Source organism: Rutidosis leptorrhynchoides, chromosome 8, assembly GCF_046630445.1.
Source record: "Rutidosis leptorrhynchoides isolate AG116_Rl617_1_P2 chromosome 8, CSIRO_AGI_Rlap_v1, whole genome shotgun sequence".
NCBI lineage: Eukaryota > Viridiplantae > Streptophyta > Magnoliopsida > Asterales > Asteraceae > Rutidosis > Rutidosis leptorrhynchoides.
In genome coordinates, this window is record NC_092340.1 from 76,807,781 (window position 1) to 76,951,959 (window position 144,179).

Sequence of the window (144,179 nt, forward strand, 5' to 3'; positions counted from 1 at the left end):
AATTAAAACCCTAATCATTACCTAATCATTACTTTACTAAACCCTAAACCTAATAATACTATTAAACATTTATTACTTAAACCCTAATCATTAATTTATTATTAAAACCTAACTACTCTAATTAATTAAAACCCTAATACTACTTATACTACTACATAACACTTATACACTTATACTACTACTAACACTTATAATATACTACTTATAGTATAACATACGATTACAATAGTCATTCACGATAACGTGAGGATTACTCGAACATCAATGCTACTTAAGGCCTAGAGTGATTCTTGGTACCACTATGGGACGCTTGTGGATTACGAATGCCAAACTTAGATTTTGGTCAAGAAATCCCGGGCCAACCGGTAACAATTGGTCATTCTGGTGACTCGACGGTGGAATAGATGTTTGGGTATGGTACACAATGTCAAACCCGACTATAGTAACCATACACTTAGTTACTAACACACTTAATAAGTGATAGACTTATTAAGAACAACTCACTAGTGTTCAACACTAACTTACTAAAAATAGAAACTTACAAAAAGTGAAAACTTACCAAAAATGAGAACTTAGTAAAACAAACTACATTTAAACTCTTGCATAGTTAAACTTAATTTAAACTTGGGAAAAACATTCAACTACTCTTAAATGTCATTAGGTTGACTTTCTGCTCACATTCATCCAACTCTTCTATTTCGAGGAATAACAAACTCTCTCTAACTTACTAAGGTGAACTTCATAGCCCCACTTTATATTGTGCACAACTTATTTTACTTTTTGGGGTGAGACACATGCTACTTTTACTATTTATAATTTAGACACAAGTACCAACTGTTAAACTATGCTATACCAGGCTATGTCCGACTAAGTCCCTACAGTGATACTAAGTCTCTACAGTCTTTGTATTACTTAATAATGAAATTAAACCGACAAGTATAGACACAACTTGTCATTGGGAAAAACTTTGAACGTTTAGTCTAAATATCACGAATTGGCATAACTTTTTGATCCCTGCGAGATCAACTTTATAAACTAAATCTTGTGGTCTAAAACAGCGGTCAAATATATTTGTTAAACCTATGAACTTCACTCAACCTTTTTGGTTGACACTTTAGCATGTTTGTCTCAGGTGCCGATTGATCAAGCTTATTTACTTACTGCTTATGTGATGCTACTTGGACTTAGGATCAAGAGATATCGCATTTATTATTCTTGCATTTGAAACAATTACTTTATTGTACTTTTTATTATTGTAACGACATTTCATTTTCCGCTGCGTACTCAATAAAGTTTGTTTTTATCATTTAGTATTGTTCTCGTATATTATAATATGTTGGTTTATTTGATATTAATGTCACATTCACCCAGACCCTAATTGGGGGTGTGATAGATTGGTATCAGAGCATAATCGGGCTGTTATAGAGAACTAGGATTGCATTTTTATGTGTGCCTTACTTGCTAGCTAGGGTGCCTTAGCAATCTAGGAAACTATAACCTTTCCTGCCTTAGACTTAAAACACTTAGGATTGCCTTATAATCTTAACAACCTTGCTTTGATAATCTTGGTTTAAAATGCTAATCAAAGTCTCTTTCCTAATGTTAGGATGTCTAATTTTCATCAAGCGAACAAAATGACTCTTTTCAAGCCAACCGAAGAAGATACTGAAAAGTCTTCCACTGAAAGACCAGTCCAAAGTCCACCTTATGGCTTTGGTGGTCCACCCTCACCAAACTATAGTCCAGATACTTTACCTAATTCTCCTGATCACTACCTGACCCTGAGAACTGAAGACAAGGGAAAACGTCCTGAGGAAACTGGTCCATCTAGGAAAAGAGCCCGATCTCCTTTTTGTGATAATGATGCTAAGAACTTGGAAGGGTTGCTTCGCCATGTGGCGAGAATTGAGGATCGAATGGACGAGAAAGACCGAGAAGTTAAGAAACTGAAGGAAGAGAATAATAAGTTGAGAAAGGAGTTGAAGACACTTAGGTATGAGGAAGAACGTAACACCCGCTGGGGAAAGCAATCACTTGCTTATCTCAAGGAGGATGTTGATTTCCGGATAAATATGGAAAGAAATCGAGTCGATAAGCAGCTTGCTCTAAAGGGGTACGCTAATAACGCAGTCAACAGCCGTGTTACTAACCTCTATGATAACCTCGAGTATCTCTATGAGAAACAAAAGGCGAAGAACGAGAAAGTTGAGGAGTTTATGAAGAAGGTTGAGGACGAAAAGAAGAAATATGAAGACTACTTAAATCTTAATATTTCCTAGTTTATTTTTTTTTTCCTATTTTCTATCCATGTAAAGGCTATGCCTTAAACTATTTCCTATTTCCAACTCGTGTAATAAAGGCTTATTTAATGCCTCGTTTATAATAATATCGAGTGCTTCATTTATATCATGTGATATCAATACTTTATTCATACTTGTAATTGCTCAAACCTATAACTTGTCAACTTATCAAACTTATGTTCACTTCTATGTAGTGACATCATGGGTCGTCCAGCTGCACCTACCGTTAACAACATAGTGTTGACCACTGAGCAATTTCAACAGTTACTTACTGCCGCCCAAGGCAACGCCCAAGCTAATCATGCTAATCATCAACCGAAACCTTGTTCTTACAAGGACTTTACGAACTGCCACCCTCCCGCTTTCAAGGGAAATGAAGAGGCTGTCGAACTAGTTCAATGGTTTGAGAAGCTAGAGTCTATCTTCTATATTTGCAACTGCGAGGATAACGATTTGGTCAAATATGCCACTAGCTCATTAGCTGGCAATGCTTTGACTTGGTGGACTGCTCATGCTAAGTCATTGGGAATTGACAATGCTAATGCAATTCAATGGGACGAACTCAAAAGCATGATGATTAATAAATTCTGTCCTAGAAGTCAAGTTCAAAAACTTGAAGCCGAGTTCTGGGAACTCAAGGTGAAGGGTACCGATATTGAAAGCTATACCAATCATTTTCTTGAGCATTCTACTTTGTGTCCCGAGATGTTTCCTACTGAAGCTAGAAGGATTGAAAGATATATTGAAGGTCTCCCCTAGAATGTTCAGGGGAATGTTATTGCTGCCGAGAAGGTTACTCTTGATGCTGTGATTCTCATGGCGCAAAATCTGATGTTGGCCAAGAGAAGAAGAGCGTCGGCTAATAAGCAGGTTGACACTAAGAGCAATGAAGGTAAAAGGAAGTTTGAGCCATCTCAAGGTTCGACTCAGAATGTTAGTAAGAAGCCTGCAGATAGTACAAGGATGAATTATAAGGGTACCTATCCTTTTTGTAGTCGTTGTGAAAGGAATCACCCGGGGCAGTGTACTGCTACTTGTTCATTGTGTAAGAAAGTGGGACACGCTGCTAAGACGTGTAAGACTCCTCCAAAGGATAAAGCTATTATTCCTGCCAAAGCTCCTCCTACTTTTTACACTTGTGGAGAAAAGGGACACATTAGTCTAAATTGTCCTAAGAAGAAAGATACTCCCGCTACTGGAGCCAACACGACTGCTGCAAAGGGTCGTGCATTTGTGATTACTGCTGCTGAAGCCCGAGATGAAGATGAGGCCATCACAGGTACGTATCTTGTCAATAATTATTATGTAACTATTTTATTCGATACTGGTGCCGACAGAAGTTACGTATCTAGTGAATTTTTGTACCCTATTTCCTGAAAATCCTCAACCCTTAGAAACTAAACGATTAGTAGAAGTAGCCAATGGAAAGATCATGAAAGTTGATAAAATCTATAAAAACTGCAACCTAATCTTAGCCAACAAAGAATTTAAGATAGACCTTTTGCCGGTCGAACTCGGAAGTTTTGATGTCGTAGTTGGAATGGATTGGTTACGTCCATTACATGTTGCAATCTTGTGTTTTGATAAAACAGTTAACATTCCGTTGAGAAATGGAGAGACTCTAGTCATTCAAGGCGACAAGAGTGGTTCTAATCTCAACATTATCTCCTGTATTAAAACCCGCAAATACCTTATGAAAGGTTATCCAGCTATTATAGCCCACGTTAAGATGATTGAATCGAAAGAGAAGTGCATTGAAGACGTACCAGTGGTTAAAGACTTTCCCGATGTGTTTCCCGAAGATCTTCCTAGTGTTCCACCTCCTCGACAAGTTGAATTCCAAATTGATTTAGTTCCCGGTGCTGCTCATGTTGCTAAAGCACCATACCGTTTAGCACCTTCCAAAATGAAGGAACTTTCTAACCAACACCAAGAACTATTGGATAAAGGTTTCATTCGTCCAAGCTCATCCCCATGGGGAGCTCCTATTCTATTCGTTAAGAAGAAGGACGTTACGTTGAGGATGTGCATTGATTATCGCGAACTCAACAAGCTTACTATTAAGAACCGTTATTAGTTGCCACGTATTGATGATCTATTTAACCAACTACAAGGGTCAAGTGTTTATTCAAAGATTGATTTGAGGTCCGGTTATCACCAAATCAAAGTCAAGGAATCCGACATTCCTAAGACTGCTTTTCGCACTCGTTATGGGCACTATGAATTTTGCGTCATGCCTTTTGGCTTAACCAACGCTCCTGCCGTATTCATGGATCTTATGAATCGTGTCTACAAGCCGTAGCTTGACAAATTTGTCATTGTGTTCATTGACGACATCTTGATCTACTCCAAGAGTGGGAAAGAACATGAGCAGCATTTGCGCATGATTCTTGAACTCTTACGGAAGGAACAACTTTATGCTAAATTTTCAAAGTGCGAGTTTTGGCTCAAAACCGTACAATTTCTTGGACATGTTGTTGATAGTAACGGAATACATGTCGATCCAGCTACGATTACCGCTATTCAAAACTGGGAAATACCAAAGACTGCGAAGCATATTCGTCAATTTTTGGGACTTGCCGGTTATTATCGAAGGTTCATAAAAGATTTTTCTCTCCTTGCTAAACTCCTTACAAAGTTAACTCACAAAGGGAAGAAGTTTGAGTGGTCCGAAGAACAGGAATCTGCTTTCAAGATTCTGAAGGAGAAATTGACCACATCCCTGATTCTCTCTTTACCTGAAGGTACTGACGACTTTGTTGTTTACTGTGATGCCTAGAAGCAAGGCTTTGGTTGTGTTTTAATGCAACGTGAAAAGGTTATTGCCTATGCATCTATACAGTTGAAGAAGCACGAGGAGAACTATACCACACACGACCTTGAGTTAGGTGCCGTGGTATTTGTATTAAAGATATGGAGACATTATCTATATGGTACCCACTTTACGGTGTACACTGACCATAAAAGTCTTCGACACATCTTTGATCAGAAACAGCTGAATATGAGGCAAAGCCGATGGCTCAAGTTATTGAACGATTATCATTGTGAGCTGAAATATCATCCTGGCAAGGCGAATGTGGTTGCCGATGCTCTTAGTCGAAAATACAATCTTAAACGAGTTAGTGCTTTAAACCTGAAAATCAAGTCGAATCTCATATCACGAATCTGTGAAGCTCAACTTGAAGCTATTAAACCAACACTTATCGAAGGTGAAGGACCTATCGGTTTCGAGAACCAACTTCAAGTGAAAGCTAATGGTACACGGTACTTTGGTAATAGAATTTGGGTTCCTCGCTTCGGTAATCTCCGTGAACTAGTGTTGGACGAAGCTCATAAGACTAGGTACTCTATTCATCCCGGATCTAGTAAGATGTATCACGATGTGAAGGAATTCTACTGGTGGCCTAACATGAAATCTAACATTGCTACTTATGTTAGTAAGTGTCTCACTTGTTTGAAAGTCAAGGCTGAACATCAAAAGCCTTCTGGTCTGTTGACACAACCCGATATCCCGCAGTGGAAGTGGGAATGTATCACTATGGATTTCGTTACCAAGTTGCCTAAGACTTCAAACGGTAACGATACTATTTGGGTCATAGTTGATCGTCTTACTAAATCTGCACATTTCATACCGATCAAGGAAACTGACAAGATGGAGAAATTATCACAACTTTACATTAAAGAAATTATCTCACGTCATGGGGATTAAAGAAATTGTCTCACGTCATGGGGTTCCTATCTTGATTATTTCTGATCGCGACGGTGGATTCGTTTCTAGATTCTGGAAAACTTTACAATCCGCTCTTGGAACTCAACTCGACATGAGTACAGCCTATCATCCGCAAACTGATGGTCAAAGTGAACGAACTATTCAAACCTTGGAAGATATGCTACGTGCTTGTGTAATCGATTTCGGCAAAGGTTAGGATAGACACTTGCCTTTGGTTGAATTTTCTTGCAACAACAGTTATCACTCTAGCATTAAAGCTGCACCTTTTGAAGCTTTATATGGCCGAAAATGTAGATCCCCTTTGTGTTGGGATGAACTCGAGGACAGACATTTAACTGGTCCTGAAATTATTCATGAAACTACCGAAAAGATCGTTCAGATTAAGCAACGATTAGAAACTGCCCGTAGCCGACAAAAGAGCTATGCCGATAAGAAGCGAAAGGATATAGAATACCAAGTTGGAGATAAAGTCATGTTGAAAGTATCCCCTTGGAAAGGTGTTGTCCGTTTCGGTAAACGAAGCAAACTCAGTCCATGATATGTTGGACCTTTCACAATCACTCAAAGAGTTGGTCTCGTGGCGTACCGATTAGAACTACCAACTTAACTCAGCTAAGTACATGATGTGTTTCATGTCTCGAATCTTAAAAGGTGTCTTGCTGATGACACACTTGTTATTCCTTTGGATTATATCCGCATTGATGAGCAAATGCACTTCATTGAAGAACCTATAGAAATCATGGAAGGAGAGGTCAAACAAACGCGTAAAAGTAACATACCTATCGTTAAAGTCCGTTGGAATTCGCGTAGAGGCCCCGAATATACCTGGGAACGCAAAGACCAAATGATACGGAAATATCCCCATCTCTTCTCAAATGCTGATGCATCCGAGAAGTCTACCTAAAACTTCGGGACGAAGTTTTTATTAACGGGGAGGTACTATAACACCCCTCACTTTTTGACTTCTGAAATTACTGAAATGACCCTAGGGTTTACTTCCTGACTATACGTATTAATTATTTAAGGGTTGTTATATACACAATCGATTTAACGTTGACCAAATAATAAACTTTTAGTCGATACTCACTGCTAATTAAAATTTATGCATTTCTGTAATATTGTAACTATTAATCTATAAGTAATAAATAAAAAGTGACATTTATATAAATAATAAAACAATTGGGAACTAAATAAAAAAAAATACAAGTCATGAATTAGTAAAAAAGAAAAAAGAAAATAATACATATCATGTAGTAAATGTAAATAATAATAATAATAATAATAATAATAATAATAATAATAATAATAATAATAATAATAATAATAATAATAATAATAATAATAATAATAATAATAATAATGAGACTAAAGAATCTTAAACAATTACATCCTTATGTTGACTAAAAAATAAAAATAAAAATAAAATATATAAAAAAAATATATAAACTAGTACCACCTATTATTGACTAAAAGAATTATAAAATAAAATAAAATCATTAATTAGAACATCCTTATGTTGACTAACACTCTAATACTTACACTATATAAACACCCCTAGACTCCTAATTTCTCATTCACAAATCACACCAAAATCCTCTCTCAAAAACAATATCTCCCTCTCCCTCTCTTGTGGTATTCGGCCAAGAACATCACCACCACACCACCACCATCTTCAAGTGATCTTCAAGCTTGTTCTTCGTGTTCATCAAGATCTTCAAGCGCTTTCTTCATTATTTGGGTTATTTGATCTTCATCACCAAGTTTTCTTCTTGTTTCTTGTTAATCTTCATCATCATTAATAAGGTATGATCCAAAATCTTAAAACTTTTAAATCTTTCTTTCAATTCATGTTTATATTCATAATCATATTCATGCATGATCTTAACATTCATATTGTTCATGTAAAAAAAATATAAATATACATATACATGTAAAAAAATATAAACATATACATATATATACATATACGGTTATAAATAAAAAAATATATATAAACTATATATATACATACACACAACGTATATATATATATATATATATATATATATATATATATATATATATATATATATATATATATATATATATAAACATTAAACAAAATAAAACTCTAATACAACTTAAACCTTAAACATTAATTAAAACCCTAATCATTACCTAATCATTACTTTACTAAACCCTAAACCTAATAATACTATTAAACATTTATTACTTAAACCCTAATCATTAATTTATTATTAAAACCTAACTACTCTAATTAATTAAAACCCTAATACTACTTATACTACTACATAACACTTATACACTTATACGACTACTAACACTTATAATATACTACTTATAGTATAACATACGATTACAATAGTCATTCACGATAACGTGAGGATTACTCGAACGTCAACGCTACTTAAGGCCTAGGGTGATCCTTGGTACCACTATGGGACGCTTGTGGATTACGAATGGCAAACTTAGATTTTGGTCAAGAAATCCTGGGCCAACCGGTAACAATTGGTCATTCTGGTGACTCGGCGGTGGAATAGATGTTTGGGTATGGTGCACAATGTCAAACCCGACTATAGTAATCATACACTTAGTTACTAAGATACTTAATAAGTGATAGACTTAGTAAGAACAACTCACTAGTGTTCAACACTAACTTACTAAAAATAGAAACTTACTAAAAGTGGAAACTTACCAAAAATGAGAACTTAGTAAAACAAACTACATTTAAACTCTTGCATAGTTAAACTTAACTTAAACTTGGGCAAAACATTTAACTACTCTTAAATGTCATTAGGTTGACTTTCTGCTCACATTCATCCAACTCTTCTATTTCGAGGAATAACAAACTTTCTCCTACTTACTAAGGTGAACTTCATAGCTCCACTCTATATTGTGCACAACTTATTTAAATTTTTGGGGTGAGACACATGCTACTTTTACTATTTACAATTTAGACACAAGTACCAACTGTTAAACTATGCTATACCAGGCTATGTCCAACTAAGTCCCTACACTGATATTTTTAATTGCTCGTTAAATGCATTCTTAATTATTTAGGGGTAGGCCTATCGGGAGTAACATCCCCGATACATTTGACTAGGTCTTTATATTACTTAATAATGAAATTAAACCGACAAGTATAGATACAACTTGTCATTGGGGCAAACTTTGAACATTTAGTCTAAATATCACGAATTGGCATAACTTTTTGATCCCTGCGAGATCAACTTTATAAACTAAATCTTGTTGTCTAAAACAACGGTCAAATATATTTGTTAAACCTATGAACTTCACTCAACCTTTTTGGTTGACACTTTAGCATGATTGTCTCAGGTGCCGATTGATCAAGCTTATTTACTTACTACTTATGTGAAGCTATTTGGACTTAGGATCAAGAGATATCGCATTTATTATTCTTGCATTTGAAACAATTACTTTATTGTACTTTCCATTATTGTAACGACATTTCATTTTCCGCTGCGTACTCAATAAAGTTTGTTTTTATCATTTAGTATTGTTCTCGTATATTATAATATGTTGGTTTATTTGATATTAATGTCACATTCACCCAGGCCCTAATTGGGGGTGTGATACAATAGTCAAAGGTTAATTGAATATATAACATTAGTTCAAAAATTTTGAGAATCAATGTTACAAACTTTGCTTATCTTGTCGAAATCATATAAAGATTAAGCTTTAAATTTGGTCAGAAATTTTCGGGTCGTCACAGTACCTACCCGTCAAAGAAATTTCGTCCCGAAATTTGATTGGGATCGTCATGGCTGACAATAAGTATGTTTTCATGACTCATATGAGTTGAAAATTAGAATTTTATCATCATTGAGTAATATGAATAAAACAATTCATTTATGTGATGAGTACGAGTGAAGCTATCACAAAAGAGTGAGATGAGAAAAGTAAAGTTTCGTCATATCTTTTGACGTGGATACGGTTGATTTCCGGAGTTCAAGGGATTTAGAGAAAAATTTCCCTAATAAGATTTGATTCTTCGGTAATTAAGGAAATTAGAATCCTCTTTGGTTAAATGCGATAATCTGTATCGATTGCTCTGTCTGATATTTCACGATAAATCCACCCCCTTTGTTTCCTTATTTCCACAACTCCCACCTTTTATACTTTCTTCCTTAATTCATACTTCTAAAACATTCGTCAACATGCTCCATCCAGTTCTGATCCTCGATATATTCCTGACTTTCGTATCAGTCATTCTTCTTTTTCATCTACCACTGGAGGAATCTGTTTACTTCTACTATACTCTTGGGTTTATAGTGTTTTTAGTTCTACCGTGTCTTTACGTTGCAATACGTATTGATATACACGGTTTGTAATTGTTGTCAGACTTTATATGTTCCTTTATATTTTAGAGTTCCATACTTTTATTTTCTCTTCCTGACTTTAAGTCAAGTGAATAATGGTCCAGAATTCGTAGGTATGAAGTTTTGAATGAACATGACTAATGTTCTAAGAGAGGGGTTGTAATAGCACGATCTTGATTGGTTAAATTACCAGAATTCAAGAGAAAAGATAGAACTATCAGGAAGATATGTTCTCGATATGTTTGGAGATTAGGTAGAATGTAAGAGTCATGTAACATGGCATATGATGACGATATGGTCTGTGAATCATCACGTTCCATTAGAAACTCAACATGACTTACTGTAATATAATCACGTTAATCAAGTGTCATTATATTATACTAACTCATGCTTCAATTCCCAACACTTCTTCAAAAATATTCATAATTTAAACTCGAAGGTTTACATAATATAGAAACTAAACAGTTTTCTTTATGATGTAATACAGATAACGCGAAGAGATAAATGATTTCAGATAAGAATAGTTATGAAAATATCTTCAGAAATATCGAGGATATTTATAATGAAAGATACGATGATATCTTAGAATTTCTAATATCGAAAGGTGATGAAGAATATTTGTCCGCAAATGTTTAGAGTCAGGAGCAAGGTCTTCGTTAATGACTTCAGCAGACAATGAATTATTTAGATTCTTTGAAGGCAAGTTTAGTCTTTGTGATTTGTCCACAGCCTCCTTCATGGTTTGCTCAATCCGTTTTCCAGTTCCAAACCTTCTCTTTTTCTGAGCTTTGCCAACACACTATTCTTTATCATCAAACTTTTGTCTGTTAAGGTCGTTTACAGTTTTTGCTGCTTCATCAGCATTTTACAATATTTTGAGAACTGATTCGTAGGTTGGGCTCTTTTCATAATTCATAATGGAAGATCATAATTCTAAGAGATAATTGTTATATGTATGCATATAACTGTTGATGTAGAAACACTGCGAGATTCAAAATACCGATTGCTAATTCTCTGTAGTTGGTATGGCAATTATTGTTACAAGATGTGGATGAGTACATGATAGAGTTTCAATGAGTATAATGATTTTTCAGAAGGTCAAAGATCAATGAAGTTGTTGGTAAGTTTACTGCTAATTTGGCGAGATATAAAAGGTTCCCCGGTAACAATGATGAAGGGGTAATCGTTATAATAAGGCTTATTTGAATGAAAAATTGAAGTTGATTTGCTGGAGCTGTGACAAAACTGTCTACTTTGTAAAGGGATTGAAAAGTTATTTTTGGTAATAAATGCCAAAGGATCTAACACGGATACGTGTTAAACTTCTACTTGGGTTCCGGGAGTTTTCCAGGTGCATGACTGTATGCATAAGTTCTTCTTTTCATAGATAATGTGTGGTTGGATCATCTTCTCGATTGTTTCTTAATTGAGGTGTTTTCAAGACTCATGAAGGGTTTAAATGCACATTTGTAATCGTCGATACGCATATGATGTTCTAGAATTTTGAACAACATGAATATTTTTCTGAGTTTTATGAATAGAAGTGATGTTCTATTACAGTTATGAAGTCAAAGTATAGCTTTGAAAGCTGTAGGGATCTAAGAGTGATGTCTTCTGTTAAATCTTGACATGAATTTTGATTTGTCAAAATCAGAATATGTAATCAAATTTGGATGCGAATGGTTGTTTTGATTTTTATGAAAGAATGTATATCGTTGGGAAAGTAGTGAGTATAGTTGATGATTTGTTGAATCAGAATCGAAGAATGTAACATATTAATTGTGAATTTATATATCTCTCGGGTATTATCTACCCGTTAAAAGTTTCACAAGTAATATTTTATACCCGAAAATTTTATTACAGTCTTTATGAAAATATGTATATTTTCTCTGGATGTAATACGGATTAAATGAGTTAATATACTATTACTCTCATTTGATTTTCGGATGGAACTAGAAATGAATAATCTCTAAAACATTAGAGATTACATAATCGCCGTGGAATATTTCTCCAATGAAGTTATGAATCAATACTTCATCATTTATTGTTGTTGGTACTCCTTGGTATCTACGGTACGTATGACGTTGATGCTCGAGGTACAGATTGTGATGTTGAAGTGTGGGATGCGGTTGTTGTTGGTGGTGGTAATGGTACTGTTGATGCCGGTGATGCTGCTGGTGCTTGTAACCTTTGCACCATATTTTCCAAAGCCACTACCCGAGCGCGAAGCTCGTTGACTTCTTCTATCACACCGGGGTGATTGTTGGTTCGGACGAGCGGACGAATAAGATCTAGAATTTGAGGTAGTATATAATCATGACGAGATACTCTGGAAATGAGAGAGAAAATGGTATTACGAATAGGTTCGCCGGTAAGTGCTTCAGGTTCCTCTCCAAGAGGGGAATGTGGTGGATGGAAGGGATCACCTTCTTCTTGTCTGTAGACTACGAACTCATCCCCAATTCATCCAGAATAGATGATGGCTAATTGGTTGATCCATTCCGGTCACACTGCTTTCGGAGCTCAGGTGGAAATCCATATCGGAATAGCTGTCGGAATCTAAGGAATTTGAACTAGATACGAGATCCATCTTGTGTAATCAGGGAAATGATTTTTGATGTGAAATAGATTATAGGACTTAGATGTGGTATTCTTCAATACATAATTTATATATGTATATATAATACCAAAATCCCATAAATTACGGAGGAATTTTCGGAAGATGTTAGGCAAAGTTTACAGTAACGAATATGCTAAGATATGAATTCGTCTGTACACTATCTATGCAATAAATGCATAAAAACGTGTCTAGACTTAAGAATGATAAACAAGTAATTTCTGACAAGAAATGATAAGCAAAACTCGGTAAAATAGATACGGCCATAGTCTAGACTCACTAATGCATCCTAACAATTATCAGTTAAACACACTAATGCAAATTCTGGTTCCCAATGACCTCAAGCTCTGATACCAACTGTGATGATCCGTCCAAATCCCTTTGGAGAATACATCATTCATCGATTTCACAGTGAGGTACTGACCTCTACATGATATGTTTTGTAAACATTGCATTCTTTTGAAAAGGCACACCATAATTGAATATCAAATTCCAAGGTTTTTGACGTTTGATGATTTCTACATATATACAATCACCGTAATTAATAGTTTACAATACTACATCCGTTGATAATGCAGTCAAAATAAGATACATGGTAATGATTTTGTGAATGCAACGTTTTCTCGAATAAAGCATGTTTGCCTCCATGCACATAGCTTGTATCACATATAAGCAAACAGCGGAAGACTTCTAAGAACCTGAGAATAAACATGCTTAAAAGTGTCAACACAAAGGTTGGTGAGTTCATAGTTTTAACGTTGCGCATAATCTGTATATAAAGGTGGATCATAAGATTTCAGTTGTTTCATCCAGAAACGTTTATCAAAATATTCTACACGATTGAGTACCCTGGTAACTAAACTTTAACGTTATAATAAGTACCCCTGTTTTAACATACATGCAACCAACATGTACAATACACGCAATCCAACGTGTACTATACTCAAATAGTATACGTCTGTTTTATAGTTCAGGCTAGGGTTTCTATACCTGGAACAGACGGGGATGTCAAGCCCTATGGATCCATATACAACTATTCGCGCCTACCAGTTCTTATAACCGGCAGCTACTAGTTACCAAAGCTAAGGGATTTTCGGTTCAAACTCATTGTAGAATTAAGTATGTACTTGTATCCATTGCGTTTAAAATAAAGTGTATGTATTCTCAGCCCAAAAATATAGATTGCAAAAGCAATTAAAAAGGAAGCAAATGAAACTCACCTTAGCAGCACATAAGGTCATTCACCGAAATGGGACCGAAACTCGGAATGCAAAATAACCGTAGATCTCAACCTAGAGAACATATGTTGGTCAATACATGTCTAACAAGCTAGGTTGGGTCATAGTGTATCACAATCCTAATGCTCGAGACCGATATACAAAAGTTATCTCAAAAGTTAACCTGACCCAATATGATCTTTAAATCTATACATGTTTATTATATTAATATAAGTCTTGATAATTGAATGAATTTATAGTTTATCAAACTCAAAATATTATTTATTTCAGGAGCTATATTATATTTGAATTATCATGGCAACCGAACATATTTTATTATTTTACATAGTTTTTCAATACTTGTAAAATCAGATTATAGTGTTTATAAAGCTTTAAAACATGATAAGATAGTCAACTTTGACAATTAATCAACAAAACAAAATGTGCCTTATATAGAAATTCATTTATTCGATTAGTAATATCTAAAAATTCAATTTATCAATCTCATATACAAGTTGTTTAAATATTAATTTACAGTTTCAAACACAATTTCAATTAACGTTAACCATAATTCAGTTGACCATATTTTTTAATCCGTTCATCGAAATCACGCGATTTCTAAATGAAAAGTTATTAATTTTTTGATAGCTTTCCAACGACATGCATATCATATACTATATGTCAGTAGCATATGTATCAAATTCGTGATTCATCATAAACTATCTAACGACAAAATTAAAGCATACAAGTATGCATAAACATATATAATCGAGCACTAGACATGGATACACTATTAATATATAAAAGATAAGATATGAATACTCACGTATCAATATTGTGATTCAATATTGCAGGAAAGTACGTAGATGCAATGGAGATGATAAACGCTAGGTTGGTCTCACGAATCATGATCATAACCCCCAAGTAATACCCATAACCTCCATACCTCCATAGCTATAACCCATAATTTCCTTAGCTTTAACCCGCTCGAAAATCCGTTTTTAAAATGACTTGATCATAACCTCGTCGTAGTATTTTATGTATAATACTAATAATAATAATAATAATAATAATAATAATAATAATAATAATAATAATAACAATAATAATAAGATTAATAATATTTACGGAGGAATGAAGGAATGAAAAATGAATCAGAATGAACCAGATTCGAACGAATTTATACACCTTTCCTGAAACCGACACTCATGCGATCGCATGAGTGTCCCTTGTATTTACCATGCGATCACATGGGTATAAAATCCAGCTCATGTTCGTTTTATCGTGTAGCTTGTCGACATATTAATATAATTATATTTATAATATATAAATTATATGTATATTATATTATATTCTCGTGTATAGGTGACTTGTAATTTTAATTCTGATAACTTGTACGTTGACGCTCGACTTTCGTCCCGGTTCCGGTTTTTCGAACATTACTTCGTATGTTTTAATAACTTGTACTTTACGTTTCGCGACGTGTACCTTTGTCAAAATATAGACTTATATTACCAATAACTATATTACCCGAAGTGTATCTTGTACGTTCGAGTGTTTTGGTCATTTGCGTCTATAAATTAACGTCTTAAAATATAATAATATTATTTTAAATCAAAATGTTTTATATCTAAGTTAATATTAATATTGTATTTTATAACATTTGTAAAATATACATACATTTTCATTTTGAGATAGTGTTTCACTGTAGCAAAATGATTTTTGCTGTAGCAAATAGTGGTTTTCGAAAACACTGTAGCTTTTTGGGTACTGTAGCAATTCGAAAATACTGTAGCAAATTAGTGTTTTACTTGTTCATCTTAAATATTTTAGTTAACTTATCTAAATATCAATCGAATCAATAATCGAATGTTACTATCGTTTACTAAATAACTTAAAATTATATATATATATATATATATATATATATATATATATATATATATATATATATATATATATATATATATATATATATATATATATATATCTTTATTTAATATACATAAATCAGTTTTAATTGCAAGTTATTTATAATTAATTTTAATAATTAATATTCTAACTTATTGTGTGTGTATATATATATATATATATATATATATATATATATATATATATATATATATATATATATATATATATATATATATATATATATATATTTACAAATAGATGTTCGTGAATCGTCGGTCAATAGTCAAAGGTTAACTGAATATATAACATTAGTTAAAAAATTTTGAGAATCAATATTACAGACTTTGCTTATCTTGTTGAAATCATATAAAGATTAAGTTTTAAATTTGGTCGGAAATTTTCGGGTCGTCACAAAATGGTACAAACCCAATTTAATAAAAACATACAAATGTTAAGATCCGATAATGGGGATGAGTTTGTAAACTCATCAATGAAATGTTTTTGCGAAAATAATGGGATTATTCATCAATCCTCGTGTGACCGAACGAAAAAATTGGCTACTTTTAGAAATGACAAGAGCATTATTAATTGAATCCAAATTCCGAAGAGTTTTTGGCCCGAAGCTCTTGCTTCCGCTACTTATCTTATCAATCGTTTACCTACCAAAGTTTTGGGCACAAAAACCCCTAAAGATACCCTTTCCAAATTTCATACCCTTCCGACTTCATTTAGCATCGAACCTCGAATATTTGGGTGCTCGTTCTTTGTTCACATTCCAAAACATGAGCGCACCAAACTAGATCCATGTGCGGAAAAATGTGTCATTGTTGGCTATGGAATAAACCAAAAAGGATATCGATGTTATAGTCCAAAAAGGCGTCATGTTTTTACTACAATGAACTGTGATTTTGTTGAAACTGAATATTTTTACAATAATACCCAACTCGCGAGTGAGGGGGAGAATGAAAGTAATGACACTCTCAGTTGGATGACATGGGTCCCACATCAAACCCCTGAACCACCTCAAACACGAGAGCCCGAGCCAACACAAAGCCCCGAACCTATACAAACTCAAACACTAAACCCCGAGCCAACACAACCAACACAAGACCATGAACCCACGAAAACTATCCCACCAAACCATGAGACTACTGAAATTTCCTCGAACAATGAACATCAAACCCATGAGGAACAAAATGACACAAATTCCGATGAAACCACTCAACGATATGTCCTACCTCAAAGAGCCAACAGAGATGTCCCACCTAAATGATACTCACATGAAAAAGAAGCGCAAAGATCCAGATATCATATGGCTAATATAGCACAGGGAAATCTGTCAAAAGAAGCTCATCAGTTTAATTCCGCAATTTACTTTGAAAATATTCTAACTTCCGTTGAACAAGCTCTAAAATCAAAAAACTGGAAAGAAGCAATGGAAGTTGAAATGAAAGCCTTGAATGACAATAACACGTGGGAAAAATGTACCGTGCCTCAAGGAAAGAAACCATTGGGATGTCGATGGGTATTTATGATAAAATATAAACCAGATGGAACTATTGAAAGATATAAAGCTCGACTGGTTGCGAAAGGATACACTCAGACATATGGGATCGATTACTCCGAAACCTTCTCACCAGTTGCGAAGATTGATACCATTAGAGTTCTCTTTTCTATCGCTGCAAATGAAGATTGGCCACTTCACCAATTTGATGTGAAGAATGCTTTTCTACATGGCGAATTAAAGGAAGAAGTCGATAAGGAAGCACCACCGAGATTCACGACAACTTCAAAAATAGGGAAGTTTGTCGACTTAAAAAGGCTTTATATGGGTTAAAACAATCCCCACGGGCTTGGTTTGGGAGATTTACTTTATTTATGAAAAAATACGATTTCAAACAAAGTAATTCGGATCATACTCTCTTCTTTAAACGAAAAGGAAATTTAATTACATGTTTAATCATTTATGTTAATGATATGATAATAACAGGAAATGATAAAGAGGAAATTTCTAACTTAAAAATGAACTTATTTAAAGAATTTGAAATGAAAGACTTGGGCAGACTTAAGTATTTTTTGGGGATTGAGGTATTACGATTCCAACAGGGAATATTTATCTGGTAAATGAAGTATGTTCTTGATTTTCTTGCAGAAATAGGTACGATTGATTGCAAACCAGCTGATACTCCAATTATTTCAAACCAGAAGCTATATATGGAAGATGAAGTTGAGCTTGTTGATAAAGGGCATTACCAAAGGATGGTGGGAAAACTCATCTATCTTTCTCACACTCGACCCGATATAGCGCATGCAGTTGGAGTTGTGAGCCAATTCATGCATCAACCACAGGTTCATCATATGGAAGCTGTAATGAGAATCATCAGATATTTGTAGAAAACAGCGGATCATGGAGTTGTTTTCAAAAGAAATGGACATCTAAGAACTCAAATATACACGGATGCAAGTTGGGTGAAATGTCCCGTTCTTATTGATTAAAAACGTTCCATATTAATTGATTTCGTTGCGAGGTTTTGACCTCTATATGAGACGTTTTTCAAAGACTGCATTCATTTTAAAACAAACCATAACCTTTATTTCATCAATAAAGGTTTAAAAAGCTTTACGTAGATTATCAAATAATGATAATCTAAAATATCCTGTTTACACACGACCATTACATAATGGTTTACAATACAAATATGTTACAACAAAATAAGTTTCTTGAATGCAGTTTTTACACAATATCATACAAGCATGGACTCCAAATCTCGTCCTTATTTAAGTATGCGACAGCGGAAGCTCTTAATAATCACCTGAGAATAAACATGCTTAAAACGTCAACAAAAATGTTGGTGAGTTATAGGTTTAACCTATATATATCAAATCATAATAATAGACCACAAGATTTCATATTTCAATACACATCCCATACATAGAGATAAAAAATCATTCATATGGTGAACACCTGGTAACCGACATTAACAAGATGCATATATAAGAATATCCCCATCATTCCGGGACACCCTTCGGATATGATATAAATTTCGAAGTACTAAAGCATCCGGTACTTTGGATGGGGTTTGTTAGGCCCAATAGATCTATCTTTAGGATTCGCGTCAATTAGGGTGTCTGTTCCCTAATTCTTAGATTACCAGACTTAATAAAAAGGGGCATATTCGATTTCGATAATTCAACCATAGAATGTAGTTTCACGTACTTGTGTCTATTTTGTAAATCATTTATAAAACCTGCATGTATTCTCATCCCAAAAATATTAGATTTTAAAAGTGGGACTATAACTCACTTTCACAGATTTTTACTTCGTCGGGAAGTAAGACTTGGCCACTGGTTGATTCACGAACCTATAACAATATATACATATATATCAAAGTATGTTCAAAATATATTTACAACACTTTTAGTATATTTTGATGTTTTAAGTTTATTAAGTCAGCTGTCCTCGTTAGTAACCTACAACTAGTTGTCCACAGTTAGATGTATAGAAATAAATCGATAAATATTATCTTGAATCAATCCACGACCCAGTGTATACGTATCTCAGTATTGATCACAACTCAAACTATATATATTTTGGAATCAACCTCAACCCTGTATAGCTAACTCCAACATTCACATATAGAGTGTCTATGGTTGTTCCGAAATATATATAGATGTGTCGACATGATAGGTCGAAACATTGTATACGTGTCTATGGTATCTCAAGATTACATATATACAATACAAGTTGATTAAGTTATGGTTGGAATAGATTTGTTACCAATTTTCACGTAGCTAAAATGAGAAAAATTATCCAATCTTGTTTTACCCATAACTTCTTCATTTTAAATCCGTTTTGAGTGAATCAAATTGCTATGGTTTCATATTGAACTCTATTTTATGAATCTAAACAGAAAAAGTATAGGTTTATAGTCGGAAAAATAAGTTACAAGTCGTTTTTGTAAAGGTAGTCATTTCAGTCGAAAGAACGACGTCTAGATGACCATTTTAGAAAACATACTTCCACTTTGAGTTTAACCATAATTTTTGGATATAGTTTCATGTTCATAATAAAAATCATTTGCTCAGAATAACAACTTTTAAATCAAAGTTTATCATAGTTTTTAATTAGCTAACCCAAAACAGCCCGCGGTGTTACTACGACGGCGTAAATCCGGTTTTACGGTGTTTTTCGTGTTTCCAGGTTATAAATCATTAAGTTAGCATATCATATAGATATAGAACATGTGTTTAGTTGATTTTAAAAGTCAAGTTAGAAGGATTAACTTTTGTTTGCAAACAAGTTTAGAATTAACTAAACTATGTTCTAGTGATTACAAGTTTAAACCTTTGAATAAGATAGCTTTATATGTATGAATAGAATGATGTTATGAACATCATTACTACCTTAAGTTCCTTGGATAAACCAACTGGAAAAGAGAAAAATTAGCTTCAACGGATCCTTGGATGGCTCGAAGTTCTTGAAGCAGAATCATGACACGAAAACAAGTTCAAGTAAGATAATCACTTGAAATAAGATTGTTATAGTTATAGAAATTGAACCAAAGTTTGAATATGATTATTACCTTGTATTAGAATGATAACCTACTATAAGAAACAAAGATTTCTTGAGGTTGGATGATCACCTTACAAGATTGGAAGTGAGCTAGCAAACTTGAAAGTATTCTTGATTTTATGTAACTAGAACTTGTAGAATATATGAAGAACACTTAGAACTTGAAGATAGAACTTGAGAGAGATCAATTAGATGAAGAAAATTGAAGAATGAAAGTGTTTGTAGGTGTTTTTGGTCGTTGGTGTATGGATTAGATATAAAGGATATGTAATTTTGTTTTCATGTAAATAAGTCATGAATGATTACTCATATTTTTGTAGTTTTATGAGATATTTCATGCTAGTTGCCAAATGATGGTTCCCACATGTGTTAGGTGACTCACATGGGCTGCTAAGAGCTGATCATTGGAGTGTATATACCAATAGTACATACATCTAAAAGCTGTGTATTATACGAGTACGAATACGGGTGCATACGAGTAGAATTGTTGATGAAACTGAACGAGGATGTTATTGTAAGCATTTTTGTTAATTAGAAGTATTTTGATAAGTGTATTGAAGTCTTTCAAAAGTGTATAAATACATATTAAAACACTACATGTATATACATTTTAACTGAGTCGTTAAGTCATCGTTAGTCGTTACATGTAAGTGTTGTTTTTAAACCTTTAGGTTAACGGTCTTGTTAAATGTTGTTAACCCAATGTTTATAATATCAAATGAGATGTTAAATTATTATATTATCATGATATTATCATGTATGAATATCTCTTAATATGATATATATACATTAAATGTCTTTACAACGATAATCGTTACATATATGTCTCGTTTAAAAATCATTAAGTTAGTAGTCTTGTTTTTACATATGTAGTTCATTGTTAATATACTTAATGATATGTTTACTTATCATAGTATCATGTTAACTATATATATATCCATATATATGTCATCATATAGTTTTTACAAGTTTTAATGTTCGTGAATCACCGGTCAACTTGGGTGGTCAATTGTCTATATGAAACCTATTTCAATTAATCAAGTCTTAACAAGTTTGATTGCTTAACATGTTGGAAACATTTAATCATATAAATATCAATCTCAGTTAATATATATAAACATGGAAAAGTTCGGGTCACTACAGTACCTACCCGTTAAATAAATTTCGTCCCGAAATTTTAAGCTGTTGAAGGTGTTGACGAATCTTCTGGAAATAGATGCGGGTATTTCTTCTTCATCTGATCTTCACGCTCCCAGGTGAACTCGGGTCCTCTACGAGCATTCCATCGAACCTTAACAATTGGTATCTTGTTTTGCTTAAGTCTTTTAACCTCACGATCCATTATTTCGACGGGTTCTTCGATGAATTGAAGTTTTTCGTTGATTTGGATTTCATCTAACGGAATAGTGAGATCTTCTTTAGCAAAACATTTCTTCAAATTCGAGACGTGGAAAGTGTTATGTACAGCCGCGAGTTGTTGAGGTAATTCTAGTCGGTAAGCTACTGTTCCGACACGATCAATAATCTTGAATGGTCCAATATACCTTGGATTTAATTTCCCTCGTTTACCAAATCGAACAACGCCTTTCCAAGGTGCAACTTTAAGCATGACCATCTCTCCAATTTCAAATTCTATATCTTTTCTTTTAATGTCAGCATAGCTCTTTTGTCGACTTTGGGCGGTTTTCAACCGTTGTTGAATTTGGATGATCTTCTCGGTAGTTTCTTGTATAATCTCCGGACCCGTAATCTGTCTATCCCCCACTTCACTCCAACAAATCGGAGACCTGCACTTTCTACCATAAAGTGCTTCAAACGGCGCCATCTCAATGCTTGAATGGTAGCTGTTGTTGTAGGAAAATTCTGCTAACGGTAGATGTCGATCCCAACTGTTTCCGAAATCAATAACACATGCTCGTAGCATGTCTTCAAGCGTTTGTATCGTCCTTTCGCTCTGCCCATCAGTTTGTGGATGATAGGCAGTACTCATGTCTAGACGAGTTCCTAATGCTTGCTGTAATGTCTGCCAGAATCTTGAAATAAATCTGCCATCCCTATCAGAGATAATAGAGATTGGTATTCCATGTCTGGAGACGACTTCCTTCAAATACAGTCGTGCTAACTTCTCCATCTTGTCATCTTATCTTATTGGCAGGAAGTGTGCTGATTTGGTGAGACGATCAACTATTACCCAAATAGTATCAAAACCACTTGCAGTCCTTGGCAATTTAGTGATGAAATCCATGGTAATGTTTTCCCATTTCCATTCCGGGATTTCGGGTTGTTGAAGTAGACCTGATGGTTTCTGATGCTCAGCTTTGACCTTAGAACACGTCAAACATTCTCCTACATATTTAGCAACATCGGCTTTCATACCCGGCCACCAAAAATATTTCTTGAGATCCTTGTACATCTTCCCCGTTCCAGGATGTATTGAGTATCTAGTTTTATGAGCTTCTCTAAGTACAATTTCTCTCATATCTCCAAATTTTGGTACCCAAATCCTTTCAGCCCTATACCGGGTTCCGTCTTCCCGAATATTAAGATGCTTCTCCGATCCTTTGGGTATTTCATCCTTTAAATTTCCCTCTTTTAAAACTCCTTGTTGCGCCTCCTTTATTTGAGTAGTAAGGTTATTATGAATCATTATATTCATAGATTTTACTCGAATGGGTTCTCTGTCCTTCCTGCTCAAGGCATCGGCTACCACATTTGCCTTCCCCGGGTGGTAACGAATCTCAAAGTCGTAATCATTCAATAATTCAATCCACCTACGCTGCCTCATATTCAGTTGTTTCTGATTAAATATGTGTTGAAGACTTTTGTGGTCGGTATATATAATACTTTTGACCCCATATAAGTAGTGCCTCCAAGTCTTTAATGCAAAAACAACCGCGCCTAATTCCAAATCATGCGTCGTATAATTTTGTTCGTGAATCTTCAATTGTGTAGACACATAAGCAATCACCTTCGTTCGTTGCATTAATACACAACCGAGACCTTGCTTTGATGCATCACAATAAATCACAAAATCATCATTCCCTTCAGGCAATGACAATATAGGTGCCGTAGTTAGCTTTTTCTTCAATAACTGAAACGCTTTCTCTTGTTCATCATTCCATTCAAATTTCTTCCCTTTATGCGTTAATGCAGTCAAGGGTTTTGCTATTCTGAAAAAGTCTTGGATGAACCTTCTGTAGTAACCAGCTAGTCCTAAAAACTGGCGTATGTGTTTCGGAGTTTTCGGGGTTTCCCACTTTTCAACAGTTTCTATCTTTGCCGGATCCACCTTAATACCTTCTTTGTTCACTATGTGACCGAGGAATTGAACTTCTTCCAACCAAAATGCACACTTTGAAAACTTAGCGTACAATTCTTCCTTCCTCAATACTTCTAACACCTTTCTCAAATGTTCACCGTGTTCTTGGTCATTCTTTGAGTAAATAAGTATGTCATCAATGAAAACAATGACAAACTTGTCAAGGTATGGTCCACACACTCGGTTCATAAGGTCCATGAACACAGCTGGTGCATTAGTTAAACCAAACGGCATGACCATAAACTCGTAATGACCGTAACGTGTTCTGAAAGCAGTCTTTGGAATATCATCTTCTTTCACCCGCATTTGATGATACCCGGAACGTAAGTCAATCTTTGAATAAACAGACGAGCCTTGTAGTTGATCAAATAAGTCATCGATTCTCGGTAGTGGGTAGCGGTTCTTGATGGTAAGTTTGTTCAACTCTCGGTAGTCGATACACAACCTGAATGTACCATCTTTCTTCTTGACAAACAAAACAGGAGCTCCCCACGGTGATGTGCTTGGTCGAATGAAACCACGCTCTAAAAGTTCTTGTAATTGGCTTTGTAGTTCTTTCATCTCGCTGGGTGCGAGTCTGTAAGGAGCACGAGCTATTGGTGCAGCTCCTGGTACAAGATCTATTTGAAATTCAACGGATCGATGTGGGGGTAATCCCGGTAATTCTTTCGGAAATACATCGGGAAATTCTTTTGCGATGAGAACATCATTGATGCTCTTTTCTTCAGTTTGTACTTTCTCGACGTGTGCTAGAACAGCATAGCAACCTTTTCTTATTAGTTTTTGTGCCTTCAAATTACTAATAAGATGTAGCTTCGTGTTGCCCTTTTCTCCGTACACCATTAAGGGTTTTCCTTTTTCTCGTATAATGCGAATTGCATTTTTGTAACAAACGATCTCTGCTTTCACTTCTTTCAACCAGTCCATACCGATTATCACATCAAAACTCCCTAACTCTACTGGTATCAAATCAATCTTAAATGTTTCGCTAACCAGTTTAATTTCTCGATTCCGACATATATTATCTGCTGAAATTAATTTACCATTTGCTAATTCGAGTAAAAATTTACTATCCAAAGGCGTCAATGGACAACTTAATTTAGCACAAAAATCTCTACTCATATAGCTTCTATCCGCACCCGAATCAAATAAAACGTAAGCAGATTTATTGTCAATAAGAAACGTACCCGTAACAAGCTCCGGGTCTTCCTGTGCCTCTGCCGCATTAATATTGAAAACTCTTCCGCGGCCTTGTCCATTCGTGTTCTCCTGGTTCGGGCAATTTCTAATAATGTGGCCCGGTTTTCCACATTTATAACAAACTACATTGGCATAACTTGCTCCGACACTACTTGCTCCGCCATTACTCGTTCCGACACCATTTGTTCCTTTCGTTCTGTTAACCCCTGGTCCGTAGACATCACACTTCGCCGCGCTATGACCATTTCTTTTATACTTGTTGCAAAATTTGGTGCAGAACCCCGAGTGATACTTTTCACACCTTTGGCATAGCTGCTTCTGATTGTTGTTGTTGTTGCGGTTATTATTGTTGTTAAGATGATTGTTGTGGTTGTTGTTGTTGTTGTTGTTGGGCCGTTTGTTGTAGTTGCGATTGATGTTGCGATTGTTAGGATAGTTGTTGCGATTATTGTTATAATTGCTGTTGTTGTTGTATTGGTGATTCTTATCACCGTTTTCCTCCCACTTTCTTTTGACTTGCTTCACATTGGCCTCTTCAGCAGTCTGTTCTTTAATTCTTTCTTCAATCTGGTTCACTAGTTTGTGAGCCATTCTACATGCCTGTTGTATGGAGGCGGGCTCGTGTGAACTTATATCTTCTTGGATTCTTTCTGGTAATCCTTTCACAAACGCGTCGATCTTCTCTTCCTCATCTTCGAATGCTCCCGGACATAATAGGCACAATTCTGTGAATCGTCTTTCGTACGTGGTAATATCAAATCCTTGGGTTCGTAACCCTCTAAGTTCTGTCTTGAGCTTATTGACCTCGGTTCTGGGACGGTACTTCTCGTTCATCAAGTGCTTGAATGCTGACCACGGTAGTGCGTACGCATCGTCTTGTCCCACTTGCTCTAGATAGGTATTCCACCATGTTAATGCAGAACCTGTGAAGGTATGCGTAGCGTACTTCACTTTGTCCTCTTCAGTACACTTATTTATGGCAAACACCGATTCGACCTTCTCGGTCCACCGTTTCAATCCGATCGGTCCTTCGGTTCCATCAAATTCCAAAGGTTTGCAGGCAGTGAATTCTTTGTAGGTGCATCCTACACGATTTCCTGTACTGCTAGATCCAAGGTTATTGTTGGTATGTAGCACAGCCTGTACTGCGGCTATGTTTGAAGCTAGAAAAGTACGGAATTCCTCTTCATTCATATTCACGGTGTGTCGAGTAGTCGGTGCCATTTCCTTCAAAATAGTCAAATGGAACAAGTTAATCATACAGAATATTAAGAGTAGTTAATAGTATTTCGTAGCATAATATGAACTCATTTATAAAAGCTTTTTCTTCATATTAGCGTTTTATAAGTTTAAATTCGGGTAGTACCTACCCGTTAAGTTCATACTTAGTAGCTAATATACAATTCAACTACTACAATTCTATATGAAAAACTGATTATAATAATATTTCGCGTTCAAACTTTTACACAATATTTTACAAACTTACAATACCGCTTATTTTACATATAGCATGAAATATAGCACACAATAAATTTGATACAAGATGGTTGTGAAGATAATTCTAGCTAGTACACAAGTCGTTCAGCAAAGGCAATAAAGACACGTAATTCATACGTCCAGAAACAAGTCATGCATTCTGGTTTTACTAGGATTACTTCCCATCCTTGGTCTTGTGGAACATAAACGTTATGGCGGTTGATAAGACATCGTGTTGTAACGTCGTCAAAGGGACGAGGGTTACGTAATGTCCAACAGTCTCGTAACAATCTAAAAAGCTCATTTCTTACCCCAATTACCGACTCCGTCACTTGTGGGAACGTTTTGTTTAATAGTTGTAGCCCGATGTTCTTGTTCTCACTTTGGTGAGAAGCGAACATTACTAATCCGTAAGCATAACATGCTTCTTTATGTTGCATGTTAGCCGCTTTTTCTAAATCACGAAGTCCAATATTCGGATATATTGAGTCAAAATAATTTCTTAACCCATTGCGTAAAATAGCATTTGGGTTCCCCGCAATATATGCGTCAAAGTAAACACATCGTAACTTATGGATTTCCCAATGTGATATCCCCCATCTTTCGAACGAAAGTCTTTTATAAACCAAGGCATTCTTGGAACGTTCTTCGAATGTCTTACAAACTGATCTCGCCTTAAATAGTTGTGCCGAAGAATTCTGACCGACTCTAGACAAGATTTCATCAATCATGTCTCCGGTTAGGTCTCTTAAAATATTGGGTTGTCTATCCATTTTGTGTTTTTATACTGTAAAATAGACAAGAGTTAGATTCATAAAAAAATACTTATTAATACAAGCAATTTTTACATATATCATAAAGCATAAGCACACTATATTACTTATATTACACCACACGAATACAACTATCTTATTCCGACTCGCTTATTTCTTCTTCTTCGGTTTTGGTTCGTTTTGCCAAGTTTCTAGGGATATATGATGTTCCCCTAATACGAGCCGTCGTTATCCACATTGGTTTAGAAAAACCTGGTGGTTTAGAGGTTCCCGGGTCATTGTTACAACTTAAGGACTTCGGGGGTTGACGATACATATAAAGTTCATCGGGGTTGGAATTAGATTTCTCTATTTTTATGCCCTTTCCCTTATTATTTTCTTTTGCCTTTTTAAATTCAGTTGAGGTAATTTCTATAACATCATCGGAATTCTCGTCGGAATCCGATTCATCGGAGAATTGGTAATTCTCCCAATATTTTGCTTCCTTGGCGGAAACACCATTGACCATAATTAACCTTGGTCGGTTGGTTGAGGATTTTCTTTTACTTAACCGTTTTATTATTTCCCCCACCGGTTCTATTTCTTCATCCGGTTCCGATTCTTCTTCCGGTTCCGATTCTTCTTCCGGTTCCGACTCTTCTTCCGGTTCCTCTTCGGGAACTTGTGAATCAGTCCACGAATCATTCCAATTTACATTTGACTCTTCATTATTATTAGGTGAGTCAATGGGACTTGTTCTAGAGGTAGACATCTATCACATAATATCAAACGCGTTAAGAGATTAATATATCACATAATATTCACATGTTAAAAATATATAGTTTCCAACAAAATTTGTTAAGCAATCATTTTTCAAGTAAACACGGTCGAAGTCCAGACTCACTAATGCATCCTAACAAACTCGATAAGACACACTAATGCAAAATTCTGGTTCTCTAAGACCAACGCTCTGATACCAACTGAAATGTCCCGTTCTTATTGATTAAAAACGTTCCATATTAATTGATTTCGTTGCGAGGTTTTGACCTCTATATGAGACGTTTTTCAAAGACTGCATTCATTTTAAAACAAACCATAACCTTTATTTCATCAATAAAGGTTTAAAAAGCTTTACGTAGATTATCAAATAATGATAATCTAAAATATCCTGTTTACACACGACCATTACATAATGGTTTACAATACAAATATGTTACAACAAAATAAGTTTCTTGAATGCAGTTTTTACACAATATCATACAAGCATGGACTCCAAATCTCGTCCTTATTTAAGTATGCGACAGCGGAAGCTCTTAATAATCACCTGAGAATAAACATGCTTAAAACGTCAACAAAAATGTTGGTGAGTTATAGGTTTAACCTATATATATCAAATCATAATAATAGACCACAAGATTTCATATTTCAATACACATCCCATACATAGAGATAAAAAATCATTCATATGGTGAACACCTGGTAACCGACATTAACAAGATGCATATATAAGAATATCCCCATCATTCCGGGACACCCTTCGGATATGATATAAATTTCGAAGTACTAAAGCATCCGGTACTTTGGATGGGGTTTGTTAGGCCCAATAGATCTATCTTTAGGATTCGCGTCAATTAGGGTGTCTGTTCCCTAATTCTTAGATTACCAGACTTAATAAAAAGGGGCATATTCGATTTCGATAATTCAACCATAGAATGTAGTTTCACGTACTTGTGTCTATTTTGTAAATCATTTATAAAACCTGCATGTATTCTCATCCCAAAAATATTAGATTTTAAAAGTGGGACTATAACTCACTTTCACAGATTTTTACTTCATCAGGAAGTAAGACTTGGCCACTGGTTGATTCACGAACCTATAACAATATATACATATATATCAAAGTATGTTCAAAATATATTTACAACACTTTTAGTATATTTTAATGTTTTAAGTTTATTAAGTCAGCTGTCCTTGTTAGTAACCTACAACTAGTTGTCCACAGTTAGATGTATAGAAATAAATTGATAAATATTATCTTGAATCAATCCACGACCCAGTGTATACGTATCTCAGTATTGATCACAACTCAAACTATATATATTTTGGAATCAACCTCAACCCTGTATAGCTAACTCCAACATTCACATATAGAGTGTCTATGGTTGTTCCGAAATATATATAGATGTGTCGACATGATAGGTCGAAACATTGTATACGTGTCTATGGTATCTCAAGATTACATATATACAATACAAGTTGATTAAGTTATGGTTGGAATAGATTTGTTACCAATTTTCACGTAGCTAAAATGAGAAAAATTATCCAATCTTGTTTTACCCATAACTTCTTCATTTTAAATCCGTTTTGAGTGAATCAAATTGCTATGGTTTCATATTGAACTCTATTTTATGAATCTAAACAGAAAAATTATAGGTTTATAGTCGGAAAAATAAGTTACAAGTCGTTTTTGTAAAGGTAGTCATTTCAGTCGAAAAAACGACGTCTAGATGACCATTTTAGAAAACATACTTCCACTTTGAGTTTAACCATAATTTTTGGATATAGTTTCATGTTCATAATAAAAATCATTTGCTCAGAATAACAACTTTTAAATCAAAATTTATCATAGTTTTTAATTAGCTAACCCAAAACAGCCCGCGGTGTTACTACGACGGCGTAAATCCGGTTTTACGGTGTTTTTCGTGTTTCCAGGTTTTAAATCATTAAGTTAGCATATCATATAGATATAGAACATGTGTTTAGTTGATTTTAAAAGTCAAGTTAGAAGGATTAACTTTTGTTTTCAAACAAGTTTAGAATTAACTAAACTATGTTCTAGTGATTACAAGTTTAAACCTTTGAATAAGATAGCTTTATATGTATGAATCGAATGATGTTATGAACATCATTACTACCTTAAGTTCCTTGGATAAACCTACTGGAAAAGAGAAAAATTAGCTTCAACGGATCCTTGGATGGCTCGAAGTTCTTGAAGCAGAATCATGACACGAAAACAAGTTCAAGTAAGATCATCACTTGAAATAAGATTGTTATAGTTATAGAAATTGAACCAAAGTTTGAATATGATTATTACCTTGTATTAGAATGATAACCTACTGTAAGAAACAAAGATTTCTTGAGGTTGGATGATCACCTTACAAGATTGGAAGTGAGCTAGCAAACTTGAAAGTATTCTTGATTTTATGTAACTAGAACTTGTAGAATATATGAAGAACACTTAGAACTTGAAGATAGAACTTGAGAGAGATCAATTAGATGAAGAAAATTGAAGAATGAAAGTGTTTGTAGGTGTTTTTGGTCGTTGGTGTATGGATTAGATATAAAGGATATGTAATTTTGTTTTCATGTAAATAAGTCATGAATGATTACTCATATTTTTGTAGTTTTATGAGATATTTCATGCTAGTTGCCAAATGATGGTTCCCACATGTGTTAGGTGACTCACATGGGCTGCTAAGAGCTGATCATTGGAGTGTATATACCAATAGTACATACATCTAAAAGCTGTGTATTATACGAGTACGAATACAGGTGCATACGAGTAGAATTGTTGATGAAACTGAACGAGGATGTAATTGTAAGCATTTTTGTTAATTAGAAGTATTTTGATAAGTGTATTGAAGTCTTTCAAAAGTGTATAAATACATATTAAAACACTACATGTATATACATTTTAACTGAGTCGTTAAGTCATCGTTAGTCGTTACATGTAATTGTTGTTTTTAAACCTTTAGGTTAACGGTCTTGTTAAATGTTGTTAACCCAATGTTTATAATATCAAATGAGATTTTAAATTATTATATTATCATGATATTATCATGTATGAATATCTCTTAATATGATATATATACATTAAATGTCTTTACAACGATAATCGTTACATATATGTCTCGTTTAAAAATCATTAAGTTAGTAGTCTTGTTTTTACATATGTAGTTCATTGTTAATATACTTAATGATATGTTTAATTATCATAGTATCATGTTAACTATATATATATCCATATATATGTCATCATATAGTTTTTACAAGTTTTAATGTTCGTGAATCACCGGTCAACTTGGGTGGTCAATTGTCTATATGAAACCTATTTCAATTAATTAAGTCTTAACAAGTTTGATTGCTTAACATGTTGGAAACATTTAATCATATAAATATCAATCTCAGTTAATATATATAAACATGGAAAAGTTCGGGTCACTACATTGGGCTGGTGAGAAAGGAGATAGAAAATCTACATCTGGATTCTTCTCATTAGTCGGGGGCAATCTTGTAGCATGGAAAAGTAAGAAACAAAAAGTCGTCTCACTTTTAAGTGTCGAATCAGAATTTAGAAGAATAGCCAAAGGAGTAGTTGAGGCCTTTTGAATCAAGAAGTTACTAACAAAAATTGGCTTTCCACCACAAGAAGCTATTCAAATCCTGTGTGACAATGAAGCAGCAATCGCCATCTCGGAGAATCCTGTGCACCATGACCGAACTAAACACGTTGAGATTGATCGACATTTTATTCGAGAGAAACTAGATGGTGAAATCATCTCTCTCCCATCTATCAGATCAGAAGATCAACTAGCCGTTATCCTCACCAAATCAGTCAATGGAAGATTATTCAGTGAAGTGCTTAGAAAGTTGAATATTGGAAACCCCACTATTCAACTTGAGGGGGAGTATTAGAATAAAACATTATAAAGTAAAATTACCTTATTTGGTAATTTGACTAGTTTGGGATCAGATTTTATTGTCATCACTTCCCATTTTCGAGATCAAGAAGCTGCCAACTGTAACGGGTCAAAGGAACCATATGCTGCAATTTTTCCTTTTATAGTTGAGGGTTCCAAAAGCTGTTATTAGAGCCTTCTCAAACTAGAATTAGCTGTTATATGTTCTTTGTATAAAACAACATTAAAACAACTCTTAGAATTCAGATTGTAACAATAATCAATTATCACTACAAACCGATTACTTTCTTATTATCAATCATATACTTTTATCAATCAAATAACTTTATCATCGTACTTGTCCACATTCCTATCAAAGTCACACCACAAAAATTCCATTGTTTTCAAGTGATCCTTGGACGGTACAATCTTAAAGGCATTATTTGGGCCTTAAATCTAAACTTTGGGCCTTGTAATCTTACAATGTATAAGTCCATAGTTCAGATACAGGCCTTTATCTTTGACTTCTTGAACACTTTAAGTGATATTGTGACAACTAGGCTTAACTTGATTTGATAATTACTAAATCCTGAAGTAATCTTGGAAGTTTACCCAGTATTAATATTACTATATTAACTATTAGAGAAAATCCATAAATAGTATCAAGGGCGTTTTCGTTTTTTCACATTTTTTTCTTTTTTTCCCTCCTTTCCAAAAAGCCCCCACACTTTGTTCGAAATTTAAAATATATCCCACAAACAGGAGCGTAAAGTATCAAATCAACCTTTTCATAAATAATCTTAACTAAACTCTACCCAAATATTCAACGGCTCATATCTTTTCGCCCGCAACAAGTTAAATTTTTCCGACACCATCGTTAAGCTCGAAATTATTTTACGAACACAATGCCACTAACTATATGCAAAAAGGACGCTTTTTAAGAAACGCTAAATATTTGAGTCCACCTTTCATACACGTTGATTTTTTCCTCACGGGCTCCGTACATATTTTCATCTATTAACAACATATACATATGAGTCTTATTAGTTTTTTAGAAAATTATTTAGTAATTTTTTTTGATATTACTCAGTATATATTCTATTAATAAATCATACGGAGTGTTAATATAAGCTAACGAGTTAATTGCGTTAAATTTTAAAAAGTCAACAACTCCATAACGAAACGCGGAAATACTATATTGTTAATTTAAGATAACATCTAAATCTTTGATGAGTTATACATTTTTGTTCGACTCGAGTTGCGCTTCAACGACATCATCGTTAGCCACGAAATAATATTGCAAATTGAACATAATAAAATAAATTGGAAACCGAACCCCCGCGCAAAACGAGTATTGAAAAACTACAGTAGAAACTCGATAAAAAAATACACTTGGGACCACCAAAATTTATTAATTAAAAGAGTTATTAATTAATTAATAAATTATTAATTAATTAATTTATATATTAATTAATATTTTATTAATTTATAGTAGAATACTTAGTTTACAAACACCTTTCAACCTTCCACTTAATTATTGTATACAATGCATGTATATCAAATGAACGGTCCAATTTGAAAGAAACTTTCATTCTCCCACCTTATTATGCTTCTTGTGTTCAATGTATCACTTTATGGACATTAAAAATATTTTTTTATATAAATACAAGATCAAAATAGGTTAACACAAATAAATCATACATGTGTGAAAAAAATAACAATGACAGACGAGATTTGAAGAGCATTAAGGCAAGCACAACAAGGATAACCAAGTCTCACTCAAAAGCAATTGCAAGAATGAGTTCATAGTAACTATGGTTTGTAGGTGAGTCAAGAGACAATATCGAATACAGTTAAGCGGTCTTTAGATTATCTCTCACTTGTTCCCGAAAGAGGCGATGTTAAGCGACACAAACCGGCAAAATTTCCTGACCTAGAAAATCTCTTTATGAATGGATTCTTCAATATCAAGAACATGTGAATATGACAGGTGAACTAATCATCGAGAAGGCGAAAAAGTTCATGAAAGATATGTATCCAGTGGATACTCCAGACTTTACTTTTTCTATTGGTTGGCTTGGAAAGTTCAAAGCAACATATGGAATTAAAAATTTCCGGCATTTTGGAGAGAGTGGATCTGTTGAAATGGAGGGCATGGAGGACAAATTAAAATCCATAAGAGAGAAAGTTGATCAGTTTGAAATGAAAGACATCTTTAATATGGATGAAACAGGTTTGTTTTTTATTATTTTATTTTATATTGTGTACTTTAGTGATGTAATTATTTACATGTTTTGATATTAAACAGGTTTGTTTTTTAGACTTCCGCCGGATCATTCCCTTGCAACAATGCAGCTTGAAGGGAAAAAACAAGACAGGGAAAGATGATATGGCCGAAACGGACGGTTTTTATTCGCGCGGTGTCATCGGGCCGCGGCTCGCCAGGATCAGCCACTCGAGGGGGAGGTACTGTTTTAAATTTATATTTAGCGGGGCCTAAATCTTACTACTCCTTATAAGGGAAGTATGACCTAGAGTCGTATTTTTGAGATATCAGTAGAATCGAACCTATATTTAAGCCTAAGATAGTTAGGGAGTAGTGGTTATTTCATTTTGGGAATTTTCTAATTTATAAGACAGATAAAGTAAATGCGATAAAATTCGTAATTCAGATAAGGTTAAAGTGAGTGCATACTATGACTTCATCAGTTATTTTGCCGAGATTATGGAATGCTGTCTCATGAATAGGCAGAGGCCTTGTATTCATTACACTGGTCCTAAACGCCCCTGTCATAAGACTTGTCACTGGGTACTGCGTTATGAAATGTCCCGTTCTTATTGATTAAAAACGTTCCATATTAATTGATTTCGTTGCGAGGTTTTGACCTCTATATGAGACGTTTTTCAAAGACTGCATTCATTTTAAAACAAACCATAACCTTTATTTCATCAATAAAGGTTTAAAAAGCTTTACGTAGATTATCAAATAATGATAATCTAAAATATCATGTTTACACACGACCATTACATAATGGTTTACAATACAAATATGTTACAACAAAATAAGTTTCTTGAATGCAGTTTTTACACAATATCATACAAGCATGGACTCCACATCTCGTCCTTATTTAAGTATGCAACAGTGGAAGCTCTTAATAATCACCTGAGAATAAACATGCTTAAAACGTCAACAAAAATGTTGGTGAGTTATAGGTTTAACCTATATATATCAAATCGTAACAATAGACCACAAGATTTCATATTTCAATACACATCCCATACATAGAGATAAAAATCATTCATATGGTGAACACCTAGTAACCGACATTAACAAGATGCATATATAAGAATATCCCCATCATTCCGGGACACCCTTCGGATATGATATAAATTTCGAAGTACTAAAGCATCCGGTACTTTGATGGGGTTTGTTAGGCCCAATAGATCTATCTTTAGGATTCGCGTCAATTAGGGTGTCTGTTCCCTAATTCTTAGATTACCAGACTTAATAAAAAGGGGTATATTCGATTTCGATAATTCAACCATAGAATGTAGTTTCACGTACTTGTGTCTATTTTGTAAATCATTTATAAAACCTGCATGTATTCTCATCCTAAAAATATTAGATTTTAAAAGTGGGACTATAACTCACTTTCACAGATTTTTACTTCGTCGAGAAGTAAGACTTGGCCAATGTTGATTCACGAACCTATAACAATATATACATATATATTAAAGTATGTTCAAAATATATTTACAACACTTTTAATATATTTTGATGTTTTAAGTTTATTAAGTCAGATGTCCTCGTTAGTAACCTACAACTAGTTGTCCACAGTTAGATGTACAGAAATAAATCGATAAATATTATCTTGAATCAATCCACGACCCAGTGTATACGTATCTCAGTATTGATCACAACTCAAACTATATATATTTTGGAATCAACCTCAACCCTGTATAGCTAACTCCAACATTCACATATAGAGTGCCTATGGTTGTTCCGAAATATATATAGATGTGTCGACATGATAGGTCGAAACATTGTATACGTGTCTATGGTATCTCAAGATTACATAATATACAATACAAGTTGATTAAGTTATGGTTGGAATAGATTTGTTACCAATTTTCACGTAGCTAAAATGAGAAAAATTATCCAATCTTGTTTTACCCATAACTTCTTCATTTTAAATCCGTTTTGAGTGAATCAAATTGCTATGGTTTCATATTGAACTCTATTTTATGAATCTAAACAGAAAAAGTATAGGTTTATAGTCGGAAAAATAAGTTACAAGTCGTTTTTGTAAAGGTAGTCATTTCAGTCGAAAGAACGACGTCTAGATGACCATTTTAGAAAACATACTTCCACTTTGAGTTTAACCATAATTTTTGGATATAATTTCATGTTCATAATAAAAATCATTTTCTCGGAATAACAACTTTTAAATCAAAGTTTATCATAGTTTTTAATTAACTAACCCAAAACAGCCCGCGGTGTTACTACGACGGCGTAAATCCGGTTTTACGGTATTTTTCGTGTTTCCTGGTTTTAAATCATTAAGTTAGCATATCATATAGATATAGAACATGTGTTTAGTTAATTTTAAAAGTCAAGTTAGAAGGATTAACTTTTGTTTGCGAACAAGTTTAGAATTAACTAAACTATGTTCTAGTGATTACGAGTTTAAACCTTCGAATAAGATAGTTTTATATATATGAATCGAATGATGTTATGAACATCATTACTACCTCAAGTTTAGTAGGTAAACCTACTGGAAGTGACAAGAAATGATCTAGCTTCAAAGGATCTTGGATGGCTTGAAAGTTCTTGAAGTAGGATCATGACACAAAAACAAGTTCAAGTAAGATTTTTACTCGAATTAAGATAGTTTATAGTTATAGAAATTGAATCAAAGTTTAAATATGAATATTACCCTGAATAAGAAAGATAACATACTATATATAACAAAGGTTTCTTGATCTTAAATGATTACTTGGAATGGATTAGAAAGCTTGAAAGTAAATTAGTAAACTTGAAGGGATTTTTGAAGTGTTCTTGATGTGTTCTTCCTATGATGATTATAACTTGATTCTTGAAGTGATTTTTGATGAAGATGATGATTAACTACTGGAAAAATACGTTCATAATAGTGTGTGTGTGTGTTGAGAGAAAATTAGAAAGAGAATTGGAAGTGAAATGGAGTGAATGATGAGTGGTAATTGGTGAGTGGTGAGTGGGGTTAAAAGGAGTTCTAGTTAGTTGACTAGCTCATGGTAGAAGTTAAAATTGATTAGTCATACATGACATAATAAAGAGTGGAATCCTATGCTAGTTCCTATTGGTATATACCCATAGTAAGTACGTTTTGAAGCCGTGTATAATACGGGTAAGAATACGACTAGAATTCTTGATGAAAGAAAAGAATGGGAAAGTAACTGTAACCATTTTCGTTAAGTATGAGTGTTTTGATATATGTCTTGAAGTCTTCCAAAAATATTTTAATACATCTAAATACACTACATGTATATACATTTTAACTGAGTCGTTAAGTCATCGTTAGTCGTTACATGTAAGAGTTGTTTTGAAACCTTTAAGTTAACGATCTCAATTAATGTTGTTAACCCATTGTTTATTATATCTAATGAGATGTTAAATTATTATATTATCATGATATTATGATATATTAATATATCTTAATATGATATATATACATTTAAATGTCGTTACAACAATAATCGTTACATATATGTCTCGTTTCGAAATCCTTAAGTTAGTAGTCTTGTTTATATGTATATAACTCATTGTTAATATACTTATGGAGATACTTACTTATCATAATCTCATGTTAACCATATGTATATCCATATATATATCGTCATGTCGTTTTTACAAGTTTTAACGTTCGGGAATCGCCGGTCAACTTGGGTGGTCAATTGTCTATATAAAACATATTTCAATTAATCAAGTCTTAACAAGTTTGATTGCTTAACATGTTGGAAACATTTAATCATGTAAATATCAATCTCAATTAATATATATAAACATGGAAAAGTTCGGGTCACTACAGTACCTACCCATTAAATAAATTTCGTCCCGAAATTTTAAGCTGTTGAAGGTGTTGACGAATCTTCTGGAAATAGATGCGGGTATTTCTTCTTCATATGATCTTCATGCTCCCAGGTGAACTCGGGTCCTCTACAAGCATTCCATCGAACCTTAACAATTGGTATCTTGTTTTGCTTAAGTCTTTTAACCTCACGATCCATTATTTCGACGGGTTCTTTGATGAATTGAAGTTTTTTGTTGATTTGGATTTCATCTAACGGAATAGTGAGATCTTCTTTAGCAAAACATTTCTTCAAATTCGAGACGTGGAAAGTGTTATGTACAGCCGCGAGTTGTTGAGGTAACTCAAGTCGGTAAGCTACTGGTCCGACACGATCAATAATCTTGAATGGTCCAATATACCTTGGATTTAATTTCCCTCGTTTACCAAATCGAACAACGCCTTTCCAAGGTGCAAATTTAAGCATGACCATCTCTCCAATTTCAAATTCTATATCTTTTCTTTTAATGTCAGCGTAGCTCTTTTGTCGACTTTGGGCGGTTTTCAACCGTTGTTGAATTTGGATGATCTTCTCGGTAGTTTCTTGTATAATCTTCGGACCCGTAATCTGTCTATCCCCCACTTCACTCCAACAAATCGGAGACCTGCACTTTCTACCATAAAGTGCTTCAAACGGCGCCATCTCAATGCTTGAATGGTAGCTGTTGTTGTAGGAAAATTCTGCTAACGGTAGATGTCGATCCCAACTGTTTCCGAAATCAATAACACATGCTCATAGCATGTCTTCAAGCGTTTGTATCGTCCTTTCGCTCTGCCCATCAGTTTGTGGATGATAGGCAGTACTCATGTCTAGACGAGTTCCTAATGCTTTCTGTAATGTCTGCCAGAATCTTGAAATAAATCTGCCATCCCTATCAGAGATAATTGAGATTGGTATTCCATGTCTGGAGACGACTTCCTTCAAATACAGTCGTGCTAACTTCTCCATCTTGTCATCTTCTCTTATTGGCAGGAAGTGTGCTGATTTGGTGAGACGATCAACTATTACCCAAATAGTATCAAAACCACTTGCAGTCCTTGGCAATTTAGTGATGAAATCCATGGTAATGTTTTCCCATTTCCATTCTGGGATCTCGGGTTGTTGAAGTAGACCTGATGGTTTCTGATGCTCAGCTTTGACCTTAGAACACGTCAAACATTCTCCTACATATTTAGCAACATCGACTTTCATACCCGGCCACCAAAAATGTTTCTTGAGATCCTTGTACATCTTCCCCGTTCCAGGATGTATTGAGTATCTGGTTTTATGAGCTTCTCTAAGTACCATTTCTCTCATATCTCCAAATTTTGGTACCCAAATCCTTTCAGCCCTATACCGGGTTCCGTCTTCCCGAATATTAAGATGCTTCTCCGATCCTTTGGGTATTTCATCCTTTAAATTTCCCTCTTTTAAAACTCCTTGTTGCGCCTCCTTTATTTGAGTAGTAAGGTTATTATGAATCATTATATTCATAGATTTTACTCGAATGGGTTCTCTGTCCTTCCTGCTCAAGGCATCGGCTACCACATTTGCCTTCCCCGGGTGGTAACGAATCTCAAAGTCGTAATCATTCAACAATTCAATCCACCTACGCTGCCTCATATTCAGTTGTTTCTGATTAAATATGTGTTGAAGACTTTTGTGGTCGGTATATATAATACTTTTGACCCCATATAAGTAGTGCCTCCAAGTCTTTAATGCAAAAACAACCGCGCCTAATTCCAAATCATGCGTCGTATAATTTTGCTCGTGAATCTTCAATTGTCTAGACGCATAAGTAATCACCTTCGTTCGTTGCATTAATACACAACCGAGACCTTGCTTTGATGCGTCACAATAAATCACAAAATCATCATTCCCTTCAGGCAATGACAATATAGGTGCCGTAGTTAGCTTTTTCTTCAATAACTGAAACGCTTTCTCTTCTTCATCCTTCCATTCAAATTTCTTCCCTTTATGCGTTAATGCAGTCAAGGGTTTTGCTATTCTGGAAAAGTCTTGGATGAACCTTCTGTAGTAACCAGCTAGTCCTAAAAACTGGCGTATGTGTTTCGGAGTTTTCGGAGTTTCCCACTTTTCAACAGTTTCTATCTTTGCCGGATCCACCTTAATACCTTTTTTGTTCACTATGTGACCGAGGAATTGAACTTCTTCCAACCAAAATGCACACTTTGAAAATTTAGCGTACAATTCTTCCTTCCTCAATACTTCTATCACCTTTCTCAAATGTTCACCGTGTTCTTGGTCATTCTTTGAGTAAATAAGTATGTCATCAATGAAAACAATGACAAACTTGTCAAGGTATGGTCCACAGACTCGGTTCATAAGGTCCATGAACACAGCTGGTGCATTAGTTAAACCAAATGGCATGACCATAAACTCGTAATGACCATAACGTGTTCTGAAAGCAGTCTTTGGAATATCATCTTCTTTCACCCGCATTTGATGATACCCGGAACGTAAGTCAATCTTTAAATAAACAGACGAGCCTTGTAGTTGATCAAATAAGTCGTCGATTCTCGGTAGTGGGTAGCGGTTCTTGATGGTAAGTTTGTTCAACTCTCGGTAGTCGATACACAACCTGAATGTACCATCTTTCTTCTTGACAAACAAAATAGGAGCTCCCCACGGTGATGTGCTTGGTCGAATGAAACCATGCTCTACAAGTTCTTGTAATTGGCTTTGCAGTTCTTTCATCTCGCTGGGTGCGAGTCTGTAAGGAGCAAGAGCTATTGGTGCAGCTCCTGGTACAAGATCTATTTGAAATTCAACGGATCGATGTGGGGGTAATCCCGGTAATTCTTTCGGAAATACATCGGGAAATTCTTTTGCTACGGGAACATCATTGATGCTCTTTTCTTCAGTTTGTACTTTCTCGACGTGTGCTAGAATAGCATAGCAACCTTTTCTTATTAGTTTTTGTTCCTTCAAATTACTAATAAGATGTAGCTTCGTGTTGCCCTTTTCTCCGTACACCATTAAGGGTTTTCCTTTTTCTCGTATAATGCGAATTGCATTTTTGTAACAAACGATCTCTGCTTTCACTTCTTTCAACCAGTCCATACCGATTATCACATCAAAACTCCCTAACTCTACTGGTATCAAGTCAATCTTAAATGTTTCGCTAACCAGTTTAATTTCTCGATTCCGACATATATTATCTGCTGAAATTAATTTACCATTTGCTAATTTGAGTAAAAATTTACTATCCAAAGGCGTCAATGGACAACTTAATTTAGTACAAAAATCTCTACTCATATAGCTTCTATCCGCACCCGAATCAAATAAAACGTAAGCAGATTTATTGTCAATAAGAAACGTACCCGTAACAAGCTTCGGGTCTTCCTGTGCCTCTGCCGCATTAATATTGAAAACTCTTCCGCGGCCTTGTCCATTCGTGTTCTCCTGGTTCGGGCAATTTCTAATAATGTGGCCCGGTTTTCCACATTTATAACAAACTACATTGGCATAACTTGCTCCGACACTACTTCCTCCGCCATTACTCGTTCCGACACCATTTGTTCCTTTCGTTCTATTAACCCCTGGTCCGTAGACATCACACTTCGCCGCGCTATGACCATTTCTTTTACACTTGTTGCAAAATTTGGTGCAGAACCCCGAGTGATACTTTTCACACCTTTGGCATAGCTGCTTCTGATTGTTGTTTTTGTTGCGGTTATTATTGTTGTTGGGATGATTGTTGTAGTTGCTGCTGTTGTTGTTGTTGTTGTTGTTGTTGTTGTTGTTGTTGGGCCATTTGTTGTAGTTGCGATTGATGTTGCGATTGTTGGGATAATTGTTGCGATTATTGTTGTAATTGCTGTTGTTGTTGTATTGGTGATTCTTATCACCGTTTTCCTCCCACTTTCTTTTGACTTGCTTCACATTGGCCTCTTCAGCAGTCTATTCTTTAATTCTTTCTTCAATCTGGTTCACTAGTTTGTGAGCCATTCTGCATGCCTGTTGTATGGAGGCGGGCTCGTGTGAACTTATATCTTCTTGGATTCTTTCTGGTAATCCTTTCACAAACGCGTCGATCTTCTCTTCCTCATCTTCGAATGCTCCCGGACACAATAGGCATAATTCTATGAATCGTCTTTCGTACGTGGTAATATCAAATCCTTGGGTTCGTAACCCTCTAAGTTCTGTCTTGAGCTTATTGACCTCGGTTCTGGGACGGTACTTCTCGTTCATCAAGTGCTTGAATGCTGACCACGGTAGTGCGTACGCATCGTCTTGTCCCACTTGCTCTAGATAGGTATTCCACCATGTTAACGCAGAACCTGTGAAGGTATGCGTAGCGTACTTTACTTTGTCCTCTTCAGTACACTTACTTATGGAAAACACCGATTCGACCTTCTCGGTCCACCGTTTCAATCCGATCGGTCCTTCGGTTCCATCAAATTCCAAAGGTTTGCAGGCAGTGAATTCTTTGTAGGTGCATCCTACACGATTTCCTGTACTGCTAGATCCAAGGTTATTGTTGGTATGTAGCGCAGCCTGTATTGCGGCTATGTTTGAAGCTAGAAAAGTACGGAATTCCTCTTCATTCATATTCACGGTGTGTCGAGTAGTCGGTGCCATTTCCTTCAAAATAGTCAAATGGAACAAGTTAATCATACAGAATATTAAGAGTAGTTAATAGTATTTCGTAGCATAATATGAACTCATTTATAAAAGCTTTTTCTTCATATTAGCGTTTTATAAGTTTAAATTCGGGTAGTACCTACCCGTTAAGTTCATACTTAGTAGCTAATATACAATTCAACTACTACAATTCTATATGAAAAACTGATTATAATAATATTTCACGTTCAAACTTTTACACAATATTTTAAAAACTTACAATACCGCTTATTTTACATATAGCATGAAATATAGCACACAATAAATTTGATACAAGATGGTTGTGAAGATAATTCTAGCTAGTACACAAGTCGTTCAGCAAAGGCAATAAAGACACGTAATTCATACGTCCAGAAACAAGTCATGCATTCTGGTTTTACTAGGATTACTTCCCATCCTTGGTCTTGTGGAACATAACCGTTATGGCCGTTGATAAGATAGCGTGTTGCAACGTCGTCAAAGGGACGAGGGTTACGTAATGTCCAACAGTCCCGTAACAATCTAAAAACCTCATTTCTTACCCCAATTACCGACTCCGTCACTTGTGGAAACGTTTTGTTTAATAGTTGTAGCCCGATGTTCTTGTTCTCACTTTGTTGAGAAGCGAACATTACTAATCCGTAAGCATAACATGCTTCTTTATGTTGCATGTTAGCCGCTTTTTCTGAATCATGAAGTCCAATATTCGGATATATTGAGTCAAAATAATTTCTTAACCCATTGCGTAAAATAGCATTTGGGTTCCCCGCAATATATGCGTCAAAGTAAACACATCGTAACTTATGGATTTCCCAATGTGATATCCCCCATCTTTCGAACGAAAGCCTTTTATAAACCAAAGCATTCTTGGAACGTTCTTCGAATGTCTTACAAACTGATCTCGCCTTAAATAGTTGTGCCGAAGAATTCTGACCGACTCTAGACAAGATTTCAGCAATCATGTCTCCGGGTAGGTCTCTTAAAATATTGTGTTGTCTATCCATTTTGTGTTTTTATACTGTAAATAGACAAGAGTTAGATTCATAAAAAAAATACTTATTAATACAAGCAATTTTTACATATATCATAAAGCATAAGCACACTATATTACTTATATTACACCACACGAATACAACTATCTTATTCCGACTCGCTTGTTTCTTCTTCTTCGGTTTAGGTTTGTTTTGCCAAGTTTCTAGGGATATATGATGTTCCCCTAATACGAGCCGTCGTTATCCACATTGGTTTAGAAAAACCTGGTGGTTTAGAGGTTCCCGGGTCATTGTTACAACTTAAGGACTTCGGGGGTTGACGATACATATAAAGTTCATCGGGGTTGGAATTAGATTTCTCTATTTTTATGCCCTTTCCCTTATTATTTTCTTTTGCCTTTTTAAATTCAGTTGGGGTAATTTCTATAACATCATCGGAATTCTCGTCGGAATCCGATTCATCGGAGAATTGGTAATCCTCCCAATATTTTGCTTCCTTGGCGGAAACACCATTGACCATAATTAACCTTGGTCGGTTGGTTGAGGATTTTCTTTTACTTAACCGTTTTATTATTTCCCCCACCAGTTCTATTTCTTCATCCGGTTCCGATTCTTCTTCCAGTTCCGATTCTTCTTCCGGTTCCGACTCTTCTTCCGGTTCCTCTTCGGGAACTTGTGAATCAGTCCACGAATCATTCCAATTTACATTTGACTCTTCATTATTATTAGGTGATTCAATGGGACTTGTTCTAGAGGTAGACATCTATCACATAATATCAAACGCGTTAAGAGATTAATATATCACATAATATTCACATGTTAAAAATATATAGTTTCCAACAAAATTTGTTAAGCAATCATTTTTCAAGTAAACACGGTCGAAGTCCAGACTCACTAATGCATCCTAACAAACTCGATAAGACACACTAATGCAAAATTCTGGTTCTCTAAGACCAATACTATGATACCAACTGAAATGACCCGTTCTTATTGATTAAAAACATTCCATATTAATTGATTTCGTTGCGAGGTTTTGACCTCTATATGAGACGTTTTTCAAAGACTGCATTCATTTTAAAACAAACCACAACCTTTATTTCATCAATAAAGGTTTAAAAAGCTTTACGTAGATTATCAAATAATGATAATCTAAAATATCCTGTTTACACACGACCATTACATAATGGTTTACAATACAAATATGTTACAACAAAATAAGTTTCTTGAATGCAGTTTTTACACAATATGATACAAGCATGGACTCCACATCTCGTCCTTATTTAAGTATGCGACAGCGGAAGCTCTTAATAATCACCTGAGAATAAACATGCTTAAAACATCAACAAAAATGTTGGTGAGTTATAGGTTTAACCTATATATATCAAATCGTAACAATAGACCACAAGATTTCATATTTCAATACACATCCCATACATAGAGATAAAAATCATTCATATGGTGAACACCTGGTAACCGACATTAACAAGATGCATATATAAGAATATCCCCATCATTTCGGGACACCCTTCGGATATGATATAAATTTCGAAGTACTAAAGCATCCGGTACTTTGGATGGGATTTGTTAGGCCCAATAGATCTATATTTAGGGTTCGCGTCAATTAGGGTGTCTGTTCCCTAATTCTTAGATTACCAGACTTAATAAAAAGGGGCATATTCGATTTCGATAATTCAACCATAGAATGTAGTTTCACGTACTTGTGTCTATTTTTTAAATCATTTATAAAACCTGCATGTATTCTCATCCCAAAAATATTAGATTTTAAAAGTGGGACTATAACTCACTTTCACAGATTTTTACTTCGTCGAGAAGTAAGACTTGGCCACTGTTGATTCACGAACCTATAACAATATATACATATATATTAAAGTATGTTCAAAATATATTTACAACACTTTTAATATATTTTGATGTTTTAAGTTTATTAAGTCAGATGTCCTCGTTAGTAACCTACAACTAGTTGTCCACAGTTAGATGTACAGAAATAAATCGATAAATATTATCTTGAATCAATCCACGACCCAGTGTATACGTATCTCAGTATTGATCACAACTCAAACTATATATATTTTGGAATCAACCTCAACCCTGTATAGCTAACTCCAACATTCACATATAGAGTGTCTATGGTTGTTCCGAAATATATATAGATGTGTCGACATGATAGGTCGAAACATTGTATACGTGTCTATGGTATCTCAAGATTACATAATATACAATACAAGTTGATTAAGTTATGGTTGGAATAGATTTGTTACCAATTTTCACCTAGCTAAAATGAGAAAAATTATCCAATCTTGTTTTACCCATAACTTCTTCATTTTAAATCCGTTTTGAGTGAATAAAATTGATATGGTTTCATATTGAACTCTATTTTATGAATCTAAACAGAAAAAGTATAGGTTTATAGTCGAAAAAATAAGTTACAAGTCATTTTTGTAAAGGTAGTCATTTCAGTCGAAAGAACGACGTCTAGATGACCATTTTAGAAAACATACTTCCACTTTGAGTTTAACCATAATTTTTGGATATAGTTTCATGTTCATAATAAAAATCATTTTCTCAGAATAACAACTTTTAAATCAAAGTTTATCATAGTTTTTAATTAACTAACCCAAAACAGCCCGCGGTGTTACTACGACTGCGTAAATCCGGTTTTACGGTGTTTTTCGTGTTTCCAGGTTTTAAATCATTAAGTTAGCATATCATATAGATATAGAATATGTGTTTAGTTAATTTTAAAAGTCAAGTTAGAAGGATTAACTTTTGTTTGCGAACAAGTTTAGAATTAACTAAACTATGTTCTAGTGATTACGAGTTTAAACCTTCGAATAAGATAGTTTTATATATATGAATCGAATGATGTTATGAACATCATTACTACCTCAAGTTTAGTAGGTAAACCTACTGGAAGTGACAAGAAATGATCTAGCTTCAAAGGATCTTGGATGGCTTGAAAGTTCTTGAAGTAGGATCATGACACAAAAACAAGTTCAAGTAAGATTTTTACTCGAATTAAGATAGTTTATAGTTATAGAAATTGAATCAAAGTTTGAATATGAATATTACCTTGAATAAGAAAGATAACCTACTGTATATAACAAAGGTTTCTTGATCTTAGATGATTACTTGGAATGGATTAGAAAGCTTGGAAGTAAATTAGTAAACTTGAAGGGATTTTTGAAGTGTTCTTGAAGTGTTCTTCCTATGATGATTATAACTTGATTCTTGAAGTGATTTTTGATGAAGATGATGATTAACTACTGGAAAAATATGGTCATAATAGTGTGTGTGTGTGTTGAGAGAGAATTAGAAAGAGAATTGGAAGTGAAATGGAGTGAATGATGAGTGGTAATTGGTGAGTGGTGAGTGGGGTTAAAAGGAGTTCTAGTTAGTTGACTAGCTCATGGTAGAAGTTAAAATTGATTAGTCATACATGACATAATCAAGAGTGAAATCCCATGCTAGTTCCTATTGGTATATACCCATAGTAAGTACGTTTTGAAGCTGTGTATAATACGGGTAAGAATACGACTAGAATTCTTGATGAAAGAAAAGAATGGGAAAGTAACTGTAACCATTTTCGTTAACTATGAGTGTTTTGATATATGTCTTGAAGTCTTCCAAAAGTATTTTAATACATCTAAATACACTACATGTATATACATTTTAACTGAGTCGTTAAGTCATCGTTAGTCGTTACATGTAAGTGTTGTTTTGAAACCTTTAAGTTAACGATCTCAATTAATGTTGTTAACCCATTGTTTATTATATCTAATGAGATGTTAAATTATTATATTATCATGATATTATGATATATTAATATATCTTAATATGATATATATACATTTAAATGTCGTTACAACGATAATCGTTACATATATGTCTCGTTTCGAAATCCTTAAGTTAGTAGTCTTGTTTATATGTATATAACTCATTGTTAATATACTTATGTAGATACTTACTTATCATAATCTCATGTTAACCATATATATATCCATATATACATCGTCATGTCATTTTTACAAGTTTTAACGTTCGTGAATCGCCGGTCAACTTGGGTGGTCAATTGTCTATATAAAACATATTTCAATTAATCAAATCTTAACAAGTTTGATTGCTTAACATGTTGGAAACATTTAATCATGTAAATATCAATCTCAATTAATATATATAAACATGGAAAAGTTCGGGTCACTACACGTTAGGCTTGAAGATTCTGAATAGACAGCAACGTCCCTTACCCCCGACGCCCGTGCAGTCTGACTACAGGCATACACGTTCAGACGGCTCATCCAATTGAGCGACTCGGTTGGGTGTCGTATTAACATTCCAAAATGGTCTAAACTTTCTTAAACATAATAGAATACATGGTTTACCATATCCGAGATAAGTGATGTGTTTCAATGCTTTCGTTAATGATTGGTCTTAAAAGATAGCTAGGCCCTTTTAAAAAGAGTTCAACCATAAAGAACACCTTGGCCAAGTCAAGCTGACTTCCATGAATACGTTCGGTTATCCTAACGGTCCAATCCTTTATGTGTCTAAACAAACAGTTCCTTAATTAACTAAGAATCCCTCAAGCTGGGTGCAATGCTTGAGACCGCATTATGGTGCAGTGTACTGGTCAACACTAACCGGGTTCCATGGCCTTACTTAGCAGAGGTACAGCTTACAACAAACGCTGTGCTTCAGCGTGCATGTACGAAGTTTATATGCTTGGTGACTACACTAGCATGGTCTATGACCGACAATGTACTAAGGGTCTAATCAGATGTTTCACTACGAAAGATTCCTCAGTCGGAATCTAAAGTTTGATAGACTTACTACAACTGGTGTGCCTCAGTCGATCTTACGTTGTATTCGATAGACTTCTCTTACCAAGGGGTGACACAGATAGTGTACTCTGAATCAGGGTTCGCGACTTCCCAATAACAGAGCCTATAACTACGTTCTATTAGTTGGAAAAGCGATTGAGTTTAAAACATAATCGAAAAGCATTTCAACAACATACACAAACCATAATATTATTTCGGCATTATAACTGCTTACATCATAGCATACACTAAACATAACTACTCGCTAATCATGGCAACAATATCATAAAACATTATATAATATAAGGGATAGAAGTACCAGTAGAATAAATGAGTTCTGAATACAAAAGTGATAACTTCAAGACTCTAGACCGCTCCTAATACAATCTTCAGTGTTCTTCTCCGGGTACTAGGTTTCCCGCACGGAGTCGAAGGCCTTGAGAGTATGACTAATATTGTACAAGAGAGAGAAAGAAGTGAATTGAAGTGTGTGTTGGAATGAATGACAAAGACCCTTTAAATAGATAAAATTTTTGCCTGCAAACGGCTGGCAAGCCGTTTGGCAGGCCGTATTTGGCAAGCCGTTTGCCAGGCAAGCCATTTCTTGGGGCCGTTTGCTGGACCATTTTGCAGGACGTTCGCCATACTGGAAAGCCGTATGCAAGCTGTTTTTGTGCCTGATCAGTCTTGATTCGCTGGATCGTAACTTGATTTCTTGCCTTTCACCGTTTTCGCTCTAGAATCTTCGTTTTAGCTCCGATTCTCTTGATTCTTTTTGCATCGTCTTCGTAATTAGTTGTTCTTCAATTTTAACCGACGAAGTGGGTATTTTGCTGACAAAGTTCGAATCTTTCTTGTTTTTGGGCCTTAATACCGGGGTGAAAACGTGACTTTTTAGCCGATATCAAATATCCCACACTTAGACTTTGCTTGTCCTCAAGCGAACTCTCATTTCCTTAAGAATCTTTTCGGCGTTTCTTTTCTAATAGCCTAAGCGGTTTGCTTTTATTATAAGAGCAAAAAGATAAGGTGAGTCATCTATGTTAGGATTGAAATTATCTCTGCAAGCATGCGAGGAGGTTACATGACATAAGCTAGCTTTCATGGGTCACTCAAATCACTCAAGTGTTTAGGGTTCCCTATAGATCTAAGAAATGAATACACTCGTAGCCAGTCATGCTGCACCCATCATCATAGGCTTGATAAAGACTCAAATTCTTGCTGCTAATGCGAGAACAGTAGTAATCTCAGCTTTATGGGTCATTTGTCATTGATGGAGAAGGGATTTTGGAGTGGCAGTGAAGTTGTTTTTGAGGGGTGAAATAAAAGGGTAATGTAGCCTTTATACAGACTTTTATTCGGATAGATAGGAGTGCTGAAGTATTTTGAGAAGCACTTTTGAACTTTTCTTCATTTGATAATCATTTTCGGTAGAGTTCTCTTCGGCATTTCTCTTTATTAAGTTCTGCTCCTTTTTTTGGAACTTTGAGATAATATATATATATATATATATATATATATATATATATACACTACATCTCGAGAAAATTTTTGTCGGTAAACTTTTTCAAGACCTTTGCCATGATACTTGAGAGGTTTATGTAGTGACCCGAACTTTTCCATGTTTATATATATTAATTGAGATTGATATTTACATGATTAAATGTTTCCAACATGTTAAGCAATCAAACTTGTTAAGACTTGATTAATTGAAATATGTTTCATATAGACAATTGACCACCCAAGTTGATCGGTGATTCACGAACGTTAAAACTTGTAAAAACTATATGATGACATATATATGGATATATATATATATATAGTTAACATGATACTATGATAAGAAAACATATCATAAAGTATATTAACAATGAACTACATATGTAAAAACAAGACTACTAACTTAATGATTTTTAAACGAGACATATATGTAACGATTATCGTTGTAAAGACATTTAATGTATATATATCATATTAAGAGATATTCATACATGATAATATCATGATAATATAATAATTTAAAATCTCATTTGATATTATAAACATTGGGTTAACAACATTTAACAAGATCGTTAACCTAAAGGTTTCAAAACAACACTTACATGTAACGACTAACGATGACTTAACGACTCAGTTAAAATGTATATACATGTAGTGTTTTAATATGTATTTATACACTTTTGAAAGACTTCAATACACTTATCAAAATACTTCTACTTAACAAAAATGCTTACAATTACATCCTCGTTCAGTTTCATCAACAATTCTACTCGTATGCACCCGTATTCGTACTCGTACAATACACAGCTTTTAGATGTATGTACTATTGGTATATACACTCCAATGATCAGCTCTTAGCAGCCCATGTGAGTCACCTAACACATGTGGGAACCATCATTTGGCAACTAGCATGAAATATCTCATAAAATTACAAAAATATGAGTAATCATTCATGACTTATTTACATGAAAACAAAACTACATATCCTTTATATCTAATCCATACACCAACGACCAAAAACACCTACAAACACTTTCATTCTTCAATTTTCTTCATCTAATTGATCTCTCTCAAGTTCTATCTTCAAGTTCTAAGTGTTCTTCATAAATTCCAAAAGTTCTAGTTTCATAAAATCAAGAATACTTTCAAGTTTGCTAGCTCACTTCCAATCTTGTAAGGTGATCATCCAACCTCAAGAAATCTTTGTTTCTTACAGTAGGTTATCATTCTAATACAAGGTAATAATCATATTCAAACTTTGGTTCAATTTCTATAACTATAACAATCTTATTTCAAGTGATGATCTTACTTGAACTTGTTTTCGTGTCATGATTCTGCTTCAAGAACTTCGAGCCATCCAAGGATCCATTGAAGCTAGATCCATTTTTCTCTTTTCCAGTAGGTTTATCCAAGGAACTTAAGGTAGTAATGATGTTCATAACATCATTCGATTCATACATATAAAGCTATCTTATTCGAAGGTTTAAACTTGTAATCACTAGAACATAGTTTAGTTAATTCTAAACTTGTTCGCAAACAAAAGTTAATCCTTCTAACTTGACTTTTAAAATCAACTAAACACATGTTCTATATCTATATGATATGCTAACTTAATGATTTAAAACCTGGAAACACGAAAAACACCGTAAAACCGGATTTACGCCGTCGTAGTAACACCGCGGGCTGTTTTGGGTTAGTTAATTAAAAACTATGATAAACTTTGATTTTAAAGTTGTTATTCTGAGAAAATGATTTTTATTATGAACATGAAACTATATCCAAAAATTATGATTAAACTCAAAGTGGAAGTATGTTTTCTAAAATGGTCATCTAGACGTCGTTCTTTCGACTGAAATGACTACCTTTACAAAAACGACTTGTAACTTATTTTTCCGACTATAAACCTATACTTTTCTGTTTAGATTCATAAAATAGAGTTCAATATGAAACCATAGCAATTTGATTCACTCAAAACGGATTTAAAATGAAGAAGTTATGGGTAAAACAAGATTGGATAATTTTTCTCATTTTAGCTACGTGAAAATTGGTAACAAATCTATTCCAACCATAACTTAATCAACTTGTATTGTATATTATGTAATCTTGAGATACCATAGACACGTATACAATGTTTCGACCTATCATGTCGACACATCTATATATATTTCGGAACAACCATAGACACTCTATATGTGAATGTTGGAGTTAGCTATACAGGGTTGAGGTTGATTCCAAAATATATATAGTTTGAGTTGTGATCAATACTGAGATACGTATACACTGGGTCGTGGATTGATTCAAGATAATATTTATCGATTTATTTCTGTACATCTAACTGTGGACAACTAGTTGTAGGTTACTAACGAGGACAGCTGACTTAATAAACTTAAAACATCAAAATATATTAAAAGTGTTGTAAATATATTTTGAACATACTTTGATATATATGTATATATTGTTATAGGCTCGTGAATCAACCAGTGGCCAAGTCTTACTTCCCGACGAAGTAAAAATCTGTGAAAGTGAGTTATAGTCCCACTTTTAAAATCTAATATTTTTGGGATGAGAATACATGTAGGTTTTATAAATGATTTACAAAATAGACACAAGTACGAGAAACTACATTCTATGGTTGAATTATCGAAATCGAATATGCCCCTTTTTATTAAGTCTGGTAATCTAAGAATTAGGGAACAGACACCCTAATTGACGCGAATCCTAAAGATAGATCTATTGGGCCTAACAAACCCCATCCAAAGTACCGGATGCTTTAGTACTTCGAAATTTATATCATATCCGAAGGGTGTCCCGGAATGATGGGGATATTCTTATATATGCATCTTGTTATTGTCGGTTACCATGTGTTCACCATATGAATGATTTTTATCTCTATGTATGGGATGTGTATTGAAATATGAAATCTTGTGGTCTATTGTTACGATTTGATATATATAGGTTAAACCTATAACTCACCAACATTTTTGTTGACGTTTAAAGCATGTTTATTCTCAGGTGAATATTAAGAGCTTCCGCTGTTGCATACTAAAATAAGGACAAGATTTGGAGTCCATGTTTGTATGATATTGTGTAAAAACTGCATTCAAGAAACTGATTTCGATGTAACATATTTGTATTGTAAACCATTATGTAATGGTCGTGTGTAAACAGGATATTTTAGATTATCATTATTTGATAATCTACGTAAAGCTTTTTAAACCTTTATTTATGAAATAAAGGTTATGGTTTGTTTTAAAAATGAATGCAGTCTTTGAAAAACGTCTCATATAGAGGTCAAAACCTCGCAACGAAATCAATTAATATGGAACGTTTTTAATCAATAAGAACGGGACATTTCAGTTGGTATCCGAGCGTTGGTCTTAGAGAACCAGAAAATTTGCATTAGTGTGTCTTATCGAGTTTGTTAGGATGCATTAGTGAGTCTGGACTTCGACCGTGTTTTCTTTAAAAATGATTGCTTAACATTTTTGTTGGAAACTATATATTTTTAACATATGAATATTATGTGATATATTAATCTCTTAACGTGTTTAATATTATGTGATAGATGTCTACCTCTAGAACAAGTCCCATTGACTCACCTAATAATAATGAAGAGTCAAATATAAATTGGAATGATTTGTGGACTGATTCACAAGTTCCCGAAGAGGAACCGGAAGAAGAGTCGGAACCGGAAGAAGAATCGGAACCGGAAGAAGAATCGGAACCGGATGAAGAAATAGAACCGGTGGGGGAAATAATAAAACGGTTAAGTAAAAGAAAATCCTCAACCAACCGACCAAAGTTAATTATGGTCAATGGTGTTTCCGCCAAGGAAGCAAAATATTGGGAGGATTACCAATTCTCCGATGAATCGGATTCCGACGAGAATTCCGATGATGTTATAGAAATTACCCCAACTGAATTTAAAAAGGCAAAAGAAAATAATAAGGGAAAGGGCATAAAAATAGAGAAATCTAATTCCAACCTCGATGAACTTTATATGTATCGTCAACCCCCGAAGTCCTTAAGTTGTAACAATGACCCGGGAACCTCTAAACCACCAGGTTTTTCTAAACCAATGTGGACAACGACGGCTCGTATTAGGGGAACATCATATATCCCTAGAAACTTGGCAAAACGAACCAAAACCGAAGAAGAAGAAACGAGCGAGTCGGAATAAGATAGTTGTATTCGTGTGGTGTAATATATGTAATATAGTGTTCTTATGCTTTATGATATATGTAAAAATTGCTTGTATTAATAAGTATTTTTTTATGAATCTAACTCTTGTCTATTTTACAGTTTAAAAACACAAAATGGATAGACAACCCAATATTTTAAGAGACCTACCCGGAGACATGATTGATGAAATCTTGTCTAGAGTCGGCCAGAATTCTTCGGCACAACTATTTAAGGCGAGATCAGTTTGTAAGACATTCGAAGAACGTTCCAAGAATGTCTTGGTTTATAAGAGACTTTCGTTTGAAAGATGGGGGATATCACATTGGGAAACCCATAAGTTACGATGTGTTTACTTTGACGCATATATTGCGGGGAACCCAAATGCTATTTTACGCAACGGGTTAAGAAATTATTTTGACTCAATATATCCGAATATTGGACTTCGTGATTTAGAAAAAGCGGCTAACATGCAACATAAAGAAGCATGTTATGCTTACGGATTAGTAATGTTCGCTTCTCACCAAAGTGAGAACAAGAACATCGGGCTACAACTATTAAACAAAATGTTTCCACAAGTGACGGAGTCGGTAATTGGGGTAAGAAATGAGGTTTTTAGATTATTACGGGACTGTTGGACATTACGTAACCCTCGTCCCTTTGATGACGTTACAACACGCTGTCTTATCAACGGCCATAACGGTTATGTTGCACAAGACCAAGGATGGGAAGTAGTCCTAGTAAAACCAGAATGCATGACTTGTTTCTGGACGTATGAATTACGTGTCTTTATTGCCTTTGCTGAACGACTTGTGTACTAGCTAGAATTGTCTTCACAACTATCTTGTATCAAAGTTATTGTGTGCTATATTTCATGCTTTATGTAAAATAAGCGGTATTGTAAGTTTGTAAAATATTGTATAAAAGTTTGAACGCGAAATATTATTATAATCAGTTTTTCATATAGAATTGTAGTAGTTGAATTGTATATTAGCTACTAAGTATGAACTTAACGGGTAGGTACTACCCGAATTTAAACTTATAAAACGCTAATATGAAGAAAAAGCTTTTATAAATGAGTTCATATTATGCTACGAAATACTATTAACTACTCTTAATATTCTGTATGATTAACTTGTTCCATTTAACTATTTTGAAGGAAATGGCACCGACTACTCGACACACCGTGAATATGAATGAAGAGGAATTCCGTACTTTTCTAGCTTCAAACATAGCCGCAGTACAGGCTGCGCTACATACCAACAATAACCTTGGATCTAGCAGTACAGGAAATCGTGTAGGATGCACCTACAAAGAATTCACTGCCTGCAAACCTTTGGAATTTGATGGAACCGAAGGACTGATCGGATTGAAACGGTGGACCGAGAAGGTTGAATCGGTGTTTGCCATAAGTAAGTGTACTGAAGAGGACAAAGTGAAGTACGCTACGCATACCTTCACAGGTTCTGCGTTAACATGGTGGAATACCTATCTAGAGCAAGTGGGACAAGATGATGCGTACGCACTACCGTGGTCAGCATTCAAGCACTTGATGAACGAGAAGTACCGTCCCAGAACCGAGGTCAATAAGCTCAAGACAGAACTTAGAGGGTTACGAACCCAAGGATTTGATATTACCACGTACGAAAGACGATTCACAGAATTGTGCCTATTGTGTCCGGGAGCATTCGAAGATGAGGAAGAGAAGATCGACGCGTTTGTGAAAGGATTACCGGAAAGAATCCAAGAAGATATAAGTTCACACGAGCCCGCCTCCATACAACAGGCATGTAGAATGGCTCACAAACTCGTGAACCAAATTGAAGAAAGAATTAAAGAACAGACTGCTGAAGAGGCCAATGTGAAGCAAGTCAAAAGAAAGTGGGAGGAAAACGGTGATAAGAATCACCAATACAACAACAACAGCAATTACAACAATAATCGCAACATTTATCCCAACAATCGCAACATCAATCGCAACTACAACAAACGGCCCAACAACAACAACAACAACAACAACAACAGCAACTACAACAATCATCCCAACAACAATAATAACCGCAACAACAACAACAATCAGAAGCAGCTATGCCAAAGGTGTGAAAAGAATCACTCGGGGTTCTGCACCAAATTTTGCAACAAGTGTAAAAGAAATGGTCATAGCGCGGTGAAGTGTGAGGTCTACGGACCAGGGGTTAATAGAACGAAAGGAACAAATGGTGTCGGAACGAGTAATGGCGGAGCAAGTAGTGTCGGAGCAAGTTATGCCAATGTAGTTTGTTATAAATGTGGAAAACCAGGCCACATTATTAGAAATTGCCCGAACCAGGAGAACACGAATGGACAAGGCCGTGGAAGAGTTTTCAATATTAATGCGGTAGAGGCACAGGAAGACCCGGAGCTTGTTACGGGTACGTTTCTTATTGACAATAAATCTGCTTACGTTTTATTTAATTCGGGTGCGGATAGAAGCTATATGAGTAGAGATTTTTGTGCTAAATTAAGTTGTCCATTGACGCCTTTGGATAGTAAATTTTTACTCGAATTAGCAAATGGTAAATTAATTTCAGCAGATAATATATGTCGGAATCGAGAAATTAAACTGGTTAGCGAAACATTTAAGATTGATTTGATACCAATAGAGTTAGGGAGTTTTGATGTGATAATCGGTATGGACTGGTTGAAAGAAGTGAAAGCGGAGATCGTTTGTTACAAAAATGCAATTCGCATTATACGAGAAAAAGGAAAACCCTTAATGGTGTACGGAGAAAAGGGCAACACGAAGCTACATCTTATTAGTAATTTGAAGGCACAAAAACTAATAAGAAAAGGTTGCTATGCTGTTCTAGCACACGTCGAGAAAGTACAAACTGAAGAAAAGAGCATCAATGATGTTCCCGTCGCAAAAGAATTTCCCGATGTATTTCCGAAAGAATTACCGGGATTACCCCCACATCGATCCGTTGAATTTCAAATAGATCTTGTACCAGGAGCTGCACCAATAGCTCGTGCTCCTTACAGACTCGCACCCAGCGAGATGAAAGAACTGCAAAGTCAATTACAAGAACTTTTAGAGCGTGGTTTCATTCGACCAAGCACATCACCGTGGGGAGCTCCTGTTTTGTTTGTCAAGAAGAAAGATGGTACATTCAGGTTGTGTATCGACTACCGAGAGTTGAACAAACTTACCATCAAGAACCGCTACCCACTACCGAGAATCGACGACTTATTTGATCAACTACAAGGCTCGTCTGTTTATTCAAAGATTGACTTACGTTCCGGGTATCATCAAATGCGGGTGAAAGAAGATGATATTCCAAAGACTGCTTTCAGAACACGTTACGGTCATTACGAGTTTATGGTCATGCCGTTTGGTTTAACTAATGCACCAGCTGTGTTCATGGACCTTATGAACCGAGTGTGTGGACCATACCTTGACAAGTTTGTCATTGTTTTCATTGATGACATACTTATTTACTCAAAGAATGACCAAGAACACGGTGAACATTTGAGAAAGGTGTTAGAAGTATTGAGGAAGGAAGAATTGTACGCTAAGTTTTCAAAGTGTGCATTTTGGTTGGAAGAAGTTCAATTCCTCGGTCACATAGTGAACAAAGAAGGTATTAAGGTGGATCCGGCAAAGATAGAAACTGTTGAAAAGTGGGAAACCCCGAAAACTCCGAAACACATACGCCAGTTTTTAGGACTAGCTGGTTACTACAGAAGGTTCATCCAAGACTTTTCCAGAATAGCAAAACCCTTGACTGCATTAACGCATAAAGGGAAGAAATTTGAATGGAATGATGAACAAGAGAAAGCATTTCAGTTATTGAAGAAAAAGCTAACTACGGCACCTATATTGTCATTGCCTGAAGGGAATGATGATTTTGTGATTTATTGTGATGCATCAAAGCAAGGTCTCGGTGGTGTATTAATGCAACGAACGAAGGTGATTGCTTATGCGTCTAGACAATTGAAGATTCACGAACAAAATTATACGACGCATGATTTGGAATTAGGCGCGGTTGTTTTTGCATTAAAGACTTGGAGGCACTACTTATATGGGGTCAAAAGTATTATATATACCGACCACAAAAGTCTTCAACACATATTTAATCAGAAACAACTGAATATGAGGCAGCGTAGGTGGATTGAATTATTGAATGATTACGACTTTGAGATTCGTTACCACCCGGGGAAGGCAAATGTGGTAGCCGATGCCTTGAGCAGGAAGGACAGAGAACCCATTCGAGTAAAATCTATGAATATAATGATTCATAATAACATTACTACTCAAATAAAGGAGGCGCAACAAGGAGTTTTAAAAGAGGGAAATTTAAAGGATGAAATACCCAAAGGATCGGAGAAGCATCTTAATATTCGGGAAGACGGAACCCGGTATAGGGCTGAAAGGATTTGGGTACCAAAATTTGGAGATATGAGAGAAATGGTACTTAGAGAAGCTCATAAAACCAGATACTCAATACATCCTGGAACGGGGAAGATGTACAAGGATCTCAAGAAACATTTTTGGTGGTCGGGTATGAAAGCCGATGTTGCTAAATACGTAGGAGAATGTTTGACGTGTTCTAAGGTCAAAGCTGAGCATCAGAAACCATCAGGTCTACTTCAACAACCCAAAATCCCAGAATGGAAATGGGAAAACATTACCATGGATTTCATCACTAAATTGCCAAGGACTGCAAGTGGTTTTGATACTATTTGGGTAATAGTTGATCGTCTCACCAAATCAGCACACTTCCTACCAATAAGAGAAGATGACAAGATGGAGAAGTTAGCACGACTGTATTTGAAGGAAGTCATCTCCAGACATGGAATACCAATCTCTATTATCTCTGATAGGGATGGAAGATTTATTTCAAGATTCTGGCAGACATTACAGCAAGCATTAGGAACTCATCTAGACATGAGTACTGCCTATCATCCACAAACTGATGGGCAGAGCGAAAGGACGATACAAACGCTTGAAGACATGCTACGAGCATGTGTTATTGATTTCGGAAACAGTTGGGATCGACATCTACCGTTAGCAGAATTTTCCTACAACAACAGCTACCATTCAAGCATTGAGATGGCGCCGTTTGAAGCACTTTATGGTAGAAAGTGCAGGTCTCCGATTTGTTGGAGTGAAGTGGGGGATAGACAGATTACGGGTCCGGAGATTATACAAGAAACTACCGAGAAGATCATCCAAATTCAACAACGGTTGAAAATCGCCCAAAGTCGACAAAAGAGCTACGCTGACATTAAAAGAAAAGATATAGAATTTGAAATTGGAGAGATGGTCATGCTTAAAGTTGCACCTTGGAAAGGCGTTGTTCGATTTGGTAAACGAGGGAAATTAAATCCAAGGTATATTGGACCATTCAAGATTATTGATCGTGTCGGACCAGTAGCTTACCGACTAGAGTTACCTCAACAACTCGCGGCTGTACATAACACTTTCCACGTCTCGAATTTAAAGAAATGTTTTGCTAAAGAAGATCTCACTATTCCGTTAGATGAAATCCAAATCAACGAAAAACTTCAATTCATCGAAGAACCCGTCGAAATAATGGATCGTGAGGTTAAAAGACTTAAGCAAAACAAGATACCAATTGTTAAGGTTCGATGGAAAGCTCGTAGAGGACCCGAGTTCACCTGGGAGCGTGAAGATCAGATGAAGAAGAAATACCCGCATCTATTTCCAGAAGATTCGTCAACACCTTCAACAGCTTAAAATTTCGGGACGAAATTTATTTAACGGGTAGGTACTGTAGTGACCCGAACTTTTCCATGTTTATATATATTAATTGAGATTGATATTTACATGATTAAATGTTTCCAACATGTTAAGCAATCAAACTTGTTAAGACTTGATTAATTGAAATATGTTTCATATAGACAATTGACCACCCAAGTTGATCGGTGATTCACGAACGTTAAAACTTGTAAAAACTATATGATGACATATATATGGATATATATATATATAGTTAACATGATACTATGATAAGAAAACATATCATAAAGTATATTAACAATGAACTTGTAGCGACCCGACCAAATCATGTTTGACGGCGCCGTCTACTTAGGTCCCGTTACGTGGTCATAAGTCTTTAAGACAAAGTTTGACCAAAATATGTCGCCTTCATTTCAAAATAAAGATTGTTCCCAAAGTTTACAAGAATTGTTCAACCAATAGTTAAGTTACAACGTTATAATACGAATGAAATCTAGGCGACACGGTTTAAAGTAAAGTCAAAAGACGCTCCATGAAATGCACATATACTCGACATCCAATGCAAGTATCAAATAATGAGCGGAAGCATGTATCATGTATCGTTCAAGGACCTGAGAAAAACATAGAAATCTGTCAACGAAAACGTTGGTGAAATCATAGGTTTAAGTAAGTAAGTACAAGTGAACCACAAGATTTGCATCAATGAAATAATAGTAATACATTCCAAAAGTTTGTTTCACGAGCACCCAATTATCAAAGCTTAACATTCCTTCCATTGTATACCCCATCACTTAGTGCTAGAACAAACACTGATTCTCGAAAATATATTTCATCCGTAGACGGTAGCGAACCGTCAAAGATGAGGGTTGTCAACCCATATGGCCATATAACATAAGTTCTCGCTTACACCCGGCAAGTGTAACTAATGATAATCGAATTGAGGATTTTTGTTCTAAACTCGTATGTAGAATGTTTGTTTTCCCGTTCTTGTGTTCACTTAGTTCAAAAGAATCGTTTATGTTTTCTCATCCCAATATAAGTTCAAAAAGAGTAAAAGTGGGACTATGATCTCACCTTGAGTGCACGAGTAGTAAAGTACTTCGACAAGTAAACGTGTGCAAAGAACAATGCTAGTCTTGACCTAAACAAATAGGTCGTATCAATAACGGTAAACACGATAGGTCAAAGATGTTCAATTAGTCATATGGCTCGTTACGACTCGATTATTTAGCATGTGAAATCAAATTGTCAATTTTCATGCAAGATACAAGTATATAAACAAATTAGGAAGGTTGCAAAATCATTTGGTTAAGTTTGACAAAAAGTCAAACTTTGGTCGGTCAAAGTCAACGAAAAAGTCAACACGTTCGGGTCGTGTCCCGAACTATTTTTCTGAGGTTTTTAATCATGTATGAACATGCTAGGACAGGTTACATGTGAATCGGAGGTGCGTAGCATAGCAAACATTATTCGAAAATTGACCAAGTTGGACAGACCCAAACGGCGCGCCGCGCGGGTATATGGCGCGCCGCGCGGGTACCTGTGCAGAGAATTCTGGCAGTTTTTAAGTTTTATGCACGAACCTAACTTCAAACAATCACCATTTATGATCCGCAAACAATCAAGACAAGTATCTTATACCGTTGGGAAGGTAATTTGACGAGGAAAACAACTAAACACATTTCATCAATCAATCTACCTATTACAACAACCAAAACCGCATCTAATGCTTAACATTAACCGCATACAAGTTCATAAATGCAATTCAATGATTCGGGCAACCAATTTACATGAATGATATGCCGTTTCGAAGGTAATCAAGCATACAATCCAACTAAACACTTACCAATAATAATCCATGGCATTCAATGCATCAAAAGTCCATTTCAAGTTCATCAAACCCTAACCCAAATTCACCAAAATCACTAATCAAGTTCATGAAGTTTTCTAAGGCAACCTACACATCAAATTAAAGCTAGTGATGCTAGTAACACAATTAAAACATCAACTTTTAACATCTAACAACATATGATCATCCAAAATTCAAGAACAATACACCAAAATTCAAGTTCATGCTAGTTACACTAAAACAACGAGATCGAGTATATAAATCATATATTCGTGTTAGACTTGAGCCATAGACACTAATTAACACTTTTATAAGTTAAAAACATCAAGAACACAAAATCTAGTGATTTTAGAAAGTTACCCAAATGAGATGAAGTTGGTACCAAAATGAAGAGGATGAAGAGAGGATCACAAATATGTAGTTTATTTTGTTGTAAGCCTCCTAGATCGAATTTAGATGATGGTTGAATGAATTTGGTTTTGGGTGTGTGTTCTTGCTAGAGAGAAAGAGAGAGAGATGGAGGTGGAAATGAATGGGTGAAAGGGGTTTGACCCTTTGACCTAGTCAAGGGTTTGATCCCTTGTCAAGTTTAGTCCCTCAACTTTCGTTCGGGTGCGGGAATTACCTAAACGAGATAATTTAAAACGCGTATCAACGGGAGATGTTATAAACATATAACGGACTTTATATTAGTATAACGGAAAAGTAAATGGAAAAAGGCGGGATGTTACATTACCTACTCCTTAAAAGAAATTTCGTCCCGAAATTTAAGTAGGCGTAGTAGTCGTTGTTTCTTCCTCGAGATCTTGCGTTTCCGAATTCACGAATAGATGAGGATACTTCCTTTGCATTTGATCTTGTCTTTCCCAAGTAAACTCGGGTCCTCTTTTGGCATTCCAACGAACCTTGACAATCGGGATTCGGCTTTGTTTCAATGTCTTGACGGAGGTGTCCACAATTTCAACCGGTTCCTCCACAAAATGAAGTTTGTCATCCATAGTAAGTTCTTCGAGAGGGATGACGATATCGGGTTCGGCAAGACACTTTTTCAAGTTAGATACATGGAAGGTAGGATGAACGGAGTTCAATTGAGGCGGAAGATCTAAACGATAAGCAACGGTTCCAATACGCTCCAAGATTTCGAAAGGACCAATATACCGCGGATTTAGCTTCCCGCGTTTCCCAAAACGGATTACACCCTTCCAAGGTGCGACTTTTAACATTACTCGGTCACCGACTTGAAATTCAAGATCGTTGCGTCGTTTGTCGGTATAGCTCTTTTGACGACTTCGGGCCGTCCTAAGCCTATCTCGGATTTGAACGATTTTCTCGGTGGTTTCGTGAATGAGTTCGGGTCCGGTGATTTGCACGTCGCCTACCTCGGCCCAACAAAGAGGTGAACGACATTTGTGGCCATATAGCGCTTCAAAAGGTGCGGCTTTAATACTCGCGTGATAACTATTGTTGTAAGAGAACTCGGCGAGAGGTAAGTGCTTGTCCCAAGCTTTTCCGAAATCAACCACGCAAGCTCGTAACATGTCCTCTAAGGTTTGAATTGTACGTTCGCTTTGTCCATCGGTTTGAGGATGATATGCGGTGCTCATGTCTAAACGCGTTCCCAACGCTTCTTGCAATGTACGCCAAAATCTAGAAACGAAACGACCATCTCGGTCGGAGATAATCGATAAAGGTACACCGTGTCGGGCTACGATCTCCTTAATGTAAAGTTGTGCAAGTTTCTCCATTTTGTCCGTTTCTTTCATGGCAAGGAAGTGTGCGGATTTGGTGAGACGGTCAACAATAACCCAAATGGTATCATAACCGCCCGTCGTTTTTGGTAGCTTGGTGATAAAATCCATCGTTATCCTTTCCCACTTCCATTGCGGGATCTCGGGTTGTCGAAGTAGTCCGGACGGTCTTTGGTGTTCGGCTTTGACTTTGGAACATGTCAAACACTTGGAAACATAAGTAGCTACGTCCCTTTTGATGTTCGGCCACCAATATAGTTGTTTAAGGTCGTGGTACATCTTATTGGCACCGGGGTGAATCGAGTATCGTGACTTATGGGCTTCATCTAAAATAAGGCTTCGTAGGTCCCCATAACTAGGCACCCAAATCCTTCCGGCGAAATATCGGAGTCCGGTTTCTTTAACTTCGAATCGAGAGGTGAGGACGTTCAAGTGTTCGAGAGAGATGTTTTCATCTTTGAGAGCCTCATCTTGGGCTACCCGAATTTGGCTATTAAGGTTTGTGTGGATGGTGATGTTTAAGGCTCGGACACGAAGAGGCACCACTCTTTCTTTTCGACTTAAGGCATCGGCTACTACATTTGCCTTCCCGGGATGGTAACGAAGCTCGCAATCGTAATCGTTTAAGGTTTCAATCCACCTTCGTTGTCTCATGTTTAGTTGCTTTTGATCGAAAATGTGTTGGAGACTTTTGTGGTCGGTAAAGATAGTACTCTTGGTTCCATAAAGATAGTGTCTCCACATTTTAAGTGCAAAGACAACGGCTCCGAGTTCGAGATCATGTGTCGTATAGTTTCGTTCATGAATTTTGAGTTGTCGAGAAGCATAAGCAATGACTTTCGTTCGTTGCATCAATACACACCCAAAACCATGTTTCGAGGCATCACAATATACAACAAAGTTATCATTGCCTTCGGGAAGTGACAAGATAGGAGCGGTGGTTAGCTTCGTTTTCAAGATTTGGAATGCGGATTCATGTTCGGTCGTCCAGATGAATTTCTTTCCCTTGTGAGTCAATGCGGTTAGAGGACGTGCAACCAAAGAGAAATTTTCGATAAATCTACGATAGTACCCGGCGAGACCCAAAAATTGACGAATGTGAGTAGGAGTAGTAGGAGTCTCCCATTTGCTAATGGCTTCGATTTTCGTTGGATCAACTTTAATACCTTGGTCACTTACAACATGACCAAGAAATTGAACTTCCTTTAACCAAAATTCACACTTGGAGAATTTGGCATAGAGTTGTTCTTGTCTTAAAAGTTCAAGCACAAGTCGGAGATGTTGTTCGTGCTCTTCTTCATTTTTAGAATAGATCAATATGTCATCGATGAACACAATAACGAATTTATCGAGATACGGTTTGCACACGCGGTTCATAAGATCCATGAACACCGCCGGTGCGTTAGTGAGACCAAATGGCATGACAAGGAATTCATAACTACCATAACGAGTTCGGAAAGTGGTTTTGGAGACATCTTCCCCCTTAACCCTCAATTGATGATAACCCGAGCGGAGATCGATTTTCGAATATACACAAGACCCTTGTAGTTGATCAAAGAGGTCATCGATGCGAGGAAGAGGATATCGGTTCTTAACCGTCAATTTATTTAGTTCACGATAATCGAATTGAGGATTTTGTTCTAAACTCGTATGTAGAATGTTTGTTTTCCCGTTCTTGTGTTCACTTAGTTCAAAAGAATCGTTTATGTTTTCTCATCCCAAATATAAGTTCAAAAAGAGTAAAAGTGGGACTATGATCTCACCTTGAGTGCACGAGTAGTAAAGTACTTCGACAAGTAAACGTGTGCAAAGAACAATGCTAGTCTTGACCTAAACAAATAGGTCGTATCAATAACGGTAAACACGATAGGTCAAAGATGTTCAATTAGTCCTATGGCTCGTTAAGACTCGATCATAATAGCATGTGAATCAAATTGTCATGTTTCATGCAAGGTACAAGTATAAAAACATGTTAGAACGATTGCACAAATATTTGGTTAAGTTTGATTAAAAGTCAAACTTTGGTCGGTCAAAGTCAATGAAAGTCAACACGTTCGGGTCGGGTTCCGAACTATTTTTCTGAGGTTTTTAATCATATATGAACATGTTAGAACAAGTTTCATGTGAATCGGAGGTCCGTAGTATGCCAAACATTTTCCATAAAATGGACACCGGAGACAGAAGCTGGGCACGGCTTATGCCGCGCCGCGGCCAGGCCTGTCGCGCCGCGACAATGGCCGTGGCCTGGTCCCAGGCCTGTTTCACTTGTTCAAGACTTGGTCAATTTTCAAACAAACGCAAAACTCAAACCGTAAACAACTAGAAGACGTATCTTATACCGTTGGAAAGCTCTTTTGACAAGGAACACAACTAAACATGTTTCACCAAACAAAAACATCATTTATAATAGCCGAAAACTCATCAAGTGATCATTAAACGTTCATTTTTAAGGTTTCAAGTTCTTCAAATGCAATTTGAGTTTCGGGAAACCAATTCACACATATAATATGCCGTTTTGAAGGTAATGAAACATACATTACAACTAAACACTAATAATTAACATTCCATGGCATTCAAGCATCCAAAAATTCATGTCAAGAACTATCAAACCCTAGTCAAACATCTCAAAATCAATAATCATGTTTTTGGAGTTTCCTTAATCAACCTATACATCAAATTGAAGCTAGTGATGCTAGTAACACAATTAAAACATCAACTTTCAACATCTAACAACATATGATCATCCAAAATTCAAGAACATCACACCAAAATTCAAGTTCATGTTAGTTACACTAAAACAACGAGATCGAGCATATAAATCATATATTCATGTTAGACTTGAGCCATAGACACTAATTAACACTTTTATAAGTTAAAAACATCAAGAACACAAAATCTAGTGATTTTAGAAAGTTACCCAAATGAGATGAAGTTGGTACCAAAATGAAGAGGATGAAGAGAGGATCACGAATATGTAATTTATTTGGTTGCTAGCTCCCTAATCCGGATTTAGATGATGAATGAATGAGAAAGGAAATTGGGTGTGTTCTTGCTAGAGAGAAAGAGAGAGAGATAGGGAGATGGTAATGAATGGGTGAAAGGGGTTTGACCCTTTGACCTAGTCAAGGGTTTGATCCCTTGTCAAGTTTAGTCCCTCAACTTTCGTTCGGGTGCGGGAATTACCTAAACGAGATAATTTAAAACGCGTATCAACGGGAGATGTTATAAACATATAACGGACTTTATATTAGTATAACGGAAAAATAAATGGAAAAAGGCGGGATGTTACATTACCTACTCCTTAAAAGAAATTTCGTCCCGAAATTTAAGTAGGCGTAGTAGTCGTTGTTTCTCCCTCGAGATCTTGCGTTTCTGAATTCACGAATAGATGAGGATACTTCCTTTGCATTTGATCTTGTCTTTCCCAAGTAAACTCGGGTCCCCTTTTGGCGTTCCAACGGACTTTAACAATCGGGATTCGGCTTTGTTTCAATGTCTTGACGGAGGTATCCACAATTTCAACCGGTTCTTCCACAAAATGAAGCTTGTCATCAATAGTAAGTTCCTCAAGAGGGATGACGATATCGGGTTCGGCAAGACACTTTTTCAAGTTAGATACATGGAAGGTAGGATGAACGGAGTTCAATTGAGGCGGAAGATCTAAACGATAAGCAACGGTTCCAATACGCTCCAAGATTTCGAAAGGACCAATATACCGCGGATTTAGCTTCCCGCGTTTCCCAAAACGGATTACACCCTTCCAAGGTGCGACTTTTAACATTACTCGGTCACCGACTTGAAATTCAAGATCGTTGCGTCGTTTATCGGTATAGCTCTTTTGACGACTTCGGGCCGTCCTAAGCCTATCTCGGATTTGAACGATTTTCTCGGTAGTTTCGTGAATGAGTTCGGGTCCGGTGATTTGCACGTCGCCTACCTCGGCCCAACAAAGAGGTGAACGACATTTGCGGCCATATAGCGCTTCAAAAGGTGCGGCTTTAATACTCGCGTGATAACTATTGTTGTAAGAGAACTCGGCGAGAGGTAAGTGCTTGTCCCAAGCTTTTCCGAAATCAACCACGCAAGCTCGTAACATGTCCTCTAAGGTTTGAATTGTACGTTCGCTTTGTCCATCGGTTTGAGGATGATATGCGGTGCTCATGTCTAAACGCGTTCCCAACCCTTCTTGCAGTGTACGCCAAAATCTAGAAACGAAACGGCCATCTCGGTCGGAGATAATCGATAAAGGTACACCGTGTCGGGCTACGATCTCCTTAATGTAAAGTTGTGCAAGTTTCTCCATTTTGTCCGTTTCTTTCATGGCAAGGAAGTGTGCGGATTTGGTGAGACGGTCAACAATAACCCAAATGGTATCATAACCGCCCGTCGTTTTTGGTAGTTTGGTGATAAAATCCATCGTTATCCTTTCCCACTTCCATTGCGGGATCTCGGGTTGTCGAAGTAGTCCGGACGGTCTTTGGTGTTCGGCTTTGACTTTGGAACATGTCAAACACTTGGAAACATAAGTAGCTACGTCCCTTTTGATGTTCGGCCACCAATATAGTTGTTTAAGGTCGTGGTACATCTTATTGGCACCGGGGTGAATCGAGTATCGTGACTTATGGGCTTCATCTAAAATAAGGCTTCGTAGATCCCCATAACTAGGCACCCAAATTCTTCCGGCGAAATATCGGAGTCCGGTTTCTTTAACTTCGAATCGAGAGGTGAGGACGTTCAAGTGTTCGAGAGAGATGTTTTCATCCTTGAGAGCCTCATCTTGGGCTACCCGAATTTGGCTATTAAGGTTGGTGTGAATGGTGATGTTTAAAGCTCGGACACGGAGAGGCACCGCTCTTTCTTTTCGACTTAAGGCATCGGCTACTACATTTGCCTTCCCGGGATGGTAACGAAGCTCGCAATCGTAATCGTTTAAGGTTTCAATCCACCTTCGTTGTCTCATGTTTAGTTGCTTTTGATCGAAAATGTGTTGGAGGCTTTTGTGGTCGGTAAAGATAGTACTCTTGGTCCCGTAAAGATAGTGTCTCCACATTTTAAGTGCAAAGACAACGGCTCCGAGTTCGAGATCATGTGTCGTATAGTTTCGTTCATGAATTTTGAGTTGTCGAGAAGCATAAGCAATGACTTTCGTTCGTTGCATCAATACACACCCAAAACCATGTTTTGAGGCATCGCAATATACAACAAAGTCATCATTGCCTTCGGGAAGTGACAAGATAGGAGCGGTGGTTAGCTTCGTTTTCAAGATTTGGAATGCGGATTCATGTTCGGTCGCCCAAATGAATTTCTTTCCCTTGTGAGTCAATGCGGTTAGAGGACGTGCAACCAAAGAGAAATTTTCGATGAATCTACGATAGTACCCGGCGAGACCCAAAAATTGACGAATGTGAGTAGGAGTAGTAGGAGTCTCCCATTTGCTAATGGCTTCGATTTTCGATGGATCGACTTTAATACCTTGGTCACTTACAACATGACCAAGAAATTGAACTTCCTTTAACCAAAATTCACACTTGGAGAATTTGGCATAGAGTTGTTCTTGTCTTAAAAGTTCAAGCACAAGTCGGAGATGTTGTTCGTGCTCTTCTTCATTTTTAGAATAGATCAATATGTCATCGATGAACACAATAACGAATTTATCGAGATACGGTTTGCACACGCGGTTCATAAGATCCATGAACACCGCCGGTGCGTTAGTGAGACCAAATGGCATGACAAGGAATTCATAACTACCATAACGAGTTCGGAAAGCGGTTTTGGAGACATCTTCCCCCTTAACCCTCAATTGATGATAACCCGAGCGGAGATCGATTTTCGAATATACACAAGACCCTTGTAGTTGATCAAAGAGGTCATCGATGCGAGGAAGAGGATATCGGTTCTTAACCGTCAATTTATTTAGTTCACGATAATCAATGCACATTCGTAGGGATCCGTCTTTCTTTTTAACAAACAAAATCGGAGCGCCCCAAGGTGAATGGCTAGGTTGGATAAAACCACGATCAAGTAGTTCTTGGATTTGACTTTGCAATTCTTGCATTTCGGATGGGGCGAGTCTATATGGTGCACGTGCTACGGGTGCGGCCCCCGGAATAAGATCGATTTGGAATTCAACCGGTCGATGAGGTGGAAGACCCGGCAATTCGTCGGGAAATACATCGGAAAAGTCACTAACAATTGGCACATCATCGATATGCTTCTCATCGGACTCGACTTTCTTAACGTGGGCAAGGATCGCAAAACAACCCTTACGGAGTAGTTTTCTAACTTTAAGGCACGAAACGAGATTGAGTCTGGTGCAACTCTTATCGCCATAAAAAATCAAAGGTTCACCATTCTCGATAGGAATTCGGATTGCGTTAAGATCACAAAGGATGTGAGATTTCGTTTTGACTAACCAATTCATACCGATTATTACATCAAAGCTTCCTAGTTCCATGGGTATCAAGTCAATTTCAAATTCCTTACCCAAAATGTTTAACGCACACCCCCGGTAATATGTGTCGGCACTTAATAGTTTCCCGTTAGCCACTTCAATGGTATAAGGGGTATCTAATGGAAGAGGTGGAGTGCTAAAAGAATGAGTCAAAGTCTTGGATACAAAGCATTTATCGGCACCTGAATCGAATAAGCAAGAGACATAAGAATTGTTGAGGAGAAACGTACCCGTGACTAGTTCAGTGTCATCCCGGGCTTCCTCGGTGTTGATGTTAAAAGCTCGGCCGCGCGTGTTGGGGTTATCTTTCTTCTTTGGGCATGCATTTCTATAATGACCCGTTTGGCCACATTCGTAACAAGTGCCCGTCTTTGGTGCATTGGGCCACTTTCGAGCGACGGGAGTGGCACTTTTACAATCGTTGGCCTTATGACCAATTCCTTGGCACCGATGGCAAATTAGCTTACTACATTTGCCAAAGTGATGTTTGTTGCATTTGTTGCAAAAAGGTAGATTCCCGGCATAACCCTTCTTGTCGTCGAAAGTGAAAGATTTCTTGGCAAAGTTGTTGTTGCTTGATTGGGAGGGTTCCCACTTTCTTTTGTTGCCGCCCGATTTATCCTCGGCCTTAGGTGCCGGAACTACGATTTCGTCAACCGTTTCAATTAGTTGGCGAGCCATGTTCATAGCGGCTTGATGAGTAGTGGGTTTGGATGACATCACCCCTTGTTTGATGCTTTTTGGAAGACCGAGCATGTAGAGCTCAATCCTTTGAGATTCGGGGTTAACAAGATTAGGACACATCAAGGATAGTTCGGCGAAGCGTTGATTATAAGCTTTAAGATCGTTTCCGACCGCTTTCAAAGCTCTTAGTTCTTCCTCAAGCTTTCGGGTTTCTTCGCGCGGAAAATACTCAACAATCATCTTTTCCTTTAGATCGGCCCAAGAGAGGGCATGAGCTTCATCGGTACCCACCGATTGAACATAGGTGTTCCACCATGTTAGAGCAATTCCGGAGAAAGTGTGAGTGGAGTATTTGACCTTGTCTTGGTCCCGACAACCGCTTATGCTAAAGACGGCCTCGGTTTGTTCAAACCAACGAGTAAGCACAACCGGTCCCCCGGTTCCATCATAAGTGTGGGGTTTGCACCCCATGAAAGCTTTGTAGGAGCACCCTTCGCTAGAGTTACCGGCTCCTTGGTTGTTGTTGTTGTTGTTGTTGTTATTATTATTGTTGTTGGATGAGTGACCGGCCATGGCCGCATCTACGGCGGTGGCTATCATCCGTTCGAGAGCTTGTTCGGGAGTTTCATTGCGGCGTACACGACGAGGAGCCATTGTTCCTTCAAGACACAAGAATATCATTGATTAGTATTCTCAATAATACTAACCGTGATATAGAATAAAGATAAAGAGAAGTTTTTCCTCGACTCGCCTTAAATTCTTTATGCCATAATGTCGGAACGTTCATATGAGTCACCGTAATATAATCCCGGAAATTATATTACCCTGATTCATATGTGCATTCGACATTATTCTATAAAGTCAAGGTGGCGTGTCAATCAAATTAAACAACGTGAGATTAAGATGAACTAAGAGTAGATATGAGTAGAAGCGTTCGAGTATAAATGCACAAGTAGTCAAGTAATTCCTACTTCAAGTCTATATGCCAGTTGTAGTCTAGACTCATCAATGTACCCTATGACTCGAGGTTGACACCAATGAACTCTAAATCCCTACAACCAACGCTCTGATACCATCTGTAGCGACCCGACCAAATCATGTTTGACGGCGCCGTCTACTTAGGTCCCGTTACGTGGTCATAAGTCTTTAAGACAAAGTTTGACCAAAATATGTCGCCTTCATTTCAAAATAAAGATTGTTCCCAAAGTTTACAAGAATTGTTCAACCAATAGTTAAGTTACAACGTTATAATACGAATGAAATCTAGGCGACACGGTTTAAAGTAAAGTCAAAAGACGCTCCATGAAATGCACATATACTCGACATCCAATGCAAGTATCAAATAATGAGCGGAAGCATGTATCATGTATCGTTCAAGGACCTGAGAAAAACATAGAAATCTGTCAACGAAAACGTTGGTGAAATCATAGGTTTAAGTAAGTAAGTACAAGTGAACCACAAGATTTGCATCAATGAAATAATAGTAATACATTCCAAAAGTTTGTTTCACGAGCACCCAATTATCAAAGCTTAACATTCCTTCCATTGTATACCCCATCACTTAGTGCTAGAACAAACACTGATTCTCGAAAATATATTTCATCCGTAGACGGTAGCGAACCGTCAAAGATGAGGGTTGTCAACCCATATGGCCATATAACATAAGTTCTCGCTTACACCCGGCAAGTGTAACTAATGATAATCGAATTGAGGATTTTTGTTCTAAACTCGTATGTAGAATGTTTGTTTTCCCGTTCTTGTGTTCACTTAGTTCAAAAGAATCGTTTATGTTTTCTCATCCCAATATAAGTTCAAAAAGAGTAAAAGTGGGACTATGATCTCACCTTGAGTGCACGAGTAGTAAAGTACTTCGACAAGTAAACGTGTGCAAAGAACAATGCTAGTCTTGACCTAAACAAATAGGTCGTATCAATAACGGTAAACACGATAGGTCAAAGATGTTCAATTAGTCCTATGGCTCGTTACGACTCGATTATTTAGCATGTGAAATCAAATTGTCAATTTTCATGCAAGATACAAGTATATAAACAAATTAGGAAGGTTGCAAAATCATTTGGTTAAGTTTGACAAAAAGTCAAACTTTGGTCGGTCAAAGTCAACGAAAAAGTCAACACGTTCGGGTCGTGTCCCGAACTATTTTTCTGAGGTTTTTAATCATGTATGAACATGCTAGGACAGGTTACATGTGAATCGGAGGTGCGTAGCATAGCAAACATTATTCGAAAATTGACCAAGTTGGACAGACCCAAACGGCGCGCCGCGCGGGTATATGGCGCGCCGCGCGGGTACCTGTGCAGAGAATTCTGGCAGTTTTTAAGTTTTATGCACGAACCTAACTTCAAACAATCACCATTTATGATCCGCAAACAATCAAGACAAGTATCTTATACCGTTGGGAAGGTAATTTGACGAGGAAAACAACTAAACACATTTCATCAATCAATCTACCTATTACAACAACCAAAACCGCATCTAATGCTTAACATTAACCGCATACAAGTTCATAAATGCAATTCAATGATTCGGGCAACCAATTTACATGAATGATATGCCGTTTCGAAGGTAATCAAGCATACAATCCAACTAAACACTTACCAATAATAATCCATGGCATTCAATGCATCAAAAGTCCATTTCAAGTTCATCAAACCCTAACCCAAATTCACCAAAATCACTAATCAAGTTCATGAAGTTTTCTAAGGCAACCTACACATCAAATTGAAGCTAGTGATGCTAGTAACACAATTAAAACATCAACTTTTAACATCTAACAACATATGATCATCCAAAATTCAAGAACAATACACCAAAATTCAAGTTCATGCTAGTTACACTAAAACAACGAGATCGAGCATATAAATCATATATTCGTGTTAGACTTGAGCCATAGACACTAATTAACACTTTTATAAGTTAAAAACATCAAGAACACAAAATCTAGTGATTTTAGAAAGTTACCCAAATGAGATGAAGTTGGTACCAAAATGAAGAGGATGAAGAGAGGATCACAAATATGTAGTTTATTTTGTTGTAAGCCTCCTAGATCGAATTTAGATGATGGTTGAATGAATTTGGTTTTGGGTGTGTGTTCTTGCTAGAGAGAAAGAGAGAGAGATGGAGGTGGAAATGAATGGGTGAAAGGGGTTTGACCCTTTGACCTAGTCAAGGGTTTGATCCCTTGTCAAGTTTAGTCCCTCAACTTTCGTTCGGGTGCGGGAATTACCTAAACGAGATAATTTAAAACGCGTATCAACGGGAGATGTTATAAACATATAACGGACTTTATATTAGTATAACGGAAAAGTAAATGGAAAAAGGCGGGATGTTACAGAACTACATATGTAAAAACAAGACTACTAACTTAATGATTTTTAAACGAGACATATATTTAACGATTATCGTTGTAAAGACATTTAATGTATATATATCATATTAAGAGATATTCATACATGATAATATCATGATAATATAATAATTTAAAATCTCATTTGATATTATAAACATTGGGTTAACAACATTTAACAAGATCGTTAACCTAAAGGTTTCAAAACAACACTTACATGTAACGACTAACGATGACTTAACGACTCAGTTAAAATGTATATACATGTAGTGTTTTAATATGTATTTATACACTTTTGAAAGACTTCAATACACTTATCAAAATACTTCTACTTAACAAAAATGCTTACAATTACATCCTCGTTCAGTTTCATCAACAATTCTACTCGTATGCACCCGTATTCGTACTCGTACAATACACATCTTTTAGATGTATGTACTATTGGTATATACACTCCAATGATCAGCTCTTAGCAGCCCATGTGAGTCACCTAACACATGTGGGAACCATCATTTGGCAACTAGCATGAAATATCTCATAAAATTACAAAAATATGAGTAATCATTCATGACTTATTTACATGAAAACAAAACTACATATCCTTTATATCTAATCCATACACCAACGACCAAAAACACCTACAAACACTTTCATTCTTCAATTTTATTCATCTAATTGATCTCTCTCAAGTTCTATCTTCAAGTTCTAAGTGTTCTTCATAAATTCCAAAAGTTCTAGTTTCATAAAATCAAGAATACTTTCAAGTTTGCTAGCTCACTTCCAATCTTGTAAGGTGATCATCCAACCTCAAGAAATCTTTGTTTCTTACAGTAGGTTATCATTCTAATACAAGGTAATAATCATATTCAAACTTTGGTTCAATTTCTATAACTATAACAATCTTATTTCAAGTGATGATCTTACTTGAACTTGTTTTCGTGTCATGATTCTGCTTCAAGAACTTCGAGCCATCCAAGGATCCATTGAAGCTAGATCCATTTTTCTCTTTTACAGTAGGTTTATCCAAGGAACTTAAGGTAGTAATGATGTTCATAACATCATTCGATTCATACATATAAAGCTATCTTATTCGAAGGTTTAAACTTGTAATCACTAGAACATAGTTTAGTTAATTCTAAACTTGTTCGCAAACAAAAGTTAATCCTTCTAACTTGACTTTTAAAATCAACTAAACACATGTTCTATATCTATATGATATGCTAACTTAATGATTTAAAACCTGGAAACACGAAAAACACCGTAAAACCGGATTTACGCCGTCGTAGTAACACCGCGGGCTGTTTTGCGTTAGTTAATTAAAAACTATGATAAACTTTGATTTTAAAGTTGTTATTCTGAGAAAATGATTTTTATTATGAACATGAAACTATATCCAAAAATTATGATTAAACTCAAAGTGGAAGTATGTTTTCTAAAATGGTCATCTAGACGTCGTTCTTTCGACTGAAATGACTACCTTTACAAAAACGACTTGTAACTTATTTTTCCGACTATAAACCTATACTTTTCTGTTTAGATTCATAAAATAGAGTTCAATATGAAACCATAGCAATTTGATTCACTCAAAACGGATTTAAAATGAAGAAGTTATGGGTAAAACAAGATTGGATAATTTTTCTCATTTTAGCTACGTGAAAATTGGTAACAAATCTATTCCAACCATAACTTAATCAACTTGTATTGTATATTATGTAATCTTGAGATACCATAGACACGTATACAATGTTTCGACCTATCATGTCGACACATCTATATATATTTCGGAACAACCATAGACACTCTATATGTGAATGTTGGAGTTAGCTATACAGGGTTGAGGTTGATTCCAAAATATATATAGTTTGAGTTGTGATCAATACTGAGATACGTATACACTGGGTCGTGGATTGATTCAAGATAATATTTATCGATTTATTTCTGTACATCTAACTGTGGACAACTAGTTGTAGGTTACTAACGAGGACAGCTGACTTAATAAACTTAAAACATCAAAATATATTAAAAGTGTTGTAAATATATTTTGAACATACTTTGATATATATGTATATATTGTTATAGGCTCGTGAATCAACCAGTGGCCAAGTCTTACTTCCCGACGAAGTAAAAATCTGTGAAAGTGAGTTATAGTCCCACTTTTAAAATCTAATATTTTTGGGATGAGAATACATGTAGGTTTTATAAATGATTTACAAAATAGACACAAGTACGAGAAACTACATTCTATGGTTGAATTATCAAAATCGAATATGCCCCTTTTTATTAAGTCTGGTAATCTAAGAATTAGGGAACAGACACCCTAATTGACGCGAATCCTAAAGATAGATCTATTGGGCCTAACAAACCCCATCCAAAGTACCGGATGCTTTAGTACTTCGAAATTTATATCATATCCGAAGGGTGTCCCGGAATGATGGGGATATTCTTATATATGCATCTTGTTATTGTCGGTTACCAGGTGTTCACCATATGAATGATTTTTATCTCTATGTATGGGATGTGTATTGAAATATGAAATCTTGTGGTCTATTGTTACGATTTGATATATATAGGTTAAACCTATAACTCACCAACATTTTTGTTGACGTTTAAAGCATGTTTATTCTCAGGTGAATATTAAGAGCTTCCGCTGTTGCATACTAAAATAAGGACAAGATTTGGAGTCCATGTTTGTATGATATTGTGTAAAAACTGCATTCAAGAAACTGATTTCGATGTAACATATTTGTATTGTAAACCATTATGTAATGGTCGTGTGTAAACAGGATATTTTAGATTATCATTATTTGATAATCTACGTAAAGCTTTTTAAACCTTTATTTATGAAATAAAGGTTATGGTTTGTTTTAAAAATGAATGCAGTCTTTGAAAAACGTCTCATATAGAGGTCAAAACCTCGCAACGAAATCAATTAATATGGAACGCTTTTAATTAATAAGAACGGGACATTTCAGTTTATAACATCGGGTTTTCGGAAGGAATCTCGTTTTCTGGATTTTTCGAGTAAATAGTAGAGATGATGTGGATGTGGTGGTGGAGTAGAAGTAGTGGAGGTGCGGAAGGCTTATGTTTTGACAAATGGCTAGCTCTTTTGATTACAACCGAATCACGTTTTGCTGCTTGGAGATGCAGATCTAAAGCAAGTTCTGATTCTGAGCACAGGCATCGGCACTCTTAACGGAAAATAGTGGAGCATTAAAGATGAATGCTGGTCTTATTTGGGGTGCCTCACCATAATCAATTTAGGTCGATAATGCCTTAGTCATGCAATGCTCTATTAGAGATTTCAATCTAACAAGATTTCCACCTTACTTAAGCCTTATTTTTATTGACAAACGTTTTAGGTTTTCAAAAATACTCTTTCGAAAAGGGTTTCTTTTGCAATAATTTTGAAATTTGGCTTAAGGATTTTGAATCTTCGTAATGGATTATTATAATATAGCATAAAAAGATTATACCAACATCCCATACATAGACGAACATTGTCCTCAATGTTCCTAGTGTATCCCACACTTAGGAGTTTTAGTTGAAGATTTGGTAGTATTTGTCTAGTGTTTTAATTTGGGTGCTATCCCACAATTAGTGATAAGCTAGGATGTGGCATAGTTTGAATCTTGAGCTAGTAGCAAAAAGAAAGAAATACCCCTAGCAGATACGGCTGGGTTCCAATCCTTGCGTCTTTATCGGCTCATTTGTCGTACTTATTCTTCTACTCTACTTTATTGCACGGGTTGCCTCCCGAGAAGCGCTTTTGTTTAAGGTCGCTGGCTCGACCGTAGTGATACTTTAAAAAGCAAACATTCCTCGTTGATGGTTGTGATCTTAGTCTTCTCGAGGGAATGTGAGTCTCGAAGGATAAATTTGGAGAAAGTGTCAGACCAATAGTGGTAGCAGATCCGGTACTTCTCTTGAAGATCTTCTGAAAGATAAGTAGTGCGCAGTTTCGACTCTTGATAAGTCTTGAAGTCCGATGAGAATACGATCCACGGCTCTGCTGGGTGGTCCATGAATGTCAATCATAGAAGCAGTGCTGGTTGTGATTGTTTCTCTGATGGGATGCTCATTTCGGAGGTCTTCAAACAATGTCAGAAACTGTATCTTTAGAATTTCGAAGTCTTCGGAACGGTGATCTCCACAGTAAGAGTCTGTCGCTTTGCACAAATTTGTTAAAAGACGAAGCTGAAAAGAAGTGAACAGCAATCCTGATCCGAGCATTAATGTCACCGTCTTTGAGTATATCTCCCGACATCTAGCTTTAAATGTGAAACTAGGATCTGTGGATTCGTGGAAGATACATGATAGCTGCTTTGTAACATAGGTGGCAATGTTGACTCGATCTGGTTCAAGATGAGAGAATAGATTATTTCGTCTTGATTCTTTCGTAACAGCGTCTCGTAACTCTTTGATAATCAGATCAACATGGTGATCAATTGTTACGTAAATCACTAGTCTGTCTGGTGTGCTTTGGAAATTATCTCTTTCCAAGAGAGCAAAAAAGTTGTGAATATCCTCGATCATTTGCAAATCAGAGTGATAAGTCGGGCGTCCGGTGGAAAGATCCATACGCTTCTGGATGAGAGTCAGTAGTGCTCGTTGGTTTTGTGAGAACGGAAGTGCAGATCCGGCTAAGGCGTTGTAAACCTTAGAGCAAATGATCTTCTGATCTTGACAGAATCTTGTCTCAAGAATAGTGCGAACCACTGAATTGTGCTCTCGTTGCCTTTCTTCTTGGTAGATATGATCGTGAAGAGAATTGATAAAGTCTTGAATGCTTCTTCTAGGATTTCAACATCATTGTCTTCTCTTCGGAGATAAGGTTGTGTTCTTCTCGGATAGCCATGATTCGTTCTGTTAAGCATAGCGAAAAATCAATGGTTGATTTTTGGATGGCTTCGAGAATGTCTTCAAATTCATCGGTATCATTGATGAAGGTTATCATGTCTGCATGTGTAGATATGACTGGAATTTGATCTAAAGAAGTGTTCGGCTCCCCTTGATCTAGTTCGGTTGGAGAGTGTGAGTTATTCAGAATGTCTTCATGTTGCTCTTCCTCGTCATCACTGGTGTTTCGCTCCTCTAAGGATGCGTCTGATGAACGGGTTACTTCAGTATTCTGATTCTCCACTTTGACACTTGCAGGATCAATTTCTATATCCCTAACCTCAGCCTTGTCGGTCTTCTTCTTGAAGCGAATGATTAAACTGTGATCTTCCGTCTCAAGCCTCATTATTTCTTCATGACGCTTAATGCTTGGAGCGGGTATTGTCGCAGTTTCTTTTACGTCTTCCATTTCCTCTTCCTCTTCAGATTCCTCCTCTTCCTCTATTTCTTCGCTGGGACCCTCTTCTTCCATTTCTGGGTCGTCAACAGACTGTGATTCGACACCCATCTCGATATCGTCGGCTGGTGGTGAAAACTCGTCATCGGAAGTGATCCGTCTGGTGGAAATAGCAAACATCTCTGCCTGTCCAGAAAGATCGGTTGGTCGGTTAATTTTGAAGGTAACGCTCTCCCCATGTGATCGTAAGATCAAGGTTTGATTGTACACATCAATGACAGTCCTAGCCGTATTCATGAAAGGTCTTCCTAACACTACTGGTGTGTGTAGGTCTTCCTTAATATCCATTACTATGAAATCCGTAGGATACAAGAATTTGTCGACTTTCACCAAGACGTTCTCAACTATGCCCTTAGGATATCGAATTGTGTGATCGGCAAGTTGGATTGTCATTTTAGTTGGTGACAAGTCTCCTAACTCTAATTTCTTGTAGAGAGAGTAGGGGATTAGGTTGATACTTCCTCTTAAATCTGCTAGCGCATGAATGGTTCTAGATTGGTAGATTGAACACGGGAAAACGAATCGGCCCGTATCTCCTAGCTTTGGTGGTAGAGAGTTCCTGAGTAATGCAGAGCATTCTTCCCTCAGTGGAATTTTGTTAGAGTCTATTATCCTCTCCTTTGTAGAAAGAAGCCTTCGAATGTATCTCTTCTGGTTGGGAACCTTGGATATAGTGTCCAGGAATCTTCCATCAAGTTTGAAAGAATCAAGCTTGGATGGTCCTTCTTGTAGCCTTCCAGGGTAAGGTACGTGAACTGGAGTTTCAGGGGTCAGCTTCTGAGTATATGTCAATTTGTTCTTGAGCCTGGCTGACCTTTTCCGTGGTTCTTCCTCTAGGATTACGGAATCCATTTGCTTTGCTTCTTCTATGTGGGGATTTTGGATAGTATTACTTGGCAATCTTCCCTGTGATCGGGTTTCCAGGCGTTGTGATAACTGTCCGAGCTGCATTTCCAAACTTTTAAGCAGAGCCAATTGATTTCTCATTAGTATCTCCGTCTGATCTTGCCTGGCTGCAGTTCTCTGATTTAACTGTTGTCCTTGAATGAACTGAGTCAACTAGTCATCAGCTCCGAGAGTGGGGTTAGTTTCTTTTGTAATCTGGGTGGTAGGGGAATTTTCCTTAACTGGGGGACCAGTGAGTGGAAGTGGTTGATTGTAGGTCAATTGAGATTGTTGGGTTGGATAAGGTGGATAGCGATAGCGGAAAGGTTGATTGCTTCGCTGAAATTGATTAACCCTAGGTGATTGATTGAATCCGAGATTTGATTGGCGAGCTGGGTATTGAACGTAACAGACTGAACCGTCAGGGTTTTCGTACTCAACTTGATATTCTTCAGTGGGTTGCGGGTTGGTACAGTTAACACAAGCCTGGACCTGGTTAACTTGCTGCGGCTACGTCTTCAATTCTCCGAGTTGTTTGGCAAGAGATTCCATCTTGTCTGTGAGAGATTTGATGGCCTCCGTTTGACTGTTAAGTGCAGAGAGTGGGGCAGATGATGAAGTTGTTTCGCCACTGTTCCAGTCATGATGATGCATTGTCATGTTCTCGAGCAATTCCCAAGCTTCGTCTGCGGTTTGGTTCATCAGATTTCCTTGAGCTGCTGCATCGATCGTCATCCTATGATTTACCGTAAGACCATTGTAGAAGGTACAGATTTGGGCTGACCGTTCTAGCTGGTGATTAGGGCATTTCTTCAGCAGGGTTTTGAATCACTCCCATGCAGTGTAAAGAGATTCATCATAACTTTGTTTGAAGTTAATGATGTCATTCTTCAGTTTGGTTTGTTTAGAATGAGGGAAATATTTGGTTAGGAATTTAGTAGCCATCTCCGTCCATGACGTGATGGAATCTTTTTCCAGTCCTTCAAACCAAGTTTGAGCATGATGAGTGAGAGAATAGGGGAACAAGTATAGCCGGACTATATCTTGTCCTATCCCTGGCTGTTTGTAGGAGTTCGAAAGAGATATGAATTTATCAAGGTGAGAATTAGGATCGTCATTCGGTAATCCATGAAACTGACAACTATTCTGAATGAGCTGGATGATGTGATGTTTTAACTCGAATGAGTGTCCTTGAATCTCTGGAAATCTGATCGGTCCTCCTCGACCTTCAATCGAGGGTTTGGTGTTTTCTGCTAAAGTAACGCATAACGCCATTCGATTTCTGATTCGTGCTTCCTTGCGTGCTTTAGAGATTATTGCGTCTGGATCATGTACGAATAATAATGGTCCTGGTCTAGATCGGGTTTGGGTCATACACTGGGTATACCTTTTTGTTTTTATTTTTTCACAAATAAACTAAAATCATCGAAAGTAATCTAAAATAAGCTAATCTAATTCTATTGTAATCTAGTCTAAGGTAATCTAATTTAATTTAATTTTAATCTAAGGTAATCTAAGCTAGTCTAAAGTAATCTAAGGTAATTAACTAACTATCCTATGGTTGAATATGTTTTTGGTTCTAGCTACTGATTCCCTGGTATTTCGGTAACAGAGCTTCGCATGAACTATTCAACAAACCAAGTGGCCAGGCCGACTACGGAGAGGCAGGATCCTTTTGGTCCCAATATAATTGGCGACTGTTCAGAAAATCCAACAACCAAGTCCGTGTATAATTGTCTTTCTTAGACACCACTAAATGCTTGTGAATAAGTTTGATAGAGAGCAGTATTACCTGATACCAGTTCCCTGGCAGCAGCGCCAAAAACTAGGTTTCCCCTTGATATGGCCGAAACGGATGGTTTTTTTTCGCGCGGTGTCGTCGGGCCGCAGCACGCCAGGATCAGCCACTCAAGGGGGAGGTACTGTTTTAAATTTATATTTAGCGGGGCATAAATCTTACTACTCCTTATAAGTAAGGGAAGTATGACCTAGAGTTGTATTTTTGAGATATCAGTAGAATCGAACATATATTTAAGCCTAAGATAGTTAGGGAGTAGTGGTTATTTAATTTTGGGATTTTTCTAATTTATAAGACAGATAAAGTAAATGCGATAAAATTCGTAATTCAGATAAGGTTAAAGTGAGTGCATACTATGACTTCATCAGTTATTTTGCTGAGATTATGGAATACTGGCTCATGAATAGGCAGAGGCCTTGTATTCATTACACTAGTCATAAACGCCCATGTCATAAGACATGTCACTGTGTACTGCGTTAGGCTTGAAGATTCTGAATAGACAGCAATGTCCCTTACCCCCAACGCCCGTGCAGTCTGACTACAGGCATACACGTTCAGATGGCTCATCCAATTGAGCGACTCGGTTGGGTGACGTATTAACATTCCAAAATGGTCTAAACTTTCTTAAGCATAATAGAATACATGGTTTACCATATCTGAGAGACGTGATGTGTTTCAATGCTTTCGTTAATGATTGGTCTTAAAAGATAGTTAGGCCCTTTTAAAAAGAGTTCAACCATAAAGAACACCATGGCCAAGTCAAGCTGACTTCCATGAACACGTTCGGTTATCATAACGGTCCAATCCTTTATGTATCTAAACAAACAGTTCCTTAATTAACTAAGAATCCCTCAAGCGGGGTGAAATACTTGAGACCGTGTTATGGTGCAGTGTACTGGTCAACACTAACCGGGTTCCATGGACTTACTTAGCAGAGGTACATCTTACAACAACCGTTGTGCTTCAGCTTGCACGTAGGAAGTTTATATGCTTGGTGACTACACTAGCATGGTCTATGACTGACAATGTACTAAGGGTCTAGTCAGATGTTTCACTACGAAAGAGTGCTCAGTTGGAATCCAAAGCTAGATAGACTTACTACACTTAACAGGATCGTTAACCTAAAGGCTTTAAAACAACATTTACATGTAATGGCTAACGATGACTTAACGACTTAGTTAAAATGTATATACATGTAGTGTTTTAATATGTATTTATACACTTTTGAAAGACTTCAAGACACTTATCAAAATACTTCTACTTAACAAAAGTACTTACAATTACATCCTCGTTCAGTTTCATCAACAATTCTACTCGTATGCACCCATATTCTTACTCGTACAATACACAGCTTTTAGATGTATGTACTATTGGTATATACACTCCAATGATCAGCTCTTAGTAGCCCATGTGAGTCATCTAACATATGTGGGAACCATCATTTGGAAACTAGCATGAAATATCTCATAAAATTACAAAAATATTAGTAATCATTCATGTAGTGACCCGAACTTTTCCATGTTTATATATATATTAAATGAAATTGTTATTTACATGACTAAGTGTTTCCAACATGTTAAGCAATCAAACTTGTTAAGACTTGATTAATTGAAATAGGTTTCATATAGACAATTGACCACCCAAGTTGACCGGTGATTCACGAACGTTAAAACTTGTAAAAACTATACGATGACATATATATGGTTATATATATAGTTAACATGATTTATTAAGTATGTATCTCATTAGGTATTTTAATAATGAGTTATATACATAAAAATGAGACTATTAATTTAAGAAACTCGAAAACGATATATATAACGATTATCGTTATAACAACGTCTTACTAGGTACATATGAATCATATTAAGATATTGATATACTTGGTTAATTATGTTAAATGATAAGTAAATATATTATTAAATGTATTAACAATGAAATACATATGTAAAAATAAGACTACTAACTTAATGATTTCGAAACGAGACATATATGTAACGATTATCGTTGTAACGCCATTTAACTGTATATATATCATACTAAGATATATTATATATCATAATATCATGATAATATAACAATTTAACATCTCATTTATTATAATAAACAATGGGTTAACAACATTCAACAAGATCGTTAACCTAAAGGTTTCAAAACAACGTTTACATGTAACGACTAACGATGACTTAACGACTCAGTTAAAATGTATATACATGTAGTGTTTTAATATGTATTCATACACTTTTGAAAGACTTCAAGACACTTATCAAAATACTTCTACTTAACAAAAATGCTTACAATTACATCCTCGTTCAGTTTCATCAACAATTCTACTCGTATGCACCCGTATTCGTACTCGTACAATACACAGCTTTTAGATATATGTACTATTGGTATATACACTCCAATGATAAGCTCTTAGCAGCCCATGTGAGTCACCTAACACATGTGGGAACCATCATTTGGCAACTAGCATGAAATATCTCATAAAATTACAAAAATATGAGTAATCATTCATGACTTATTTACATGAAAATAAAATTACATATCCTTTATATCTAATCCATACACCAACGACCAAAAACACCTACAAACACTTTCATTCTTCAATTTTCTCCATCTAATTGATCTCTCTCAAGTTCTATCTTCAAGTTCTAAGTGTTCTTCATAAATTCCAAAAGTTCTAGTTTCATAAAATCAAGAATACTTCCAAGATTGCAAGTTTACTTCCAAGTTTTCTAAATCAATTCCAAGTAATCATCCAAGATCAAGAAACCTTTGTTACTTACAGTAGGTTATATTTCTAATACAAGGTAATAATCATATTAAAACTTTAATTCAATTTCTATAACTATAACAATCTTATTTCGAGCGGAAATTTTACTTGAAATTGTTTTCGTGTCATGATTCTGCTTCAAGAACTTTCAAGCCCTCAAAGGATCCTTTGAAGCTAGATCTATTTTTCTCATTTCCAGTAGGTTTATCCAAGGAACTTGAGGTAGTAATGATGTACATAACATCATTCGATTCATACATATAAAGCTATCTTATTTGAAGGTTTAAACTTGTAATCACTAGAACATAGTTTAGTTAATTCTAAACTTGTTCGCAAATAAAAGTTAATACTTCTAACTTGACTTTTAAAATCAACTAAATACATGTTCTATATCTATATGATATGCTAACTTAATGATTTAAAACCTGGAAACACGAAAAACACCGTAAAACCGGATTTACGCCGTCGTAGTAACACCGCGGGCTGTTTTGGATTAGTTAATTAAAAACTATGATAAACTTTGATTTAAAAGTAGTTATTCTGGGAAAATAATTTTTATTATGAACATGAAACTATATCCAAAAATTATGGTTAAACTCAAAGTGGAAGTATGTTTTCTAAAATGGTCATCTAGACGTCGTTCTTTCGACTGAAATGACTACCTTTACAAAAACGACTTGTAACTTATTTTTCTGACTATAAACCTATACTTTTTCTGTTTAGATTCATAAAATAGAGTTCAATATAAAACCATAGCAATTTGATTCACTCAAAACGGATTTAAAATGAAAAAGTTATGGGTAAAACAAGATTGGATAATTTTTCTCATTTTAGCTACGTGAAAATTGGTAACAAATCTATTCCAACCATAACTTAATCAACTTGTATTGTATATTATGTAATCTTGAGATACCATAGACACGTATACAATGATTCGACCTATCATGTCGACACATCTATATATATTTCGGAACAACCATAGACACTCTATATGTGAATGTTGGAGTTAGCTATACAGGGTTGAGGTTGATTCCAAAATATATATAGTTTGAGTCGTGATCAATACTGAGATACGTATACACTGGGTCGTGGATTGATTCAAGATAATATTTATCGATTTATTTCTGTACATCTAACTGTGGACAACTAGTTGTAGGTTACTAACGAGGACAGCTGACTTAATAAACTTAAAACATCAAAATATATTAAAAGTGTTGTAAATATATTTTGAACATACTTTGATATATATGTATATATTGTTATAGGTTCGTGAATCAACCAGTGGCCAATTCTTACTTCCCGACGAAGTAAAAATTTGTGAAAGTGAGTTATAGTCCCACTTTTAAAATCTAATATTTTTGGGATGAGAATACATGCAGGTTTTATAAATGATTTACAAAATAGACACAAGTACGTGAAACTACATTCTATGGTTGAATTATCGAAATCGAATATGCCCCTTTTTATTAAGTCTGGTAATCTAAGAATTAGGGAACAGACACCCTAATTGACGCGAATCCTAAAGATAGATCTATTGGGCCTAACAAACCCCATCCAAAGTACCGGATGCTTTAGTACTTCGAAATTTATATCATATCCGAAGGGTGTCCCAGAATGATGGGGATATTCTTATATATGCATCTTGTTAATGTCGGTTACCAGGTGTTCACCATATGAATGATTTTTATCTCTATGTATGGGATGTGTATTGAAATATGAAATCTTGTGGTCTATTGTTACGATTTGATATATATAGGTTAAACCTATAACTCACCAACATTTTTGTTGACGTTTAAAGCATGTTTATTCTCAGGTGAATACTAAGAGCTTCCGTTGTTGCATACTAAAATAAGGACAAGATTTGGAGTCCATGTTTGTATAATATTGTGTAAAAACTGCATTCAAGAAACTGATTTCGATGTAACATATTTGTATTGTAAACCATTATGTAATGGTCGTGTGTAAACAGGATATTTTAGATTATCATTATTTGATAATCTACGTAAAGCTTTTTAAACCTTTATTTATGAAATAAAGGTTATGGTTTGTTTTAAAAATGAATGCAGTCTTTGAAAAACGTCTCATATAGAGGTCAAAACCTCGCAACGAAATCAATTAATATGGAACGTTTTTAATCAATAAGAACGGGACATTTCAATTCATGACTTATTTACATGTAAACAAAATTACACATCCTTTATATCTAATCCATATACCAACGACCAAAAACACCTACAAACACTTTCATTCAACAATTTTCTTCATCAAATTGATCTCTCTCAAGTTCTATCTTCAAATTCTAAGTGTTCTTCATAAATTCTATAAGTTCTAGTTTCATAAAATCAAGAATACTTCCAAGTTTACAAGCTCACTTCCAATCTTGTAAAGTGATCATCCAACCTCAAGAAATCCTTGTTGTTTACAGTAAGATATCATTCTAAATCAAGGTAATACTCGCATACAAACTTTGATTCAATTCCTATACCTATAACTATCTTAATTCGAGTGATAATCTTACTTGAACTTGTTTTTGTGTCATGATTCTACTTCAAGAACTTTCAAGCTATCCAAGATCCTTTGAAGCTAGATCATTTCTTGTCACTTTCAGTAGGTTTACCTACTAAACTTAAGGTAGTAATGATGTTCATAACATCATTCGATTCATACATATAAAACTATCTTATTCGAAGATTTGAACATGTAATCACTAGAACATAGTTTAGTTAATTCTAAACTTGTTCGCAAACAAAATTAATCCTTCTAACTTGACTTTTAAAATCAACTAAACACATGTTCTATATCTATATGATATGCTAACTTAATGATTTAAAACCAGAAAACACAAAAAACACCGTAAAACCGGATATACGCCGTCGTAGTAACACCGCGGACTGTTTTGGGTTAGTTATTTAAAAACTATGATAAACTTTGATTTAAAAGTTGTTCTTCTGGGAAAATGATTTTTCTTATGAACATGAAAGTATATCCAAAAAACATGGTTAAACTCAAAGTGGAAGTATGTTTTCCAAAATGGTCATCTAGACGTCGTTCTTTCGACTGAAATGACTACCTTTACAAAAACGACTTGTAACCTGTAATTCCGACTATAAACTTATACTTTTTCTTTACATATTCATAAACTTAAGTTCAATATGAAACCATAGCAATTGGATTCACTCAAAACGGATTTAAAACGAAGAAGTTATGGGTAAAACAAGATTGGATATTTTTACTTGTTGTAGCTACGTGAAAATTGGTAACAAATCTATACAAATCATATCTTAGCTAACTTATATTGTATTATACATGTATTCTAATATATTATGTAATCTTGGGATACCATAGACACGTATACAAATGTTTTGACATATCATATCGACCCATGTATATATGTTATTTGGAACAACCATAGACACTCTATATGCAGTAATGTTGGAGTTAGCTATACAGGGTTGAGGTTGATTCCAAAAATATATATACTTTGAGTTGTGATCTAGCCTGAGACGTGTATACACTGGGTCGTGGATTGATTCAAGATAATATATATCAATTTATTGCTGTACATCTAACTGTGGACAACTAGTTGTAGGTTACTAACGAGGACAGCTGACTTAATAAACTTAAAACAGTAAAAAGTATTAAGAAATGTTGTAAATATATTTTGAATATACTTTGATATATATGTTCATATTTATTATAGGTTCGTGAATCGACCAGTGGCCAAATCTTACTTCTCGACGAAGTAAAAATCTGTGAAAGTGAGTTATAGTCCCACTTTTAAAATCTAATATTTTAGGATGAGAATACATGCAGCTTTATAAATGTTTTACAAAATAGACAAAATTAAGCAAAACTACATTCTATGGTTGGATTATTAAACCGAATATCACCCTTCAAGTCTGGTAGCCTAAGAATTAGGGAAACGGCCCCTAATTGACGCGAATCCTAAAGATAGATCTATTGCGCTTAACAACCCCCATTCAGGTTATGGATGGTTTAGTACTTCGAGATTATTATACAGAAGAGAGGTTCTATTTTGGAGATATTCTATGCATTAAGTTAAAGTCGGTTACCAGGTGTTCAACATATAAATGATTTTTATCTCTATGCAGTTTGCGAAATGCCTGATAAGAGATGTGTTATAAAAATGAAATCTTGTGGTCTATTATTATGATTTAATAATATGTAGGTTAAACCTATAACTCACCAACAATTTTGTTGACGTTTTAAGCATGTTTATTCTCAGGTGATTATTAAGAGCTTCCGCTGTTGCATACTAAATTAAGGACAAGATTTGGAGTCCATGCTTGTATAATATTGTTTAAAAACTGCATTCGAAGACTTATGTTGATGTGTAATATTATTGTAAACCATTATGTAATGGTCGTGTGAAAAACGCTATATTTTAGATTATCATTATTTGATAATCATCGTAATATTTTAAAGGTTATGGTTTGTTTTAAAATCGAATGCAATCTTTGAAAAACGTCTCATATAGAGGTCAAAACCTCGCGACGAAATCAATTAATATGGAACGTTTATAATCAATATGAACGGGACATTTCAGTTGGTATCCGAGAGTTGGTCTTAGAGAACCAGAAATTTGCATTAGTGTGTCTTATCGAGTTTGTTAGGATACATTAGTGAGTCTGGACTTCGACCGTTTTTCTTTAAAAACGATTGCTTAACACTTTTGTTGGAAACTATATGTTATTAACATGTAAATATTATGTGATATATTAACCTCTTAATGTGTTTGATATTGTGTGATAGATGTCTACCACTAGTACAAATCCCATCGACTCACCTAATAATAATGAAGAGTCGAATATAATTTGGGAAGATTCACAAATTCCCGAAGAGGAACCGGAAGAAGAGGAACCGAAAGAAGGGGAACTGGAAGAAGAGGAACCGGAAGAAGAGGAATCAGAAGAGGAGGAACCGGAAGAAGAAGAGGTTCCGGAAGAAGAAATATTGATACCTATAGTAAATCGATTAAATAAAAGAAAATCCTCAACCAACGGACCAAAGTTAATAATGGTCAATGGTGTTTCCGCCGAGGAAGCAAAATATTGGGAAGATTATCAATTTTCCAATGAATCGAATCCCGATGAGGATTCCGATGTTGTTATAGAAATTACCTCGACCCAATTTAATAAAGCGAAAGAAAAATAATAAGGGAAAAGGTATAAAAATAGAGAAACCCGATTCCAACCCCGATGAACTTTATATGTATCGGCAACATCCGTATTTCCTAAAATGTAACAATGACCCGGGAACCTCTAAACCACCAGGTTTTTCTAAACCATTGTGGAAAACGACAGCTCGTATTAGGGGAGCATCATATATCCCTAGGAAATTAGCAAAACGAGCCAAGTCCGAAGAAGAAGAAACGAGTGAGTCGGATTAAAGAGTTGTAATCATGTTGTGTAATATATGTAATATAGTGTGCTTGTACTTTTATGTTCTATGTAAAAATTTCTTGTATTGTTTGTTAATTATCTTTTACGAATCTAATCCTTGTCTATTTTACAGTATAAAAACAAAATGGACGTTAAGGGTAGACAACCGAATATTTTAGAAGACCTACCAGAGGATATGATTGAGGAAATCTTGTCTAGAGTCGGTCAGAATTCATCAGCACATTTAGTTATGGTGAAATTAACTTGTCAAACATTTGAAAGACTTTCCAGAAATGCCTTAGTTTATAAAAGGCTTTTCTTTGATAGGTGGGGTATATCACATTGGGGAGACCGTAAGTTACGCCGTGTTTTCTTTAAAGCGTTAAATGCGGGGAACCCAAATGCAATTTTACGCTACGGGTTAAGAACCTATTTTGACTCAACATATCCCAACATAGGATTTCGTGAGTTAGAAAGAGCTTCTAACATGCAACATAAAGAAGCATGTTATGCTTACGGGTTAATAATGTTCGCTTCTCATCAAATTGAGAAAAAGAACATTGGGGTGCAACTTTTAAATAAAACATTCCCACAAGTGATGGACTCGGTAGTTGAGATGAGAAACAAGGTTTTTAGATTATTACGGGGCTGTTGGACATTATGAAACCCTCGTCCTTTTGACGACATTACAACATGCTGTCTTGTCAACGGTCACAACGGTTATGTTCCACAAGACCAAGGATGGGAAGTAGTCATAGTAAAATCAGAATGCATGACTTTTTCTGGACGTATGAATTACGTGTCTTTATTGCCTTTGTTGAACGACTTGCGTATTAACTAGAATTGTCTTCGCAACTATTTTGTATCAGAGTTTTTATGTGCTATATTTCATGCTATATGTAAAATAGCGGTATTGTAAGCTTGCAAAATATTGTATAAAAGTTTGAATGTGAAATATTATTATAATCATTTTTTATATAGAATTGTAGTAGTTAAATTGTATGTTAGCTACTAAGTATGAACTTAACAGGTAGGTATTACCCGAATTAAAACTTATAAAACACTAATATGAAGAAAAAGCTTTTATAAATGAGTTCATATTATGCTACGGAATACTATTGACTACTCTTAATATTCTATATGATTAACTTAATTCTTTTGGCTATTTTTTGAAGGAAATGGCACCGACCACTCGTCAGAACTTGAACATGAGTGAGGAAGACTTCCGTGCTTTCCTTGCAGCAAATATAGCTGCAGTACAGGCTGTAATGCAAAACAACAATAACTCAGGGTCTAGCAGTGGAGTTAACTCCACAGGAAACCGTGTAGGATGCTCCTACAAGGCTTTCACTACCTGTAAACCTCTGGAATTCGATGGAACTGAAGCACCAGTCGGACTGAAACGATGGACTGAAAAGGTCAAATCTGTGTTTGCTATAAGCAAATGTGCTGAGGAAGATAAGGTAAAGTACACCACGCATACCTTCACAGGTACTGCGTTAACATAGTGGAATACCTATCTCGAACAAGTGGGATAAGATGCTGCTTACGCACTACCGTGGTCAGCATTCAAACACTTAATGAACGAGCAGTACTGTCCCAGAAATGAGGTCAATAAGCTCAAGGTAGAGCTTAGAGGGTTACGAACACAAGGGTTTGATATTACCACGTACGAACGACGATTCACAGAGTTGTGCCTATTGTGTCCGGGAGCGTTCGAAGATGAAGAAGAGAAAATCGACGCATTTGTAAAAGGGTTACCGAAAAGGATCCAAGAGGATATAAGTTTACACAAGCCCGCCTCTATACAAAAGGCAAGTCGAATGGCTCATAAACTTATAAATAAAATTGAGGAAAGGATTAAAGAACAGGCGGCCGAAGAAGCCAATACGAAACAAGTCAAGAGGAAATGGGAAGAAACCAGTGACAAGGGTCACAATTTCAATAATCAACCCAACAATCATAACTACAATCGCACCAATTTTCGCAACAACAAACACAACAACAACAACCACCCCAGCAATAACTACAACAACCGTTTCAACAACAATAACAACCGCAACAACAACAATCCCAACAATAACAACAAGAGGCAGAAATTCTGCCAGAGATGTGAAGGATACCATCCAACTGGGCTCTGTACAGCAGTGTGTACTAAGTGTAATAGAAAGGGCCATGGTGCGACAAAGTGCGAAATCTACGGATCAATGGCTAAGGGAACAAATAATGCCGGAACAAGTTATGCAGACATTACCTGTTTCGGATGCGGGAAGAAGGGCCATTACAAAAATATGTGTCCAAATCAGGGGGATAATAATGGGCAAGGCCGAGGAAGAGTCTTCAACATTAATGCGGTTGAAGCACAGGAAGACCCGAAGCTTGTTACGGGTACGTTTCTTATTGGCAATACATCTGCTTATGTTTTATTTGATTCGGGTGTGGATAGAAGCTATATGAGTAAGGATTTCTGTGCTAAATTAAGTTGTCCATTGATGCCTTTGGATAATAAGTTTATACTAGAATTAGCAAACGGTAAATTAATTGCAGCAGATAATATATGTCGGAATCGAGAAATTAAACTTGTTAGCGAAACATTTAAGATTGATTTGATACCAGTAGAGTTAGGGAGTTTTGATGTGATAATCGGCATGGACTGGTTGAAAGAGGTGAAAGCAGAGATCGTATGTTACAAAAATGCAATTCGCATTGTACGAGAAGAAGGAAAACCCTTAATGGTGTACGGAGAAAAGAGCAACGCGAAGCTACATCTTATTAGTAATTTGAAGGCGCAAAAGCTAATAAGAAAGGGTTGCTATGCTGTTCTAGCACACGTCGAGAAAGTACAAACTGAAGAAAGGTGCATCAATGATGTTCCCGTCGCAAAAGAATTTCCTGATGTATTTTCGAAAGAATTACCGGGATTACCTCCACACCGATCCGTTGAATTTCAAATAGATCTTGTACCGGGAGCTGCACCAATAGCGCGTGCTCCATACAGACTCGCACCTAGTGAAATGAAGGAACTTCAAAGCCAATTACAAGAACTTCTAGAGCATGGTTTCATACGACCAAGTACATCACCATGGGGAGCTCCTGTTTTGTTTGTCAAAAAGAAGGATGGTACATTCAGGTTGTGTATCGACTACCGAGAGTTGAACAAACTTACCATCAAGAACCGTTACCCACTACCGAGAATCGATGACTTATTTGATCAATTACAAGGCTCGTCAGTTTATTCGAAGATTGATTTACGTTCTGGGTATCATCAAATTCGAAGAACGCGTTACGGTCATTACGAGTTTATGGTTATGCCGTTTGGATTGACTAATGCACCAGCTGTGTTCATGGACCTCATGAACCGTGTGTGTGGGCCATATCTCTACAAGTTTGTCATTATTTTCATTGATGACATACTTATCTACTCAAAGAATGATCAAGAGCACGAAGAACATTTGAGAAAAGTGCTAGAGTTGTTGAGGAAAGAAAAACTATACGCTAAGTTTTCAAAGTGTGCATTTTGGTTGGAAGAAGTTCAACTCCTCGATCACATAGTGAACAAAGAAGGTATTCAGGTAGATCCGGCAAAGATTGAGACCGTTGAAAAGTGAGAAACCCCTAAAACTCCGAAGCATATACGCCAATTTTTAGGACTGGCTGGTTACTACAGAAGATTCATCCAAGATTTTTCCAATATAGCAAAACCCTTGACTGCATTAACGCATAAAGGGAAGAAATTTGAATGGAAGGATGAACAAGAAAAAGCATTTCAATTGTTGAAGAAAAAGTTAACTACGGCACCTATATTGTCATTGCCTGAAGGGAATGATGATTTTGTGATATATTGTGACGCTTCAAAGCAAGGCCTCGGTTGTGTATTAATGCAACGAATGAAGGTAATTGCTTATGCGTCTAGACAATTGAAGATTCACGAGCAAAATTATACGACACACGATTTGGAATTAGGCGCTGTTGTTTTTGCATTAAAGACTTGGAGGCACTACTTATATGGGGTCAAAAGTATTATATATACCGACCACAAAAGTCTTCAACATATATTTAATCAGAAACAACTGAACATGAGGCAGCGCAGGTGGATTGAATTGTTGAATGATTACGACTTTGAGATTCGTTGCCACCCGGGGAAGGCAAATGTGGTAGCCGATGCTTTGAGTAGAAAGGACAGAGAACCCATTCGAGTAAAATCTATGAATATAATGATTCACAATAACCTTACTACTCAAATAAAGGAGGCGCAACAAGGAGTTTTAAAAGAGGGAAATTTAAAGGATGAAATACCCAAAGGATCGGAGAAGCATCTTAATATTCGAGAAGACGAAACTCGGTATAGGGCTAAAAGAATTTGGGTACCAAAATTTGGAGATATGAGAGAAATGGTACTTAGAGAAGCTCATAAAATCAGATACTCAATACATCCTAGAACGGAGAAGATGTACAAAGATCTCAAGAAACATTTTTGGTGGCCAGGTATGAAAGCCGATGTTGCTAAATACGTAGGGGAATGTTTGACGTGTTCTAAGGTCAAAGCTGAGCATCAGAAACCATCAGGTCTACTTCAACAACCCGAAATCCCGGAATGGAAATGGGAAAACATTACCATGGATTTCATCACTAAATTGCCAAGGACTGCAAGTGGTTTTGATACTATTTGGGTAATAGTTGATCGTCTCACCAAATCAGCACACTTCTTACCAATAAGAGAAGATGACAAGATGGAGAAGTTAGCACGACTGTATTTGAAGGAAGTCGTCTCCAGACATGGAATAGCAATCTCTATTATCTCTGATAGGGATGGCAGATTTGATTCAAGGTTTTGGTAGACATTACAACAAGCATTGAGAACTCGTCTAGACATGAGTACTGCCTATCATCCACAAACCGTTGGGCAGAGCGAAAGGACGATACAGACTCTTGAAGACATGCTACGAGCATGTGTTATTGATTTTGGAAACGGTTGGGATCGACATCTACCATTAGCAGAATTTTCCTACAACAACAGTTACCACTCGAGTATCGAAATGGCACCGTTCGAAGCACTTTATGGTAGAAAGTGCAGATCTCCAATTTATTGGAATGAATTGGGGGATAGACAGATTACGGGTCCGGAGATAATCCAAGAAACTACAGAGAAAATCATCCAAATTCAACAACGGTTGAAAACCGCTCAGAGTCGACAAAAGAGCTACGCGGACCTTAAAAGGAAAGATATAGAATTTGAAATTGGGGAGATGGTCATGCTTAAGGTTTCTCCTTGGAAAGGCGTTGTTTGATTTGGTAAATGGGGGAAACTAAATCCAAGATACATTGGACCATTCAAGATTTTAGATCGTGTCGGACCAGTAACCTACCGACTTCAATTACCTCAACAACTCGCCAATGTACATAATACCTTTCACGTCTCGAATCTGAAGAAGTGCTTAGCTAAAGAAGATCTCACTATTCCTTTAGACGAAATTAAAATCAATGAAAAACTACAATTCATTGAAGAACCCGTCGAGATAATGGATCGTGAGGTTAAAAGGCTCAAGCAAAACAAGATACCAATTGTTAAGGTTTGATGGAATGCTCGTAGAGGACCTGAGTTCACCTGGGAACGAGAAGATCAGATGAAGAAGAAATACCCGCACTTATTTCTAGAAGATACGCCAACACCTCCATCTGTTTAAAATTTCGGGATGAAATTTATTTAACGGGTAGGAACTGTAGTGCCCTGAACTTTTCCATGTTTATATATATTAAATGAAATTGATATTTATATGATTAAGTGTTTCCAACATGTTAAGCAATCAAACTTGTTAAGACTTGATTAATTGAAATAGGTTTTATATAGACAATTGACCACCCAAGTTGACCGGTGATTCACGAACGTTAAAACTTGTAAAAACTATATGATGTCATATATATGGATATATATATAGTTAACATGGTATTATGATAAGTAAACATATCATTAAGTATATTAACAATGAACTACATATGTAAAAACAAGACTACTAACTTAATGATTTCGAAACGAGACATATATGTAACGATTATCGTTGTAACGACATTTAATTGTATATATATCATATTATGATATATTAATATATCATAATATCATGATAATGTAATAATTTAACATCTCATTTGATATAATAAACAATGGGTTAACAACACTTAACATGATCGTTAACCTAAAGGCTTTAAAACAACATTTATATGTAACGGCTAACGATGACTTAACGACTTAGTTAAAATGTATATACATGTAGTGTTTAAATATGTATTTATACACTTTTGAAAAACTTTAAGACACTTATCAAAATACTTCTACTTAACAAAAATGCTTACAATTACATCCTCGTTCAGTTTCATCAACAATTCTACTCGTATGCACCCGTATTCGTACTCGTACAATACACAGCTTTTAGATGTATGTACTATTGGTATATACACTCCAATGATCAGCTCTTAGCAGCCCATGTGAGTCACCTAACACATGTGAGAACCATCATTTGGCAACTAGCATGAAATATCTCATAAAATTACCAAAATATTAGTAATCATTCATGACTTATTTACATGTAAACAAAATTACACATCCTTTATATCTAATCCATATACCAACGACCAAAAACACCTATAAACACTTTCATTCATCAATTTTCTTAATCAAATTGATCTCTCTCAAGTTCTATCTTCAAGTTCTAAGTGTTCTTCATAAGTTTTATAAGTTCTAGTTTCATAAAATCAAGAATACTTCCAAGTTTACTAGCTCACTTCCAATCTTGTAAAGTGATCATCCAACCTAAAGAAATTCTTGTTGTTTACAGTAATATATCATTCTAAATCAATTTAATACTCATATACAAACTTTGATTCAATTCCTATAACTATAACTATCTTAATTCGAGTGATAATCTTACTTGAACTTGTTTTTGTGTCATGATTCTACTTCAAGAACTTTCAAGCTATCCAAGATCCTTTGAAGCTAGATCATTTCTTGTCACTTCCAGTAGGTTTACCTACTAAACTTTAGGTAGTAATGATGTTCATAACATCATTCGATTCATACATATAAAACTATCTTATTCGAAGATTTGAACATGTAATCACTAGAACATAGTTTAGTTAATTCTAAACTTGTTCGCAAACAAAAGTTAATCCTTCTAACTTGACTTTTAAAATTAACTAAACACATGTTCTATATCTATATGATATGTTAACTTAATGATTTAAAATCGGAAAACACGAAAAACACCGTAAAACCGGATATACGCCATCGTAGTAACACCGCGGACTATTTTGGGTTAGTTAATTAAAAACTATGATAAATTTTGATTTAAAATTTGTTCTTCTGGGAAAATGATTTTTCTTATGAACATGAAACTATATCCAAAAATCATGGTTAAACTCAAAGTGGAAGTATGTTTTCCAAAATGGTCATCTAGACGTCGTTCTTTCGACTGAAATGACTACCTTTACAAAAATGACTTGTAACCTATAATTCCGACTATAAACTTATACTTTTTCTGTACAGATTCATAAAATTAAGTTCAATATGAAACCATAGCAATTGGATTCACTCAAAACGGATTTAAAACGAAGAAGTTATGGGTAAAACAAGATTGGATATTTTTACTTGTTGTAGCTACGTGAAAATTGGTAACAAATCTATACAAATCATATCCTAGCTAACTTATATTGTATTATACATGTATTCTAATATATTATGTAATCTTGGGATACCATAGACACGTATGCAAATGTTTTGACATATCATATCGACCCATGTATATATGTTATTTGGAACAACCATAGACACTCTATATGCAGTAATGTTGGAGTTAGCTATACAGGGTTGAGGTTGATTCCAAAAATATATATACTTTGAGTTGTGATCTAGCCTGAGACGTGTATACACTGGGTCGTTGATTGATTCAAGATAATATATATCAATTTATTGATGTACATCTAACTGTGGACAACTAGTTGTAGTTTACTAACGAGGACAGCTGACTTAATAAACTTAAAACAGTAAAACGTATTAAGAAATGTTGTAAATATATTTTGAACATACTTTGATATATATGTTCATATTTATTATAGGTTCGTGAATCGACCAGTGGCCAAGTCTTACTTCCCGACGAAGTAAAAATCTGTGAAAGTGAGTTATAGTCCCACTTTTAAAATCTAATATTTTGGGATGAGAATACATGCAACTTTATAAATGTTTTACAAAATAGACACAAGTACGCAAAACTACATTCTATGGTTGGATTATTAAACCGAATATCGCCCTTAAAGTCTGGTAGCCTAAAAATTAGGGAAATGATGAAATGTCCCGTTCTTATTGATTAAAAACGTTCCATATTAATTGATTTCGTTGCGAGGTTTTGACCTCTATATGAGACGTTTTTCAAAGACTGCATTCATTTTTAAACAAACCATAACCTTTATTTCATCAATAAAGGTTTAAAAAGCTTTACGTAGATTATCAAATAATGATAATCTAAAATATCCTGTTTACACACGACCATTACATAATGGTTTACAATACAAATATGTTACAACAAAATAAGTTCCTTGAATGCAGTTTTTACACAATATCATACAAGCATGGACTCCAAATCTTGTCCTTATTTAAGTATGCGACAGCGGAAGCTCTTAATAATCACCTGAGAATAAACATGCTTAAAACGTCAACAAAAATGTTGGTGAGTTATAGGTTTAACCTATATATATCAAATCGTAACAATAGACCACAAGATTTCATATTTCAATACACATCCCATATATAGAGATAAAAATCATTCATATGGTGAACACCTGGTAACCGACAATAACAAGATGCATATATAAGAATATCCCCATCATTCCGGGACACCCTTCGGATATGATATAAATTTCGAAGTACTAAAGCATCCGGTACTTTGGATGGGGTTTGTTAGGCCCAATAGATCTATCTTTAGGATTCGCGTCAATTAGGGTGTCTGTTCCCTAATTCTTAGATTACCAGACTTAATAAAAAGGGGCATATTCGATTTCGATAATTCAACCATAGAATGTAGTTTCACGTACTTGTGTCTATTTTGTAAATCATTTATAAAACCTGCATGTATTCTCATCCCAAAAATATTAGATTTTAAAAGTGGGACTATAACTCACTTTCACAAATTTTTACTTCGTCGGTAAGTAAGACTTGGCCACTGTTGATTCATGAACCTATAACAATATATACATATATATTAAAGTATGTTCAAAATATATTTACAACACTTTTAATATATTTTGATGTTTTAAGTTTATTAAGTCAGCTGTCCTCGTTAGTAACCTATAACTAGTTGTCCACAGTTAGATGTACAGAAATAAATCGATAAATATTATCTTGAATCAATCCACGACCCAGTGTATACGTATCTCAGTATTGATCACAACTCAAACTATATATATTTTGGAATCAACCTCAACCCTGTATAGCTAACTCCAACATTCACATATAGAGTGTCTATGGTTGTTCCGAAATATATATAGATGTGTCGACATGATAGGTCGAAACATTGTATACGTGTCTATGGTATCTCAAGATTACATAATATATAATACAAGTTGATTAAGTTATGGTTGGAATAGATTTGTTACCAATTTTCACGTAGCTAAAATGAGAAAAATTATCCAATCTTGTTTTACCCATAACTTCTTCATTTTAAATCCGTTTTGAGTGAATCAAATTGCTATGGTTTCATATTGAACTCTATTTTATGAATCTAAACAAAAAAAGTATAGGTTTCTAGTCGGAAAAATAAGTTACAAGTCGTTTTTGTAAAGGTAGTCATTTCAGTCGAAAGAACGACGTCTAGATGACCATTTTAGAAAACATACTTCCACTTTGAGTTTAACCATAATTTTTGGATATAGTTTCATGTTCATAATAAAAATCATTTTCTCAGAATAACAACTTTTAAATCAAAGTTTATCATAGTTTTTAATTAACTAACCCAAAACAGCCCGCGGTGTTACTACGACGGCGTAAATCCGGTTTTACGGTGTTTTTCGTGTTTCCAGGTTTTAAATCATTAAGTTAGTATATCATATAGATATAGAACATGTGTTTAGTTGATTTTAAAAGTCAAGTTAGAAGGATTAACTTTTGTTTGCGAACAAGTTTAGAATTAACTAAACTATGTTCTAGTGATTACAAGTTTAAACCTTCGAATAAGATAGCTTTATATGTATGAATCGAATGATGTTATGAACATCATTACTACCTTAAGTTCCTTGGATGAACCTACTGGAAAAGAGAAAAATGGATCTAGCTTCAATGGATCCTTGGATGGCTCAAAGTTCTTGAAGCAAAATCATGACACGAAAACAAGTTCAAGTAAGATCATCACTTGAAATAAGATTGTTATAGTTATAGAAATTGAACCAAAGTTTGAATATGATTATTACCTTGTATTAGAATGATAACCTACTGTAAGAAACAAAGATTTCTTGAGGTTGGATGATCACCTTACAAGATTGGAAGTGAGCTAGCAAACTTGAAAGTATTCTTGATTTTATGAAACTAGAACTTTTGGAATTTATGAAGAACACTTAGAACTTGAAGATAGAACTTGAGAGAGTTCAATTAGATGAAGAAAATTGAAGAATGAAAGTGTTTGTAGGTGTTTTTGGTCGTTGGTGTATGGATTAGATATAAAGGATATGTAATTTTGTTTTCATGTAAATAAGTCATGAATGATTACTCATATTTTTGTAATCTTATGAGATATTTCATGCTAGTTGCCAAATGATGGTTCCCACATGTGTTAGGTGACTCACATGGGCTGCTAAGAGCTGATCATTGGAGTGTATATACCAATAGTACATACATCTAAAAGCTGTGTATTGTACGAGTACGAATACGGGTGCATACGAGTAGAATTGTTGATGAAACTGAAATAGAATGTAATTGTAAGCATTTTTGTTAAGTAGAAGTATTTTGATAAGTGTATTTAAGTCTTTCAAAAGTGTATAAATACATATTACAACACTACATGTATATACATTTTAACTGAGTCGTTAAGTCATCGTTAGTCGTTACATGTAAGTGTTGTTTTGAAACCTTTAGGTTAACGATCTTGTTAAATGTTGTTAACCCAATGTTTATAATATCAAAAGAGATTTTAAATTATTATATTATCATGATATTATGATGTACGAATATCTCTTAATATGATATATATACATTAAATGTCGTTACAACGATAAACGTTACATATATGTCTCGTTTCAAAATCATTAAGTTAGTAGTCTTGTTTTTACATATGTAGTTCATTGTTAATATAATTAATGATATGTTTACTTATCATAATATCATGTTAACTATACATATAACCATATATATGTCATCATATAGTTTTTTTACAAGTTTTAACGTTCGTGAATCACCGGTCAACTTGGGTGGTCAATTGTCTATATGAAACCTATTTCAATTAATCAAGTCTTAAAAAGTTTGATTGCTTAACATGTTGGAAACATTTAATCATATAAATATCAATCTCAATTAATATATATAAACATGGAAAAGTTCGGGTCACTACAGTACCTACCCGTTAAATAAATTTCGTCCCGAAATTTTAAGCTGTTGAAGGTGTTGACGAATCTTCTGGAAATAGATGCGGGTATTTCTTCTTCATCTGATCTTCACGCTCCCAGGTGAACTCGGGTCCTCTACGAGCATTCCATCGAACCTTAACAATTGGTATCTTGTTTTGCTTAAGTCTTTTAACCTCACGATCCATTATTTCGACGGGTTCTTCGATGAATTGAAGTTTTTCGTTGATTTGGATTTCATCTAACGGAATAGTGAGATCTTCTTTAGCAAAACATTTCTTTAAATTCGAGACGTGGAAAGTGTTATGTACAGCCGCGAGTTGTTGAGGTAACTCTAGTCGGTAAGCTACTGGTCCGACACGATCAATAATCTTGAATGGTCCAATATACCTTGGATTTAATTTCCCTCGTTTACCAAATCGAACAACGCCTTTCCAAGGTGCAACTTTAAGCATGACCATCTCTCCAATTTCAAATTCTATATCTTTTCTTTTAATGTCAGCGTAGCTCTTTTGTCGACTTTGGGCGGTTTTCAACCGTTGTTGAATTTGGATGATCTTCTCGGTAGTTTCTTGTATAATCTCCGGACCCGTAATCTGTCTATCCCCCACTTCACTCCAACAAATCGGAGACCTGCACTTTCTACCATAAAGTGCTTCAAACGGCGCCATCTCAATGCTTGAATGGTAGCTGTTGTTGTAGGAAAATTCTGCTAACGGTAGATGTCGATCCCAACTGTTTCCGAAATCAATAACACATGCTCGTAGCATGTCTTCAAGCGTTTGTATCGTCCTTTCACTCTGCCCATCAGTTTGTGGATGATAGGCAGTACTCATGTCTAGACGAGTTCCTAATGCTTGCTGTAATGTCTGCCAGAATCTTGAAATAAATCTGCCATCCCTATCAGAGATAATAGAGATTGGTATTCCATGTCTGGAGACGACTTCCTTCAAATACAGTCGTGCTAACTTCTCCATCTTGTCATCTTCTCTTATTGGTAGGAAGTGTGCTGATTTGGTGAGACGATCAACTATTACCCAAATAGTATCAAAACCACTTGCAGTCCTTGGCAATTTAGTGATGAAATCCATGGTAATGTTTTCCCATTTCCATTCCGGAATTTCGGGTTGTTGAAGTAGACCTGATGGTTTCTGATGCTCAGCTTTGACCTTAGAACACGTCAAACATTCTCCTACGTATTTAGCAACATCGGCTTTCATACCCGGCCACCAAAAATGTTTCTTGAGATCCTTGTACATCTTCCCCGTTCCAGGATGTATTGAGTATCTGGTTTTATGAGCTTCTCTAAGTACCATTTCTCTCATATCTCCAAATTTTGGTACCCAAATCCTTTCAGCCCTATACCGGGTTCCGTCTTCCCGAATATTAAGATGCTTCTCCGATCCTTTGGGTATTTCATCCTTTAAATTTCCCTCTTTTAAAACTCCTTGTTGCGCCTCCTTTATTTGAGTAGTAATGTTATTATGAATCATTATATTCATAGATTTTACTCGAATGGGTTCTCTGTCCTTCCTGCTCAAGGCATCGGCTACCACATTTGCCTTCCCCGGGTGGTAACGAATCTCAAAGTCGTAATCATTCAATAATTCAATCCACCTACGCTGCCTCATATTCAGTTGTTTCTGATTAAATATGTGTTGAAGACTTTTGTGGTCGGTATATATAATACTTTTGACCCCATATAAGTAGTGCCTCCAAGTCTTTAATGCAAAAACAACCGCGCCTAATTCCAAATCATGCGTCGTATAATTTTGTTCGTGAATCTTCAATTGTCTAGACGCATAAGCAATCACCTTCGTTCGTTGCATTAATACACAACCGAGACCTTGCTTTGATGCATCACAATAAATCACAAAATCATCATTCCCTTCAGGCAATGACAATATAGGTGCCGTAGTTAGCTTTTTCTTCAATAACTGAAACGCTTTCTCTTGTTCATCATTCCATTCAAATTTCTTCCCTTTATGCGTTAATGCACTCAAGGGTTTTGCTATTCTGGAAAAGTCTTGGATGAACCTTCTGTAGTAACCAGCTAGTCCTAAAAACTGGCGTATGTGTTTCGGAGTTTTCGGGGTTTCCCACTTTTCAACAGTTTCTATCTTTGCCGGATCCACCTTAATACCTTCTTTGTTCACTATGTGACCGAGGAATTGAACTTCTTCCAACCAAAATGCACACTTTGAAAACTTAGCGTACAATTCTTCCTTCCTCAATACTTCTAACACCTTTCTCAAATGTTCACCGTGTTCTTGGTCATTCTTTGAGTAAATAAGTATGTCATCAATGAAAACAATGACAAACTTGTCAAGGTATGGTCCACACACTCGGTTCATAAGGTCCATGAACACAGCTGGTGCATTAGTTAAACCAAACGGCATGACCATAAACTCGTAATGACCGTAACGTGTTCTGAAAGCAGTCTTTGGAATATCATCTTCTTTCACCCGCATTTGATGATACCCGGAACGTAAGTCAATCTTTGAATAAACAGACGAGCCTTGTAGTTGATCAAATAAGTAGTCGATTCTCGGTAGTGGGTAGCGGTTCTTGATGGTAAGTTTGTTCAACTCTCGGTAGTCGATACACAACCTGAATGTACCATCTTTCTTCTTGACAAACAAAACAGGAGCTCCCCACGGTGATGTGCTTGGTCGAATGAAACCACGCTCTAAAAGTTCTTGTAATTGGCTTTGCAGTTCTTTCATCTCGCTGGGTGCGAGTCTGTAAGGAGCACGAGCTATTGGTGCAGCTCCTGGTACAAGATCTATTTGAAATTCAACGGATCGATGTGGGGGTAATCCCGGTAATTCTTTCGGAAATACATCGGGAAATTCTTTTGCAATGGGAACATCATTGATGCTCTTTTCTTCAGTTTGTACTTTCTCGACGTGTGCTAGAACAGCATAGCAACCTTTTCTTATTAGTTTTTGTGCCTTCAAATTACTAATAAGATGTAGCTTCGTGTTGCCCTTTTCTCCGTACACCATTAAGGGTTTTCCTTTTTCTCGTATAATGCGAATTGCATTTTTGTAACAAACGATCTCCGCTTTCACTTCTTTCAACCAGTCCATACCGATTATCACATCAAAACTCCCTAACTCTACTGGTATCAAATCAATCTTAAATGTTTCGCTAACCAGTTTAATTTCTCGATTCCGACATATATTATCTGCTGAAATTAATTTACCATTTGCTAATTCGAGTAAAAATTTACTATCCAAAGGCGTCAATGGACAACTTAATTTAGCACAAAAATCTCTACTCATATAGCTTCTATCCGCACCCGAATCAAATAAAACGTAAGCAGATTTATTGTCAATAAGAAACGTACCCGTAACAAGCTCCGGGTCTTCCTGTGCCTCTACCGCATTAATATTGAAAACTCTTCCACGGCCTTGTCCATTCGTGTTCTCCTGGTTCGGGCAATTTCTAATAATGTGGCCTGGTTTTCCACATTTATAACAAACTACATTGGCATAACTTGCTCCGACACTAATTGCTCCGCCATTACTCGTTCCGACACCATTTGTTCCTTTCGTTCTATTAACCCCTGGTCCGTAGACCTCACACTTCGCCGCGCTATGACCATTTCTTTTACACTTGTTGCAAAATTTGGTGCAGAACCCCGAGTGATTCTTTTCACACCTTTGGCATAGTTGCTTCTGATTGTTGTTGTTGTTGCGGTTATTATTGTTGTTGGGATGATTGTTGTAGTTGCTGTTGTTGTTGTTGTTGTTGTTGTTGTTGGGCCGTTTGTTGTAGTTGCGATTGATGTTGCGATTGTTGGGATAATTGTTGCGATTATTGTTGTAATTGCTGTTGTTGTTGTATTGGTGAGTCTTATCACCGTTTTCCTCCCACTTTCTTTTGACTTGCTTCACATTGGCCTCTTCAGCAGTCTGTTCTTTAATTCTTTCTTCAATCTGGTTCACTAGTTTGTGAGCCATTCTACATGCCTGTTGTATGGAGGCGGGCTCGTGTGAACTTATATCTTCTTGGATTCTTTCCGGTAATCCTTTCACAAACGCGTCGATCTTCTCTTCCTCATCTTCGAATGCTCCCGGACACAATAGGCACAATTCTGTGAATCGTCTTTCGTACGTGGTAATATCAAATCCTTGGGTTCGTAACCCTCTAAGTTCTGTCTTGAGCTTATTGACCTCGGTTCTGGGACGGTACTTCTCGTTCATCAAGTGCTTGAATGCTGACCACGGTAGTGCGTACGCATCATCTTGTCCCACTTGCTCTAGATAGGTATTCCACCATGTTAACGCAGAACCTGTGAAGGTATGCGTAGCGTACTTCACTTTGTCCTCTTCAGTACACTTACTTATGGCAAACACCGATTCAACCTTCTCGGTCCACCGTTTCAATCCGATCGGTCCTTCGGTTCCATCAAATTCCAAAGGTTTGCAGGCAGTGAATTCTTTGTAGGTGCATCCTACACGATTTCCTGTACTGCTAGATCCAAGGTTATTGTTGGTATGTAGCGCAGCCTGTACTGCGGCTATGTTTGAAGCTAGAAAAGTACGGAATTCCTCTTCATTCATATTCACGGTGTGTCGAGTAGTCGGTGCCATTTCCTTCAAAATAGTTAAATGGAACAAGTTAATCATACAGAATATTAAGAGTAGTTAATAGTATTTCGTAGCATAATATGAACTCATTTATAAAAGCTTTTTCTTCATATTAGCGTTTTATAAGTTTAAATTCGGGTAGTACCTACCCGTTAAGTTCATACTTAGTAGCTAATATACAATTCAACTACTACAATTCTATATGAAAAACTGATTATAATAATATTTCGCGTTCAAACTTTTATACAATATTTTACAAACTTACAATACCGCTTATTTTACATAAAGCATGAAATATAGCACACAATAACTTTGATACAAGATAGTTGTGAAGACAATTCTAGCTAGTACACAAGTCGTTCAGCAAAGGCAATAAAGACACGTAATTCATACGTCCAGAAACAAGTCATGCATTCTGGTTTTACTAGGACTACTTCCCATCCTTGGTCTTGTGCAACATAACCGTTATGGCCGTTGATAAGACAGCGTGTTGTAACGTCATCAAAGGGACGAGGGTTACGTAATGTCCAACAGTCCCGTAATAATCTAAAAACCTCATTTCTTACCCCAATTACCGACTCCGTCACTTGTGGAAACGTTTTGTTTAATAGTTGTAGCCCGATGTTCTTGTTCTCACTTTGGTGAGAAGCGAACATTACTAATCCGTAAGCATAACATGCTTCTTTATGTTGCATGTTAGCCGCTTTTTCTAAATCACGAAGTCCAATATTCGGATATATTGAGTCAAAATAATTTCTTAACCCGTTGCGTAAAATAGCATTTGGGTTCCCCGCAATATATGCGTCAAAGTAAACACATCGTAACTTATGGGTTTCCCAATGTGATATCCCCCATCTTTCAAACGAAAGTCTCTTATAAACCAAGACATTCTTGGAACGTTCTTCGAATGTCTTACAAACTGATCTCGCCTTAAATAGTTGTGCCGAAGAATTCTGGCCGACTCTAGACAAGATTTCATCAATCATGTCTCCGGGTAGGTCTCTTAAAATATTGGGTTGTCTATCCATTTTGTGTTTTTAAACTGTAAAATAGACAAGAGTTAGATTCATAAAAAAATACTTATTAATACAAGCAATTTTTACATATATCATAAAGCATAAGAACACTATATTCCATATATTACACCACACGAATACAACTATCTTATTCCGACTCGCTCGTTTCTTCTTCTTCGGTTTTGGTTCGTTTTGCCAAGTTTCTAGGGATATATGATGTTCCCCTAATACGAGCCGTCGTTGTCCACATTGGTTTAGAAAAACCTGGTGGTTTAGAGGTTCCCGGGTCATTGTTACAACTTAAGGACTTCGGGGGTTGACGATACATATAAAGTTCATCGGGGTTGGAATTAGATTTCTCTATTTTTATGCCCTTTCCCTTATTATTTTCTTTTGCCTTTTTAAATTCAGTTGGGGTAATTTCTATAACATCATCGGAATTCTCGTCGGAATCCGATTCATCGGAGAATTGGTAATCCTCCCAATATTTTGCTTCCTTGGCGGAAACACCATTGACCATAATTAACTTTGGTCGGTTGGTTGAGGATTTTCTTTTACTTAACCGTTTTATTATTTCCCCCACCGGTTCTATTTCTTCATCCGGTTCCGATTCTTCTTCTGGTTCCGATTCTTCTTCCGGTTCCGACTCTTCTTCCGGTTCCTCTTCGGGAACTTGTGAATCAGTCCACAAATCATTCCAATTTACATTTGACTCTTCATTATTATTAGGTGAGTCAATGGGACTTGTTTTAGAGGTAGACATCTATCACATAATATCAAACACGTTAAGAGATTAATATATCACATAATATTCATATGTTAAAAATATATAGTTTCCAACAAAAATGTTAAGCAATCATTTTTAAAGAAAACACGGTCGAAGTCCAGACTCACTAATGCATCCTAACAAACTCGATAAGACACACTAATGCAAATTTTCTGGTTCTCTAAGACCAACGCTCGGATACCAACTGAAATGTCCCGTTCTTATTGATTAAAAACGTTCCATATTAATTGATTTCGTTGCGAGGTTTTGACCTCTATATGAGACGTTTTTCAAAGACTGCATTCATTTTTAAACAAACCATAACCTTTATTTCATCAATAAAGGTTTAAAAAGCTTTACGTAGATTATCAAATAATGATAATCTAAAATATCCTGTTTACACACGACCATTACATAATGGTTTACAATACAAATATGTTACAACAAAATAAGTTCCTTGAATGCAGTTTTTACACAATATCATACAAGCATGGACTCCAAATCTTGTCCTTATTTAAGTATGCGACAGCGGAAGCTCTTAATAATCACCTGAGAATAAACATGCTTAAAACGTCAACAAAAATGTTGGTGAGTTATAGGTTTAACCTATATATATCAAATCGTAACAATAGACCACAAGATTTCATATTTCAATACACATCCCATACATAGAGATAAAAATCATTCATATGGTGAACACCTGGTAACCGACAATAACAAGATGCATATATAAGAATATCCCCATCATTCCGGGACACCCTTCGGATATGATATAAATTTCGAAGTACTAAAGCATCCGGTACTTTGGATGGGGTTTGTTAGGCCCAATAGATCTATCTTTAGGATTCGCGTCAATTAGGGTGTCTGTTCCCTAATTCTTAGATTACCAGACTTAATAAAAAGGGGCATATTCGATTTCGATAATTCAACCATAGAATGTAGTTTCACGTACTTGTGTCTATTTTGTAAATCATTTATAAAACCTGCATGTATTCTCATCCCAAAAATATTAGATTTTAAAAGTGGGACTATAACTCACTTTCACAAATTTTTACTTCGTCGGGAAGTAAGACTTGGCCACTGTTGATTCACGAACCTATAACAATATATACATATATATTAAAGTATGTTCAAAATATATTTACAACACTTTTAATATATTTTGATGTTTTAAGTTTATTAAGTCAGCTGTCCTCGTTAGTAACCTATAACTAGTTGTCCACAGTTAGATGTACAGAAATAAATCGATAAATATTATCTTGAATCAATCCACGACCCAGTGTATACGTATCTCAGTATTGATCACAACTCAAACTATATATATTTTGGAATCAACCTCAACCCTGTATAGCTAACTCCAACATTCACATATAGAGTGTCTATGGTTGTTCCGAAATATATATAGATGTGTCGACATGATAGGTCGAAACATTGTATACGTGTCTATGGTATCTCAAGATTACATAATATATAATACAAGTTGATTAAGTTATGGTTGGAATAGATTTGTTACCAATTTTCACGTAGCTAAAATGAGAAAAATTATCCAATCTTGTTTTACCCATAACTTCTTCATTTTAAATCCGTTTTGAGTGAATCAAATTGATATGGTTTCATATTGAACTCTATTTTATGAATCTAAACAAAAAAAGTATAGGTTTCTAGTCGGAAAAATAAGTTACAAGTCGTTTTTGTAAAGGTAGTCATTTCAGTCGAAAGAACGACGTCTAGATGACCATTTTAGAAAACATACTTCCACTTTGAGTTTAACCATAATTTTTGGATATAGTTTCATGTTCATAATAAAAATCATTTTCTCAGAATAACAACTTTTAAATCAAAGTTTATCATAGTTTTTAATTAACTAACCCAAAACAGCCCGCGGTGTTACTACGACGGCGTAAATCCGGTTTTACGGTGTTTTTCGTGTTTCCAGGTTTTAAATCATTAAGTTAGCATATCATATAGATATAGAACATGTGTTTAGTTGATTTTAAAAGTCAATTTAGAAGGATTAACTTTTGTTTGCGAACAAGTTTAGAATTAACTAAACTATGTTCTAGTGATTACAAGTTTAAACCTTCGAATAAGATAGCTTTATATGTATGAATCGAATGATGTTATGAACATCATTACTACCTTAAGTTCCTTGGATGAACCTACTGGAAAAGAGAAAAATGGATCTAGCTTCAATGGATCCTTGGATGGCTCAAAGTTCTTGAAGCAAAATCATGACACGAAAACAAGTTCAAGTAAGATCATCACTTGAAATAAGATTGTTATAGTTATAGAAATTGAACCAAAGTTTGAATATGATTATTACCTTGTATTAGAATGATAACCTACTGTAAGAAACAAAGATTTCTTGAGGTTGGATGATCACCTTACAAGATTGGAAGTGAGCTAGCAAACTTGAAAGTATTCTTGATTTTATGAAACTAGAACTTTTGGAATTTATGAAGAACACTTAGAACTTGAAGATAGAACTTGAGAGAGTTCAATTAGATGAATAAAATTGAAGAATGAAAGTGTTTGTAGGTGTTTTTGGTCGTTGGTGTATGGATTAGATATAAAGGATATGTAATTTTGTTTTCATGTAAATAAGTCATGAATGATTACTCATATTTTTGTAATCTTATGAGATATTTCATGCTAGTTGCCAAATGATGGTTCCCACATGTGTTAGGTGACTCACATGGGCTGCTAAGAGCTGATCATTGGAGTGTATATACCAATAGTACATACATCTAAAAGCTGTGTATTGTACGAGTACGAATACGGGTGCATACGAGTAGAATTGTTGATGAAACTGAACGAGAATGTAATTGTAAGCATTTTTGTTAAGTAGAAGTATTTTGATAAGTGTATTTAAGTCTTTCAAAAGTGTATAAATACATATTAAAACACTACATGTATATACATTTTAACTGAGTCGTTAAGTCATCGTTAGTCGTTACATGTAAGTGTTGTTTTGAAACCTTTAGGTTAACGATCTTGTTAAATGTTGTTAACCCAATGTTTATAATATCAAAAGAGATTTTAAATTATTATATTATCATGATATTATGATGTACGAATATCTCTTAATATGATATATATACATTAAATGTCGTTACAACGATAAACGTTACATATATGTCTCGTTTCAAAATCATTAAGTTAGTAGTCTTGTTTTTACATATGTAGTTCATTGTTAATATAATTAATGATATGTTTACTTATCATAATATCATGTTAACTATACATATAACCATATATATGTCATCATATAGTTTTTTTACAAGTTTTAACGTTCGTGAATCACCGGTCAACTTGGGTGGTCAATTGTCTATATGAAACCTATTTCAATTAATCAAGTCTTAAAAAGTTTGATTGCTTAACATGTTGGAAACATTTAATCATATAAATATCAATCTCAATTAATATATATAAACATGGAAAAGTTCGGGTCACTACAAATGACCCCTAATTGACGCGAATCCTAAAGATAGATCTATTGGGCTTAACAACCCCCATTCAGGTTATGGATGGTTTAGTACTTCGAGATTATTATACAGACGAGACGCTCTGTTTTGGGGATATTCTATGCATTAAGTTAATGTCAGTTACCAGGTGTTCAACATATGAATGATTTTTATCTCTATGCAGTTTGCGAAATGCCTGATAAGAGATGTGATATAAAAATGAAATCTTGTGGTCTATTATTATGATTTAATAATATGTAGGTTAAACCTATAACTCACCAACAATTTTGTTGACGTTTTAAGCATGTTTATTCTTAGGTGATTATTAAGAGCTTCCGCTGTTGCATACTAAATTAAGGACAAGATTTGGAGTCCATGCTTGTATAATATTGTTTAAAAACTGCATTCGAAGATTTATGTTGATGTGTAATATTATTGTAAACTATTATGTAATGGTCGTGTGAAAAACGCTATATTTTAGATTATCATTATTTGATAATCGTCGTAATATTTTAAAGGTTATGGTTTGTTTTAAAATCGAATGCAGTCTTTGAAAAACGTCTCATATAGAGGTCAAAACCTCGCAACGAAATCAATTAATATGGAACGTTTATAATCAATATGAACGGGACATTTCATCGAAGTCCTTGAGAGCAGTGTTGTGAAAAACCCGATTACTCGCCGATTAATCTCCGATTAATCATTTTTAAGAGGAATCCGTTCCGATTTCCAAAAATCCGTTTAATTAAACGGTCAACGCCAATTGATGAGTCAAAACCGAATTTGATAACCAAAATCGGTCAAAGTAAAAAATAGTTAACATTTTAACATGAATTTAAACGAAAACTTTATAGTTTTGAAGCAAAATGAACAATTTTAGACAATTATGTTAAAGCTAATTTTTATATTTATGGTTTTTTTATATATTTACACATATAATTTTTAAAAATTAATATTTAAATGTATACAGTACAATCTGATTAATCTCTGATTAATCCCCGATTTTCCAATTAATCTTTCCAATGTCCCGACCGATTAATCTCCGAATAGCGAATTTTGCAACCTTGCTTGAGAGTATGACTAATATTGTACAACAGAGAGAAAGAAGTGAATTGAAGTGTGTGTTGGAATGAATGACAAGGACCCTTTAAATAGACAAAATTTTTGCCTAAGCCGTTTGGCAGGCCGTATTTGGCAAGCCGGTTGCCAGGCAAACCGTTTCTTGGGGCCGTTTGCTGGACCGTTTGGCAGGCCGTTCGCCATACTGGCAAGCCATTTTTGTGCCTGATCAGTCTTGATTCGCTGGATCGTAACTTGATTTCTTGCCTTTCACCGTTTTCGCTCTAGAATCTTCGTTTTAGCTCCGATTCTCTTGATTCTTTTTGCACCGTCTTCATAATTACTTGTTCTTCAATTTTAACTGACAAAGTGGGTATTTTGCCAACAAAGTTCGAATATTTCTTGTTTTTGGACCTTAATACCGGGGTGAAAACGTGACTTTTTAGCCGATATCAAAAGACTAACTGTTGCTATTTGCTGTAATGAGGACGGTTCAGAAAAACTTCCTTTATGGATTATTGCGAAATATGCTAAACCAAGGTGCTTCAAGAATGTAAACTTGAACAGTCTGAACTGTGAGTACCTTGCTAACAAACGAGCTTGGATGACTGGTGTGTTATTTGAAGAATATGTTCGCCAAATTGATAAAAAAAATGGTTGGAAGAAAAATTCTCTTGATTGTGGATAATTGCCTGCTCATCCAAAAATTATTGAAGGATTACGAAATGTTGAATTATTTTTTTTTGCCACCCAACATAACTTCAAAAATTCAACCTTGTGACGCGGGGATCATACGAGCTTTTAAGATGCATTATCGTCGTCGATTTTATAGAAGCCTTTTGGAGGGTTATGAATTAGGGGTTTCAAATCCAGCAAAAATAAATGTATTAGATGCAATGAATCTTGCAATTTCAGCATGGACTATGGATGTTCGTGCAAATACAATTGCGGACTGCTTTCGTCATTGTAAACTTCGATCAACAGATAACATGACTTTTGAGAACTCAGATGAAGGTGGTGAAAGCAATCAAGAACTCCAGAATTTGATCAAAGAGTTGGGTTATCGCAATGCAATGGATGTCGAAGATGTTCTGACTCACCCAAAAGAAAATGTGGTTGCACAGTTGTTGACTGATGAAGAAATTATTGAAAGCGTTATTGGAATTAATAAAGATGATATCGATGAAGAAGATGATAAAGTTCTACAATGGAGCCCCCTTCGCGAAACGAAGCTATTAAAGCGGCAATCACATTGAATAATTTCTTGTTGAGCTATGAGAAAACAACACCAGAAGTTCTTACCATGCTAAGAAAAATTAGAGACGAGATTCAAGGAAAAATTGATTTCAACAAAAACAAAAGACAATTGAGTCATTTTTCAAGAAACCTTCATAAATAATTCATGTAATATGCTATATACCGTATAAGGAATTATTAATTTATATTTTATATAGGGTCTAAAGAAATTATCAAAATTGTATTATCTTATAATTTTAGCGAATTATTAATTTAGCATCCTATCCCCGAGTCGGAACCGGCAAAATATTATCTTAGAGAGTTTATTACATAATCGAGTATTAATTTATCGAGTTTCTACTCTAGTTTGCTTTAACGATTCATGTTGTATGATAAGCCTTTATTATATAATCTTTGCAACTTTAGCATAAATTTATTTTAAAATTTTTAAAGTTAAATTTACACAAATGACACGAATTTATTCACAAATATACCATGGATACTACGAGACTTGAACCATCAACTTGTTAATTGAAGGGCTCCTCACATGTTAGACAATAAGCCCTTTTATCATAAACGTCATAAATTTATTATTAAGCAGGATTCAATAATGTAGATAAAAAGTAACATGAAATAACCCCAAATGTTTCATCTAATTTTTTGTTCGAAAAACTCATTGAATACCAAATTACTAAAACTCTTTGACAAGTGCTTATTAATGCATTAATTTATTCAAAGAAATTACATAAAAGAAACTTTTAGTCCTTAGTTCGTCTATAGAATACACGTTCAACGACTACAATCAAATAAACATCAACTCACGAAACTTATAAGGAAAATACGAAATTACATACAATTTGAAAAATAACTCATAATGATGAGCTCAATACATTGATCATTTAATTAAATACATGTTTCACGGCACCAGGAAGATGTGTATGCTGAAAGTAGTTATCCCAATCAATTATTTTGGGATCAAAATAGAATATACCGCATTCAACTTCGTTTTCTCTTACCGCTTGGCGCAATCTCTCAGTATTCATATCATCGTAACTATCAGCACAAACAGAACAATAAAATGTTATATACGAATTAAAAACGAATAAACAATAATTATAATTACTAGACTAAGAAAACTTACAAGCTTTTTGAGAACAAATATGGTTTGTACAAGTCCACCACTCTAAGAACAAAGCTGATCTTTCTTTTAAGATCCAAATATGTTCCATTGAATACATTACATAACGCTGAATTCACAACTTGCAAACCCTGAAATCGCACAGTAAGTCATTAAATGTTAATTAACGCGATGTCACACTAGTTAGTTAATTAGCATTAAGTTGTACCTGTAACGGAATCATATAACGAAGAGAAAAGTATCTATGAAAGCTATCCATGGAATTCAACACCTTAATCTTGCCAACAATAATTGGATTGCCAGTTTTGTTAACCCATGGGTGTCTTGTAAAATAATGATAACCACTTTCTTGAATTCTTTTGTACTTCAAAGGGTTTGATACCGAAGATCCAACATGGTATATTATTTCACATGGTTGATTCGCATGAGCTACTATTGTCGCGATCATAGCATTCACTACCATGTCTGCCGGTATCTGTCATAAAATTTAAAATTTTAATTTAATTTAGTAAAAAGCTTGTTAGACCGATGAAATGAACATGTTTAAAATACCCACCACGTCAATTGTGGATTCGGGATCTCCAAGAAAACAAGATAACCTGCCTTTTCCATAACCAACAGCCAAACTATCAATTGTCCTGTAGTTTTCAAATTCAAATCTCATTTAGTTCTTATTCTTACATGACAAATTATGCGAACAGTCCCTCTGGGTTGTTAAGATTTCACTCTCAGTCTCTAAACTTTTTTTATGCTTGAGGAGTCCTTGTGGTTTGCACATTTAATGTGAGCAGTTCCTGAGACTGACGGACGTTAAAAAACCCCATTAATAGGCATCACATGCTTTGGACATGAGGATATTTTTGTCATTCATTTTTTTTCTTTATCTTTTTCCATAGTTTTTCTTACTCTAATACCCTCTTCGTTCTATATTTATAGTCCACTATTTTCTATATTTATAGTCCACTATTGTTTTTATAGTTGTTCTATATTTATTGTGCAATTTCATAAGTAGATAAGAAAAATAAAGTGAAGTTCGATAATATGATTTCATTAATAATGGGTTGCAGGTAGGTGTGAAAGGCAAAGGAAAGCGAAAGGTAATGGGTGAATATAAAAGGAGATGACTCAAATACCCTCATATGCATGACGTGTGACACAAGTTAATGAAGAATATTAACGTCCGTTAGTCTCAGAGACTGTATACGCAAGAGTTGCAAATCACGAGGATTGTCCACTGAGGGCATAAACTTAGCATACTGTCCACATAATTTTGTCTTCTTATAAGGGTAATGAAATATCCACCATCCAAATTACTTCATCCACCACATCTATGCATTATTTAGTTGTACAGTACAACCTATTAATGCACAGTTTATGGTGAAAGAAGTAATTTGGATGAGGGATATATCAATTCCCTTCTTATAACATCGTTTAGCGATTTTTGAAAATGGAAGATTTATATGCGTACCTTATGCCTTCGATCCAACCTGGGAAGGGTTCTTTATATGTGCTTAGGATGATCGTAGGCCGAAGAATGACTAGTGGCATATTTTCTTTCAAGCTTCCTAAAAGCATTTCTCCTAATGCCTTTGTAAAAACGTAGGTATTTGGCCACCCAAATTTATTTGCCCTTTAATCATTATAAACAAAACAATATATATTAGTGAGAACATTTTAATTTGAATATTCATTGCTTTCACCCTTCGAGTGTGTGCCTCATCGAACAAAAAAGGATTTTTTTTTATACCTTTCAATGCCCAAATCTTTCATAGTTAATGTGATGGATTTGTCGGTAGCATTTTCGTCAGAGCTAAGTTCTTTTAATTTTTCGTCGATGATCTTCTTCTCCGTGTTAATGTCTAGCCCAGGTGCACCATTAAGCGCCTCTCCCAAACGATATGGTGTTTCTAGTATAAGCCCCGGTGTCTCACCAGAGACATAAGCTAGAGAAAATATAAGTTTTCATCATTTTGTAACGGTCTAAGAAATGAGTAGTTTTTATTTTATTTTATTTAAATTCAACTAATAAAGAAAGGATAATAATGTAGTCTAATTAATAGGAGTGTAAACTAACCGGTTGATACATGAAGAAGCAATTTTATTTTGACACATTTGGCAGCAAAATTCAAAACATTTTTAGCTCCAAATATGTTCAAAGCAAAGGCAATGTCGTATCTGCAATAAATAATTTTTTTTTATTATATAATTCCACACATTAAAAACAAAAATAAGATCAATCGATATCATTGTATGAAGTCAGTCTCTTTATAAATCCTCACAATTGCATAAAATGGTTAGCTGCATATTTATGCAATATCTATACAAAACAAAATGTTCGTTTATGAGTTCTGTTATTTCGAAAATAAGTTCTTCATTTTCTTCCTTGATAAAGTTTTATTTGTTCGAGTTATTTAAGAGGAAGAATATTTTTTTACTTTGATGTAATCTGAATATTCATGGCAACAATTTTTATTAAATCTACTTACGTTCCCAACCACTAGTTTATTTTAGGATGATTATCGAAATTAGGTATACAAACATCAAACTTAACATTAACTATTTTTGATCAAACGACAGGTTAGTCTTTGAGTAGATTTAATAGTTAATGTTTATGAAGGTAGTTGTACCTTTCATCAAAGTTGGTGGTGGCAGCTACATTCACAACAACATCAACGCTTTTACACATCTTTTCAATCAAATTGGCATCCTTTATTCCCAAATTTTCATAGGTGATGTCTCCTGCCACCGGAATAACTTTTTCCGACAAGAACATTTGTAGATTTGTTCCATACTTCTCTTTTAAGACTTTAAACAAGTCCTTTGCCACAGCCTATATATATCACGCAAAAAAGGAAAAACAGATTAGTAAATAAAGTTTTCTATGATGTTGCTAATAAACTAACTAGATTTGAATATTGTTTTTGACTTTATTGCTAAACTGAACTACCATATATTTATATATTCTTGAAATATATATTCTTCAAATGTGAGATAAACTGACAAACGAAATCAATTTATTACATCTTTGGATTTGGTTCTATATTCTATAGTAGAACAATTCATTTTGTCACTTTCAAAGATAATAATTCTAACTTTTCCTAAAAAGATGGATTATATATGTACACATGCCCAACAAGGCCGGATATTGAGGCGTGCAAGCCGTGCGGCCGCACAGGGCCAACATCTATAAGGGCCCCTAAAAAATATCCTAACATTACATATATAGACTAATTTTTACATATTTTGGTCCATTTGTTAATAAACAAAAATAAAAAAAATCGAAAAATAAGATACATAATCAATGTCGAATACTCTGTAATCCAATATTATGCTCCAATACTCCACGTTCATGCTCCAATACTTAATTCTCGAAACTTAGTATTATGTTATATAAGAAAAAAATTTGTATACAAAAGGCTCACTTTTATTTTTCGAACAAGGCCCATAAAATTAACGGGACGACCCTGATGCCCAATAAGGCTAGATCAGAATATTGAATGACATTTAGACAGGGCCGGTTTCAAGATCTTTAGACATCAAGCTAGTGAGACAACATAACGTTGTATGTGATTATTTATACCGAATAGTGTGCAATATCACGTGTTCTAATTAACCATGTTATTAACGTTACTAAGTGTCTTAAGTTCTCCTATAATTAACTACACAATCTTGGCTAAAGTATATATATGTGCTCCTTGTCGATCTATTTTATTATTTGCCATTAACCACACCCGCTCGATCATATTCAGAAAAATTACAGGTCACACTCACTTCCTACACCTGTTAGGAAGAAACCTCAGCTTATCGCACTTAAGGAAAATCCCCTGAGGGAACCTTGCAAGATATGGGAAGAACCCACCATTTGCAAACTAAAACCCGCTGAGGAAATTCCCATTTGCAAGCTAAAACCCACCATTTGCAAGCTAAAACCCGCTGACGTACATGTTTCATCGTACTTTAGCTTGAAACATGCATGTCATAAATCAAAAGTGTACTTAACTCCTATCTCGTTAAGTTGTTACACACACATATACTCAAAGCCAATAATAAATACCTCAGTGTTAAAGCGCTGCAAGGCGGACTTTGCATCAGCAGCTCTTACAAGAAGATATAACTTGTTCACATTTGGTTGAACCCTAAGTATTTTCTCCACAAAAACTAACAATACAGAAATCAAAGTTAACTAAGTACGTTATCATATCATATGAATATGAATATTAATATTAATATCAATTTACACATATCTTTTGGAATCCATATATACTTCCATTATAAAAATATATCGACATCTTCAATAACTTAACTTTTCATCCTAGCATCTAGCAACATGTATATGTGGGCTCTAAAAATCAGTTTATGGAAACAACAATTCAACATGTATATGTTGATCATTGAACTTGAATCTACACTAGAGATTTTCAATCCTTAACCACCAAGTTACACCAATTGGGGTATAAAATGTACTAATAATATGTAATCCAATGTCCTCTCTACAGTGTATGTCATTTGTAAATAACACATAACATGCACTACGTACCATGAGTACGTTATACATACATATGTTTATTTGAATAAATTAAATAGAGATGTAGTTTAACTAGAAAGAAGAAGGGAATATATATACTTTTAGCAAGAAAACCCGTAGCACCGGTGACTAAGATGGTCTTGTTATCAAGAAAATCAAGAATGCTACCCAACTCCATTAATTTGTTGCAATTAGTACGTCCTTTACTGATCAACAACCTTTTTATTAATGAAGAAACCTAGCTTTTTATTGATGAAGAAGAAGATAAGGAGAAATATATAGGTAGAGAGAGAATTAGTGATATATAGAAATATATTGGTGAAGAAGAAGATCATCTGCAAGTGATATATATATAAAGAAGATGATGAGAACTTAAATGGAAAACGAAAGTGACACGTTGTGAGTAAATGATATAGGGTACGGTGCACGTTCAATCAATATTTTGTTTGGTAAAATTGGACTGAAATTTCGGTGCTTCACATTTACACCTTTCACAGTTACTATATACGTTAAGTAATTGAGTTATACTCTCTCTCCGTATATATCAATTTAATAGTAATTGAGTTATACTCTCTCTCCTTATATATTATTATTACATTATATTTTTTATTTATTATATATTTATATCATATTTTTTACTTACTTTTTTGTATACGTATAATGACGAGTTTTGTTGACCGATTTTATGTTAAAACAATGGGTTGACTGTAGAATCCGAGGTCATTATGTAATTCATAATATAAACATTAAAAGTGGAAAAATTACTTGAGTTGTGGGAGATGAAGAAATGATTAGCATAAGATAGGATCTATGATTTTCTACTTGATCCTAGGGGTGAGCATCGTTACTTAAGTACCGAAACTGAACTGATACCGTACAAGTACTATACTGAAACAGTACCAACCGAATGAATATGGTACGGGATTTGCTCTTTTTTTAGTCTTTCGAATGTGAAATATAGGCCAAGACTAATTAAGTTATTGAAAATTTAAACTTCCATTACTAAAAGTTGGGGTTATCTATCTCACTATGAATTTGTTCGATCGGGGCGTTGGAATAGTACCTATGTTGGTAGTTGAGTATATCAGTTGTGTTATCTGGTTGATCCAAGTTCATTTATAAATCTTTGATATTGTAGGAGAGGGTGTTTTTGTTGGACACTGGTCCCAATTACTCACACTCATACTCACCAAATTATTGAAATGAAATGACAGAATGTAAAAAAAGACATTTGAAAATAAATGCGAAGAAAACCAATAGGCTACATTTTGCTTTACTTCTTTTTCATATAAACTTACAATACGTGAACTTTCTTAAATACTAAAACAACTACCACCTTACTGCCCACTAAATGATTACCCCATGTACTCCTAATTTGTTGCTACTCATCTGGCCATTTTCTCCATGCACTACTTGGTCAACAAAAACCAAGTCCATATTCTGGCACTACATGTACCGTACCCCCATTTAATTTTACCCATCTATTAACAATTAACTAAAAACCATGACTAACATTTAATTAAAATACTGCCTAAAGTATTAAATCAAATTTGCAACACATCCATTAATTGTAACATAACCGATTACACTAACAATCACCCCCTTAATCGGTTAATACAAATTACTCCTTCACCACACATGTAATATATACCGTGGCTCTCCCGGACATGTTCAACACCATCTTGACTCACCCGGACTCCCGACCTCATCCCCGGTCACGTCCACAGTCATCTCGGTTCGAACGCCCGCTGCCACAATGATTACACCCGTATGTCTTCTCCTTACTAGCCAACAACAAACCACCTTGAAGTCCTCCATCTTCATGGTTTACCAACACAACTTCTCTTTTAACAGTTTCATAAATCATCTTCACCAAATTTGTTCCAAGAGCCTTTTACACCGTCCAAAAAAATAAAACGAACACGTTACACCATTTTCTTGTACCTCTACCGGTTAGTCTCCTATCACGAACAAATTTTGACAACTTCTCAGCATCGTTTACAGCTTCAACTTTCCCGATCAAGTTGCACCAAGAAACTCTTAACACCGCCCAAGAAAACAAACCTTGGCCATAGGCTATCACGATTTCTTGTCCCCGGTCTAGTTTCTTCTCATGAAATTGTTACACAACCCAAGAAAACAAACCCACCTTGTTCTAACAATTTCTTGTCCCCGGTTTAATTTCATCCCACAAACAACATGAACCTAGTTGAAGCCGCACCTTAGCTCTTGATACCAATTGTTGGGACACATGTCCCTTAACAAGTAACTAACAAATACTTATACAATAAATTAAATAAGTAAAAGAGGAATACGGAAGAAACAAAAGAACGAAAGACCACAAACGACTACATCGTGTTTCTTCTGTGTTTATTCATGTAAATAGATGGCTTATATATATCCCTTACATAAGCATAAAATAGCACCAAGTGACTACCCACTATCTCTACAAAAGAATCGGTACATGGACTACATGTACTCCCCGACTTGCACTATAACGACCCGTCATAATCAATCTGTACGAATACATTACATTTGGTTACATCGCGAGGTACTTGACCTCTATATGATACATTTTACAAACATTGCATTCGTTTTTAAAAGACAAACTTTCATTACATCGAAAGTTGACGGCATGCATACCATTTCAAAATATATCCAACTATAATTGACTTAATAATAATCTTGATGAACTCAACGACTTGAATACAACGTCTTTTGAAATATGTCATGAATGACTCCAAGTAATATCTCTAATATGAGCAAATGCACAGCGGAAGATTTCTTTCATACCTGAGAATAAACATGCTTTAAAGTGTCAACCAAAAGGTTGGTGAATTCATTAGTTTATCATAATCATTCATTTCCATAATTTTAATAGACCACAAGATTTTCATTTCCGTTTCTCATAAATATACATCTCATATCAGGCATTTCGCAAACTGCATAGAGATAAAAAATCATTCATATGGTGAACGCTTGATAACCGAACTAACAGGATGCATATAGAATATCCCCATCATTCCGGGACTCTCATCGGACATGATAATCGAAGTACTAAAGCATTCGTAACCCGAATGGGACATGTCAAGGTCCATAGATCTATCTTTAGGATTCGCGTCAATTAGGGGCCATTTCCCTAATTCTTAGGCTACCAAGCTAAAAAGGGGCATATTCGATTTCGATAATCCAACCATAGAATGTAATTTTTGAATACTTGTGTCTATTTCGTCAAACATTTATAAAAGCAGCGCATGTATTCTCAGTCCCAAAAATATATATTGCAAAAGCATTTAAAAAGGGAGCAATTGAAACTCACAGTACAATATTTTGTAGTAAAAATATTCATACGACGATACTGAACAATGCAGGGTTAACTTCGGATTCACGAACCTATATCATTTGTATATTTATTAATACATATAATGTAAATCACAAAATTTCATTTATTAACATGTATTATTTATATATTTATAGTTATATAGAATTTATACTAAATTCCATTTTAAAACGTATACTTATATTATATCTTAAATTATATTATGTATATATATATATATATATATATATATATATATATATATATATATATATATATATATATATATATATATATATATATATATATATATATATATATATATATATATATATATATCGATTTTGTGTATATATATTTATAACGATTAATATTTATACAACTAGTGATATTAATATATCTGTGTACATATATATGTGATTAGTATTGTATTTATGAAATATCATCAGTTTGTTATGTGAATTATTAATACAATCCTAGTATATGTAATAAGTATATATGGTGTACAAAAGATTTATTTGTTAAAATGATAATTTAGATAATAATGATTTACTAATAATAATAATAATAATAATAATAATAATAATAATAATAATAATAATAATAATTTTATAAATAATGATAATACTAATAGCAAATTTAAAAATGATAATTTTTAATGATACTAGTAATAATATTTATGAAAATAATAATAACTTGTATTATTTTCATGATAATAATATATATAATAATAATCATAACCACAATACTAATAATAATAATAATACTTATTTTAGTATAGTAATAATAATACTTAAAATGATCAAACTAATATTAATAATGATAATATTAATAATACTACTTATGATTACAATATTAATAATAATAATAATAACAATAATAATATTAATAATAATAATTTATGATATAATAACAATAATAATAAAAGTAACAACAATAACAACAACAATAATAATAATAATAATAATAATAATAATAATAATAATAACAATAATAATATTAATAATAATAATAATAATAATAATAATAATAATAATAATAATAATAATAATAATAATAATAATAATAATAATAAAAAAGGAATTGTGTATACCCTTAAAAGCTTTACTTAAAAAGAATTTCCCTGGACCGGGCTCGAACCAGTGACCTCCCGCTCACCCGCAACCACTCTTAACTATTGATCCATTCTTTTCTTTCTGGTTTGTAACATAAATAAAAATATATAACCCGTTTACCATCACATATATCACGAATCCATTATTCTAATCTATATCTCATCATCATCAAAACTTCGTGATTGTTTTAACACCATTATCAACATAGTTTCATTATCATCCTACATCGAATCATTATCATCAACATACACCATTTTAATCTAATCATCATCCTCCCCATCGTATACCATCACCAATCATCACCAACACTATTCGTTATACATGTATCATCATAGAATCATCACGGTCATCCTCATCATCATTTCAATCATCACAGTCACGTTCATCATTCTTGTAATAGAAACGCAGCAGCTAGGTTGGTGATTTAATGGTGGTTTAAAATGAAAAACAGAGATAGAAACTAAACCTACGCAAAAAGCATGACCTTGTGACTAAGTACTGTTCATCGTCTTCTTCAATTTATCATCACCATTTTATTTTTTGTTATTCGACTGCAAAAGTAACAGCACTTTAACAGTAGTAGCCATTGCAACAGGAACGTAATAGCAGTGGAAAACCGAAGGTAATAGATCATCAAAATCGTAGCAGTGAACTTCAACAATAGTCGGATTTAAATGATGGTAAAGGTGGCGGTGGTTGTTGAAACATAAAACAAATGTAAAGAAGCAATAGACATTGGTGATGGTGACTCGCTGAAAGAGAAAAACGAATTAGGAGAAAAGGAAAAAAATGGTGGGTGGTGGTTATTGGTTGTTCCGGCGGTGGTGAGTGGTGTAGAGGTGGTTTAGGGTGGTTGTATTATGCAGGAAGGTGGTCACGATGGTGGCCAGTGTGGGTTGCCAAAGAATTCTCGGTTGATCTCCTTCTTCATCTAAATCTCTCTATGTATATATAGATATGTAGATATATTATGTAATAAATATTAATTATAATATTAATAATAATTATTATTATATTAATATAATATTACTTGTTATAGTCATAAAGTGGAAGGATAATGCAGAGAAGCAGTCTAACAGCCAAATGATTTAATTATTGTACTGACATTTGACATATTTTAATCTCAATCATAAACACAGTACTAATAATACATTCAATTACAATTCACGGACGCAATTAAAATGGACAAGTGGTATAGATTCTAACTTTAATAATAATCATATAATAATAATTGAAAATAAAGAATGTGTGAAATCATATATAGCAGCCTCAAATCTTGGGTCTTTCTTACAGATACGGATATTATATCGTAGTCCGTTGTAAGTCAGTTATATATATATATATATATATATATATATATATATATATATATATATATATATATATATATATATATATATATATATATATATATATATATATATATATATATATATTAACTATATTTATTTATTTTGGTCATTATGGTATAAAATTCGATCATTAATTTATAAAATAAAAATTACATCAACTGTCCCTCTCATTTATGAGTGAAATATAAAAAATGTTAAAACTTAACAAATAGTTCCTAAATACATTTTTAGTAAGTCTAAAATTTGTAGAACTCATTTAAGAATCACCGTTTATTTTAAAATTACATAAGTTTGATTTTAACTTACTTATTATCGATCGAAAGACAATTGAGCGTTATTGTTGCTTACAAAATAAATTCAAAACTATATATATATATATATATATATATATATATATATATATATATATATATATATATATATATATATATATATATATATATATATATATATTCATTATACATTATTTACAAACATAATTATTTTTTTTAAATAATAGTTATTATATATTATTTCATTTTACATTATTAATTCTAACAATTACGTCATATATTATTTCAATTTATATTTTAAATTCATATATTTTAAATATATATGTATCTATTTATAAATAGTGGTTCGTGAATCGTCGAGAGAAGTCGAAGGTCAATTGAATATATGAACATCGTTCCAAAATTTTTGAGACCCAACATTACAGACTTTGCTTATCGTGTCGGAAACATATAAAGATTAAGTTTAAATTTGGTCAGAAATTCCCGGGTCGTCACAGTACCTACCCGTTAAAGAAATTTCGTCCCAAAATTTGAGTGAGGTGGTCATGGATAACAATAAAAATGTTTTCATGACAGATATGAGTTGGTAAATAGAGTTTTATTATCATTGAGTAATATGGATAAAACAATTCGATTATTCAAAGAGCACGGAAGAAGCTATTACAAAATAGTGAAATGAGAAAGACAAGTTTCATCATAACTTTTGACTAGTCATAGTTAAATTCTGGAATTCAAGGGATTAAAGAAAATCTTCGAAATCTATAATACTTGATTCTTTGGGGAGTAAGGAAATTAAGATCTCTATAATTAAATACGGTGATTTGCCTCGATTACTCTGTCTGATATTCCCATTATAAATTAAACTCTTCCGTTCCATTATCCTCACCATTCCTATATTGTCTTTCTTAGTCCATACTTCCAAAAGATTATGAAAATGCTTAATCCAGTTCTAATCCATGATATTTTCTTAATTATCATTTCTGTCATCCTTCTTTTGAATCTTCCACCAGAAAAATCTGTTTACTTCTACTATTACCTTGGGGTGATACTATTCTTAATTCTACCGTGTCTTTATATTGCTATTCGTATTAATATCCACAGTTTGTAACCTCCATGTTGTTATTGGGCTTTGTATTTTCTCTTATATTTTGAAGCTCTCTGCCTTTTTATTCTCTTCTCGACCTCTAGTAAAGCGAGTAATGGCCCAGCATTCGTAAGTATGGAGTTTTGAATGATTAGAATATTCTAAGCAGAGAGAAACGTAATAGCACGATTTGATTTGTTAAAATACCAGAATCACGAAGGTTAGAGGCATCAAGAATATATGTTCTCGATTTGTTTAGAGGTTAGATAGAATGTAAGAGTCGTGTAACATGGCACATGATGACGTTATGAATCATCACGTCCCATTAGAAACTCAGCATGACTTACTGTAATATAATCACATTGATCAAGTGTCATTATATTATACTAACTCATGCTTCAGCTCCCAACACTACTTCAAAAACATTCATAGTTTAAACTAGAAAGTTTACAGAATATAGAAACTAAACAGTTTCTTATATGATGTAACACTGACAACGCGAAGAGATAAATGACTTCAGATAAGATTGGTTATGAAAATATCTTCAGAAATATCGAGGATATTTATAATGAAAAATACGATGATATCTTAGAGTTTCTAACATCGAGGGATGATGAAGAATATTTGTCCGTAAAGGTGTAGAATCAGAAGCAAGGTATTCGTTAATGACTTCAGCAGAGACTGATTCATTTAGATTCTTTGGAGGCAGGTTTGGTCTTTGTGATTTGTCCACAGCCTCCTTCATGGTTTGCTCAATCCAATTTCCGATTCCAAACCTTTTTGAGCTTTGCCAACATACTATTCTTTGTTATCAAACTTCTGACTGTTAAGGCAGTCTTCAATTTTCACTGCTTCATCAGCTTTCTCAAAATTCAAAGAACTGATTCGTAGACTAGAGTACTATTCAGAATTTCAGAATGGAAGATCATAATTCTAAGAGATAAATGTTACATGTATACATATAACTATTGATGTAGTAACGCTGCGAGGTTCAAAATACTGATTGATAATTCCCGGTAATTGGTATGACAATTCTCGTTACAAGATGCCGATGAGTTTATGATAAGACTTCAATAGATAAATATAGTGATTTGTCGAAGAGATTTTAGCCAAGGAGCAATGAGATTGCTGGTAAGTTTACTGCTAGTTGAAATGTCCCGTTCTTATTGATTAAAAACGTTCCATATTAATTGATTTCGTTGCGAGGTTTTGACCTCTATATGAGACGTTTTTCAAAGACTGCATTCATTTTAAAACAAACCATAACCTTTATTTCATCAATAAAGGTTTAAAAAGCTTTACGTAGATTATCAAATAATGATAATCTAAAATATCCTGTTTACACACGACCATTTCATAATGGTTTACAATACAAATATGTTACAACAAAATAAGTTTCTTGAATGCAGTTTTTACACAATTTCATACAAGCATGGACTCCAAATCTCGTCCTTATTTAAGTATGCGACAGCGGAAGCTCTTAATAATCACCTGAGAATAAACATGCTTAAAACGTCAACAAAAATGTTGGTGAGTTATAGGTTTAACCTATATATATCAAATCGTAACAATAGACCACAAGATTTCATATTTCAATACACATCCCATACATAGAGATAAAAATTATTCATATGGTGAACACCTGGTAACCGACATTAACAAGATGCATATATAAGAATATCCCCATCATTCCGGGACACCCTTCGGATATGATATAAATTTCGAAGTACTAAAGCATCCGGTACTTTGGATGGGGTTTGTTAGGCCCAATAGATCTATCTTTAGGATTCGCGTCAATTAGGGTGTCTGTTCCCTAATTCTTAGATTACCAGACTTAATAAAAAGGGGCATATTCGATTTCGATAATTCAACCATAGAATGTAGTTTCACGTGCTTGTGTCTATTTTGTAAATCATTTATAAAACCTGCATGTATTCTCATCCCAAAAATATTAGATTTTAAAAGTGGGACTATAACTCACTTTCACAGATTTTTACTTCGTCGAGAAGTAAGACTTGGCCACTGTTGATTCACGAACCTATAACAATATATACATATATATTAAAGTATGTTCAAAATATATTTACAACACTTTTAATATATTTTGATGTTTTAAGTTTATTAAGTCAGCTGTCCTCGTTAGTAACCTACAACTAGTTGTCCACAGTTAGATGTACAGAAATAAATCGATAAATATTATCTTGAATCAATCCACGACCCAGTGTATACGTATCTCAGTATTGATCACAACTCAAACTATATATATTTTGGAATCAACCTCAACCCTGTATAGCTAACTCCAACATTCACATATAGAGTGTCTATGGTTGTTCCGAAATATATATAGATGTGTCGACATGATAGGTCGAAACATTGTATACGTGTCTATGGTATCTCAAGATTACATAATATACAATACAAGTTGATTAAGTTATGGTTGGAATAGATTTGTTACCAATTTTCACGTAGCTAAAATGAGAAAAATTATCCAATCTTGTTTTACCCATAACTTCTTCATTTTAAATCCGTTTTGAGTGAATCAAATTGCTATGGTTTCATATTGAACTATATTTTATGAATCTAAACAGAAAAAGTATAGGTTTATAGTCGGAAAAATAAGTTACAAGTCATTTTTGTAAAGGTAGTCATTTCAGTCGAAAGAACGACGTCTAGATGACCATTTTAGAAAACATAGTTCCACTTTGAGTTTAACCATAATTTTTGGATATAGTTTCATGTTCATAATAAAAATCATTTTCTCAGAATAACAACTTTTAAATCAAAGTTTATCATAGTTTTTAATTAACTAACCCAAAACAGCCCGCGGTGTTACTACGACGGCGTAAATCCGGTTTTACGGTGTTTTTCGTGTTTCCAGGTTTTAAATCATTAAGTTAGCATATCATATAGATATAGAACATGTGTTTAGTTAATTTTAAAAGTCAATTTAGAAGGATTAACTTTTGTTTGCGAACAAGTTTAGAATTAACTAAACTATGTTCTAGTGATTACGTGTTTAAACCTTTGAATAAGATAGTTTTATATATATGAATCGAATGATGTTATGAACATCATTACTACCTCAAGTTTAGTAGGTAAACCTACTGGAAATGACAAGAAATGATCTAGCTTCAAAGGATCTTGGATGGCTTGAAAGTTCTTGAAGTAGGATCATGACACAAAAACAAGTTCAAGTAAGATTTTTACTCGAATTAAGATAGTTTATAGTTATAGAAATTGAATCAAAGTTTGAATATGAATATTACCTTGAATAAGAAAGATAACCTACTGTATATAACAAATGTTTCTTGATCTTAGATGATTACTTGAAATGGATTAGAAAGCTTGGAAGTAAATTAGTAAACTTGAAGGGATTTTTGAAGTGTTCTTGAAGTGTTCTTCCTATGATGATTATAGCTTGATTCTTGAAGTGATTTTTGATGAAGATGATGATTAACTACTGGAAAAATACATTCATAATAGTGTGTGTGTGTTGAGAGAGAATTAGAAAGAGAATTGGAAGTGAAATGGAGTGAATGATGAGTGGTAATTGGTGAGTGGTGAGTGGGGTTAAAAGGAGTTCTAGTTAGTTGACTAGCTCATGGTAGAAGTTAAAATTGATTAGTCATACATGAAATAATCAAGAGTGGAATCCCATGCTAGTTCCTATTGGTATATACCCATAGTAAGTACGTTTTGAAGCTGTGTATAATACGGGTAAGAATACGACTAGAATTCTTGATGAAAGAAAAGAATGGGAAAGTAACTGTAACCATTTTCGTTAAGTATGAGTGTTTTGATATATGTCTTGAAGTCTTCCAAAAGTATTTTAATACATCTAAATACACTACATGTATATACATTTTAACTGAGTCGTTAAGTCATCGTTAGTCGTTACATGTAAGCGTTGTTTTGAAACCTTTAAGTTAACGATCTCAATTAATGTTGTTAACCCATTGTTTATTATATCTAATGAGATGTTAAATTATTATATTATCATGATATTATGATATATTAATATATCTTAATATGATATATATATATACATTTAAATGTCGTTACAACGATAATCGTTACATATATGTCTCGTTTCGAAATCCTTAAGTTAGTAGTCTTGTTTATATGTATATAACTCATTGTTAATATACTTATGGAGATACTTACTTATCATAATCTCATGTTAACCATATGTATATCCATATATATATCGTCATGTCGTTTTTACAAGTTTTAACGTTCGTGAATCGCCGGTCAACTTGGGTGGTCAATTGTCTATATGAAACATATTTCAATTAATCAAGTCTTAACAAGTTTGATTGCTTAACATGTTGGAAACATTTAATCATGTAAATATCAATCTCAATTAATATATATAAACATGGAAAAGTTCGGGTCACTACAGTACCTACCCGTTAAATAAATTTCGTCCCGAATTTTTAAGCTGTTGAAGGTGTTGACGAATCTTCTGGAAATAGATGCGGGTATTTCTTCTTCATCTGATCTTCACGCTCCCAGGTGAACTCGGGTCCTCTACGAGCATTCCATCGAACCTTAACAATTGGTATCTTATTTTGCTTAAGTCTTTTAACCTCACGATCCATTATTTCGACGGGTTCTTCGATGAATTGAAGTTTTTCGTTGATTTGGATTTCATCTAACGGAATAGTGAGATCTTCTTTAGCAAAACATTTCTTCAAATTTGAGACGTGGAAAGTGTTATGTACAGCCGCGAGTTGTTGAGGTAACTTAAGTCGGTAAGCTACTGGTCCGACACGATCAATAATCTTGAATGGTCCAATATACCTTGGATTTAATTTCCCTCGTTTACCAAATCGAACAATGCCTTTCCAAGGTGCAACTTTAAGCATGACCATTTCTCCAATTTTAAATTCTATATCTTTTCTTTTACTGTCAGCGTAGCTCTTTTGTCGACTTTGGGCGGTTTTCAACCGTTGTTGAATTTGGATGATCTTCTCGGTAGTTTCTTGTATAATCTCCGGACCCATAATCTGTCTATCCCCCACTTCACTCCAACAAATCGGAGACCTGCACTTTCTACCATAAAGTGCTTCAAACGGCGCCATCTCAATGCTTGAATGGTAGCTGTTGTTGTAGGAAAATTCTGCTAACGGTAGATGTCGATCCCAACTGTTTCCGAAATCAATAACACATGCTCGTAGCATGTCTTCAAGCGTTTGTATCGTCCTTTCGCTTTGCCCATCAGTTTGTGGATGATAGGCAGTACTCATGTCTAGAAGAGTTCCTAATGCTTGCTGTAATGTCTGTCAGAATCTTGAAATAAATCTGCCATCCCTATCAGAGATAATAGAGATTGGTATTCCATGTCTGGAGACGACTTCCTTCAAATACAGTCGTGCTAACTTCTCCATCTTGTCATCTTCTCTTATTGGCAGGAAGTGTGCTGATTTGGTGAGATGATCAACTATTACCCAAATAGTATCAAAACCACTTGCAGTCCTTGGCAATTTAGTGATGAAATCTATGGTAATGTTTTCCCATTTCCATTCTGGGATTTCGGGTTGTTGAAGTAGACCTGATGGTTTCTGATGCTCAGCTTTGACCTTAGAACACGTCAAACATTCTCCTATGTATTTAGAAACATCGGCTTTCATACCCGGCCACCAAAAATGTTTCTTGAGATCCTTGTACATCTTCCCCGTTCCAGGATGTATTGAGTATCTGGTTTTATGAGCTTCTCTAAGTACCATTTCTCTCATATCTCCAAATTTTGGTACCCAAATCCTTTCAGCCCTATACCGGGTTCCGTCTTCCCGAATATTAAGATGCTGCTCCGATCCTTTGGGTATTTCATCCTTTAAATTTTCTTCTTTTAAAACTCCTTGTTGCGCCTCCTTTATTTGAGTAGTAAGGTTATTATGAATCATTATATTCATAGATTTTACTCGAATGGGTTCTCTGTCCTTCCTGCTCAAGGCATCGGCTACCACATTTGCCTTCCCCGGGTGGTAACGAATCTCAAAGTCGTAATCATTCAACAATTCAATCCACTTACGCTGCCTCATATTCAGTTGTTTCTGATTAAATATGTGTTGAAGACTTTTGTGGTCGGTATATATAATACTTTTGACCCCATATAAGTAGTGCCTCCAAGTCTTTAATGCAAAAACAACCGCGCCTAATTCCAAATCATGCGTCGTATAATTTTGCTCGTGAATCTTCAATTGTCTAGACGCATAAGCAATCACCTTCGTTCGTTGAATTAATACACAACCGAGACCTTGCTTTGATGCATCACAATAAATCACAAAATCATCATTCCCTTTAGGCAATGACAATATAGGTGCGTAGTTAGCTTTTTCTTCAATAACTGAAACGCTTTCTCTTGTTCATCCTTCCATTCAAATTTCTTCCCTTTATGCGTTAATGCAGTCAAGGGTTTTGCTATTCTGGAAAAGTCTTGGATGAACCTTTTGTAGTAACCAGCTAGTCCTAAAAACTGGCGTATGTGTTTCGGAGTTTTCGGGGTTTCCCACTTTTCAACAGTTTCTATCTTTGCCGGATCCACCTTAATACCTTTTTTTGTTCACTATGTGACCGAGGAATTGAACTTCTTCCAACCAAAATGCACACTTTGAAAATTTAGCGTACAATTCTTCCTTCCTCAATACTTCTAACACCTTTCTCAAATGTTCACCGTGTTCTTGGTCATTCTTTGAGTAAATAAGTATGTCATCAATGAAAACAATGACAAACTTGTCAAGGTATGGTCCACACACTCGGTTCATAAGGTCCATGAACACAGCTGGTGCATTAGTTAAACCAAATGGCATGACCATAAACTCGTAATGACCGTAACGTGTTCTGAAAGCAGTCTTTGGAATATCATCTTCTTTCACCCGCATTTGATGATACCCGGAACGTAAGTCAATCTTTGAATAAACAGACGAGCCTTGTAGTTGATCAAATAAGTCGTCGATTCTCGGTAGTGGGTAGCGGTTCTTGATGGTAATTGTAACGACCCGACCAAAACCGTTATTGACGGCGCCGTTAACTTAGGTCCCGTTGCGTGGTCGTAGTCCCTATATGAGACTCGTTTGACCAAAATTATGTCGCATTCATTTGAAAGGTACAAGACTTGCAAGTTTAGTTTACAAAACCGTTCGACAACAAGTCTAAGTTTACAAAAGTCATAAAGTATAAATGAAATAACTTGCGACATAATATAAGTTGAAAAACACAGTTGCTATAAATAGCGTAAGTATGTAAACAAAAGTTTGAATCCAAAAGTGCTATCCCTAGCGTATGTATGTATGTATGCTTGACCCCAAGCAAGAAATCAGAGTGTATGCATGTATGCTCGACTCCAAGCAAGTATGAGTGTACGCGGAAGCATGTATCAAATAGCCAAGTATGAACCTGAGAAACATATAGAAAACTGTCAACGAAAAACGTTGGTGAAATCATAGGTGTTTGTATTAAACGTTGTTTTTGAACCACAAGATTTAGTATTCCCATAACGTTGATTATCATAATCGTTTGCATTCCAAAAGTATTGTTCGCGAGCACCCAATTATCAAGACTTAACGTTTCCTTCCATAGAACCCCATCACAATAGTGTTAGAACATACACTGTTTCTCGAAAATATATTTCATCCGTAGACGGTAGCGAACCGTCCGAAATGAGGGTTTGTCAAACCCGTATGGCCACACAATATAAGTTCTCGCTTACACCTTGCAAGTGTAACTAATGATAATCGAATTGAGGATTTTTGTTCTAACTCGCTGTGGAATGTTTGTTTTCCTTGTACTTGTGTTCAAAGTATAAAAGCAAGTAGTACAAAATGTAACAAAGTATATGTTTCTCAGCCCACAATTTAAAAGTATAAAAAGTTGTTGAAAAAGTGGGACTATGATCTCACCTCGAGTGCACGAGTATAAAAGTACTTCAAAAAGTAACGTATGCATGAAAGTTGCTTAGCCTTGACCTAAACAAGTAAGTTGTATAAATTAACCGGTTACGACACAAGGTCGGGTGAAATGTGTTCAATTAGTCCTATGGCTCGTTACGACTCGATTAAATATAGCATGTGAATCAATTTGTCAAGTTTCATACAAGAATCACGTATAAAAGCATGTTAGAACGATTGCATAAAAGTTTGGTTAAGTTTGACTAAAAGTCAAACTTGGTCAAAGTCAACGAAAAAGTCAACATGTTCGGGTCGGGCCCCGGACTATTTTTCTATGCTAATTATTCATATACAAGTATATTAAAACAAGTTTCATGTGAATCGGAGGTCGATAGCTAGTCAAACATTTCGCGTGAAATGCGCCAAACAAAGCAGAATCTGGCCAGGCCAATCCGAGCGCCGCGCGGGGATGGGGCGCGCCGCGCCACCATCTGGGCAGACACTTTTCTGTTTTTCAAAGTATGCACGAACCAAAACATTTTCCAACCCAACTCTTGACCCGCAAACACTTATAATGCCTATCATATATCGTCGAAAAGGTATTTTGACGAGGAATACAACTAACCACATATCATCAATCAAAAACATCATTTTCGACAACCGATTTCTCGTCAAGTGATCAATAAAAGTCTATTTTCAAATTTTCAAGTTCCTCAAATGCATTTTGAGTTTCGGGAATCCAATTCTCACATATGATATGCCGTTTTGAAGGTAATGAAGCATACATTACAACTAAACACTAACAATTAACATTCCATGGCATTCAAGCATCCAAAAATTCATGTCAAGAACTATCAAACCCTAGTCAAACATCTCAAAATCAATAATCATGCTTTTGAAGTTTTCTTAATCAACCTACACATCAAATTGAAGCTAATGATGCTAGTAACACATTTAATACATGAACTTTAACAATTAAACAACATTTAATCATCCAAAATCAAAGATTAAGCACACCCATTTCAAAGTTCATACTAGTTACTCCCAATCAACAAATCGAGCAAACAAAACATATATTCATGTTATACACGAGCCATAGACACTAACTAACACAATTTCAAGTCAAAAACACGAATTTAAAGAAAATTAGTGATTTTAGAAAGTTACCCAAAATGGATGAAATTGGTACCAAATCGAAGAGGATGAAGAGAGGATCATGAATATGTAATTTGTTTTGAAGTTTGCTTCCCGATCCGGATTTAGATGATGATTTATGTTTGTGTTCTTGAGAGAAAGAAAAAAAAAAGAAAGAAAGAAAAAAAATAGAAATGGATGAATGAGTGGGTGAAGGTGGTGAGTGGTTGACTAGTCAACTACTAGCCACCTCTTTGGTCAAATGGCGGAACTAGTCCCTCAAGTTTCAGAGCGGGTGCGGGAATTAACCAACCGAATATTTTAAAAACGCTCGAGTAAACGAGTGATGTTATAATTAAATGACGGAATTATTATGAACGTTAGTCAACGGAAACTACGAATTTAAATAACGAAAGGTATTATTTTAAAAAAAAAGACGGTGTTAAAATAAATTTAACGGAAAAACGCGGGATGTTACATTATCCACACCTCAAAAGAAATTTCGTCCCGAAATTTAGTTGGAAGTAGTAGTCGTTGAATCTTCCTCGAGATCTTGTGTTGCCAATTCTACGAATGAGGGAGAAGTACGTCCTAGGGTAATTCAACGAACTTGACGGTCGGGATCATATGTTGTTTACGGTTTGGTTTCATGATTCATGGTTTCAACCGGTCCTCCTAGGAAGTGAAGTGTACCATCGATAGTAAGCTCATCGAAAGGAATAACAAGTTCTTGTTTCGCAATACACGTCCTTAAGTTGACACATCGAATGTAGGATAAACGGAGCTCAAATGAGTCGGAAAAGTCTAAACGGCTAGCAACTGGTCCAAAACGCCCCAAGATTTTTTAAAGGATCAAAATATCACGGATTTAGCTTCCTACGTTTTCCCGAAACGGATTGCACCTCCTCAAAGTGCGACTTTTAACGTGACGCGGTTTCCCATGGAATTCGAAAGGTTTACGTGTAACATCGGCATAGCTCCTGGTGATCACGAGTCGCGTTGGGTCTTGCTTGAATATGAATAATTTTTTTTTTTTTTTTTTTTCGGTTGCTCATGAATAAACTCGGCCCCGGTGAATTGATCATCGTTTATTTGGTTCGTCAAAGGAGAATGACGTTTTCGGTCACATGTGGTTTCAAAAGGTGTGACGTTAAAACTCGAATGAAGATCATCGTAGTACGAGGATTAAGCTAAAGGAAAATACTTTCCTCAAGTAAATTTGAAGTTAGTAATACAAATTCGTATTACGGTTTCCAAGGTTTGAATCATATGTTTGCTTGGTCCGTCGGTTTGTGGATGATACGCGGTACCCATGTCTAAACGCGGTCCCGAGGCTTTTTGTAAGGTACTCCAAAATCTAGAAGTGAAACGAGGATCTCGATCCGAAACGGGGTACATTTCCCTAAGGCATATAGAACAAGTTTGCTAGGAATTGAAAACGTTAGCTAGGACAAGTTTCTCAAGAAAATTCGCGTCGCGGAAGATTTATCGGTTTCCAAAAACGTTCGTCGGGGCAAGTTCTTATCGGGTTTCTGAAAAAAAACGTTCGTCGGGACTATTCACCCTCGAGGTGAATACTAGTATAACGTGGAGAGTCTCTCCCTCCATTGAGAGTTTAGAGTAAAGATTTCCTGAACCGGAAGTACGAGTGTGATGAGAGAGAAGTTTCCGCCTCGGTGCGAGCATAACGAGTAAATTGTAGTTAGTCAATAAGACTGCGCGAGGACGAGCTAGTATACCCGTGCGACATACGGTTGAAGTCGAATGGAATCGGTAATTCATTCGGAAGCATAAATATAATTCGACAATAATTGAAGGTGTGTCCCCGGTATGGTTGTTATAAATATTCTCGGAGTTTTCGGATGTCCAAACCTGAAAAGATGAAGTCATGTACATGGCACATGGTGGTGTTTAGGTTGATCGAGTCTAACCACCATCACGTGTCACTAGAACTTTGGTATGTCTTACCGTAATATAACCACGTTGATCGAGTGTCGTTATATTACGCTAACTCATACCTCCATTCCCACATCACTCTATAGATTCAAGTTCGTGTAATCGTGAAGTTTAAAATACACAAAGTGTAACAACGTCTCTAACGTGACTCGTATTGAATCGAAAGAATTAGTGCAACTATAAAGAAGCGTTCCCCGAGGGAAGTGTATAAATGATTGTCCACGGCAATGTGGTTCGAGTCAGACAATAAGGTATTCAGGTATGAAAAGAGTAACGAGTCATGATAACGAGTAGCACGCAACCGTAGTGGTAAATGTTGATGACGATACTCACCTAGAGTAGTGATGGTAGTAACACCAAAAGTAGATAGTAAGAAACACCAGTGGGAAACCGATAGTAAGTTGAAACTGTGGCAAATAACAATCCGGGAGACAGAGTTCCCGAACAAGTGTGACTAATGAAGTCGTCGTCATCCATACGTGTATGAATCATGAATTTACGTGTGTTACCAAAAAGTGGCGGAATACGAGTTCGTATGATGAAGGTTGGGTACCATTAAAAAGTTTGCCTAAGAATGATTCAAGTATAATGCACAAGTAGTCAAGTAAGTGCTATCTATAGCAAATGTATGTTAGAATGCAAATGCTAACTATCCGGTTGTAGTCTAGACTCACTAATGCGTCCTAACGACTCTGTTAGACACACTAATGCACGTCCTAGTTCCCTACAACCAACGCTCTGATACCACTTGTAACGACCCGACCAAAACCGTTATTGACGGCGCCGTTAACTTAGGTCCCGTTGCGTGGTCGTAGTCCCTATATGAGACTCGTTTGACCAAAATTATGTCGCATTCATTTGAAAGGTACAAGACTTGCAAGTTTAGTTTACAAAACCGTTCGACAACAAGTCTAAGTTTACAAAAGTCATAAAGTATAAATGAAATAACTTGCGACATAATATAAGTTGAAAAACACAGTTGCTATAAATAGCGTAAGTATGTAAACAAAAGTTTGAATCCAAAAGTGCTATCCCTAGCGTATGTATGTATGTATGCTTGACCCCAAGCAAGAAATCAGAGTGTATGCATGTATGCTCGACTCCAAGCAAGTATGAGTGTACGCGGAAGCATGTATCAAATAGCCAAGTATGAACCTGAGAAACATATAGAAAACTGTCAACGAAAAACGTTGGTGAAATCATAGGTGTTTGTATTAAACGTTGTTTTTGAACCACAAGATTTAGTATTCCCATAACGTTGATTATCATAATCGTTTGCATTCCAAAAGTATTGTTCGCGAGCACCCAATTATCAAGACTTAACGTTTCCTTCCATAGAACCCCATCACAATAGTGTTAGAACATACACTGTTTCTCGAAAATATATTTCATCCGTAGACGGTAGCGAACCGTCCGAAATGAGGGTTTGTCAAACCCGTATGGCCACACAATATAAGTTCTCGCTTACACCCTGCAAGTGTAACTAATGATAATCGAATTGAGGATTTTTGTTCTAACTCGCTGTGGAATGTTTGTTTTCCTTGTACTTGTGTTCAAAGTATAAAAGCAAGTAGTACAAAATGTAGCAAAGTATATGTTTCTCAGCCCACAATTTAAAAGTATAAAAAGTTGTTGAAAAAGTGGGACTATGATCTCACCTCGAGTGCACGAGTATAAAAGTACTTCACAAAGTAACGTATGCATGAAAGTTGCTTAGCCTTGACCTAAACAAGTAAGTTGTATAAATTAACCGGTTACGACACAAGGTCGGGTGAAATGTGTTCAATTAGTCCTATGGCTAGTTACGACTCGATTAAATATAGCATGTGAATCAATTTGTCAAGTTTCATACAAGAATCACGTATAAAAGCATGTTAGAACGATTGCATAAAAGTTTGGTTAAGTTTGACTAAAAGTCAAACTTGGTCAAAGTCAACGAAAAAGTCAACATGTTCGGGTCGGGCCCCGGACTATTTTTCTATGCTAATTATTCATATACAAGTATATTAAAACAAGTTTCATGTGAATCGGAGGTCGATAGCTAGTCAAACATTTCGCGTGAAATGCGCCAAACAAAGCAGAATCTGGCCAGGCCAATCCGCGCGCCGCGCGGGGATGGGGCGCGCCGCGCCACCATCTGGGCAGACACTTTTCTGTTTTTCAAAGTATGCACGAACCAAAACATTTTCCAACCCAACTCTTGACCCGCAAACACTTATAATGCCTATCATATATCGTCGAAAAGGTATTTTGACGAGGAATACAACTAACCACATATCATCAATCAAAAACATCATTTTCGACAACCGATTTCTCGTCAAGTGATCAATAAAAGTCTATTTTCAAATTTTCAAGTTCCTCAAATGCATTTTGAGTTTCGGGAATCCAATTCTCACATATGATATGCCGTTTTGAAGGTAATGAAGCATACATTACAACTAAACACTAACAATTAACATTCCATGGCATTCAAGCATCCAAAAATTCATGTCAAGAACTATCAAACCCTAGTCAAACATCTCAAAATCAATAATCATGCTTTTGAAGTTTTCTTAATCAACCTACACATCAAATTGAAGCTAATGATGCTAGTAACACATTTAATACATGAACTTTAACAATTAAACAACATTTAATCATCCAAAATCAAAGATTAAGCACACCCATTTCAAAGTTCATACTAGTTACTCCCAATCAACAAATCGAGCAAACAAAACATATATTCATGTTATACACGAGCCATAGACACTAACTAACACAATTTCAAGTCAAAAACACGAATTTAAAGAAAATTAGTGATTTTAGAAAGTTACCCAAAATGGATGAAATTGGTACCAAATCGAAGAGGATGAAGAGAGGATCACGAATATGTAATTTGTTTTGAAGTTTGCTTCCCGATCCGGATTTAGATGATGATTTATGTTTGTGTTCTTGAGAGAAAGAAAAAAAAAAAGAAAGAAAGAAAAAAAAATAGAAATGGATGAATGAGTGGGTGAAGGTGGTGAGTGGTTGACTAGTCAACTACTAGCCACCTCTTTGGTCAAGTGGCGGAACTAGTCCCTCAAGTTTCAGAGCGGGTGCGGAAATTAACCAACCGAATATTTTAAAAACGCTCGAGTAAACGAGTGATGTTATAATTAAATGACGGAATTATTATGAACGTTAGTCAACGGAAACTACGAATTTAAATAACGAAAGGTATTATTTTAAAAAAAAAGACGGTGTTAAAATAAATTTAACGGAAAAACGCGGGATGTTACAGTAATTTTGTTCAACTCTCGGTAGTCGATACACAACCTGAATGTACCATCTTTCTTCTTGACAAACAAAACAGGAGCTCCCCATGGTGATGTGCTTGGTCGAATGAAACCACGCTCTAAAAGTTCTTGTAATTGGCTTTGCAGTTCTTTCATCTCGCTGGGTGGGAGTCTGTAAGGAGCACGAGCTATTGGTGCAGCTCCTGGTACAAGATCTATTTGAAATTCAACGGATTGATGTGGGGGTAATCCAGGTAATTCTTTCGGAAATACATCGGGAAATTCTTTTGCAATGGGAACATCATTGATGCTCTTTTCTTCAGTTTGTACTTTCTCGACGTGTGCTAGAACAGCATAGCAACCTTTTCTTATTAGTTTTTGTGCCTTCAAATTACTAATAAGATGTAGCTTCGTGTTGCCCTTTTCTCCGTACACCATTAAGGGTTTTCCTTTTTCTCGTATAATGCGAATTGCATTTTTGTAACAAACGATCTCTACTTTCACTTCTTTCAACCAGTCCATACCGATTATCACATCAAAACACCCTAACTCTACTGGTATCAAATCAATCTTAAATGTTTCGCTAACCAGTTTAATTTCTTGATTCCGACATATATTATCTGCTGAAATTAATTTACCATTTGCTAATTCGAGTAAAAATTTACTATCCAAAGGCGTCAATGGACAACTTAATTTAGCACAAAAATCTCTACTCATATAGCTTCTATCCGCACCCGAATCAAATAAAACGTAAGCAGATTTATTGTCAATAAGAAACGTACCCGTAACAAGCTCCGGGTCTTCCTGTGCCTCTGCCGCATTAATATTGAAAACTCTTCCGCGGCCTTGTCCATTCGTGTTCTCCTGGTTTGGGAAATTTCTAATAATGTGGCCCGGTTTTCCACATTTATAACAAACTACATTGGCATAACTTGCTCCGACACTACTTGCTCCGCCATTACTCGTTCCGACACCATTTGTTCCTTTCGTTCTATTAACCCCTGGTCCGTAGACCTCACACTTCGCCGCGCTATGACCATTTCTTTTACACTTGTTGCAAAATTTGGTGCAGAACCCCGAGTGATACTTTTCACACCTTTGGCATAGCTGCTTATGATTGTTGTTGTTGTTGCGGTTATTATTATTGTTGGGATGATTGTTGTAGTTGCTGTTGCTGTTGTTGTTGTTGTTGTTGTTGTTGTTGTTGTTGTTGTTGTTGTTGTTGGGCCGTTTGTTGTAGTTGCGATTGATGTTGCGATTGTTGGGATAATTGTTGCGATTATTGTTGTAATTGTTGTTGTTGTTGTATTGGTGATTCTTATCACCGTTTTCCTCCCACTTTCTTTTGACTTGCTTCACATTGGCCTCTTCAGTAGTCTGTTCTTTAATTCTTTCTTCAATCTGGTTCACTAGTTTGTGAGCCATTCTACATGCCTGTTGTATGGAGGCGGGCTCGTGTGAACTTATATCTTCTTGGATTCTTTCCGGTAATCCTTTCACAAACGCATCGATCTTCTCTTCCTCATCTTCGAATGCTCCCGGACACAATAGGCACAATTCTGTGAATCGTCTTTCGTACGTGGTAATATCAAATCCTTGGGTTCGTAACCCTCTAAGTTCTGTCTTGAGCTTATTGACCTCGGTTCTGGGACGGTACTTCTCGTTCATCAAGGGCTTGATAGGTATTCCACCATGTTAACGCAGAACCTGTGAAGGTATGCGTAGCGTACTTCACTTTGTCCTCTTCAGTACACTTACTTATGGCAAACACCGATTCGACCTTCTCGGTCCACCGTTTCAATCCGATCGGTCCTTCGGTTCCATCAAATTCCAAAGGTTTGCAGGCAGTGAATTCTTTGTAGGTGCATCCTACACGATTTCCTGTACTGCTAGATCCAAGGTTATTGTTGGTATGTAGCGCAGCCTGTACTGCGGCTATGTTTGAAGCTAGAAAAGTACGGAATTTCTCTTCATTCATATTTACGGTGTGTCGAGTAGTCGGTGCCATTTCCTTCAAAATAGTCAAATGGAACAAGTTAATCATACAGAATATTAAGAGTAGTTAATAGTATTTCGTAGCATAATATGAACTCATTTATAAAAGCTTTTTCTTCATATTAGCGTTTTATAAGTTTAAATTCGGGTAGTACCTACCCGTTAAGTTCATACTTAGTAGCTAATATACAATTCAACTACTACAATTCTATATGAAAAACTGATTATAATAATATTTCGCGTTCAAACTTTTATACAATATTTTACAAACTTACAATACCGCTTATTTTACATAAAGCATGAAATATAGCACACAATAACTTTGATACAAGATAGTTGTGAAGATAATTCTAGCTAGTACACAAGTCATTCAGCAAAGGCAATAAAGACACGTAATTCATACGTCCAGAAACAAGTCATGCATTCTGATTTTACTAGGACTACTTCCCATCCTTGGTCTTGTGGAACATAACCGTTATGGCCGTTGATAAGACAGCGTGTTGTAACGTCGTCAAAGGGATGAGGGTTACGTAATGTCCAACAGTCCCGTAACAATCTAAAAACCTCATTTCTTACCCCAATTACCGACTCCGTCACTTGTGGGAACGTTTTGTTTAATAGTTGTAGCCCGATGTTCTTGTTCTCACTTTGGTGAGAAGCGAACATTACTAATCCATAAGCATAACATGCTTCTTTATGTTGCATGTTAGCCGCTTTTTCTAAATCACGAAGTCCAATATTCGGATATATTGAGTCAAAATAATTTCTTAACCCATTGCGTAAAGTAGCATTTGGGTTCCCCGCAATATATGCGTCAAAGTAAACACATCGTAACTTATGGATTTCCCAATGTGATATCCCCCATCTTTCAAACGAAAGCCTTTTATAAATCAAGGCATTCTTGGAACGTTCTTCGAATGTCTTACAAACTGATCTCGCCTTAAATAGTTGTGCCGAAGAATTCTGACCGACTCTAGACAAGATTTCATCAATCATGTCTCCGGGTAGGTC

General features: G+C 35.3%; 1 protein-coding gene and 1 pseudogene across 1 annotated transcript; one reads left to right on the forward strand and one right to left on the reverse strand.

Annotated features, from left to right (window-relative positions):
- Positions 1–17,430: 17,430 nt before the first annotated feature.
- On the forward strand, positions 17,431–114,291 carry LOC139863535 (ARS-binding protein 1-like; annotated as a pseudogene).
- A 550-nt stretch (positions 114,292–114,841) lies between these two features.
- LOC139862292 (fatty acyl-CoA reductase 3-like) lies at positions 114,842–120,075 on the reverse strand. Its single transcript, XM_071850867.1, has 10 exons — positions 119,895–120,075; positions 119,325–119,428; positions 117,898–118,100; positions 117,345–117,445; positions 117,018–117,213; positions 116,739–116,900; positions 115,827–115,908; positions 115,479–115,745; positions 115,274–115,401; positions 114,842–115,185 (listed from the first exon to the last, which is right to left on the reverse strand). The coding sequence occupies exons 1-10, from the start codon at positions 119,971–119,973 to the stop codon at positions 115,032–115,034; spliced, it is 1,476 nt and encodes a 491-aa protein (XP_071706968.1). The 5' UTR covers positions 119,974–120,075; the 3' UTR covers positions 114,842–115,031.
- Positions 120,076–144,179: the final 24,104 nt, after the last annotated feature.

Excerpts from the sequence above, each read along its gene's own strand:
- LOC139862292 (XM_071850867.1), bottom strand. The coding sequence starts at position 119,973 with ATGGAGTTGGGTAGCATTCTTGATTTTCTTGATAACAAGACCATCTTA. Across the intron at positions 119,429-119,894 it reads TACGGGTTTTCTTGCTAAAA|TTTTTGTGGAGAAAATACTT; the intron begins GTATATATATTC and ends CTGTATTGTTAG. Across the intron at positions 116,901-117,017 it reads AAAGATTTGGGCATTGAAAG|GGCAAATAAATTTGGGTGGC; the intron begins GTATAAAAAAAA and ends TAATGATTAAAG.